This window comes from Ammospiza nelsoni, chromosome 16, assembly GCF_027579445.1.
Source record: "Ammospiza nelsoni isolate bAmmNel1 chromosome 16, bAmmNel1.pri, whole genome shotgun sequence".
NCBI classification, from domain to species: domain Eukaryota; kingdom Metazoa; phylum Chordata; class Aves; order Passeriformes; family Passerellidae; genus Ammospiza; species Ammospiza nelsoni.
Genome location: NC_080648.1, coordinates 13961812 through 14105497, shown reverse-complemented (window position 1 = coordinate 14105497; position 143686 = coordinate 13961812). Strand labels below are relative to the sequence as shown.

Genomic DNA, 143686 nt, shown 5'->3' with positions numbered 1-143686 from the left:
TGGGATGTTTTGCCTACTGAAGCTGCTCTCCCTGCCACCCTTGAAGTGTCCTGCTCAGTTGTGTTGTAGCCTGTCACAGACATCTTTTATGAAAATCTTTTCTTTAAAATTTTTCCTCCTGAGAATCTGGGAAGCCTCAGGAACAAAATGTGAACAATGGTTATCTGCTGCTGTGGAATGCAACAGGTGCATCTGTGATTGGTCTCATGTGGTTGTTTCTAATTAATGGCCAATCACAGTCAGCTAGCTCAGACTCTGGCCGAGACACAAGCTTTTGGTTTTTTTTTTTTTTCTTAGCTAGCTTTCTGATGAAATATTTTTTCTATTCTTTTAGTACAGTTTTAATATAATATATATAATAAAATAATAAATCAAGCCTTCTGAAACATGGAGTCAGATCCTCGTCTCTTCCCTCATCCTCAGAGCCCTGTGAACACTGCCACAGTAGCCCAAACACCAGGAAAACCCCCTGGAAATTGCAGTGTGCATTTTTCTAATGCACACACTTACATTTAAACCTTTTGTAACACATTGCATAACCATTTTTGTACCATCCTGAAGGTCTGCTGGCTGCTGGAGGGCAATCCTGTCCATTCATCCCACTTCCATGGGACAGGACAGGGTTTGGAGGCAGCTCCTGGGCTGCACCTGTCCCAGCAGCAGCTGCTGCTGTTTGGGGGTGGCAGTGCCAGCTCCAGAGCAATCAGGATCCGTCCTTCCCTGGAAGAACCAGTTCCCCAGGCAGCAGCAAGGGGCACTTTCCCTTGGGCAGGGGCCAGGGAGCCTGTCCTGCTCAGCAGGGCTCTGCAGATAGGCAGGCTGCAAGGCGTGCAGCTCACATGAGGAGGGGAGATAGCACAGCCAGGCTCTGGGCCCTCAGAGAGGCCACGGGGATGGAGTGAGCCAGCAGGGCTTTGCCCATGATAAAAGCTTCAGCAGCCCTGTGTGTAATCAGGAGAGGGCAGCCCCAGCCCTTAACTGCATCTCTGCAGGGCCAGGCTGGGTGGGGTGACACAGGATGGCAGTGCTGGAGATAACTCAGTGCCCCAGGAGACAGAGCTGCAGGGCAGAGAGGGGCTGCCCTGGCAGGGGGCATTTCCCACCATGGCAGGTGAAATAAACAGGGTTTTGTTCATAGCAGCAGGGGCTGGGGCAGCTGTGCTGGGCTGCCCTGCAGGGTCAGGCCTCTGGGAACTGGCAGTGCCATTCTCGTGCCCTCTCCTCAGCCTGGGCCTCTGCAGTGCTGCTCCCCCGTCCCTGCTTCCAGGGAGAGGAGATCCAGGGAGATATTTGGGGTTGGATCAGCACCAAAGGTTGCAGATCCTCCACCATCAGCATCCCCAGCTGGTCCCAGACACCTCCTGTCCTGCTCAGAAGCACTCACAGGCTCAGAGACTCTCTTCTTGCTTGCAGCAGGTTTCATGTTCCCCTGTGGCCAGACTTGGGCTTCCTAAAATCATATGGCTCTAAATCAGGACCTGGTTCCAGCTTTGCAGCTCACGCCCTGTCTCTGAGGGCAGCTTGACCCCATTCCTGTGCCCACCCTCCTGGCAGGAGCTGCTCCACCACTCAGAGCTCTGTGCTCTCAAAGCAGACTATTTTTTTTTTTCTCTCCATGTTTTTAATTTATTTCCTTTTTTTTTTTGACCAAGCAGGGTGTTAGAGGAGCATGGCAGTCCGGGGAGGATGCTCCCAGCTCCCTGCCAGGGGTTACATTTTTTTTCCCCACTATTTCTCTGAGGATGGCACAGCCCCAAGCCTCCATCCAGCTGACGGTGCAGCTCTGGGCACTTGCCAACCCTGCCCTGTGACTCAACAAAACCACCTGGGCCTGTAAACAGGCACCCCAGAGCACCCCAAGAAGGAAGGGGGATGTCCTTGGCCCCCTCCCAGCCCTGCCCTGGGGTCAGGTGCCAGGGGAGAGCTGTGGTTGGTGCCTTGGCCAGCCCTGCTGTGCCGTGAGCTCTGGCAGAGCTCCCAGCAGATGGTAGGTGCCATGGAAAACCCACTGAAAACCTGTTTGTGGCTCCCACAGCCTTGTGCTGTGCTTTTTTCCCTGTTGTTTTCCTAGAGAGTGTTTGGAGGTGAGAGGAGCTTCCTCCTCTCCCTCCTCCCTGGGGCTCTCTCTTGGGAGGCATTAGAAAATCCGTGCAGTGGGAATTGTTTATCCTTTCTGGAGGGATGAGACCCCGGCATGGTGCAGGCAGAGAGGTGTTTGAAATGTCGCTGTGCCCAGCAGGGCCCTGCAGAGGTCGAGGTGGGAGCTTTGGGGTGGTTGAGGATGGGGAGCATCACAGATCCAGCTTGGATTTGCCTGCTGGGAGAGGAGCCAGGGCACCACAAGGTTGGGAGAGAAGTTCAGAAAAGAAGGAATTTGGAGGGAAATGGTGATGCTGGCTCGTTCCAGGATGAACCTGGGATCGGGGATGCCCAGGGATGAGGGGAGCACCGAGAGCAGGGATGTCCAGGGATGAGGGTTTTAATGAGGGTTTTTACAGATTTTAATCTTTCTTAATGGACGCTCCTCTGTCGGGTTAACAAAATATTTAATATTCTGCTTATTTGATTTGTTGTATATTGGTGATTTGTTAATAATGTACGGATGTAAGCTTGTGTCGTAGACGGACGACCCTGGTTACTCATTCTAGCATTAATTCTCCTATTTAAATATAGGTTAGCCTGTTAATGGGGAGGGAGCCATAAAGTTCTTATATTTTTGTAGTGTAGAGCTTTAACGCACTCTTAGTTGATGGCTGCTTGAGGGCCCACAATGTAATTGGGAAATCAGTATTTATCCGCTCGTAGAGATTGTATTCATCGGGGATGTCGGGGGATGAGGGGAGCCCCGGGATCGGGGATGCCCAGGGATGAGGGAGCCCCGGGATCGGGGATGCCCAGGGATGAGGGAGCCCCGGGATGGGGGATGTCTCCCCCGGGGATGAGGGAGCCCCGGGATCGGAGATGTCCAGGGATGAGGGAGCCCCGGGATCGGGGATATCTCCCCGGGGAGCCCCGGCATCGGGGATGCCCAGGGATGAGGGAGCCCCGGGATGGGGGATGTCTCCCCGGGGAGCCCCGGCATCGGGGATGCCCAGGGATGAGGGATATCGGGGTGTGAAGGATCCCCGGGATGGGAGCGCAGCCCCGCTCGGCTCTGCTGCCATCTGCCGCCCGCAGCCCGGCGCGGGGGAGCCCCGAGCTCCGCTCTGCTCGTCCCTTCCTCCGAAACCCCTGGCAAACAGCCCTTCCCTCCTTCCAAAGGGAAACATTTGTCCTGCGGGAACAAAGGGTTTGCTTGGAAAGTAGCTGCCCGGGGCAGGAAGGCAGAAAGGCTCCTCCTGCCTGGCCTCGTCCCAGAAATACATCCCAGGAACACGCTGGGTGTTTGTTTCCAGGTGTCCTCAGCAGAGCAGCGGTTGATCCGCCCTGGCTCCGCTGGGGCATCCCCCAGATAAGATCGGAGCTCGCAGAGCCGGTGCCAGGGCGAGCAGGAGCCCGTGTGTGCAGAGACACTCAAATATCCGCCTGTGCAATGAATTTATATAAAATCCCATTCCCCAAGGGTTCCCGAGAGAGGTGATTTTTTGCTTCCGTGTCCTCTGCTCTCGGAGCCAGTGAGAGCCAATTCCTTCCCATAATTTCTCCAAATTTCATCTCCACACATAGCACAGCTGCGCCCTGGAGGGCTGGGTTGCTAGAAAGAGGAGGTGCAAAAGCCCAGGGGTTCCGAGATAGTCCAAGGCAACAGTTCCTAACCCCGCTGCTCCCTTGCAATCCTCGGGGATGGGAGAGCCAATTCCCCCCCAATCCTCTGGGAGGATGCGCTGTCAGGGCTGTGTTACCCCACTGCACCCTTCATCCGGAGCCCTGTCCCTGAGCCCCTTTGGGTCCCGCCGAGTCCCGGGAGCACCGAACCCCTCCTGTCCCCGGGCCAGCAGCCGGACCCGCGGCGGGGTCGGAGCTCTGCAGTCGGTGCGCCGAGTGTCCAGGCGGTGGCACATGAGGACTGCGGCTCCTCCGCTCGGGGATGGCCCATCCCGCCCTCCTGGGTCCCGCCCTGGGGATGCTGCTGCCCCGGCGACGGCCGCGGTGAGCACGGGCATCCTGCATTGATCCTTTCAGTTTTTCCCTCTGTGGGAAGCTGCAGACAGGCTGGGATAACCCTCCTGGCCATCAGTTCCCATCACCAGACCCTGGCACCGCCCAGCGCTGCTGTGCAGAGCTCTCCCCGCGGATCCTGCCTCCCCACCACCCCCCGAGCAGGGATGCAGTTGCTGCCAGCCTACCTGTGCCCGCTGTGCCAGGGAGCTGTCCCCATCCTGCCCAGCACAGCACTCTGCTCCCTGCCATGGCCAGCGAGGACGAGCTGGCAGGATCGCGTTCCAGGTGAGGCAGGGCATTCACCAGGTCGCCAGGAGTACGGCCAGCCCTGAGCAGCTGCCTGAAAACATGCCCAGGTGGCAGTGCCAGGGTGGCAGCACACATCCTCCTGTATGTGCTGGGCTGGGTACTCCCCTCCTGCCTGACCTGAGGGTTCGTGGGGGCTTCCTGACAAACTGAAGGTTTAGGACAGGAACGTGGATCACAACTGTTCAACCTGGAGGATCCATATCTGGCTGCCTCCCACAGGTCATTTCCTTTTCTAATGAAACTGTTACAGCTGCAGAAAGAGGATCTTTCCCCTTAAAAATCTCTTGATCTTTCCTCCTAATATCAAACCACTCTGCTTGCTCAGGGACCACTCACCAGGCAGAAGGATGTTACAGCTGCTCTTGGATATGTTCAGCAAGGCATCACAGCATTAGCTGTGCTCTCTAGCTGAAACATTCCTCCAGCTCCCAGGGCGACAATCTCTCTTCTCTGAAGTCCTGATGGTGATCCATCATCTGGGGAAAGTGTGTGGCACAGAGCCATGTGTGGATGTTGGCACTGCCCAGGTGGAACAATCTCACTGCTGTCAGCCTGCACTGGGTGTGATCCAGCACCTGGCACTGGAGGGGAAGGGCAGGACATGCAGAAAGGAATGGGAACAGCGCAGGTAGGGAGTTTATGATCACCCTGGATTGTGGAGTTTGAGCCACAAGGGACAGCACGGGTAGGAAGTTTATGACATTAGGTTGGATTGTGGAGTTTGAGCCAGCTGCTGCCTCTGGTGGTAAGTGCAAAAAGCTTCCAAAGCATCATCATCGATAAGCATTAGCCCGTGGGATGGGAACTGTATGGGGGGAAGCCCTGTGATGCCAGGGACATGCTCCAGTGCCAGGGAAGCCTGTCCCCTCGCATCCCTGCACAGCAATCCTGTCCCCTCGCATCCCTGCACAGCAAGGAGTGCGTCCTGTCCCTGCCCAGGCAGGATGGGCGCTGGGCAGCCAGATTGGCACAGCTGGTACCCGATTCCCGGCCTGTGCCATGACCATGAGTGAACCATCCCATCTCTCTCTGCACACACAGCGCTGCCAACCAGCCCCACGGGCTCCGGGTGCGGGGGAGCCCAGAGAGCATCCCGGGGGAAGGTGATGGGCACGAGTGGAGCCCCAACAGGCTGAGAGGTGCATGGAGTGTCCGGGAGGATCCGGATCTCAGGTCTCGTCCCACTCCAGGGGTCTCAAGGGCTGCCCCGATTAACGGCGGGGCTGCGCTCGCTTGAGCCGCGCGGCCGCTGCGTTTGATGTATGGAGCAGGAGGCGGCGAGGGATTTTCCTCCCCTTCTGGGGTTAATCCTTCCCTGCCTATCGCAGCCCTTTGATTGCAAAGCCCTGCAGATAAACCCCCTTAGTCACCAGCAGACTGCAGGCACCGGCCGAAGGGATGCGGGAGCTGGGGAGGTGCCGTGTTTGGAAGCTCCTGTGGAGTGCGTGTGCTCCTTTCAGCCTGCGAGAGGGGAGGAAAGCGCTTTCCTTTGGATTAATCTTGATTAATTCTGCTGATTTAACCAGAGATCTAAAGTAACATGAAAAGAGCCACGAAACCCCGAACGAGCAGCGCTCCCCACCCTCTCTGTTTGAAGGAAACATTTCCGAAGTGGGAGCGCTCCAACAAATCGGGAACACACCCGCGAACATGCGGTTTGGGATAGGCAGTGGCCGCAGCACTCTGCCCTAGCCCCAGCCAGCTTTCATCATGCACAGGCAGCCATAAAAGCCAGCCTAGAACAAGCAGGGTTGTTTTTGCAGGAGTGGTCGAGTTTTGGATTTTAATAAGCCTCAGCTTCCACATAATTTTCCTCTTTAAAATGCTAAAAGGCATCAGCCCAAAACAAGGCTTTGAGAAAAGCTTGAAAATTCCTGTAAAATAGCTTGTGAGTGTCTGAATGCCGCCGAGCTTTGCTCTCCTGGGCTTAGAAATGCCACCTCCAGAGAGGGAGGGAGGGCTTGGGGAGATCCCACTGGGCTCTGTCCCACTGCAGAGCAGGAGAAGCTGAGGGGACATTGGTGGCCCAGGCTGTGCTGTGACAGAGGGATGGATGGTCTGGGTCAAAGGAGACACAGCTGCTGGAATGGGGACAGCCAGGCATGCAGGACAAGGATGTCCCTGGTGCATGATACCGTGGTGTCTGTGGTGTGTCCCCTGCCTGAGCTCCAAGCTCAGGGAATTGAAGCCCTTCTGAGCCCCACACCTGCACCTGACTGCCCTGCACAGCCCTGTCCAGCTCGGTTTTAAAACACCCAAACCTGGCCCAGGCTTGGCTGTCCTACGGTGACTGAATCATTTGTCTTAATATCTGACCTCTGAGCTCTCTCATTGCCAATTAATTTGATTGCATTTTGTCCCAACTTCAGCAGACCCTGAGATCAATTGATCACTGTTGTCTCAGGGGTCCTGGGAGATTTTATCACGTCCCTCTCCATTTCCAGCTTTCTAGAGAAAACAAAGCCCGTCTCTTTGGACATGTTGGGCTATCCACTTTGTCATTCCTGCTGCTGCACTGACTCCCCTGAGCATCTGCATCCCTCCCTGAGCTGGAACCCAGAGCTCTTGGGGCTTCACTTTGATCTGTGTTCACAGCAGGGACCCCAATGCCCTGAGCACCACCCCAGGCCACTTGCTTTGCCCACAAACACGAGTGCACACATGAGCTGAAGCCAAATGAGGCTCCTCAGCCCTTCAAACTGAGGGGCTGAGGTTGAAGTTGAGCCAGGATGTTCCCTTGCATTACATCTGGAACTGGAGGGACCAAGATGCCCACATGCTCTAGGCTGAGGGGGCCTCAGACCCTCACCACATCTGCATGAACATCTGCTCACCCAGAACCACGTGCTGCCTGTCCAGCTTTTCAGCCAAGGATTCTCCAGCCCAGAACTGGAGTGAGCCATCCCAGCCTGAAGGATGCTGTGCTTCTTGACTTTACTGTTCCCAGTGAACAACACCCCAGATTCCTCTCATTTGAGGTCAGCAGCTTTCCAGCTGCCTAGATTTTAATGCTGAAAACATAACATTTTTCACCCACCCCCCTGCCAATCATCCTCCCCTTCCCCCTGCTGTAGGATTTTAAGAAAGATCCACCGGACAAACAGCTCTGAGCAATTAGAAAAGTGCTTTCTGCCAGCTGCTAGACTGCTTGTCACCAATCTGATGGGTAGACTAAACAGCAAGGACCTGGGCTGATCCCCCTGTGCTGCTCCAGCCTGGAAATGGGGGCAGCTGGGAGAGAGCAATGGTTTGCATCAAAACTGGCAGCGGCGTCCTAGAGGAGAAGGCCAAGGGAATCCTGGGGCTGCCTAATGGAGCTGGGTGGGAGGAGGTGGAGAGAGGGCTGAAGGGACTCTGGAGGATGGAGCCCAGGCTGTGGAAAGTGGGGAGCCCCTGGATTGGGATAATTTTCCTCCCTTGTGGCAGTCCAGCTTTGCATCACCCCTGTTCTGTGTCCAAGCCCAGCATGCCAAGCCTGGAGCTTCAAAGGTGATTCGTTTTTTCCCCTTTTCAGTTGCCCAAACTCTCCTCTTCCTCTTGCTCCACAGACAGACAACACAGACAATTCCCCTCAGGGGCTGAGGAGCTCGTGTGGAGGAGCTGGCACCATTATCTGGGAGTCATTCCCTTATCAGGCAGCTGATTTTGGCTCCGGGGAGTCAGCACCTCTCAGGTGAGGAAGGCTGAGCCAGCAGCTGCCCGTGCTGGGCAGCCAGGAGGGGTTATCAGCCTGGCCACCCCCTTACCTGGCCAAGCCCCATCAGATAGCAGCTCTCAGACACCCCTGGGGTGATGGGGTGGAAATGGGACATTGCATCTGGGAAATGCCTGCTGCTTCCTTAAAATAGGGAAAGGAAAAAGCATCACTTGGGCTCGGGTCCCTCTTGCCAGCAGTTTGCAGCAATGTGTGATTGTGCCACAGCAAATGCAGTGGTGCTGGAGAGAGCTGTGGCTTTTATTGCTCTTATCTCCCAGCTTCTGGAAGATCCCCGTGCTGTGTGTGGGTCTGGGCAGGGACATGGTGCACACGCCACAGGGAGAGCGGCTCCCCCCTAAATCACAGCTTGCCATGATTTACACACAGGCTCACAGCTTAGGTAACTGCAGTAAACAGAATAAACAGACCTCCCTCTGGATTTATGGACTGGCAAAAGGACCTTTAACCACAAAAGAAATGTGCTTTGCAGCCCTCTTCTATCACCAGATCCCAACCAAAGGCTTAAATGCTTATGTCAAGCCCACAGAACTCAGGATTTGGGCTGGGTTCAAACTATTCCTGCATCTTCCCTGCTGCCCGGATAAGTCATCTCACAGTTCACCTCCCGTTCAGCTCCCAGCTGACACACACACACAAGTGATGCCAGAGGGAGCAGGGACAGGATTGTTCTGTTTGGGGCTTAAAATAAGTCACTCTTAAATGCATAAGCAGCAAAAGGTGTGCAAGTACTCTGCAAAGGGGTTTCTTTCTTCTGGAGCTTCCCATTCCTCCCCAATAGCTACTGGTCAAGTGAGGAGCTTTGGCTGCTATCACTGAGCTAAACCTTCCCAGCACAAGAGCTGCTGTCTAAAGAGAAATTAAGGATGTTTTTTATATTTTCTTGGAGTAAAAGAGGTGTTAGATTTTGATGTGTTCTCAAATATCCCACGAGTTTCCCCTGTAGATGTGGAAACTTGCATAACGATGCTATTACTAACATTTCAGGCCAAAACAAAGAGTGAAAAGTGCCTCAGGAGTCCTTTGCTAGCAACCTTGGGACCATTATTTTTAAAGTGGCTTCCCCATACAAAAAGAGCAGCTGGAGAAGAGGAGCCTGTCCATCCCCAGACAGTGCTGCTCCTGCCTGGGGTGCTGGTCCCACCAGTGGCAGGAGCAGGTTAGGCAGTGCCAGTGGTCAGAGTAAAACCAGAAACTAGGCTGAAAAACTTTGGAAAATTTGGCATTATTTTTGCTTTCCTGTACTCCTCAGCTGAGTCAGCCAATGCATCAGCCACACAGAGCAGCCCACATGGCTATCAAGGAGGTTCTCAGAGCCCAGAGTTACCCCTTCCCTTCATGGCCAGAGAGGGAAAAGCATCCAGGAAAGTACTGCTTTCCCCCCATCCTGCACATCTTTATTTAATTCCACTGAAAGCAAGCACACATTTTTGAAATGGAACAATTTAAATCCATGAATTGTTCTGAATCCAGGAGAACTGCCAAACTTTCTGTTTTAATACATTTTCAAATTGCCTTTTCCTCCTGACTTGGGGAGCCAAGATATGGCTATTTAATTACAAGCACAACCTCCATTTAAGAAACCCTCGTAATGAGGCTGGTGTGGAAAGGCATCCAATTTTTCCATTGTCTGACTGAGGGGCTGCAAGGAGTGGGTTTTATCCCAGGTTTGCATTTGGCAGGGCTCAGGGAGGGATGCTGTGGGGAATGGACTAGAGGCAATCTCTGTGCTCTGGGCTCTTCATTATCCTGCCTGTTAGAGGGAACCAAATCCAGGCTCTTTCCAGGGGAAGAGGATTTGGGCTGGCTGCTCTCGGCAGAGAGCAGGGGCATTGAATCCTCCATGGCACAGGCTGGGAGAAAGGGAACATAAAAGAAATACAAAAGGTAGGGAGGTTTGGGTCAAAGGTAGGCCAAGAAAACTTGTGGTAAGGGAGAGAGGCAAGAACACCATTGCAAACAACCTACAACATGGGCCTTGTGGTATCTGCACAAAAATGTTTCCCTTGGCTTGCTTTGGGTGAGGAACAAGAGCTGGCCCTCGGAAAGAGTAGTTCCAGGTGTGTCTGCAGCAGCTCAGCTCTGAAAACCACTGCAAAAGCTCCCTGGAGGCTGGGAAAACCCAGGTGTGAAGGTATGGTGTTGAATATGAAGCATCATTTCAATGCTGGGATGCCCTAAACCCAGGGTTAAGACCCTCAGTGCTGGAGCCCACCCTCCCAAAGGGATCAGAACTCACCCAGACCTGCTGCCAACCCAGGAAGCCAAATATCAACAAAAGCATCTCCCTGGCACAGCAGTGAGGACCATCTGCTTGCAGGTCTCCCCATGCCAACAGATGTGGCGTCACCCTGGCACCATGGTGGCAGTGCCCCCTTCACCTGCCACAGCCACCCACTGCCCTCATCCCATGGAGGGGACCTGGGAGGGGATGGAGCAGGGTGGGAACATCTCCCCACTGCCCCTGGAGCAGGCTGTGGATCTGGATGGGCCCTGCAGGACCCTGCCCGATGCGGGGGTGCACACACGAGGTACCAGCACCCACTCCCAGGGCTGTGGAGAGCTCAGCATCCCCCGGACCCGCATTCCTGCAGGCTCAGGGAGCGCTGGGCCGGCTCTGGCTCCCAGCCGGCCGTGGTGGAGCCATCCTCATCCCCATCCATCATCCTTATCAGGCGGCGCTGGCAGCCCGGCGGGCCCTGGCAGCGGGGCCGCACGGCCGGAGCCACGGCGCACAGACAGGCGGGAGCATCGCGGCGATAAGCGCTCGCAAACAACAACAACAACTGCCCTGCCCGGCACTTCAAAGCGCACAGATGACATTTCTGCGGTCCCCGACCCTGCGTGGGCGCTGCGAGCTGGGACACGGGCGGGGGGAGCGCGCTTTGCCTGCGCGGAGCTCGGAGATGATCTAAAATGGGATGGGGGCGAGGAGCGGGGCACCCTGCACTGCCATGGGCACAAAAAGGGGAAAGCAGCAGCTCAGCCCCAGACAGGGCGCTGCTCCGTGTCCTCTCTGTGCCTGCAGGCTCCCAAACCTTCCCATAGAAATGTGCTCCAAGGGATTTGCCAGCAATGATGAGACACAATTGCTGTTCACAGGGATAAAGTAGCTTTGGGGACAGGCTTTTGTGATGGCAGGAGGGAGATTTAGGGCTTTTTCCCGAGGAAAGTAAGGGCTCCCAAACCTTCCCATAGAAATGTGCTCCAAGGGATTTGCCAGCAATGATGAGGGACAATTGCTGTTCATAGGCAACATCTCACAGGCACAAAGTAGCTTTGGGGACAGGCTTTTGGGATGTCAGGAGGCAAATTTAGGGCTGTTCCCGGGGAAAGTAAGACACAACCACACTCCACCTGTACTTGAGCGGCTCCATGAGCGTTTCATGACATCCCGCTGGCATTAACCGGGGTTTTATTCCTCCCTGCTCGCACTAACCGGGATTTTATTCCTCCCACGGTCCCGATGAAATCCGTGAGACCTCTTGTGGCCCCAGCCGAAACTCCAGGCCCATCGCATCCATCAGGGACCGCACCGAGCATCCCGCGGTGCTGCCCCAGCCCTCCCACGCTGCCACCGCACCTTGGGCACGTCTGCATACACATATGTTCATACACTTATTAAATTCCAACTGTACATATAGGTATCTCAATTCACACGTGTCATTGTGCTATTAAAACAAAATGACACACAGCTGAGCTAGCTGGTAATTGCCTGTTATCATAGGATTAACTTTCATTGATCTTTGTATCCCAAGTCATGGTGAAAAATAAATCTTTAAGTTTTTTAAAAGTCTCTTAAATTTATATAACCATTATTTATCAAGGATTCTTTTATTTGTCAACAAAATGACAACAAAAGGATCATGGATACAATCAACCACCATGGACCAGGATCATGGATGTCACCAACCGCTATGGATTGGGATCATGGATATGATCAACCACCATGAACTGGGATCATGGATACAACCAACCACCATGAACTGGGATTGTGGATGTCACCAAACACCATAAACTGGGATTGTGGATGTCACCAAACACCATGAACTAGGATCATGGGCATGACCAACCACCATGGACCAGGATCATGGATGTGATCAACCACCATGAACTGGGATCATGGATGTGATCAACCACCATGGACCAGGATCATGGATGTGATCAACCAGCATGGACCAGGATCATGGATACAACCAACTACCATGAACTGGGATCATGGATATAACCAATGAACTGGATATAACTGGATATAACATAGATGTAACATGGATATAACCATCATGAGCCAGGATCATGGGCATGACCAACCACCATGAACCAGGGTAATCAACACAACCAACCACCATGAGCTGGGATCATGAAATATGACCATGAACCACAACCATGACCATTGTTGGACCAACATTGTCCAACACCACCCAGCAAAGCTCAGTCCCTTACCTTTTATAGCAGCTGTAGTGATGTCACAGGTACCTCTCACAGCTGATTGGCTGTCAGGTGTTGGAGGCGTGGTCTCCCTGCTCAACCACCCCTTAAAGGGACAAAGCCCCCAGGCCAGGAGGGATGGTCCAGTCTCTGCTGGGGATGGCCTGGCAGCATCCTGCTCCTTCCGTGCCAGGAGAGCCTGCCTGCACATATACATACTTACATACATTATGATATCTTGTTTTAATTACATTAGAGCAAATGACTGCTTCCCCTATGGTTTATATCAGTGCTTTAGGTTTGTAATTTATCTTGGCACAGTCTAGACTGGAGCCACTTTGAAGCTGTTTCAAACAGGATGAGAACAAACAATTTTTCCAAAGTGGCTGGATTAAGAAAACTGGCAGCCATTCATCTTTGGGGGAAAGCTTGAGCCCTGCCAGCCTCCTGCTCCCTGCCCTGCTGGGACAGAGGGGTCCTAACCCTGCAGAGGGTGGGAAGTGGCAGCTACTGTGTGCAGGGGCGGTGACAAAGGGCACCATCAGGGGCGTCTGTGCAAGGAAAATCTGATTAAGTGCTAATTATTTACACTGAATTTATGCCCAAGTGTTAGAGGGGAGGATGGCCCTGCAGCACGAGATGCAGCATCAGGAGCATCAGCTGCAGGTGGGGGCCAGGGTCCCCCCATCCCAATCCCAGAGCATGGCTCCTTCACACATTCATCAACACCTACACAGAGCTTTCCCTATAAACCTCATTGATGTCTTTACTACAGGAAATCTCTCCTTATTTTCTTCTTATTACAGATAAAAGTAATCCTGAAAATATCTTGCCTAATTTCTGTAGTTTCCCCAAGATATTTTTTTCTTTAGAAAAACAAACCAGCACCTAACTCCTTCCTTAACTGGGAATGGTGGTTTTCTTCTAGATCGTTGTCTTCAGGCACCCCAAAAGCTGAGGGGCTTATTTTATGACAAGCACAGTAAAGGGAATATATCTCCATGAGCCTTGCAGTGGGATTATATGGATGCCCCTCCATGGGCAGGGTGAGGGTCCCAGGGTGCCCTCAGGGTCACCCAGACCTAACAATGTCCTCAAGCCCTGCCAGAGGTGGCTCCTCATCACCTGGGCCCTGCAGATGCCCTGCAGTGCAGCTCTGCACAGCACAGAGCTCACATGGAAACACACGTGTTTTCTATATTTTTTCCACCCAAATGCCGGGGGTTTAACTATTCTAGCAGCACTGTTTGCTCAGCAAAAGCTGCCAGGGTTTATGACAGATCCTTCCTCCTTAAGGCTTTGAAATAAGACTGTAAACATGCTCGCCAGGCTGAAGTGTTACCTGTAAAGGGGGTTCTCCCCTCGTGATGTGCCTATTGGCTCCAATTAGCACTGGCAGGAGTCAACCACAAAAAGAAGGCAGAGCTTATTCTGGGAGTGAACTGATTTATTTACAGCATTTTCAAAGCAAGATGAATGTGGCCATTTTTTTACTTTTTCTTTTTCTGTTCTTTATGAATCAACAGGGAAAAAAAAACAAAAACCTTCAGCTATCCTCTAAATAGCTGGAAGCAGGAGGGTGCTGTCTGCTTTCCTGAAGATGGAAATTCAGCTTTGTTTAATAAGGGTGGGATAAAATCACCTGGCATTGTACCCAGCCCTGCTCAGAGCAGGGAAGCAGCACCTTGGCACCATGGGGTCAGGAGCCAGAGCAAAGGAGCTGGGTGTCCTCAGGATGCCACCAAGGTACTGTGGCAGCTCCCTTGTGTAGGTGCTGCAGGAGCTCAGCCCAGGTAGGTTTTGGATGCATCTCATCCCACCACTGTGTCACAGATGTACTGTGTGGAAAATCTGTGGTAACCCCATGAGGAGACAAACCTTGTGCAGGGAAGCCAGGGAGTGGGATAGATGAGGAAAAAACTGAGGAAAAACTGGGAAAGGCTCAGCCGTCCTCACATCCCCCCCAGTGCTTCAGGTTTGCTTGGCTTCAACACCCCATCAGCACATTTGGGCACCTTCATCCACCTTCATCCTTCAGGCTCCTTTCACCTCCACTACTCTGCAGCCCAAAATTCGCTTTTCTGTCAAAAGCAGCTGCTCTCTGTCACAGTGCTGTGCAGAAGGAGCCAGGCAAGGAGATGTTTGAATGTGTGGGAGCTGCAGCCACCACCTGCTACCAATGGCACCTCTGCTCCCCTGGCAGGAGCTGTGTCACAGCCTGAGCTCAGTGCTCAGCCTGCCTGGGTGAGGGGACAACTGACAATGGCTTTATGGGCTTTGGAGGGGACTTCCTTAGGGGTAACCTCAGGGATCTTGGATGGCAGAAAATGCTGGGAGCTTGATGAGATCCTTAAAGGAGGAGAGCAATGAGGTTAGAAAAGGTGGGTGTGCTATCAAATTCTGCCCTCTGTGCCCAAAGTTCACATTCCTGCAGGTCCTTGCGTCATCATGGTGGGTGGCAGCTCCTTTCCTTGCTGGGGCTCAGGATCCTCCAAGAGGAGCAAGCCCTTGGAACCCTTCCTTGTGCTCACCAGGAAGGGAAAGGATCCTCCAAGAGGAGCAAGCCCTTGGAACCCTTCCTGACCCTCACCAGTAAAGGGAAAAGATCCTCCAAGAGGACCAAGCCCTTGGAACCCTTCCTCACGCTCACCAGTGAAGGGAAAGGGTGGAGCACCACTGGAAAATGAAAGAGGAGAAAATCACCACTGCTTTGGGTCTGCCCAGGGGTAAGCTGTGCCTGTTTCCCTGCAAAGCCTGGCTCTGACACACTGCTGCTCTCAGGACAGAAGGACAGCTGGAGCTCAGCTCTGCTCTTGGGACAAAACAGGCAACACCAAGCCCCAGCACCCCAAAACTGACAGCAGGCAAGGCCCAAGGCTTTGGAGCCGGGCCCTGCTCAGCAGCTGAATCAGCAAATAACCAGCAGACCCAGAGCTGAAGGATTAACATCCTCTCCTCTCCAGCGGCCAGTCCAGCTTAACCCTTTCGCCCGAGTGTCTCCCACGCCCTGAAGCTTTGGGGTCTCCCGGGGGGAGATGCTGCCGTGGGGATGGCACCTCTGGGGGGTGCCCAGAGTGTCCCAGGCAGGCTGTCCCTGCCTGCTTGGTGTCCCTGTGGCAGCACAGCCCAAGGGGAGCTGCTGGGGTCAGGCCAGCCGTCAGTGCCGGCTCGTTTGTTCCCCTCCTGCAGCCGATGACAGCGCCTCCCTCCACTACCAGCTGCAAAAACCTGGCAGCTGATTTAGGAGAGCTCCCGGGGCCCAAAATGTAAACCGTTTTTCACCAGGAATGTATAAGCAAGCCATAAAATAGGGGATTTGAGGCTGGTCACATGGGACAGGCCTCCCATAAAATTGAAGCATTGATCTGTATTTTAGTGAGCAGCTCCGAAGCTGCCCGGATGATTGAAGAGCTGAGCTTTAACAAACTCTGTAATCTCCCACCATACATCTGAAGTGGCATGTTTGAAGTCCGAGGAGGAGTTATTTATATTATTTGTATAATACACGGTGAAAGGACATTAGCCACGGCTCGAGCACCAGAGGTGGGTATTGCTGCTGGGCAGAGGGGAGAGCACCTTGCTGGGCTGCTCCACACGTGTGTGACAGCTGAGGTGGCTGTCCCTGCAGGATCTGGCTGTGCTGCTGCACACCGTTGCCATCCTGTGCCCTCTGCTGGCTTGGGATGCATGGCCCTGCTCTCCTGATGGGCATCACGTCTCTTCTGGCATGTGTCACCCCCTTCTCAATGTCTGTCACTCCCTTCTTGCTGTCCATCACCTCCTTCCCAGCAAGTGTCACCTGTTCTTGGCACGTGTCACACCCTCCTCTGCCTCTGTGTCACCACCACCCTGGCTTGTGTCACCCCCTTCCCAGTGAGTAACATCCCCATCCTGGTATGTGTCACCCCATTTGCAGCGTGTCACACCTTCCTGGCGTGCATCACACCTTTCCCAGCACCTGTCACCCGTTTCCAGCCTGTCACCCCCTTTCCAGGATGGGTCACCCTGTTCCCAGTGCATGTCCCCACTGTGGGCACTGTCCAGGCTCCACTGCTCAGGGAGTCCCCTTTTCTTGGCAAAGCCATGTAAGGAAAAAATCCATTGCCACCCTTTCCTTTTCATAGCCAAAACTGCCCTTGCGCATCAGCAAAAAAAAATTGTTGGAGAAATATATATTCACTATAAAAAGTGTAAATTTGGAGGTAAGCAAAATTATTTGTAAATTCTAAGCAGCTCAGGCAAAGCTGGATGCCTGGAGTATGGGCTGAGAAAGTCCAAGTGACATTTAAAAACATGACTTGGTGTCTAGGAGATGTTTCCTCTGTGCCCAAAGTTCACATTCCGTGACTTGAAGGGACTCAGCAAAAACTTGTTAAATCTGGGAAGTGTCTCCTCCAAAACCAAACCAAACCAAACCAAACCAAACCAGTATAATTTGGATCACATAAGCGCATCACAACCTTTAAATGAGGCTTCTTGGTAGTTTTCCTGCACCAAAATCTCCTTATTTCCCTGCCAGGTATTTTTGGGGAGAGCTGTGCAACCCAGACCAGTCAGTAAGTGTGAGGGAAAGGGATGGTCTCAGTTTTGATGGTTCAGTTCCCAAAATGCTGAGCTCAGTGCAACACTGTCTCTTCCCCACTGTGCTGTAAGGACTCTCTGAGGCTGATGCACAGATACCTAAAAATCCAATTTTTTTCTTTCCTGGATTATCACTAATCACAACAATTAGTGATGTTATCATCCAAGTAACCAACAACCCAAGGAAACCCCACAAGCCCCCATCATGTGAGCCCCAGCTGGGGAGGGGGCACAGCTTGAGCTCAGCCCCAATTTCCCACTGTGGGCTTTGAGGTAGGTGGAGAACTGTGCAATATTCAGCCTCTAGGGAGTATTTTGTGGCAGCCAGAGCTGTGCTCCTGTGCCCTTGGCAGGACTTTGGGAGGCTGTGATTACTAAATCCCTTGCCCACTTAAGGCAGGCTCGGTGCTCCAGCCCAGGCGAGGCATATTTGAAATGCTTCAGGCCAGATTCTGACTCCTGTGCTGCTCAAGCTTCCAAATGGTTGCCCAGGACAAAATCCTCCCTAAAACAGCCCCATCTGTGGCACTGAACCCATAGTGTGGGTGTGCCCACCTTGGGGTGGGCACTGCTGTGCCCATGGGGGCTCTGGGGTGGGAAGGACAATGGGGACAGTGGGGACAGGAGGGACAGGGAGTGCTTGGCTCATGGAGGCAGCCCCGAAAGGAAAAATCCAGGTGAGACAGGCAGGGCTGGCTGCTCCCAGGGCTTTGGCACCCTCACATGGGTGGGATCCAGCACATGGGGGCCACCAGAACCCTCCTGGGGGGAATTTCTTCTCCCCTGAGCAATGCCCCAGCAAAGGGAGACGGTTAGCTCTGTGCCACTTAAAAGGGGGATTAAGCACACAGGGCTGATAAGGGGCTAGGGGGGTTATCCCAAACTCCCTCCCAGTCTCCAGGAAGGGCTGGGGCTGGGCTGTGGGGTGGGCAGGGTGTGCAGCCCCCTGTGCTCTCTCTTTGTGGAGAAAGTGGCAGAGCAAAGCCACAATAAATTCCCAGAGTTTCACCACATTATTAGAAATTATTAGGACAGAATTTTGGCAGGGTCAGAGCACCACTTTTACAGCCATGACTTTAACAAGCATGTGTGTGTTTGCAAGGTGCCCGTGAAGTTCCCTTATCCCAGGTACCTGCTTGGCTTTCATGGACTGGGAAAAACTGGAAAGGACCAAGCCCATTGCTTCATCCATCCCAGTGAGCAAAATTCCTCACAGTCACTTGCTGCTTGGCCAGGGTTAAGCCTCAAACTGCATCTTGCAGGGAAATAAGACAAATCAGCTCTGGGTATGAACCCTTCTGCAGGAAAGTACAGCCCAATCTTCTCCAGTCTATGTGTCCTGCCCTCCCTGCATCCCTGCAGCTTTTACAGCAAAACTGCCAGAGTCCTGAAGTTCTGTTTTCTGCATGAAAAATCAGCTTTTCTTAAAAAAAAAAAAAAAAAGAAAGAAAAAATTGAAAATATTTAAGTGTGATCACTTAAAAAAGGGTGTGTGCGCATGTAAATAATTTTAAGTCGGTCTCAAGAGCTTTGCTTGCCTGACTCATGATCAGGGGTTTTTTTTATATATCACATCAGAAAGTACTGTAAAACATACTTTCAAAGCCTCTGAGGACCTTGGCCTCCTTGGAGTACTCAAAAGCATCAATTACACGAGCATTATGGGCAGGATAGTTTGTACGAACCCTGTTAAAAAGTCAACCTGAGACTTGTGCCTCTAAATCCCCTCACTGCCCCCAGGGCTGGAACTGATTTTTGCCCAGGTTTCGGCACTAGGAAATGTTTCAGTTTAAAAAACGTTGAAAAACATTAAAACCAGGCCGTATGCACTTATTATGGAGAAAATCCCACACAGATGGACTGCATTGAACCACGAGCAATTATTTTCTGCCGTTCTCGTGGTTAATGAGATGATCAGAAGTCCCCAGGCAGCCTTCCTCTGCCTGCAGTGCTGAGCATCAACCTCCTCCTCTGCAGCCCGGGCTGCACAGCTCTGGCACAGCCCCTGCCAGCCTGGGGCTCCCTGCCAGGGGCTGAGAAGGCAGCAAGGCAGATCCTGGGTTTTCAGCAGCTGTAAAACCCAGTTTTTTTGGTCCTGAATGTGTTTGGGTGTGCCTGTGCATCAGGAGGAGCTGGCAGGAGTTGGTGCCCTATGGCAAACCCGCAGTGGAGCGGGAGCTGCGGGGGTTTGGCACAGCATGGGTGGCCAAGATGAGAAAAAAAAAAAAAAAATCACTTTTCCCCCCTGTACTAAAGGTTTGGTGTTTTCTGCCAGTGAGGAGGTGTTTGCCATGGCTGCTGAGCACATCCCACTGCTGCTGGGTGCAGGGAGCCGGTGTGAGCGGGGCAGCGATGGATGGAGAGCCCTGGTGGGGCTGTTTACAAACCCTGGTGCCTCACACAGCCCTGGTGCACACTCACTGCTCTGGCATGAGCCAGCCCAAGGTGCCTGAGCTCTGCACCCTTATCAGCCACAGCCCTAATTGCTGCCCCATCCTCTCATTCCTGGGGCTCGGCCGCTACCTCGGGCTGCAATTCCCTGAGACAGGAGCTGTTATTGTCCAGATGAGGGGTTTGAAGGCTTGCAAACACAAACCTACCCTCAAAGGGAATTTCTTTTGCTGACACTTTCCAAGACAAAGAAACATTTCTGCAGATGGATCTGGCTTTTTTTTTTTTTTTTTTCTCCCCCCACCCTGCTCCTGTGGATATTTGCTGGGCTGGCTGTGTCTGCTTTCAGTAAGGATGGGATACAGGCAGGGGTCAGGATCACCACCCCAGTGTGGGGCAGGAGGGCAAACCTCACTGCCAGAGGGGCTGATGCCTGTTTTAGTGGAGTGCTGAGCTCCATCTTACTGGGATTCTGGCATGGGATCCATTCCATGGCTCTGGGGCTGTGAGCCCTGCCACTGTGGGCATGCTGTGGGCTTGGGGTGGCAAGCACAGGAGCAGGGAGCTGCCAGTCAGGACAGCCAGAACTGCTCCAGGCTGATTTTCACAAGGTGTGGAGCTGAAAGTGCTGCTTCCCCTGGTGCCATCACACAGGCATTGGATGTGGCCCCAGAGAGCCACTTGCCAGCCCTCTCCCAGAGTTCAGTTTATAACTGGGAAATGCTGGAATCCTTTCTTTGCACCATCCACCTGCTCCCAGCAGGATGGGACACTGCCTGCTCTGACTGGGGCTGGCTGAGCAAAACAGTGAAGGGAAATCCTGTGGCCTTTCTGCAATGTGAGTTAATCAAATTGTGCCTCCTTAGCAGCACAGGAGGTGAGAGCCCAGAGCAAAGCTGCTGCTGCCTGTGCTGGGCTAAGAGCAGGGCTCTCATATACCAGAGGAATCAGCGATTTAAAGCAGTAACGTGATCAGATGTAGCCAGTTATTATAAGGGCCTTGGTGACTTTAATGAGGTCCTGCCCAGACTGGATTACCATGGTCACTCATCCATAGTTCATTAGAGCCTGCCAAAGGGGATCCACAAGAAGTCATGAAATACGATCTCCTAATCTCCCCTAAGTAGGAGAAGCCCAGCTATAAAAAAAAATGCCTTTTAAAAATACCCGTGAAGTGAATAAATCTCCCTTGTGCTAAAAGGCAACGACAGCGGGCCCGTGAGAAGGGGATCTGCTCGTGGGATGTGTTTTCCATGCATGCACTCAGAGAGACTTCACTCAAGGGTGGTGTGCCTGGGTGGAGGAGCAGGAGAATTTCTAATGGTTTTCTTGGGATTCCTGTGGAAAACAAATAAATAAATAATGGCTGGGAGGAGGGGTAAGACAGGCAGACCTGCTGTCCCTGTGGGCAGCAGTGGGCAGAGAGCCTGGAGGAGGAAGGTCTGCCCATCTTGAAGGGATGCCCAGTTTCTGGTGTCCCTCTCTGCTCCAAATGGCTCACCCAGTGTGGGGCTGGATGCATCATTTATGGGCAGGGAGTGGCAGCCAGCTGGCCCCTCTCAGGCTCTTCCCAACCAATCCCTTTCCCAGGAAAGGTGGGCTTGGCATCACCCCAGATATCCTGCCCCCCAGGACAGCGTACTGGGGTGATGATGCTTCTCTGAGCATGACACAGCACCTGGCGCCATCAGGTTATGTCTGCAAGTTCCTGAGTGTGAGGACATCGCTCCCCTCAGCTGGATCAGCAGGATCCATGGCTGGATCCTCTGTGTGGAGTGGGGTTGTGGCCCAGGGCAATTTTGGGGTTAGGAGAGCAAGGTGTCCCCTGGGAGCTGGAGGAAGGGGGATGAAGCAGCTGGGACAGAGCTGTTCCAACAGCTGGCAGTGATTTCCACAGATGGTTCTGTTGATATGAGCCACGTCCAGCCCCACTCCATGGGCAGTGGGAAGTGGAACATCCCAATGAATAGAAGAGAAAGCAGAGCTCCAGAAAATATGGGATGAGGTCCACAAACCTGCATTATAGTGCAGGCAGCTCTCTTGACTGGGAAACCCACATTGCTCCATGGGCAAAGGAGCTGGCATGGCAGCAGGGATGCCAGCGTGCAGGGATGCCCACACAGGACTGCCCAAGCAGGACATGCAAAGGGAAACCCTGAGAAGATTCCCTGTCCACTACAAACTACCCCAGCCCTTATCAGGGAGAGCATTCAGTAAGTGATTAAGTGAAGACTTTATTAATTCTGCTGCAGCTGGGACTGCTCAGGGGCTTAACCTGAAGCATGTGCTCCTCTGGCTGAGGGTCTTAATGCACTCAGCGAACATCTGGATGTGGCCCTCCCCTTCCAGACCTTTCTTCTCTCCACGGGCAGTGGGGTTATCTGGAGGGGAAGGAAGCCTGGAAGCTGACTCTGTCCTGCAGGGCTGCTCTCATTCCTCAGCAGGCCCAGGGGAGGATTTGGCAGAGAGGAGCGTCGCCTGAAGGAATGTCCCGTGATGGACGGCGCTTAACGGGACGCCTCCACGTGCACCCCTGGCCATGCTGCAAACCCTGAGTTGCTCCCTGCAGCCTCCCGGCATAGAGAGGTGATGGTGAGGCTGAAGGATGCCCACACTCACCCTCACAGTGCAGTGGATGCTTTCCCTGCAGACACCTCTGCGTACCTCTGGACGCGCAGGCTCTGCAGACTCCAAACGCCGAGAAATGTTTGACAGAGCAGCATACATATTCCAAACATTGTTTGATTCATGTTTTAAAGTCTCACTTGCAAGCATACTTCCCCAGCTCAGACATCAATCACTGCAAATATGTTCTTATAAACAAAGCAACACAGACTGACTGTCTCTTCCACCCTTACCATAGGCAGGTCACCGGGCAGCACCCTGGGGAGAGGAGCTTCCCAGAGCATCGGAGCCCCCCTTGGAGGACACCAGCACAGGTAACTGAGGAAAAACAATGGGAAACCTGCTACCAATGGCATGGGACCATCCAAAGATATGTATCCCAAAGGAAGTCAGTCCAGTCCATCACTGTGCAGGGAATGAAGGCTCCTGCTGCACAGCTGCTGTGCAAGGGTGCCTGTCCTCGAGGTTACAGCGTCCCTTCATCTCCTCATCCACCCCATGCCCCACCCAAACACACAGGGATGAGATTTCCCCAGGCAGGGACAGGGGATGAAGCTCCTGATGATCAGGATGAAGTATTTCCCAGAATGTGGGGTTTCTACATGCAGCTCCACACTTACATCGATAAAGAGAGCAGAAGCATAATTTCATTTTATGTTTTAACTCTGAAAGTCTGATAATCACATTTAATATCTCAAGAGACCCCCCTCCTCGGCATTAGGGACCTGGTGTGGGCATGGGAGTGTCATAGCTGGCTGCTCCCCATGGTCACTGCACTGTCACCACCAGAGTTTCCCTGTCCCACTGCCTGCAGGGACACGGTGAGGTGCTGGGTCATGGTTGTACCTGCTTCCTCCACTACTGGGGACATTCCAGACCCCACAAACCACAGCCCTTGCTACCACACAGCAGGGACCCCAAAGTACATGCAGCTCTGGGGCCACCCCAAGAATCCAGACAAAAGCGGCAAGACATGACAGGGACAGTGGAAAATATGACTGCTCCAAATTCATGGGGTTTGGAGGCTTTTTAAAGCAAACTCCCTTTCTTTAGGACACTCCAGCAAAGCTCAGGATCGTGTTGGTAGGTGACTCTTGCACTTCTCAGCCCTCTGTTTAGGAAAAATAAATAGGAAAGAATCCAGAGGCGGTGCTTTCGTCCCGCTCCGCGAGATGGATCAGCGCTTGCCACTGCAGCAAAACTGTCCCTCCGTGATCTAACCCAGTGCCTTGTCCTGAAATGCTCTGCCACGGCTGAATACATGACTCCTCTGGAGCAGGGTGACACATTCCAGCCCCAGACAGTGACACTGACAGATGCAATCAGCCTGCAAGGTTTAATGGGAACGCGGCGCTGGTGGAGTCGGCAGCGGGAAATTTATGAGGAATTCACGAGAGGAAGAGGAGAATGAGCAGTGTTTGGTGATGCACGAGGGAGGAAAATCCCAGCAGGGCAGCAGCTGAGCCATGGCGTGGTGGCATTTACTGGAGCAACTCAGTGTCAGGGTCCTGGCTATGGAGAGGGAACAGCAGCGTGGTGGGACCAGAAAGGGGTCCCGGCCCTCAGCCATAAAAAGAGAACTGGGAGGAAGCTCTGTGGCCATCTCCTGCATGGGAAATGGTGGCCCTGTGTCCCACCACAACTCCTAAATTGAGTAAATCCCATCCTGCTGCCCAGCATATCCAGAGCTGCTTTTTCAGAACAACAATGCTCTCTCTGCCAGGTTTTGGGCAGGCTTAAACTCTCCTGGGTCAGGAGCTACATCTGGCAGGTCACTGCGGCTCATCCAGCCTAGGGCTGAGCACCAAACTGCTGATGGGAACCTGCTCACTGCCTGAGCTCCCTATTTCAGCCAAAGCACTAAGGCCATAGGGATTTTGGACATGTACATCCCAGGTTTTCTGCCTCCACTCTTGCCCTGCACCCCTGTCAGCCGGACAGAGGGTCAGTATCAGCCTCCATCTCTCCTGACTCAGCCCAGCACCAGCTGAGATGGCCTGAGATAGCAGCAAGTGGCTCAGCCATGGGGCTCCGGGGGCAATTAGAGAGGAGACAGCTCCTGCCTGCACCCAGCTCCTTCCCACACCTCAGGGCAGGGCTGGAAACCTCTGGAACCTGCTGGGATGCTCGGGGGGCTGCATGCTTTGGGACACTTCCCTACAGAGGGGTGAGGAGGGCAGTCCCACCCCAGTTCCTGCAGCCAGCACGGTCTGACAAGGCTGTGAGAGGGGAAGGAGAGGGGAAAAAAATGTCTCATTGCTGGAAGGAGATTTACTGGGCTTGTTATCAGCACAGGAAGAGCCAGAGCTTAGGGGCAAACGGGAGATGCTTTGCCTATTGCGGTATTTTTTCCTACTGTGCTCTGAGCCTGCTCATGCACACTCAGCTCCACTGCTCCCTTTCCAGCCACCTCCCTGTGAGCCCTGTCACCTCCAGCTTCTGCTGGCAAAGGCAGGGGCTGCTCGGAGCCCAGAGCACCCCTGTTCATTTAAAAAGTTCTCTGTGTTTAGGTGCTGGTGTCTCCATAAGCCCAGCAGAGCCCTGGTGTGGCTGAATGCTGAGCCCAGCTCACCTGGTTGGTGACTACTCTCCTCATCCACCACATCTCGGTCTCAGCAGCTGCTTTTAACCTGGAATGGGGTTTGTCACCACAGCCAGGACCAAGAGATTGGTGGTCATGGGGCTTTTGGGGGGCTTCCTGATTCTGCTGCCTGTTTGCATCTCACACCGTTGTCACTCCATCACTCCTGGGCTGGACCTTGGGGCTTATTTCCATGAGATCTCAAGGCTGTGGAAGGTTGGGAATGAGAGCTTTTTTCCTGGTGAGAAGGAGGATTATGCTTTGTCCTTATTTGAAGCCCCTGCAAGCACCTGGGGCAGCACATGTGTGCTGGGGAGCCAGTGCATTTTAGGGGGCACATTCAGATACGTGTGGGAGTGGGATAGAAACAACTTCCTCATCTCACAGACAGCATAATAGCATCCATGGAATTAAAACAAGGTCTGAGCAAGAGAAATGCATCCACAAATGCCTTTATCTGTCAGAATCAGAGCTCAGCAGCAGCAGGGGAAGCAGCGTGCAGCTCACAGGAGACCCAGCCCATCTAGAGTTTCGGCTCTGGTTAATGACACAGCAAATCGAGCCTGTCATCTTTAGACATGATGTTTCTTGTCCTTTTGGCCCTAGAAAACAATCAGCACCCTCTAAAACTGCAGTTTCACAGTGATGCAGCCCCTTCTCCCCCCATCCCCTCCAGAGGAAAGGTGGGGCAGCAGTTCTTGGGGTGGGAGGACACAGCACTGGGGTCTCACACCCTCCGCCCCACAATTTCAGCATCACACCAAGCAAATGAGGCTGGGCCAGCTTCCTTCTGGAGAGCCACAGCGAGGTGGAGTGCCCATCCAGAGGATCCCAGCTGCCCCATAAACTGGCAAGTTCATGCAAATCCATGAGGAACAATTCTCCCTAACTCCATGGGTGTTGTGCTCCTGGCAGGGCTTCACCAGGCTGGGCTTGCTGCACAGGAGGGGCAGCTGTACAGCAAAACTTCACTGCCAAAGACCCTGGCATAGAAATATTTGTGATTTCCTAAATCACAGACTGATGCCACTAGCAGAAAAAGGAGCACTATATATAGATATACACACACGCGCTACATATATGTCTTTGTATTTACAAATACAATCATAATTATATTTGTACTTACATTTATTTTATTTTTATATAGTAAAATATTTATTTATATATGCAATTTTATTCTTATATATATGTATAAATACTCTATCAGGGTTGCTGGTGTGTGTATTGCTGGCTTAGGAATTACTGTGGGGTTTTTTTATGCTCTGGGTATAACATGGAGTCTGTTAAAAAAAAAATTAAGGGTTTTAACACCGTGTTGGAAAATGGTTTTTGTTTGTCCCAGTATTCTCAGCTCCTGCATATGATGGACCCTTCAGAGAGGCCACAGGAGCTCTGGGGCAAGAACACAGTGGGGCTGAACACCGGTACAAAATCCCTCCCTGCCAGAACTCACCCTGATGGAAAATGCACTGTGCTGAAACCAGGGACACTCCAGCAGCTGGGATAACCAGCAGTGAAGTGCTGGTGGTGGCCATCACCCTGCCAGCACCCACCAGCTCTGTCCATGTCCCACAAAACATCCCTGGAGCCGCCGCACCGCCAGCCTGGTGGATTTCACAACATTTCCCCAGGAGTGTTTGGATTTAGGGTGTAAAACAAACCACTTTTGTCCAAACAAGATGCTTCTTGCAGAGGTGGCTATTTTGGGTTGGGTGTTTTTTATTTTAATGGCCTTTCAAAGAGCAGAACTGGTTTGCACGAAGCTGCTCCAAATGTTTCCAAGCAAAGTTTAAGAGAAAACTGGAGTTTCACTTAAGCAGGTTTTAATGGGGAAGGCTTGTTTTTCCTTCATGTTCCCTGCTCTTCTTGGAAAACCAGGAGCCAAGAGAAGAAAGGTCTTCAGCTCACAGCAAACAATTTTGTTTCAGTTTTGAGAAGTAGGGAGGGATCAGCATTTTTATGGGAGCAATTTATTTCCTTCCAATAAGCTCCATTTCAGACAGGTTTTTTTTTTCTCCAGAGCATGTTAGGAGGAGTCACATATTTACTGTGGATATTGATATACAATAAAAGTGTTATTCTTTGGAGGTCTGGAATCACTTTTTACAGCATGTCCCCATCCTGTGACTGCCTGGATGCAAGGAGGCAAAATATCCATGGTGACACCATGGACCACACTGACAAAAGGACACTCGGTATCTCTGGGCCTTTTTGCCCCAAAATCCCCCAACTTCCCCCCATGCCTATGAAGGCAGCAGCACAGCCATGCTGGGTGCTGGATCCCAGTTTGGGATGGGCAATAATGAGCTCTGGGGAGGCTTCTGCCACCTCCCATTTATAAAACAGGGGGGGAAAGGGTGGGAAAAAGCACTAAAATTATTTAAGACCCCCAACTCCCAAATAATTTTCTGTTGCAAAAAAAGTATTAACAGATGCTTGTTAATTCTTAAAACCATCTCAATCCAACCTTGGAAAACCCATCTTATAAAACCCATCTCATAGAATCTTGCAGTAATGGCTGGCCCAGCAGCTGCACAGACATCTCAGGATGCAGTGGGGGGAACCAAGGGAAAATCAGTCCCTCTGCTCCCATGGAAGTGAGCAGTAACTCCTGCACCTGAGCAGAGAGAAAACCTGGAATTCTGAGAGAGCTGAGTATAACCAGGATAATAAGGCACCACTAATAGTCCTCATCCTCATACCCTGACGCAGCTGGGAAGGCATAGCCAGACCTGGCATAAGACACTGTGATGAGAACTGGAATTGCCCTGGAAATCTTAGAGACAAAATGAATCAAAAACCCCATGTGGATCCACACAGAGAGGAAGGAGGGAAGCAGGGATGCCAGGACATGGTCCCACCACAGGGAAACATGGACAGGATGCTGTTCCTGGCTCTGGCTGCTCTGCAGTGCCAGCAGGTCACACTGAACCTGTGACACAGCAGAGCCCTGTTTAAAGCATCCCAGCCTTTTTTGGTGGTCAGGACCACTGTCAGCAGCCTTTTCTCACCACAAAGGCATTTACCTGCAGTGTCACACAGACAGGGTGCAGAACTGGAGCTCAGCCACCAAGCCAGGCCAGTCTGTGTGCCAGGCACAGCAGCAATGGGACAGGAGGGAATTCCTCTTTCAAGGAATGTGGGATGGGGGTGTAACAGGGAGGAGGGAAACCCTTCATGAAAACCACGTGGTGTCGTGGTTCCTGGGGTTGGAAGGTCCCTGAGCTCCAGGAGTTGGAAGGAATGGGAAGAGAATTCCCCACAGTGGCACCACCAGGATTAATGGAGCAGGGGAGAGGGAGCAGGACACATCTCATGCCATGACCCACCTCCCTTTCCTCACCAGCACAGAGGAGATGACCCAAACCTGCACTAAGGCAAGGGCTGGAAGCAGCAAGTCCAGCTCTGCCCACCCAGACCCAGCAGCTTGTCTCCAGCTATGCCCCAAACCAGATGCTTTTGTTGAAGAGCCAGGAGCTGCCTTAATAAGCGCTTATGCAATCCTCAGCAGAGGAAATGTCTTTCCCAATCCCCAGCCATTAGCAGTTGGCTGATGCCCTGGAGCAGGACATTCTAGAGCCCTTGTAAATTTTCTTCAGGAGTGGAAAGTGGTTCGAGAGGGAAAGGCACTGGTTTTTGTCAGGACCTGAATCCTCCAGGAGCGCTTCTCCACTGCTCCCCACGAGTGGAGAGCTGTCACCAGGAGCCGGCAGCCAAACCCTGCCCTGAGCCAGCAGATCAAGGATGGGACAATGACAGTGGCAGCTTGTTCCCCAGGGTCAGCAGCCAGCCTCAAGGTTTTGGGGATCAGTGCTCGTCTCAGCAAGGAATCTGGGTGGGAAAGAAGAGGCTTTAGGGTAGGAGCATCACTCCTGATTCAGTGCAAAACTTCCTTCAAGAGAGGTCAACCAGGGAACAACTGGACCCACTCTCCATGCAAGTGGCTCACCTGGGCTGCCAGTCAGAGCTCATGGACTGGGTTTTTCTGTCATCTACAATTACATGTCTATGACAGGTAATTTAATATAAATAGAAATTCCCCTTATGGCAGGTGGAGCCTCCTTCCACTGGCTTCCATGGCAATCAGATGAGGGAACAGCTCTATTTTAAGTGAGACTCAGGGCACCCATGCCAGCCTAGCGTGATGATTTTGGGGCTGGTTCCAGCAGCGTGGCTGCTGTTACCTTCCCTTTACTTGTTGTTTGCTCCCAAACCTAATTGCCAATTGACATGAGCCTTCTTTGAGGAACTGCTGCTCCATCAGCACAATGAGCCATTGTTGAAATGGCTGCAGCAATTTTGCATGTTAATTTATGGCCGCCACACCCCATTAGCAGCAATAAATGTGGAGCCCGGTTTTGCCGAAATTGTGAGTTACGATTTTTCAAATAAATACATTTTCCTATAAACCAGCTCTCTGTTTAGTTTGAATGTTCCTCACAGACACATCCATCTACATAAAATACACAGGAGAGGAAGCTGAGCTGTGACTTTGCTCTGATGACATAAAAACTTTTGTAAACACAATGTCACTTACAGTACTAGCAAAGAGAGAGCCCAAAAAAAAACAGCGAGTGCCTGGCCCATCCCTTCAGGAGCACATGGAAAATTTAATACTTTTTTCCGTAAAGCTTTGTTTTCCTTTTGATTTATCCAGGCAAGACAGTGGCTGTTTGGCCATAAATAGATGGCATTTCTTGAGGGGCAATGGTTGCTGTCATCCTGTGTGTCGCCATAGGGGCGGCACAGGAGGGGTGTGGGCAAGGAAGGTGCTGTGGGTTGTGCTGGGAACAGGAACATCCAGACACAGCCCCAGGTGTTCACCCCCAGTTCCTCCTGCTCCTTCTGTGGGACTCTGACAGGCTGCACATCACTGGGAGTTGCTCCTGTGGGGCTGATGCAGAATTGAGCAGCCCAGTGATGCAGTCTGGGGGACCCAGGCAGTGTGTGGGCACAGGAGGGCACAGGCACCAGCAGGAACAGGAACAGCCCTGTGTTCATCCCCAATTCCTCCCACTCCATCCCTGGGGCTCTGACAGGCTGCACATCACTGGGAGTTGCTCCTGTGGGGCTGATGCAGAATTGAGCAGCCCAGTGATGCAGTCTGGGGGACCCAGGCAGTGTGTGGGCACAGGAGGGCACAGGCACCAGCAGGAACAGGAACAGCCCTGTGTTCATCCCCAATTCCTCCCACTCCATCCCTGGGGCTCTGACAGGCTGCACATCACTGGGAGTTGCTCCTGTGGGGCTGATGCAGAATTGAGCAGCCCAGTGATGCAGTCTGGGGGACCCAGGCAGTGTGTGGGCACAGGAGGGCACAGGGACCAGCAAGAGTGAGCTCTGCACCCCTCACACCACATCCAAGAAAAGGACCAGCTAGCGTGGCAGAGCTCAGAAAATGCAAAAGGCTTAAGTCCTTTAACTCAGAGGTTCAAATCCTCTCCCTAGCTTAACCCAAACCATCTCCCATGACTAACTACCCTCTCTTAATCAACCTCATCATACCCATCCTGGCACAGCAGAACACATGTGGCAAACCCTGCTGGGGAGGAGAGATGTCCTGGGTGGGCTTTTGCAGCCCAGCCTGGGCTGTGACCCCAGAGCTGAGTTCATTGCTGACCAAACTGACTTGATTCCACTCACTGCTGCAGGTTCTCTTGCTCCTCACACTGCCAGGAGGAAAAGAATCCCCCTCTGCAGCTCTCCTTGGAGCAGACTCTGTTCATGCCTCAGTTTCCCAAGGGTTTTTGCCACCGTCCCCGGAGGCCTCTGAGAGCAGAACTGTTAGGAAGGTGCTGAGTGATTATTATTGCATTATTTCAGGCAAGTGCTATAAATACCCAGGGGCACCTTTAGACACAACCCAGCTGCCCAGGGGAGCTGGCTCAGCCCTGCTCTGCGCCCGCAGTGCCTGAGGAGGGGATCGGAGGCTCTGGAGGAGTGAGGAGGTACCCTGGGCACAACCTGAGGGGGGACACGGTGTGGGGCTGGGGGGTGACAGGGCTGGGACCCTCCTGGCTGCACCCTGGGGCTCGGAGGAGCGTGGGGCAGGGGGCTGTGGGTGCAGCAGGGTGCTGGGATGCTGCAGGGAGACGCTAACAGGGAAGACAAGGGGAATATTTTACGGGGCTGCAATGTAAACAGAGCTGGAGCAGAGCCCCTTTTTATGGAGTCCCTGTCCTGCCAGGGCATCTGCCAAGGGCCTGATTTACGCTCCTATTTAGATAAGGGAGCCAGAGGGGGGGAGCAGAGCTGGCGTCAAAGTCACAGGACAGCGGGGCTGCCGCGGGCTGGGCGCTGATAAGGAGGTGGCTGAGGGGCCAGGGCCAAAACCTCAGCTCCTGTCCCAGAAATGGGGATGGATGCAGGGCTTGGTGGCCCTGCTGGCTTTGGGGGGCTGGGGTTCACAGAGACCTGGGATAACCTCACTCCCAACATACAGCATCGGCCCCCTCACCATCACCTGGCTGTGAGGGAAGGAAATCTTTCTCTGATTTGAAGGAAAACAGGTGGAGAGAAACGTGGTTCCTCCTGCCATGCAAACCATAAATCTCCTAATCCAAACTGCTCAGGGTTTTCTCCCCCATGCGAGTGGGGAGATGTGAAATTAAAGGAACTCACCAAAAGTTTGAGAAGTGCTAAATTTGGACGCCATGACAAAGGCAGTCTGGTTTGATTTAGAAGGTGTCAGCATGAAAAGGGCTCTGGTTTTATTATTTTATTAAAACACGAGAGATTAGAATGATTTTCCAAAGGAAAAGTCAACCCTCTGGTCCCACTATTTGCTCAGCTGAGCATTTCCAAACTCTGCAGGGCCCAGGGACTCCATCAGGGGGTGGATTAAAGAAGATAATGCCCGGGCTTGGGCTGGACTCACCTGGCTTGGCAGCTGGAGGTGGCTCTGGTGCACGGCTCAAGGTGACATCTCCCAGCTGGATGTGGCTCTAAGTGGCCTGTGCAATCAATGCGGGGCTGTGGGGATGAAAGGGGTATTTTTGGGAGGTATTTCTAGAGCTGGGGTTGGGTGGCACAGACTCTCACCTGGCAGTTTGCAGGGCTGGGGAGAAGCTCAGTGAGGAGCTTGTGTGGTTTGTAAGAGGAGCAGGGCTCCACAGGTGATGCTTTGCCAGCATGGAGGGGTGAGGCATGGAGTGGGACCCCTGAGCTTCTCCCAGGTGGGCACTGGGCTCCCACCAGCTCCCACCGGGCTCGGGGACCCCACCCAACAACGGCTGTTCTGAAGGAAAGCGGGGACACGGCGCCCTACCCTACCCAAGGCTGGCTCTAACAGGAGAGTAATCACTAGCAAATGTTCGCAGGGCGCTCGTTTAAAGGGGGTGGGGGAGCGGGGTCTCTGCAGCAGCTGAGAACAAAGCGGGGGGGAACAAAGCTGGGCAGATCCGGCTCCCCCCAGCCGCAGAACCGAGACCCGCTCGCACCCTGCCCGGCCCCCCCAGCCTCCCGCCTCTGCAGCCCGCCTCGTAACAACTAACGATGGAAAATCCGAGGCGTTTAAGTGGCTCCCGAATCCGCCCGGGAACCGTGATTGAGAGAAGTCAAATAAAATTTGTCATCTTTAAAATGCAGGAGGACGTTAATGGTGTGTTAGCCCGGATGATTAATACAAGCGCCTGCAAACAACCCTCCAACGTTTCCACCCTCCGCTGCAAGATGAATCGCTGGAAAGCGCCGCTAATCGCTAACATACCTCGGGCCCAAAGCCCCTTCCTGCCCCGCCGAGCTGTGATCGCCGCTGCCGTGCCCGGCCTGTCCTCTCTGGAGTTTCTGAGCAGAGCAGGGCCAGCCCCAGCGCCGCCCTTGGGATGGGGGTGAGGGCTCTGGGAGACATCGTCCCGGGGATGTGTCACCCATGGGCGCAGAGGCGAGCAGGGTGTGCTGTCCACTCCAGGGCCCCTCCCCGGGCTGGGGTTTGGGGTTGTGGTGATGTACAGGACCCCAACCCCAGCGGGTTCCCCCAGCACTTTCGTGGCCAGGCTGGGACAGGGAAACGCAGGGCAGGTCCCCCTCTCCCCATTGTAAATACATTTGTGTGCATGGACAGTATAATTTTAATATATTTATGTATCTCTGCAGTGTCTGTGAGCAGCACACACACGTGTGTTTATAAGCCATGTGTGTGATAGGTGTGCATGTGCCACACGAGTGTCAGTCATGTACTTACAATGACATTGTGCATGTGGCATATCCGTGCTGCTGGTGTGTGTAACATACATGGGTGTGTAACATGTTTGTGGAGCGTGAGCACAGCACAGAATTGTTTGGTCCATGCAGCATCTTCGTGGTGCTTGTGTGCAACTCGTGCAGTACCCAGGTGTGAGCAGCAGTGCACGGCGTAACCAACACCAGTGCAGCGTGGATTTGTGCAGCGTGCACTGCACAGCGTGGGCGTGTGCTGTACACGCGTGCAGTGCACATCCCTGTGCAGCTGTGCACCTCAGGCGTGGGCCAGGAGCCCCATGTGCAGGGAGGGAGCCCACACCCCATTCCTGCCGCCCAAACCCGCCTCACTCCGATACCTTCGCCCCCTTTTCTCCCCATCCCCCGGCCCCGCTGCTCTCCGCTCGCTCGGCCGGGCCGTCGGGGCTCCGGACAGCCGCGGCTCCCCCGCCCCACTGCCCGTTCTCCTCCCCGGGCCGGGCGCGGGGCTCTGGGGGCTCGGACACCCCCGCCCCGGCAGCGGGGAGGCAGCGGGGCTCGGAGCGCTCCGGGACGGGGCTGGGGTGCCCCTCGGCTCTCCCTCAGCCCCTTGCCCATGCAAGCGAGGAGCGGGCGGGACGCAGGGCAGGCGGCGGAGGTGTGAGCCCCAAGCCCCGCGCACGCCCCCTCCGCCGCCCCGCTCCCCCCGAGGCCTCCGCGCATCCTCCCCTGCCCATTGGCTCCACGGCGGGGGGGCCGCGGCCCTATATAAAGGCAGGGTCGGGAGGCTCCAGAAGGGGTTAAAAAAACCCCAAACAACAAACCCGAAACCCCAAACCCCGACCGCCCCCACCCCAAACCGCACGGCCGCCTCCGCCACCGGAGCCGCGCTCCCCGCAGCCCGCCGGGAGCGCCTCCCGCCCGGCCATGGAGCGCTGCTGAGCGGCCCCCGGGCCAGCGGAGGGGATCATGAACCTGGTGGGGGGCTACCAGCATCACCACCACCACCACCATCACCACCACATGCTGCACGACCCTTTCCTCTTCGGGCCGGCGGCGCGGTGCCACCAGGAGCGCGCCTACTTCCCCGGCTGGGTGCTCAACCCGGCCGAGGCCACCCCCGAGCTCGCCGGGCAGAGCCCCAACTACGGCCCCGCCGAGTACGGCCCGGCCGGCCCGGGGCGCCTGGAGGCTCTCAGCGGCCGCCTGGGACGGCGAAAAGGCGTCGGGGGACCCAAGAAGGAGCGGCGGAGGACGGAGAGCATCAACAGCGCCTTCGCCGAGCTCCGCGAGTGCATCCCCAACGTGCCCGCCGACACCAAGCTCTCCAAGATCAAGACCCTGCGCCTGGCCACCAGCTACATCGCCTACCTGATGGAGGTGCTGGCCAAAGACAGCCAGCCCGGCGACACCGAGGGCTTCAAAGCCGAGCTCAAGAAGGCGGACGGCAGGGAGAACAAGAGGAAAAGGGACACGGTAAGAGGCGGATCGGGACCCCCGTCCCTGCTCCCCGCGGGCCAGGAGCGGGCGGGAAAAACGCCGGGGCTGGGGGGAAAAAACCATCTAAACTCTCCCGGCCTCGCGGAAGAATGTTTTACCAATAATAATAATAATAATAGTAATAACAAATCTGTGAAGGAAAAATAGCACGACGGGCCGGATGGGCTTCCGAGCTCTTTGCACGAGGGCTCAGCCCGCGGCTCCGGGGCTGGAGCCTGCCCCGCTCTGCCCTTCGCCTCTCCCAGGAGCGATTCGGAGCCAGGGCGGCCGCTTCTCCCCGTGCTGCACGGGCGGGTGCGGGGTGGGCACCTCTGAAGCCCCTCTTTGTCCTCGGGCTGCCAAAGCTGCAGCCCCGCGACCCGGGACCCCGCTCCGTTCCTGACCGCTCCTTTCTCCCTCCTCTCCTCTCCTCTCCTCTCCTCTCCTCTCCCCATCTCCTCTCCCGCAGCAGCCCGAGCTCTATTCGCAACCTCTGGGGCACGGCGAGAAGAAGCTGAAGGGCCGGACGGGCTGGCCCCAGCAGGTCTGGGCTCTGGAACTGAACCCCTGAGAGCCGCCCCGCCCGCCCCTCCATGTGCAATGTCGGAGAGCGCCCAGCCCGGCCCGGAGCCCATCCAGGCGCAGGACTCGGGGAGCCGGCCCGGCCGCCCCCGCCCGGCCGGATGCTCCCCGAGCTCTGCGGGCTCGCTCCTGCCCGCCTCGAAGGCAGCGGGGACCAGCCGGGCCCTTTCCCCGTCCCCCTCCCGCATTTCAGTAGTCGTTGCTCCCTCCCGCTGCCAGCAGCGAGCGGCGGCTCCTGCCCCGCCGGGCCGGACTGGACGCTTCGATTCGTTCGCTGCTGTAAATACGAGCCCCCGATCCCCTGTCCCCGTCCGCCGCCTGCCCGACGTGTGGCTGCGGTGAAACTACCTAGAGGTGCATTTGGGAACACTCCTGTGCCGGGTTTTCTACCTCAGATCTGCATGACCACTTCCCGAGGGACCGAGCGCGCCACACCACGTATTTAAAACTGAATAGCTAAAAAAAAAAAAAATTTAATAAAATAAAATTTAAACTTTATGCAAACGGCCTCGGGTCCGAACCCTCTGCTTTCCCTTGCTCCGGCAATCGCGCTGCTCTGGCCGGGTCCCCTGCGCTGCCCACGGGGATGCTGCGGGATTAGAGACATCCCTGAAGTCGGTACTCTGCTGTGGGGCCGATCCATGCCAGGGAATTCCTTCTTGAGGAGCTCGGGATCCTCTGAGACATGTTTATGCCGTCCTTGCTCACCGCAGGAGCTGATGGAGCTCTGCAAACGCACCCGGGACCTCCTCCAGGGCACGGACTCTGCTCCTGCCCTACCACCCCTTCCCTCCCCTCCTCAGGAGCCCAGCCAGAGGGACTGGGCTCCTATTTGGCTTGGGGAAGGATGGCAGGATCAGGCCTTTCCAGCGTCTGAAGGCACCACAGAGCTGTGGAGCCCCGGGTTTTGTTGCTGCCACGCAGAGAGCCGGGGCTCGGCTCCCCCGTCCTGCCGGGGCAGCGCACCCGGCTCTGGCACCGGCAGCGCTTTGTGACAGGGATCCCCTGTTCGGCGCTGCCCCGGCCCCTGGCTCTGGCACCGGCAGCGCTTTGTGACAGGGATCCCCTGTTCGGCGCTGCCCCGGCCACATTTCGAAGGAGCAGCGTCCCCTCCTCGCCATCCGAACGGATGCCACCATCCTCAGACACAGCAACGCTCACGCAGCCCGAATTCTGTCACCACTCAGGCATGAATCCTTAATAATCCTTCATAATTAAAGCCAAATCCTCGCCGCTGTGCGCTCACGGTGCTCTCACCGGAGTTCCAAGAGGTGCGTGCACGGGCTCGGAGCCTGATCCTGATCCTGATCCTGCCTTCCCAGCCTGGCCACGCCGCCATTCTCAGAGACACCGGGATAAACCCTGACACTCGGGAGGCTGCTTGGGGCAAAGAAAAACAGCACGGGGAAATGTGTGCATTATTCTAGGGCTAATCTGAGGGCTCACAGCAGAGACGTTTACATTTTCTGTTAGAAACCAAGTTTTTGATTGCGACTAAAGGTATAGAAATAATGATGCAACGTCTGTAAAATACTGACCCATCGATTAATCGGCACACACCAAGAATATTCCAGTTCACCCATCGGGAAGCGGCTTGGGTTTTACAGCCACTTTGTGTATGTGTACAAATATAGACGGAGGGACACACAAACATTGGAGGGTACAGCCCTCGACGAAGAAGAATCTGGCTGCGTAAATCAGCCTTCCCTCACTCCGGAGCGGCTGCACGGCTGCCTTCCTTGACCCTGATCTATTTTCTGATCCCTTTGAGCGAGGCTGAGATGAAAATTGACTGCCAGAGAAGAGCAGTGCTCGCCCGCAGTGGTACTTTTTTGTTTGAGCTATAAGAGGTTTAGCATGATAGCACTTCCATGAGTGAAGTAGAGTAGGGCACTCCTAAACCCGAATGCATTCAAGGGAAAAAAAAAAAAAAAAAAAGAAAACCTACAGAAAGTCAGCCTCAAAGATCCTATTTTATGTCTAAATTTCAGACTCTCCTAAAGGCTGAGTTTTTATGGGAAAGCTCCCAAGCTGTCACTAACACTACAATCCAGCGCCCCATAAATGTGTCCGCAGTCCTGTTCATATGCGCCAGCCGGGGCTGCCCTTCGGCAGCGATGAGGGAAAGGGTTGAAAGGTGACTCGGGACTTGCTCTGCTGTGAGGCAAAGGTGATTCTGCCCGGGATTCGTGTCCCCGGTACCGGCACACCACGGTACATCACTCTCATCCTGCGCACCTTGCACCTTTCACCCCGCCAGAAACCTCCGCTGGTTTTTACCCCGCGTGTTTCCAATTTCGCTTCTGGGCAGGGGCACGCACAACAGCCAGGGCGATGTTCTGCCTGCATCCGCAGGAGTTTTTCTTTTCTTGCCACAGGTCTCTGGTGGTGGTGCCTGCTGGCTGCAAACTGCTGGGGAAGGGTCCCCAGTGCCAGCCTCCCCTGCCCCTCGGGGTTTTGCGAGTGAAAGCGCTCTCGGTTTCCGCGGCTGCAGAGGATTTCCCTGCCCAGCAAAGGGGTTTTCCTGTGAGGTAGTGGCTCAGCGTTTGGGGGGAAAAAACCTCACCAAACATTTCCTGCAGCCTCGGGCTTCCCCGCTGCCCCGAACGCTTTGGAAGGGCTGCGTTTGCCAGCAGCGAGCTCCGAGCCCAGCTCCGCACCGGAGCGCAGCCACTCCGGGGTCGGGAAAGGGAGTGGAAATTCCAGCTCAGCGCTGTTCCAGCCCAGGATGGGGTCACCCCCAAAGGGAGAGGAGCTGCAGGGGATGGGAGCCCTGCCCAGGGACAGCCTCCCTTCCTCCGGCAGCGAGCCCCGGCTCGGAGCGGCGCCCGGCAGCGCTCCGGTGGCACCAGAACTCGCTGGAAGAGCGGCTTGGCCACCAGCTTTGAGATTTTGGCCATCGAAGGGCCCAGCTCATCGGTCAGGGGAATGGCCCTGCACATACCTTCGGCTCGACCCTGCCGTGAACTTGATGCCGCTGGGAAGCAGCCGCTCGGGGCCCGGGCAGAGGAACACGCACGCAGGGACCGCCTGGCCCCGGGGCAGCGCCCGACGAGCCAGGCTCCTGCCCTGGAATCCAGCGCCAGGGACACGGCAGGGGACACGGCAGGGGACACTGCCAGCCCCGCTTAGCCCTGGCTCCCTGTCCGGCCATGGGAGCAATGATATGGGCAAGGAGGCTGTTGGGTACTTCCCACTCCTCTCTCTGCCCCCCTGGTTTGGCATGCAAAGGAATGGCTCCTTTTCTGACTTGTTTTGTTTTTTTTTGTTTTTTTTTTCTTTCTCCCTCCTTTCCTGCCAAGCCCAGACCCCGCTTCTTGTTGTTGCAGGTATTTATGGGCCTGTTTATCTGATCTCGGGGGAGCCTATTCTTATCTCAGAAGCAGCAAGGGAAGGGTTACACTGGACAGCTCGGTAGACAGGATGGAGCCAAATAAAATACCAATCTGCCAAAAAAAAAAAAAAAAAAAAAAAAAAAGGGGTGGGGGGAAAGAAAGAAACACCAAGACCCAGCCACCCATGAGGACTGTCCAGGCTCATGGATTTGCCAGCTCCCAAAACAGCCGCTGGGTTCAGGCAGACAGCACAACCCTGGGCAAAAAATGCTCAGGGACAGAGCAGAGGAGAGGACAGGGTAATGACACTGAAAGATGGGAAGAAAAATAATTTTTAGAAATTTCAGGTCGGTTGTTACGGCGGTTCAGCCGTGATGCTGCTGTCCCGCGTTTCTCGGGGCGAGCACGGAAATGTCCCAGCCTGGATGAGAGGCAGAGCCGGTCCCCAGCCCGGGCAGGGATTCGCTCGAGGTCGTCCCGAAGGTCACGGCCAGGGCCAGGGCTGCTGCTCCCGTCATGGGGCCCCTCTGGGCTGGCCCAGCCGTGACACAGAGCTGGGGAGGCGGGGGACAGGGCAGCCCCCAGCCCGGACACCAGCGAGCCCAAAGCGCAGCAGGGATGGGATGGGATGGGATGGGATGGGATGGGATGTCCCCTCCTGCCTTGGCAAACAGAGCACCCTCATGCCAGGGGTACCCCCAGCCCTTGCCCCGTCCCCACCCCACGCCCCCCTAATTACCGCTCTTAAGGAAGCGCCTGGGAGTTGTAGCCAGTTAAGGTAGCCCAGCCCCTCTGAGTAAGGGTAATTGGGCCATAATTTGTTTTCGGTGTCAAGATGGCGTCAAAGATAAGACAAAAATCTCCAGGTTTGGGGGGCTAAAGAGACAGGAGAAATCCTGACCCGGGGCCGACCCCGGAGGAATGGCCACAAGCCGCAGTGAGTCACATGGCAGGTGAAAGATTTACTGCCAGGAGAGCTTTTTGATCCTCTCCCAACACTCGCAGCCTCTCTGGCCAGTTGCTGGCTCCTAAGCCAGGCTGGCTCCTGGGAGCCCTGCTCAGGTGGGAAGGTTTTCATCCAGCCAGGCCCCGCCCAGCCTCAAAGTTCATGACATTCAATAGTTCTTCCTCAAATCTCCACGCTCACATGATGCCCAGACCCATCTAAGGAGATGATGCATTTCTAGTCCTTACCTGTAGGAATGATGTCCAAGCACGGGAACACTCTGCAGCCAAAGGTAGATGAACACTGATTTTTTTTTTTTCTTGCTTGCTTTTATTTTATTTTCTAAACCAAATCCAAACTCTCTGGGTTTTCACCCCTGTGGCAGTTCCTGCTTGGCTCTGCTTGCACTGAGCTCTGCCCAGGGTAAATTATTCCATGCAGCTGCCTTTGTTGGGAGAAGACCAAGAGCCCTGCACCTTGGGCCAACCTTTAAGCAGTGGACAAACTCATCATCCATCCCATGTCCCTGCCTCTCCAAACCCAACCTGCAGTTCTCCTTTACTCCATAAAGGCTTTTTCTCCATTGCAGAGGATGGGAGACCTACAGCTTTCTGCAGAATTACCTGTTCCTGTCCTGCCCAGTGTGGAGCAATCCCCACAGCAAACACCTTCCCTGGCAGTGCTGACTCTGCTGCAATTTCCCAGTGATCTGCCACGACATCTCAGGTGAGGGTGGGTGGTGTGGGGTGGCACAGCAGCCCGCCTGTGTCTCATGCAGCAGCTGGATTTAAGGCCCAGGAGGGAAGGAGTGGCAGAGGATCAGAGCTGTACAGCTCAGGGCAGGAACCATGCAGGCACTTTGCTCAGCAGCACTCAGTGCCACAGCCCTGTGATGCTGGATGAGCTCTGTCTCTCCTGGTTACTCCAAAGCTGAAGTGCAATAACAAACTTGGAGGTTTGGAGGAGCCCTGGAGTGATCAGAGGGGCCAAAGAGCCAGATAGAGCTGTGGAACATGAGTGGGGAGCTGTGGAACATCCTGGGAGGAGGATGTGCACTGGTGAGAGGGGAGGGAGAGGCAGTCACCTAAGAGCAGAGGGGTTGCAGAGCTACAGCACAGGCTTGGAGCCTCGCTGAGCCCTTGTGACAGATCCCCAAGGTAGGAAAGGCCCTTCCCGCTCTTTCCTTTCCCCCCTGATTCTTCTTTTGTGTGAGGAATTCAGGTCCTGACCACCCTGAAAAACTTTACAGTAACCAGAGAAGTAAGGGAATTTATGGCATCACCAGCAGCTGAAGGCTGAGGGATTGAGAGGAAAAGCATTTTTTTCCCCCTCAAACTGCAGCTACCTTGACAAAATTGTCATGGCCTGTGACTGACCTGCAGGAGCAGCTGAGGGGAGAGCAGGGGCCAGAGCAGGCTGGTTTACCTGCCATGGCCAGGAGCTCCTTCCAAACTGAGATGTGGGAAGGAGTTCTGAGTTCGAGTTAGGAACTCTGAAACTCCTTCCTCTGCTCACCTGGGTTGCTCCCAGGCCACAGCAGCTGGGCTGGGTGCAGGAGCTGCTGAGATGCCAGACAGCAAAGTGAGGTGCCAAGGAGCTGGATCCAACAGGGTTTGCCCACACAGGTGTCAAGGCCAGGAAGAGACCCAGGGTTTGTGGGGTGCCCATCACTGCTCTCTGGCAGGCCATGGCAGTGTAGGAGAAGCAGCAGAGCCACCTCAGCTACCTGAGAGTTCCCTCTTCCCCACAGCACCAAGGTGCTCCTGCTGAAGGTGCTGTGATGCTTCCTGCAACAGGTAAAGGGAACAGACCTTGCAGAAAGTGCAAAAGGCAATTAAGTAAAAGCACACTGGGGCATTTTCAGGTACTTAGGGAAGAAGCCAGCACTGCCTGCAAGGATAAGAGATGTAAAATTGACTCCAGCTCCTGGCAAAGTGAGACTGAGTGCTGGTGAAGGTGTAGCTATTCCTTATTGAATAGAGGAGAATTTTTTTTTTTTTAAAGCAGAGAAAAAAAAGCAAGCAAGCCCTGAGTCTCTTCCCCCCACACTCCTCCTGCACAGCCACATGTCTAAGACACAAAACCATTAAATGCACATTCACATTTTTCCCTGCTCCTCTGTGCTGCCCTTTCTGCCGGGGAGCAGGGAAGCAATGCCTGGTTTCCATCAAGGCTGCGAGGACGGCTCACGCAGAGGATCGGACGTGTTCAATTTCAACGTCCAACCAGGAAAAAAACCCTGAAAACCCAAACAAAGCGTTTTTATGATCTCCACATCCCAGCACAGCATCATCCCGCTTCCGGTCCCTGACAGGCACAGCCAGCTCCTGCCAAGGAGGCGTTTTGGGGATGGGGACACGGCCCCGGTGCCCCCGGGCTGCCCTGGCTCCGAGGGACAGCGATTCCCGCTCCGCCTTGCTGAGCGAACACTGCCCTCGCACGGCAGCCCGGAGCGCACAGGGTGTGCTGTTCCCGGCCATCGCATCCATCTGCTGGCTCCTTTGTCTGTCTGTGTGAGTATCTTAAAAAGACCGAGCAGATTCCGCCTTGGTTTCGAGGTTGAAATCTTCTGTGGGTTTAATGAGATTAAGTAGCATTATTCATTACTCTATACAAATAACAGATTAACTGGTAGTTTATTTCTGTCACAAATTTCCCTTATGCCCTCTTGTACTAAAGTCAGTGCCTGCACAACAGGTTGCTGCTTACAGCTGTCCTCCTTCAGCCTCTCCCTCTCATTGTGCTGGCAGAAGAGCCCCCAGTCATCAGTTTGGGAATGCAAATACAGTTTTCCCCTTCACTGGGTTATGCTGCCTTTATCCTCCCCTGAAACCCCCTAAAAACCCTTGACAGACACAGGTGATCCACCTCTGGTGCCCACCTGTGCCACCTCTGGTCCTGCCTTCCTCACCTGAGAGCTCCCCGAGGCAGGGACAGCCTCCTGTGGCACAGCAGCGTGTTCTAAAATTATCCTGCTTCATTGAGGCCTCCAGGCACATCCACAAAGGCAGGCACTGGGGACACCAGGATCTGTTTTGGGTGTAAATCTTTTGACATCTGATCATTCTCCTCTGTGAGAACCCAAGTGTGTGAAATGCTACACTACAACCTCTTTCCTGGCTAAAAATCAAGGCTAAAAGCACAACTCAAACAGTGCCAGCAGAGCCTTTAAAAACACCATGACAGAGTTCAGACAAACAAATACTCAAGTCCCAGTTTTTTTCACTTGCTTCTTCAGTGCAGCAAAAAAAGTGAGGCACCTTTGCTTGTAAGGCTGATGGTCAGGAGGAATATCAGAAAAAGAATGAAACAAAGCATTTCAAGGCAAAGGATCTTGAATGCTGGCATGGTCCATGTCATTACTGCTCTGGAGCAGTGCCCACCTTGTCAGCTGGGCATGCAGCTTTGACTCTGGACAACAGGAGCCATAAATCATGCATGAAACAAAGCCAAGGATGTGCCTGAGAAAGGAGCAGACGCACAGGGCTGAACTAGACGTAAAGAAGATTCAATAGGAAACATGAATCAAATGAGAAGCTGCACTTGACAGACGCTTCATGATACAGGAGGGGAGGAATTCCCATCACAGAAACACTCCCCAGAATGCAAGGGCATGTGGCTCTTCAACAGCCTCTTTCTTGCAAGTTGTAGTTTTGTATTTCTTGCAAATTGTATTTTGTTGTATTTTTGTTGCATTCAAAAGACTCCATGAATTGCACTTGTGCAACCTACCTGGGTTTGTCAGGAAATATCCCATCACCTGAGATTTGTACTGCAGGCCTGGCATTCCCATGGGCAGTGCCACTCTCTGCTCCATGTCTGCAGTGTTTTCAGCCCTGAGAGGTGGGTGGGAAAAGGCAGAGAATCTGAGAAGCCTGGCACAAAACATCCACACAAAGCAGAACTCTCTTGGCTCTGGAACCATCAGTGCTGAGGGCAGAAAGGCAAACAAGGGAATGTGGGCCTGGTTGCTAGATAGATCATTTATTAAAGTGAAATTCAGAATTTTATCTTTGTCAGACAGTACAGAGTTAAAGTCTCATACACAGTGGAAGCAGGACATTTCCTACACCTCAGAGAAATGAGTTCTACAGTTTTTGCTATAAGTTACTAAGTTGCTTTAACAATACACAGCTATATTACACAGTTAAAAATACAAGGTGTCCAAAACATTTGGCATAAGATCAGCACAACACATGGAGGCCAGAAACAGAAGAGGGAACACAGTTTTCTCTCCCAGTAAGCCTGCCAAAAGACTCCAGACCATTCTGCAAGTCACCTGCTACCCATGTCCCCTGCAGCAGCTGTGGAGCAGAGGTGAGGGCAGGACAGGAGTAAAGCCAGCCCTGGTGAGGCTCAGGTGAGCCAGAGGTGCTGGTGCACAGGATGGCCTGCAGAGCTGCTTGCAAGGGAAGTTCAGGTTCAAAGCAGGAGCCTCCCCCTCTCCCCACACTCTGTTCAAGCATTTAGTTCATCCCAACCAGCTGTGTTCACAAGCAAGTCAAAAACAGGAGACCAGGGACAGCTGTGAAAAGTGCAAGGAGTATCTTACATCCTAACAGTTCATTTGCACTTCCAAAGTGGAAAATGAGACCTCCCTAACTTGATAAACTAGACATGATTAAAGGGCATCAGTGACACGAGCAGTGAGGCATCAATAACATTCCTTCACCTTTGGGACTCTTCTGTCCTTACTCTGGGCAGCACAAGGACTCCTTTGGGAAGGGAGGCCACCTTGTATTACCCAGGTTTCTAAACTGTAGAGACAAAGTGACTCTAGTGCTCCAGGCAGCCAGGGATCTGCAAACTTAAACAAAGAGTCCCTCAGCAGAGCCCTGCTCTCCCCTCCAACCGCAGTTCCTGCTGAAGATCTCCCATTGGTATTTACATTTGGCTCAACCAAAAGATGTAAAGTGCACAGCTCACCCTCCTCCCCCTCTCATAAAACATCCATTCACAAGAGCTGACACAGAACAAGTCTCCCTCCACGCTGCTGCTGCTGTGGAAGTGTGTTTTGTTCAGTCTCCCTGTGGGCCATGTCCTGCTCCATCCTCCCTGTGCCATCACGACCCACATGAAAACTCCCATTTACTGTAGATTATTTCAGCTCTTGTGTTCAAAGCCTCTCTGAACCCAGCTTGCACTTTTGACTCACTTGAAATGCTAGGCTTGACATGTTCTGGTCAGTTCTTGCACCCTGGGGTATCTAGTGGTTTACAGCCACATTTCTAAGGAAAACTGGGACACCAGAATACTGGAGAGAAGTGGTACAAAGCTCTGCTTTTCTCAGGCTGAGCATCTAAAGTGCCTGGCAAAAGAAACATTACTTTTTACTGCAACTGTTTATCTCAGGTTGATATACAATAATCTTTCAGATTATGAAATTTTAAAAACTGCATTCTAACAGAGCCTCCTTGGATGTGTTTGCACTTTTCAGCCATCAGGCTGCTACTGACTCGAGTCTTTGCATGCTTCTAACTCCCCTGAGCTGAGCTCAAGCCAATAACTACCAGCAATGATTTCTTCTTCTTCCCTTGAAGTGAGCAGAGGGTCAGCATATAGGATGAAATTAAGTCCAGAAGAGATGTTTCTGCATTATTTGGATTGCATACTAATGGCTTTGGATCTATTCAGAACTCTAATTAAGTTAATGGAACTCTGCAATGAGAATTGAGCTAGGCTATGGAATTGCATTAGGCTATATATAATGGCTGGAGACCTTCAGAGACAATTCCTCTGCCCCAGGGTGAATGTCACCTATGCAGGCTTGTAAGAAATAAGCTTCCACTATCATAAACAGAAGATGACATCTGGTCATCCTCCATGCCCCCAAGGCTTGTGCTCCATGGTTCAAAGCTAGACAGAATTTAAGGCCCATCTGTGAAAAGCAAAATGCAAAAAAAAAATCTTATCATACCAGCCAAAGCGATTTGGGTCTTACACCTTTCCAACAAGTCCCATCTAAAAGTGCTGAGAAAATGTCCCACCTCATGGCTTCACAAGTGTGAGGTTCAAACACATTTAATCTGACATTTAAAATAAAAAGTTGGAAAGTCTTTTTTTGTTTGTTTTTACTTGGCATGCAGCATAAGGAGTCGAACACACAGCACGGTATCGTACACGACAATTGCATTGTTGCGTTTTCTGGTTATTAGACACTAAATGCTTTTCAAGAATCACAGGCACCCTGAACATGGATATTGCTACTGAATTGACATGTGGTTTCAGTTCATAGCACGGGAGCCAGCAAGTGGCTGACCCTTCCAACAAGACCATCAGCTTTCTGTTGCTCAAGGTGTTTTGCTCTAGCTAAGTTGAGAACAAGGTAATAAGGCATTTGCAAGGGGTTTATAAGGCCATGGGGTCTGACAGCCAAAGATTCTTCTGTTTCTTTGGTGTCTTGCCTCCAAGCTTTCCACCTTATAAACAACTGCTAATGGCTGGTAAACATCTCTTCATCATCACACTTCATTAAGAATTTTTTTTTTTTTCAAAAAAGTAGAATTGCTTTAGAAGTGAAACCAACAAGGATCACGTTTAACATCAATTGACTATTTCAGGAAAAAAAGAAAAGTTTCCTGGATACCACCTCGGCACAAAAGCATTCCAGTGAATACACCTGAACAGATGGAACCTGCCACCATATTTCCTTGAAAAGAATCATTTTGCTGCTGGCTACTAAAACACCCCAACAGATTTATTTACTCTTAAAAATAAAACAAAATAAAATACAACCACAAAAAAAAAAAAAAAAAAAAGTAAATCCCAAACAAACTACATTTTTACAGTTTTGGTCTAGAATCACAGAATCACAGAATCAATTAGGTTGGAAAAGACCTCTGAGATCATCGAGTCCAACCTATGACCAAACACCACCGTGTCCATTAGACCATGGCACCAAGTGCCAGTCTTTCCTTAAACACCTCCAGGGACAGTGACTCCACCACCCCCCTGGGAAGCCCACTCCCATATTTAATCACCCTTTTTGTGAAGAAATTCCTCCAAATGTCCAACCTCAGCTTTCCTGGTGCAGCTTGAGGCAATTTCCCCTTGTCCTGTCCCTGGCTGCCTGGCAGAAGAGGCCAAGCCCCACCTGGCTCCACCCTCCTGTCAGGGAGTTGCTGAGAATGAGAAGGTGCCCCCTGAACCTCCTCTCCCTCAGCTATTCCTCACAGGACCTGTGCTCCAGATCCTTCACCAGCTTTGTTTCCCTTTTCTGGACCTGCTCCAGCACCTCAATGTCCTTCCTGAATTGAGGGGACCAGAACTGAACACAGCACTCGAGGTGTGGCCTCACCAGTGACCAGTGGAGGGGAAGAATCACTCTGAGGCATAACCCTCTCAATTCAGAAACTCATTTTCCCCTGGTAGGATCCTCTGATTACATGAGCACTCTGAAGGTTCACATGCAGTCAGAGAATGCACCCTTCTAACCATCTGTCCTGAGTGAGAGAAGCCAGATCGTGTTGACTGATCTGGGAACTACTCCACCCTTTCAATAAGGAAAGGACCAGCAGAAATAGCAAATTTTTAAACATTTGTGAAATACTGACACAAGACATTCTCTCCTCATTTCTTGAACCTCTCTCTTGTATGATGTTCTAAAAATCCACACAGAATTGAACGAGGAAATGCTGAAATAATCACACTTCCCAGATGTCACAAATGGGACATGTACCATAACAGAGTATTTCTGCCCATGACACAGGACTTAAGACATGTTGAAGTGGTTGAACATGTTTTTGGAGTATTAGCAAACAATTCAGAGTGATGTGAACAACTTGCTTTAAACTGTGACTTCAATTTTAAAGAGACCCTGGGAGAGCTTTAACAAGAGCTTCACTAAGTGAACCCTTCATGCCTTACAAAACACAATGCAGTGCTAAGCTGGGACCGTGACCAGTGTGTTCAGCTCTTAAACAAAGCTTCATCCAGTTTTGAAATAATAAAACCTGCCATTTACAAAATGCTAGCTGAAGTTTTCTACTGTTCATTTCGTTGCTTAAGGCTTGTTAAGAATATCCTCTCTATGTGGAGTCTTGGCATCTTGTACCAGAATGGAGACACTGGTCAGGACAGCAAAGAAACAGGGCAGTGCTTTAAATCATGAGATCCCCTGAAGAGAATTTGAGGTCACTGGAGAACAGTCAGTCATGACCAACACTTTTAAAAGCTCCTTTTGCCAAAATAATCATTGTATTATCTGTAAGGACACCTCGGCTTTGAATAAAATCAGGGTGATCTCCTCCTACAGTGCCCTGCCACCCTCACTCACACAGCTCTCATGAAAGCACATGTAATGTTCATGAAAGGCAAATGCTTTGATGCTTCTTGCCCATTGCAAAGGGAAATGAAATGTATAATGAAATGTATCATGAAATGCTCCAGTCAGATCACTGCCCTGGTTATGGTGCCTCACCCATAAATCTGCTTTATACTAAACAGAGCCCCTGAATGCACACAGCAGTTTTGTGCCACCTGCTAAAGCTTCAGTATAAAATGCACATCACTTGTGAGCAATACTGACCTGACACAGAAATTAAGAGACTGATGTCTCAAGCCATTGTTTCACCTACTATCACTGAAATATGCATAAATCAATTAAATAAGCACTTCTACCAACATGATCAGATACAGCAAATAGGTTGTGTTTGCCTTAATACCACATTCAGAGAAATGCAGAAAATTTTAAATGCTTACAGAAAATTTAATTAGTGAGTTCTTAAAAGAAATTAGAAAAGAGACTGCAGAGAGTTGGTTGGCATCTGTGTTGGATGGTGTCAGAAGGAAAAAAATGGCAAAAAAACCCCCATCAATTTCAGACTGGTCAAGTAGCATTCACTGGAGTAGATCTGCTGAGCTGGAGCATTTGTAGAAGTTTGGGACTTGAAGCACTGACTCAAGGCAAGACAGAGCATGTGTAGGTGAGCAGCAAGCTTCAGACAAACTTCTGACCCATGCACCTTGACAATGAATTTTATCTCTGCTGCTCTTCCAGTCCTGTACCAAGACAAACTGCATGGTGGTTTGTGATGCAGCCTGAATTCAGTGAAAAAAATTCCATCTGGCATTTGAATTGCACTGAGATGTAGATTTCCAGAAATGGTTTAAAACACCAAGTTGACGAACTCCACAGTTCTACAGATTTATTTGGTTTCCCCATTATCCTCATTTCTTTATTCCAATATGACTTTGAAATGAGGGGAAGAAGTCTTCGGAAACATGATGGGCACATGTTTTCAAATACTCCTCATAAGAATGTCTATATTTTTTTCTGTCATCCAGACACTGCATTTAAAAAAATTTACAATATATTTTAACAGTTTTTATAAACCTAAAATGCACAATACCACATATTCCTTCAAGGTCTCTCTTATTCCAAGCCTTGTCAATCTTCAATCGAGTTGTTTGCTGCCTTCTGATTTCTGGTCCAGCCTGCTCTTGTTGTTCTTCACCATGTAGATGAAATATGCAAGTGTCTCCTTCTCATTCACTGGAATATTCCTGAAATGACGGCTGACAGTCTAGAGGGACAACAGGTAAAGAGACAGAAATGCTGGAATTAAAAACTAGAAATAATCAGGACAGGGTTTCTCTTCACTTTCCAAAAACGATTTTATGGCCACTGAGCGCATTATCCTTTGAGTGAAACATGCACCAATTCCAACTGTCAGTCCTCATTTACCTCCCTCTCTCTTTACAGCTGGAATGTGTGTATGAACACAGCATAGCCTTGCTATGTCAGCAGGATTTGCAGCCAACCTACAAGAGGAATTTGGAAGCCAGAATGTCCTCCTGCCAAAGCAGCACAGCTTCTCCTCAGCAACATTTTGTGCTGAGATTATTTGGCGAGGGAGTTTCCCCTGCACCTCCGTGTTTTGAAGGAGAGTGTCAGAAACACTGCAGCACTTTGCTGTGTGAACCAGGTGGAGCAAAGTTTCATCCAAAAAGATTTCCTCTGCACTCTTAAGTTTTCACTGAAATGAACATTTGCAATGGGAGGGTTAGGGTTTGGCTAGGGCTGCCCCTCTCTGACAGTAGCATAAGCCCTGAAATATCAGCTGATTTTTCCTCAGAAAGTGAATGGAGAAAACATGCTGGAGCTGGACAAGATCTGCTCCTCACATAGAAGAAACTTTTTTTGGTACCCAACACAGCTCTAGAATAGGATTCTGATGCAGGCTGAGCAATAAGTCACTCCAAGGAGATTTATGGAAGCTTGAGTTTCCCTTACAGTGGGATAGCATGAGGAGTGAAAGAGCCTCAGGCAGCAGTGATTCAAGCACGGGAGCTGGATGAGGATCCAGCAGAGAGTCAAAGCTGCTCAGGCTTCACAGGAAATCTGGGAACTGTGTGACAGCTTTAAGTTAGGCTCCCTTTATTTTCTGCCCGCACAGTAATTGATCTTTTCTTTCCTCTTGGGTACATTCATGGTAAATTCCTTAAGCAGGCAGTCCTTCATGGCAGGAGGCAGCTGACAGACATGAATTGGTTAGTTAAAATATGACAAATCAGGACTGCTAATGAGGAACAACACCACCCTACTCTGTTCCATTTACTCCTACATGCCCTATACTGCACATTCTCTATATATTCACTCCCTGGGTGACTTTGAAAGAGAGGAAGACAGTGTCTTGCTGACTTTTTTGGTCTGTCAGGTTTTTGTTCTTTAAAGCAAAAGTAAAAGCAAACCAGACAGTTTTAGGCAGACAGTTGTGAAAGCCACAACTTACAAAATCAACCTCAGTACTAATCTGTAACTACTGCAGTTTTTACAAGTTTAGAGAAGATTTTTTCCACAGCATGGCTTCAGATCAAGTCAGGAAAGAGAGCAGAGGAGAAGCACAGCAAGCACAACTTGCCCAAATACCAGAGAGATACAGAGAGTTCTTTCTGAACAAAAAGCCCATATGGTGAGAAAGCAGCAGAGGCCCTTAAGAAAAAAGCCTTTTATTACACAGAAATGTCAGGACAAGGGAGGGAAATGAAAACTCTGAATGCAAGGACAGTGATGCTGCCTTCAATAATAAGCAATTCCAACAAGTTCAAGTGCCTGTGAGGAAAGAGAAACTAACAGGAGCACTTAGGGAGACGATGAGTGGGTTAAATCTGAGTTTCAGCTGAGCAGCCATCCCCAAATAACACCAACAACTGGATCCTGTTTCTGTTCCCTAAAGGGCACCAACTGGGACTATGAAAAAGGTGGGAAGGGAAGCAGAGACAAGCAAGTTACTAAAACAGGCTTTGAACAGCCAGTTTCTGTGCATTCCAAGCCTGTCTCAGGTGAAAGCAAGCAGGCAGCTTTTTGCTGGCATCACTCCCTGAAACCTTCCAGTGGGCACTTGGTCCATACCAGTCAGTCCCACAGGTGTGAATGCCCACAAAATCTGCTCTTGAACAGAGGAGATAAAAAGTTTCCTTGTAACAGAGACAACATCACTGCTGTCTCACTTACTTCTGCAAGCTGAGCCTTGTTGAGTCCAGGCCTAGTCTGCAGCTTATAATGTCTCTTGTAACGTCGCAGGGTGTTCACTTGGAGCTGGAACAAGTCAACCTGGAAGTGATAAAGAGGGCATGAGCACTACCTTTAGCTTCTGTGAGTAGTTATTTTATCTAAAAACATCTAAAAATAACTACTTCTTCCTCAACAGCACTTCTCCTTGCTTGCATTCAGAACCACACTAGCTTGTCTTACTGACAAACCTAAGTATATTTTGTATTTGTTAATGCTAAAGGACCAAAATTGCCCCAGGGAAATAGAAATTTTTGTTCTGGTTCACATGCTGTCAACAGAATTGCTGGCCAATTTCTGCTCTCAATTACACCTCTGCAACCTCCAAGCAAAGGGGAACCTTTTGTTCCCACAAGGTTTAAAAAGCTCACACATGAAATAACAATTTAGCAGGCACTGAATAAATGGCTGGTGACATAAAACAGAGTACAGAGATGAAATGAAATTCAAATACTTAAATAGGAAGTGCAGAGTTTAGAAGCAAAGGGGGTGGTGGCGAGGTTACAGCAAGGAAGATGAAGATCATGTAGGAAATGCCAAGTTTCAAAGACAAAAGGAATCCCTGCTGAAAACTGAGAGGGAAATGACATTAAAAGTGACATGGTGCAGAGTTCCCAGTTCAGCTGGGTGACGTGCATCCCTCAGGTTTCAGGCACCAAATACTCTGTGTGCTCTACAGCACCAACATTTTTAGATGCCAGCTGGGTCTTCAGCAATCACCCTGGCAACTACTGCAAAGCTTGAACAGCAAAGTTTTGATGGAGAAGCGTGTAGAATGGAAACATGAACAGTGATAAAAAAAGGTCAGGTTATCTTAAAAAAAACCCCATACCAAAAACTTGCTACTCTCTCAACACCTCCACACAGGAGGTGTGTGCACCAGCTTTGCACCAAGACACAGCTTTGCTGGCAAAATGACTCTTGGTGGCTTTTTTTTTTTTTCCTTTTAGAAATAAACAGCTTTTTCCCAAAAGGGTTGGCATTTCCAGCAGAGGGCTCTGCTGACTGTGGCCACGCTCTGCTTCTCTGAACATCACCTCTGCACAACTTTTGCCATGTCAACAGTGGCAGAAACACCACTGAAGCAAGTGCAGCACGCAGCGGCACAGAGAAAGAGAACTCTAGAATAATCCTATCACAGAAAACTTCCCCCAGGCCTATCTCCTGAAAATAAAAATGTGTTACAAACTATTTAAAGGTAGATTTAAATAGTGCTAAAAAATACCATCCATGCAAATATCTGGAGCAGCTCAATATCTCTGGGTATCAAATACCCAATCAAAGAGACTGACCTATTGAATTCTGTAGTGTATTTGCAAAATGATGCATACTAAGTAACAAGGAATTATATTGGGGCATCAGACACCACCAAAAATAACTTTAAATGCCTTAAAAAATAGTATAAAATATGATTTTAACTGTATGTACACGAAGTTACCTTATCACACCTCTTTTTATAGAAAACTTTACATGGGCAAAGAACTCATAGGGGAATGAAGAAAATTAGGACACCACACATTAGAAAAAAACTCCTCCTGGAAAGTGAAAGTAACTCCACAACAGCTTCAGTGGCCTTGTAATTTAAAATATAAATATTTTCTGAAGGATGAGAACATCCAAGCGAAACTTCAAGACGCTAAGAAGGCGTAAAGCAGCTCACAAACCTCTGGAACATCCGTGTCGTGCTCAGGAGAGTCGCCTCCATCATCGCTCGTCTTCCTCTTCCTCTTGTTCCGAACACTCTGAATGAAGTTCTTGTGAAAATCACAAATGTACAGATGTCTCACCTGAGAACCAGAAGTGGTGAAAAAGCAATCAAAAAGGATACTGTGAAACAGCATCCAACAGCAGTCACGTCGACAGCAGTGTCAGGTGCATCCCTCAAGACTGGTATGACCGACTGACATCAAGGAATTTCTAATCTTAAATCCCAGCCCTGATATCACACTCTTTATTCAGAGATAACTCACCTTACAAAGACTAAAGGCAAAGAAAACAAAGAACTCAAGCTCCAGCTGAATTGAACCTCTGGAGATAATAAATTTCTTTTTTATGGTTGCAATCATATGTCAGGAAAAAAAATGGGTGCTTGTCTGGAGGAAGTGCATTTATTTCGGGACTTACTAGCAGGTAACTACCAAAAAATGTATTATTCTATTCCATTCTTGTGAACTTTCTGGCTTGAATAGTACAAAAGATTATTAAGGCAAGTGTTTCAAAACCTTGACAAATAAAACTTGGGCTGATCACCTCAATTAAAACAAACAGATCAAATGCAGAATAGCCTCCTTCCTATTGCTTGTTTAGCAATGGAATCTCCCTTTTAACAACTATAATCCCGCTAGAGTTAGCAAAACAAAGGACTTCAAATGATCAAAATTATTTGGTATCTATAATATGGGCAAAATATCTTCAGATAACACAGGCACCCTACATCAAAAATCACTCCATGCAGCCTGCTTTACACTTTCCCTTTGTTCTGACTGCATTAGTCTCATTTCCCCTTTTTGTTTCTAAAGCCTGGCATCTATCAACAAAGACTCATTTCTAAAATGTAAGAAATTACTACGCCACTAGACAAATCTGCTGAGAACTACAACTGGGAGAAATGCTCTATTTTTTAAGAATATGTTTCAAACTGAGTCACTTTTCCCGTGACACGATGCATTTCGGCTGTGCAGAAGGGACCCAACCAACTGGGGGAGCTGCCAAACAGACTGACTCAAAACTTCACCTTTTTTTTTTTGCTTTTGCTTTGTTTTCAGTGGTTTTGATCTTTACAGATCAGGCGAAAAAAAAGCGTGCAGAGCTGAATTCCGTTAACGAAGTCACTTCTGAGAAATTCCTTCTGTGATCTGCTCTGCTATGCCTATTTCTCTGCTGGGCAAATAACCCGTTTGTATCTCGAGCTGACAGCTGTCAATGTCATTAGGCGGCAAACCGGGCTGGTCTGTGTGCGGATAAACCCTGCTGAATGAAGAAGGCAGCACATCTCACCGCCAGCTCGGTCTTTAACCCGCTTCACCACAACACCAATTCTTCCCAATTAAAGAAGTAACGTCAGTGCCGCCTGACTGAAGCAGCAGCACAGCGCTGTTTTCACCTGACAGCAGCAGCCTCTCCAAGCCGAGCCCGCAATGGGAACAGCACTCGTGCCTCCGAACACTGACAGCTCTCTCCTTGGCTTCCCCGCACACCGCCCGCCTCCCAAACACGGCGTTTAGCGCTTTAGCTACATCGTGCTTCAGCCGGCGGGCAGAGCCACAGGGAAAAGCCGGCTCTGCACCCGGGGAACAGCCGGGTCCACCCAGGCACGTCCTTCCCCTTCCCGAACGCTGTAAGGCTGCGGACGGGCAGACGCGGTCCGGAGGCACCGGGTGTGCCGCACACAGCCCCAGCCCCAGCGCGATCCCCCCCGGCCGCCCGGGAGCTCAACTCGCCGGGCGGATCCGCATCTCCCCGGAGGCACCGCAGTGCGGTGGCGGCTGGGGCCGGCCCGGCCGCCCCTCCGGAGGGCTCGGCAGCGCCCGGCAGCGCCGGCCGAGGCCGCACTCACACTTTTGTCGATGTCCAGCTTCAGCTTCTTCTGCGAGATGCTCTTCTGGATCCTCTTGCTGAAGGACGCGTTGCCGGCGGGGCGCACGCAGCGGTCCCCGTCGTCGATGAGGCAGCAGCTCTGGCCGTAAAAGGGGGCGGCGGGCGGCCCATCCCGGCTGTCCTCCTCGGTGCTGAACCCATTCATCGCCCACCTGCCCGCCCCTCACCCCGCGCGGGGAGCCGACAACCGGGGGACCAACCGGGGGACGAGCCGCCGTCACTGCCTCGCCCTCGGGGGGACCCCGCCGCCTCCGCGGGGGCCCCCCACTACGGCAGGGGAGGGGAGCCCCCCTCCGCCGCCGCCGCTCAGCGCTGCCCGCGGGGTCGGGCCGGGCCGGGCCCCCCAAGCGCCGCCGCCCGCGGGGAGCCGGGACCGCGCAGCGCTCGCACACACAAAACCGCCTTCCCGGCCGCGGAAGTCCCGCCCCCGGCCGGCAGGCGCGGCTCTGATTGGCCCGCGCGGCTGGAGGGGCGGGGCCCCCCGCGCCGCTCCGAGCGCCGGTTGGCTGCAGGAGCTGTCCGTCCGCCGCCGCCGCCCGGCCCTCGCAGCCGGAAGGTCGCCGTGAGGGGCGCGCGGAGGGAGCGGCGGCTCGGCCGGCCCGGCCGCCCGGCGCTGAGGGGACGCGGCCGCTCCCCGCGCTGCTCGGCAGGTGCCGGCCTGGTATCCCCGGAGGAGGCGGGAGGAGTTCGGACCCCGCTGGCCTGGAGCTTCCCCTGCTGCCGAGACGCGCACGGGACACCCGCATGCAGCCGCGGACCGCGGGGTCCTGCAGCCGCCCGCGGCGGCACCGGCACCGCTCCTGGGACAGACCCAGACCCGGACCCGTAACAGGCCTGGAGCTGCGGCTCCGACCCCGCCCTCGTACAGAACTCGGGGCGGCACAGCCACAAATGCCTGTTATAGGGTCATCGCCTAGGCTGGAGTTCCTGGCTGAAATGTAATTTTTTTATGTTATAAGAAGTACAGTATTTATTTTATATTTTTTCTTCTTTTTCTTTTCCTGGTCACAAGGCAGGGATAGTGAAAAGATGGGACCTGGAGGATTGTTTCTCAAAGCAATGTGACTTTAAACTTCGCATTTTTCATCTTAAGGAAAAAAAAAAAAAACAACAAAATGAACCCTTAAAAAACAATAAAAAACCCCACCACAACCCCCAAATCTCCCCAAAAATGAAAAAGGGAAGAAAAGAGGAAAGAACGAAATTCCTGCTGATTTGTAAAGGGAAGCTGTAACTTCTGGAAATGCTGTGACTTCTGTAACACCAGACAGCAAATGCTGTTGTCAGAGCTCCTGAGCAGCTCTAAAAGGAAAAGGATTTCATCTTCCTGAAGAAAGGACTTTCTGCTCAGACAGAAGAAAGGTTCTACAGACTAAAATGACTTCAAAGCCTGAAATCCTGCACATGGAACAATGTGAGCGAGCACTGGGTGAGCTGTGCTGAATCACACGAAATACCTTTGAAAGAAAGAGACTCCTTAAAGCCCTTGGTCATGAGCTCAGGCTGCTCCACACAGCAACGCTGGCAAGCAGTTCTGCATGCTCTGCACAAGACAACTGAGAAAAGCCAAAATCTGTATTTTCCAGGCACTCCTTAGAATACCAAACAAGCCTCAGAATAGATCTGGAGGGCAGAGACTTCGTACTCCTCAAGAGTCCCGCCTCTTGTCTTGGCTTTCACTGCGGGTGCCCTCGGGCAAGCGGTAATTTCTGTTTGTGCATGTGACCAGCAGAGAACCACAGTGCACCCTCCCGGGGACGCGCTCCCTCGGAGCCGGCCGTTCTCACGGGAGGCTGCTGGAAACAAATGGCTTTACCCACAGAGCAAACAAGCAGTTAGCAAAGAGCAAAGAGATCTAAAACAGTAAAACACCACGGCTTATAAAAGCCCCAGACCAAACTGATTGGAATCTGCCTGCCTGAAGTAATATCCTCCTGGCAAAGCCATGCAGATATTCCCTTGTTTGGGGGAAAGGGAAAACACCAAGAGGCTGACAGAGATCTCAGAGCTGCTGATAACAAGCTCTCTGGCTTTATCTTAACATTACCAATAAAAATCAAATGGCTAGCTGAGGAAATCTCGCAGAAGGATTATCTTGACACTCAGGAAGCCAAACCCACAGACTGTAGGGACAGATGATAATAACAGCAAGGAAGGAGATAAAGGGGAACAAGCAGAACTTCTTCCTGTCCCCTTGAGGAGGAGATTGTGCAGGTGCTCCCTGACTGTATTTTGGGAAGAAAAAGGCACAGTAAGTGTCAGAACAGGCTGGTACTGACCATCAGGTTGTGTTTCATGTTGGGCTGCAACCTCTCATGCCTGCAGATAAGGTTTTAAGTCCTTTTGCAATGCTCACTGGAAGGAAAAACCCAGCTTTTGTCATTGTCTGTTTGCTAATTCTATGCTAATTACTTCCTGCTCAGGCTAACACGATGGCACTTTTTTCAGTCTTTCAAAATAAAAAAAAAAAAAAAGCATGGAGGTGTTTTCATAATTGGAGTTTATTTCAGCATATTTATCCTCGTGGGAACCTCCAGATTTCACAGTCTGCTAGTCTGGAACAAGCTTTCTGCAAAATAAACTGCCTCATCGAGACATTCTTTATTAGGTATCTATCACTAACCTGATGCAATAATTCTTTGTGGGAGCTGCAATGAAGTGAGAAACAATGTTTCATAAACCCATCAGTACCCAGGCAGCTTTAGTACCTCTGAAGCAGTAATAGCCTGGCCAGCCCAGTCAGCCTCTAATCAAATTAGAGGAGCCTGTGCAGGCCTGTAAATCTCACCTGGAGCAGCACTACCCTCTGAAGAAAAGTCAGTGGTGTAGCTGTCATCTGGAACTTAGTATTTTAATGGAGCCATTCAGGGGGCTCAGGACAGAAATACTTCTCTCCCAGTGGTCTGTGCTGCTTGAGATGTCCTGGGAAGAAGGTTTCTCTAAACTTTTCATCATCAGAAATCAGACCATTTCCTTCCACAGTACCTTGGGGAGGCCAATGAAAACACTGCTCTGGCACCTTCCCCCAGACTCCCACTCTCCCCAGCACTCTTCTAGGGTTGCACATATTGAACCTGCTAAAATGCTTAAACTGTCACAGCTTTTGGCACATCCTTACCCTGGGCAATGTTCCCGTGGCCAAGAATCACAGCACAGTCTCTCCTGGGGATCATGCCTTGCTGGTCTCCCCAGAAAGGCTCCTTTTCCCACACACACATTTTCACACATTTCAATGCTTGTCTCCCATCCATTTTTCCCCCAGTGGTGCTGAGTAAAAAGGAGCATTGAGAAGGGCACTGAAGAAATGAAGTGGTGACAGTAGGAAGCACTGAGGGTCACAGTGGGAACATGAGCAATGCTGATACACTTCTCTTGTGGAGATCAGAACACAGAATCACAGAATCACAGAAGTTCAAGACTGGAAGAGACCTATAAGATCATCAAGTCCAGTCGATGTTCTAACTGTTCAACTAGATCATGGCAGCAAGTGCCACATCCAGTCTTTTTTTGAATTCTTCAAGGGATGATGACTCCACCACCTCACTGGGTAAATGATTCCAGTATCTGACCACTCTTACTGTGAAATATTTGCTTCTTAATTCTAACTTACATCTCGCTTGACGCAACTTGAGACTGTGTCCTCTTGTTCTATCTGTTATCGCCCGGAGAAAGAGACCGACCCCCAGCTCACCACAAGGCATGAGCTGTTAAAGCCCTCCCCTGCAAATAAGGGGTGGGGATGGATCTCCCAGCAGTCACTCCCAAGGCCAACAGGCAGAGAAAGAAGAGTCACAGCCGTGTTTTTCTGTTCCTCTGTGCCCCACCAAGGCCAGTGCACCCCAGGGAGGTCCTACCTGGGCACAAGTCATCCATTATATCCATGGTTCCTTCAGGATTGCACCACAGGAAACCTGTGCTGGGGAAACACCACACCAGGGCAGCTGAGTTTATTCTCACAAGTAGAAGGGAAATCAATCATGGAGCAAAGCAGGCGGGGACAGTCACATCTGCATACACAGTTTTCAGAAAACACATTAAAAATTTATTTTAAATATATTATAAAAGGAAGTCCATTCAACTTTAAAAACACTAGGCATTCTATCAATGATTCCCAATTTATGAAAGCTACTACATTAAAGTGCTACAAGTCCTTTACCACCCCCAGATATTAGGCTGTTGGTCCTAATACGCACAAAATAAATACACACTGATTCAAGAGGCACCATCCAGTTTTACAGAGAAAATGCATGCAGTACAAGGTACAGACAAACTTAGACCTAATCACCGAGATCCTAGAGAATGCATTTTGAAACCAATTCCCTTCTCCACCCTAGAGGCTAAAGCTATTTGTTGTTGTTATCGTAAGGGCTAAGGTTTCAGGCTGTTAGCTTGATCAGTTTTTATCTTGTTTTGTGGCTGAAGTTCACATTTGTTTGCTCACTATCAGGGATTAAGACTTTTCTCCAAGAATTGAACTAGTATATTTAAAACCACATTGATCCAACTGCTTTATATAAACTCCCAAATCACTCACAACTGCTGGAATCATTGAAGCCTTTTGGGTCATACAGAAGCATCAAGAAAGCTCAAATGCAGTCAATTAAGGAGTGTACTCAGCTAGCAGAGGCAGAGTCAAAAACAGACACAGGTTTTTTATTAGGGTTTCCAGGATCTATCATTGCCTAGTTCCATACATATTCTCCAAGCTAAAGCATGGCACTACAAAGTAGAAATCAGAGCAGGAGGTGAGCTTATTTTGGTTACACTTCAAATTTATAATGTGAATAAATCAATCTGACTGGTTAATGAGGAATATGAAATGAATTGATGAGTCTGTGTTGAATGCTGATGGCAATTTCAGATCTCATTTCCCATTCTCCACCCACCACATATCTCTCCACTTGAACCAGGTGAAGATGTGCAGCTTGTTTTAAAATCTGGACTCAACACTCATTAGGTCAGAAAGTAAAGCACTTAAAGGTGAATCCTACACAAGCTGGGAAATTGCAGCACACAGACTTTCCTTGCTTAAGGTAAGTAACAGGCCATGGCAGCTGGGGAGCACCCAGTGCTCCTGACTCACCAGCCAGCTCCCCTTTGCTCTGTAACCTGTGAAAGCACCCAGAATCCATGAGCCCCAGCAGCTGGAAGGGGCTGTGGGATGAAGGTACACCTGCATCACTTGGGCTGTTTCACACTTGGCTTTACCAGGGCTCTTCTGACTGCAAGCATGACAGGCTGACTGCCAGAGGCTGGCTGTTCTCTCCAATCAATTCCAAGTCCCTGTCTGTATCCTGAAAGACAATTTAGAATAAATTCTCCCTTTTCACCTGGCAGTTCCATGACTGCCCAGCCTGACTGTTAGGAGATGTCTCCCCTGGGTGATGTGAGCCAGCAGAGCTGCTGTCTCAGCCCTGCAGCAGCCCCACAGCATTGTGCTGCTCCTGCACTGCTGCTGGAGCCTATTTGACTCTCAGGGAAAAGGAGTTTGCTGACTGAAACACTCCAGTAGTACAGGAAAGCAAAGCCCTGTACATAGACTGCTGTAAAGCCAGCCACGAAGAAAGTCAGGCTGAGAAATTGCTTTCTTGCTACTTCTGTATTAGAGATTTTAATACACTCTTGAAAAAGTTTCTCAGTGATGGAAGGCATCAGCTTCTTCTGAAAGACACTTCTGCTACAGATTTTATATGCTTTTGGGACTGTTTGTGATTTGCATACTTAGAAAATAAAATGCAGGATCCTACATGCCAGTGAAATCATGAGCCTTCACCATGAGGTGAAACATCCAGCAGCTCACCAAGACATCTCCCAGTACAGCTTCAGCTGTTACAGCACACCCAGAGAAGCTGCCAACCTTTCCAAGTCTCCCTATTAGGAGTGACAAACCTCCCCAGAGTCATTAACCATATTGATTTAACAGAGGGAGCCCAGGAGCTTCTGAATTACTATTGTTCACACAAATTTTGCACTGAAAACCAGACATTTAGAAAAAAAAAATCCCACACACAAACCCTGCAGGAGTCAAGCTTTCTTTTACATCCTTATCCCCCAACCCCTTCCCCTCTCCTCTCTTGTCCAGCAAGGCACTAGGAAATGGTTCAAGTTTAAGCATTTGCTGTACATTTACATTTAAAAAGGCACATCTTTATTTTAATGATGCTGTATTCCCCTTTCAGGAAGGCTCACACTTTCTTCTATTGTGGTTTGAAAAAGATAATTAATTTCCTAGGTATGAGAAAAGACACCTTGCACATATGAGAGCCCCAAACCTATTTACTGTCTGTAGGCCTTAGAGATTAGCACCAGTATAGATCAACAACAGCTTCAAGAGCAAATCAAAGGATTTTTATGCAACATAACACACATCCTGTAGTCTGGGATTCTGATACTTAAAAGCAGCAAAACTTATACAACCACGAAGAGAGGAGTATTTCAATACCTTTGGGGGGAAAATATGAAAACATGTATTTGGCATTAGATAATCACCAGTATTTAATCTCCAGTCTTGACTTGCATGCAGATGTGAAGATTTAATTATGTACTCATGCTTTAGTGATTTTGCTTACAAATAACCAAAAGTAATTAGAATAATTAACGAGATTGCCCTGCAAAGGCTCAGTTAAAGATGCAGATGATAAAATACAGCTTATATTTCTCAATCACTGGATGGTTGGCTAATATTAAGTCTTTGCATTAGTCAACAAAGCCTCTAGGGTACTGCAAAGTGTAACTGATGCAAATAATGAATAGCTCAAAGCCCAGTGAGCTAGTCAGAAGCATACAGAATTTGTGACGCTCTTGCCACACTCAGATCCCAAACCTTCAGAAAAGAGATCAACCACACTGAGATGGACCTGGTACAAACACTGACACCAAATCTCTGGTTTCTGTGTACTGGTGGTGGTTGTCAAATAGAATTGCCTCAACTACTGCCTAATCTGTTGGTGCAAGCTGCTAAGAGCTGACCTTTCTCTCCAAATTAAGATTACCAAGTGGTAAAAGACCTGTTCATTGCTGCAGCTCTCTCTGAAGCAAGAATCCAGTGAGCCAAGCAAGGGCTCCCTTCACAAGGTGAGCCCAAGTACAAAGCAAGCCATGCAGTTTAGAAACAGAAGCTAATCCTCTCATTAGAAAACTAAGACACACAAAGCTGCAACCTGCAAGCAGAACAACCTACAGTCCATTTATAGAATATGCTGATTGTGTCCCAGTTATAAAAAACTAGCACTGCTCATGGACAAACAGCTTCTTGTTCCACAGGCATTAAAACATTCATAAAGACATCTAGTCAGGCCATCTAGTGGCTCCACAGTCAGCACTACTCTGCTAATGAGAGCATTAATAACTGAGGGAAAGCAGCAGTCAGACACAAAGTGCTGGAAGGTGACTCAGGCTCCCACAGAAATGCAAAGGGATGTAATGACAGACACTGTAGTAACTGAGAACATAAGATGTCAACTCTGCTTGAAGCTGGTCTCACTCCCATCCAATACTGCTGCAGAGCTGTCACAAGGGAAGTCTAGGGCTGTTTTTTATTTCTTCACTCCCAAAATCTTAGATACAAAAATCTGCAAAGCCTGTTCCCAGCTGCAATGCAGTGCCCATGTTTCCTGTTCTCCATGGACCAGCTAAGTTGGCAGGAAAGGTCAGACATGGCCTCAGCTGTGTGGATGAGAGGTGGAAATGATTCTGAGCCTCCTACACAATACACCAGACTGGAGAGTTTGGGGACAGACAGCTGTGTCCTTGTTTGCTCCCAGCTGCCAGGCACAGCACCACATGGCCTCCAGCACATCTGAAACATGGGACACAACCCTACAACCGGCAACAAAAGGGCTTTTGCTTCTGGAGCTCTGCAGAGGGAGCTACCCTGCTTGTTTTGGGACACCAGGGAAGCATCTCCTTGCCTTCACATGAGAGACATCCCAGAGCAGAGCTGCCCTGTGCCTCTGAGGAGGGGCAATGTTCTAACCATGCTCATCAAGCATCCCACAGGGGTTCCCTCCTCGTGACCCCAGAACTGGGTGCCTGCTGCCTACTCTTGCAACACCCCTGCATGGGCAGCTAGACAAACCAAGGAGCTGGGCAATTCCTGGCAAAGGAATCCTGGTCACTAATTTACACAGCATCTGCTCACTGCATCATCATTCCCAGCTTTTACCAGAAAATGCCACTGCTCCCTTCAGTAAAGGGAACTAGTAAATGTGTTTTTGCAACAACTTCATTTTAAACCAGATTTTTAAAAAATACTTGCTTCAGATAGACTTCAACCAATGGTCCTCCATTCATTCTTTAGTGTCAGTACGTTCCAGCTCCTGGGATGAGACAATCCTGGTTCATGTCTGGCAGATCCCACAGCCAAACCAGAAGGGGTAACACCTTGCACTGCTCATTCACTGCACAAAGGAGAGGGTACCAGGGAAATGGGTCAATCAGTCCCATGTCTCTGCTAAAGCAAACAGATTTGCAGTCACAGTAAACTGTACAGTGCTGTGGGTGCTGGGAAATGAGAGATTAATAGCACATTTCCACAAGGCTAGAACACCACTGACCACAGGACTCAAGAAACTACAGACTGATGAACAAATGGATAAAGACCAATGGATAATCTCAGCCCTAACTTAATTATCCTGAATTAATCTGCTCACACCAACTGTAAATTAACTTAGCCTTCAAAGCTCTAAAGGAAGAGTGGAAATTGTCTTCACGCAGTAGATTTAACTCAGAAATCCTAGAGATGTCTGTGCTAAAAAGGTTATAAGAGGCAAATTTGGAACCTGATATCGAAAGGCTCTTAGCATAAAGTCTTTACCTGTAAGAACTTATTATTTAAAAACCCTCTGCTAATCTTTCACCTTGAAGATTCAACAGTGAGTGACAAACTGACTGCAAAGTGAATGGAGCAGAAACTCAGATTCCTCATGGCTAATAACAACAGCCATATTCCCAACACTTGGCTGCACTTCCACTAGAGCTCATTCCTTCATCAGAGCTATGATTTGGAAAGTAATAATACTCAACCTGTTTGAAATATATTTGGTTCTGGGCAAAAAAATACACACTTCATTTTACAATAATGGGCTTTTTTTTTTTTTTTTCTTTGATTGGAGGCTTAAATCTTGTCTTCAATATTTTACTTATATGGAGTTTGGAAGATAAAGCACCTATGTGGGAATGCTTCAGTGGGTGGTATAGCAGCTACAAAAAGTCCTGCAGGATCCTGGATAACAAAAATCATTTAACACCAGACCCCAGTGGGAAATAAAACAAAAAAGGTAAAAAATTAAAAGTGTCACTTGAAACACATTCAGACTCCTCTAAAAACAGAGTTTCTGTTGAGTCTCAGCACAGAAGTGGCTCTGGCAAAGCCTTTAAAATTCCACCATCCCCAGAAGAGAAGGATGCAGCATCTTTACAATAAAGACTGGCCTGCTAATTAACCTTCTCCTGAGATTCTCCCTTTTACCTTCATTAAGTGTTTAAAAAAAAGTATTAAAAAATTTTTTTGTAACCCTCCCCAGTAAAAACTATAATTGTAAAATATATATATATATATTTTCTCTCAGTCTTTTAAAGATCAAGGTTTCTGTTAAATTTTTCCAAGATGGTTGAGTTTGTGTGTTCAAATATCCACTGCTGTGTTGGAGATGAAGGGTTGCAGCTGTTCATAAAGATCTTTCGATCACTCTCACTGCAGTCCATACAGCTGCTGCTGACTGGGTGGTAGAGGGTCTTGTCCTGGAGGAGAGAAATTTGATGTCAGCTTGCTTAAGTGGAGAAAAAAAGTTGTTTTAAAACCAAGAGAAGTCTTAAAAACCAATTATGTCACTTGGGTGTATGTGAAGTTGTTCCACACTTAACTGGTTGATAAGGGTCTGGGTTCATTCCCACCCCTTCCAAGAGAATGCAGCCCCATCTCTCACCTGCACTAGGAACCCTCGAGAGCTTCCCAGGGGCTCTCCTGGAATCCTGCTGCATCCCTCTGGGGCACCATGCCAGCAGATTGCAAGGACTAGGACACAGCACTTAGACAAGAATTTACTTACCTGTGGCCTACAATAGCATTGCTTAGTAGGAGAATGAATAAATCCTTATCTACTTTTGGCAGGACATTGCAGTGCTCAAACAAACCAACTCTAAGAACACCTCTTTGCAAACTCAAGGGCATTGCACCACCTCACTGTCAGCTGTGGGGACACTGCACAGAGATTGTCCCCTGCTCAGGAACCCTGGGGTCCTCACCTTTCTAACCACTCAAACAGGGAGTCACCTCTTTTTAACCAATAACAGGCTGTCTGCACATTCTCTTATCACAGCTACACGAAGAGAAGGAATAAAACGTTGTGGTGACATTTTCAGGAAACGTAAGCGCCTCAGGCAATTTGACACCTTAGCTGAGAATACACCCACACACACAGACTCACTTTTCTGTATCTCCAGAGCTGGTTCCCCTTCATTCCATGACAGTCATAGAGGGTCACAGGGCTGCTGTGGGAAATGGCATCAAAACAAAACTTCTTGGTGTGCTGAGGATCCCCTGGACGGATGTCCTCTCTCCAGCTGAAGGTGAAAACCTGTCAGGACAAACAGGACCCTCACAATGGCTGGTACTGGGTATAATACTTTCACTGGCAGAATGCTGCTCCCTGTGCCCACAGGGTGGGGATGGCTTCAAGGGAAAGACAGTATCTCCTAGAGGAAAAACTCCTGCTGCCTCTGGGGACAGGGACTGCTGAGCAGGGGACTCTGTACCAGCATGTGAAACGAGACTGTGCTGCTGCAGCCAGCCATGCTGGTCAGCCTGGGTACCAGAGCAGCCCTGGATGTCTCTGCAATGCAGACATACATCAAGGATTAAGTGAGCAGCTGACAATTACAGCCCTTCCCAGCCAGCAAAAAAAGTCAGAGAGCTCCAGCAGCTCAGAGTTAACGCAGGCAGTGAACACCAGAGGCTGCACAGGCAGCCTGCAGTCACCTTGAGAAATTGTCCCACACCCCTGGGACAGGAGAGCAGGAGCCACAGCTTCCCACCCCACCCACAGGAGTGCAGGAAGGGCAAACACTGGGGCGTGGTTTCCTGATGCTCCCTTCTACTGACCCTGCAGTGAACTCTCAGCACTCCCAGGTGAAATGAAGGAGGGACTCTGGAGAGCAGAGGAGGAGTTTTAACTCCAGTAACTGAGCACATCTATGCCTGGCAATGCAGTCCCTGCTGAAAGGGCAGCCCTGGCCCATGTGCTTCTGCAGGCCAGCATGCCTCCCTTCAGTCCCTAAGGAAAAGGCTGTTCTGGAGGCTCCTTTGGAGGCAGCTGGAGGTGCACTCTCCTCAGAGATCTCTCACGGGACACTCAGAAAGGCAAGTAATGATCAGGGTGCTGCTATTTGAAGCAGTGTGGCCAAAAACTTTTGAACAAAGAAACTACTTTGTTCTTGGCTGTCTTTTAAATCCCTCTTGAGACAGAAATTACCACAATCATTTAGGCTCAATGCTACTCAGAAGTTCAAGCCACATTCTCTTCCTAAACATAAGCCAAAACTAATTTTCAAGATCCTCCTGACACAACAGAGGCTTAGTTTTGGACTGTGCCTGAGTAAATTGGTTTTGTTTCTATTTTTCACGCATCAAATTGATATGCAACAACCCTCTGTCTCCTACTACTGAAGCCATTCCCTGAAGAGTTATGCATGGCTCTGTAATAGAGGCATTGTTTTCTTGATTCTTTCTCAGCTCAGCTGCTACAGTTTAGGCAAAGTAATATTTTCCTCCCTTCTGTTACAATAAAGCTGTCGTTTCTGGCACCTCATATGTTGAGAGGGTGAATCTATAACCTGGCTGGTTTCATCTCCCCAGCAATGGTTGGGTGTTTATAATGCATTTGCCTCCTGTCAGGAGGATGATAGTGAACAGTTATTGAATGCTCCTCAGGTTCATTAATATGCATGATGCTCCTCTATCACTTCTTTCAGCACAACCTTTGAAGTTAATATTCACTTTGTTACATATTACAGCTGCCTTGTTACTGGTTTATTGTTTTGGCACACTGTTTTCTTGTCATTTCTTTTGTTCACTCTGAAAACTTCAAAGCAGAAGTAAAAGCTCTGCACAGCCTGCCAGGCTCCAGACCCCCTGTGCCACAAGCACAAGCCACATCCTGTCCCAAAGCACAAGCAGCATGTGAGCCTTGGGGTGCACCTGACAGCTCTGGATGTCCTTCCTTCCTTCAGCACTGCTCCTTGGATCCTGCCCCTGCCCAGATTCAGGGGCTGATGACTTCTCAGGTTGTTACCTGCACATTGTTCCACGCTGCCTCTCCTCTGTCCTTCACACAGTTTTCCAGCCTCAGTGGGGATCCCAGGGCTCCATGCTTGGTATCCACACACAGTCCAGTTCCCACATTGCGGATCTGAAATAGTGAATTAATCACTGAATCTCTGAAATAGTGAATTAATCACTCAATCTCCTACTCCTAACCAGGAAAGAAAGCTCAAATAATCTCAAATTTCACCAGTATTTGTATGAAGGTAGTTTTTAAGATTCCTGTCTTAACTATCAGTCTGAGCTGGACAGTACCAGCTGGAAGAAAACACAGAACCCAAAATGGGATCCAGCTGTACCCCCAGCACACAGCAAAACCCAGCAGTGACAGGGCTGCAGAGCCCACTGTGGGCTGGGTTGTCTGGTGGTGCCATTTTCCACAGGTCTGTACCTTGTACCTCCTCTCTTAGGTCTGTACCAGTGTGAATATTCTGTAGCAAATGTACAATGAACGCTTCTCTTCTAGATTCTTAAGTAGTTCAGATCTGTGAGTTACTATTGTGCTATAGTAAATTCTACATGAAGCTTTTGTTGAATTATATAACTTAAGCTATAGATTAAGTGCTGTTAAGTTTAAGTGCTGTTAAACCTGTTGGTTGAGTTCAGAGCTAAGTTTAGTAAGAGAGTCCACTCTGAACCTTGTGTCTCCACAGGAGGATCTCCCTTACTCTTTTATCCTTACCCTTTTCCATCCCTAGTCTTCACACAGGCTGATTTCAATTTTAGATTAATTGATTTTAGATTTTAGTTTGCTTTTTCTCTGTGTGCTTTAACCTCCTAGAAAGTAGTAGAGTGAACCTTACCAATAAATTTTGTCATGCTTTCACTTTTATATTACACCTGCTTTTGCCAACATCTTTGTCAGTGATTCTTTGAGTGACCCAAAACACTCAGCCATGAGAGTTGTGTGTAACAATTCACAGCCTCACTGCTGGGGTGGTTCTACTCCCAGATCACAGCTGACTTTCAAAAATACAATTGGTTTTCCTGCCTTTCACATGGGAAAGCTAAGGACAAGAGTAGCTCAACACAGTTGTGAAGCCCTTTGGAAATACAAGATTTCGCTATTGCTCAGCTGCCACTACTCCCTAATCCTCCCTCTGGCATATTCTGCTTTCTACTAAATACACAACATGCAGAACAAGCCAAGTCTCTACTCTCGTTGGAGCTGTGCACTAATAGAAGCAGCTGCCTGCCCAACTGCCTGCTTTGATCAGGCCAGAGCAATGGTAGAGGAGTTTTGGGTTCTGAAACATCACGCAGATCTTTAAACACTCGCTCGCACCTTACTCACAGCAACCGAGGCACATGGGCAGCCTTAAAAAACCAAACTGCAGATGCCAGAGCACAAACTTGCCTCTCCCCAGGCAGCTGCTGGAGGCTCCACTGGTGGGTAGAACTTTGGCAAGTCCCAGGCCACCTCGTTCATGAACCACTTGAAGCTTTTGCAGTTGAGGTTGTTGCGAAGCTCCTTCTGCGCGGCGACGTCGCCCGCCGAGAGGTGCCGGTACTCGGGTCTGCGCTGGTAAATGTACTCTGCATACTCATCCATCCACACCTCAGCCACCCTCTTCAGGTTCTGGGGAGGGAGAGTGAGAGGGGAAACCACCTGAGAGAGCTGCACAAGCCACCATTAGCATTCAGAGCAGCTGGCGTGTTTTTGCTCAGAAAGGATTTTCATTCACATCCACTCTTTCTCTCCAGCTTCAGGAAAAAGATTATTTTTATTACTCTGTAGTTCCAAGGGACTTTTAGAAAGATATTTTCAGTTGAGGTCAAAACAGAATCCTGGCACTTGGCCATTATATCTAGTTCCTTGTGGCTAAGAAAAACAACATTAATCAAAAGTTGTTTTTCTTTCCTTTTTTCTGTAAGGAAAGTAGTCAGAGCATGATGCTGGTAAATACCACAGGACATTCAAAGGTCTCTGACAAAAAGCTGCTTTCTTAAATCCTTCTTATTGCATCTTTTATATCCATCTAGGAATGTGATTTGAAGTACTCCCTTCTGAAAAGCTCTAGTTCACAATACTCTTTCTTAGCACTATTTTTCCATTTTCTTGGGTAAAACTCTTGAGATACCTCAGGAATGCAGAGCTTTCAGGTGATGACCCTTAAGAATAGAAGCAAAGGGTTTTACCTTGTGCCAGCAGCACATTTCATGTATTACATGTATTACTTAATCCCCTGTGCACGTCCAAGACAGCAACAAACACCACCCACTCAAGACAACCTGCTTGTCACAGTGCCCTTGAGAGTGCTGGAGCTTGGGCTGCTCTCTGGCAACATCAGGCACATTCTTGGTGCCCCTTGGTAATGTGCCAAGTGCAGCTGTGACTCCTCACCTGAAGCTGCTCAGTCCAGCAGTGATCATTTACTGCCAAAGAAGTTGGGAAGCTCAGAGGGAGCAGCGTGCTGATCCTGCCCCCAGTGCAACCTGCACACAACAGGAGCAGGTTTTACCTCAAGGTGTCTACTAAGATGCCAAGGAACAGCCTTTCCTGCCTCTCTGCTGTCTCCTTCCAGCACTGTGGGAGTTCACAAGAGCCAAATACTTGAAATCAAAATACTGTGAATCAAAAGAAGCCCAGCTCCCTCCTGAAGAGATGGCACAGACAGGAGAGTGCTCTGTAGCTCTGACAGGTCAATGTTGGGCTGAGGAATAAATACAGATCTATAACTGGGGTGATGCCATTAAAGCATTGTAACACTGTGCAAGCCTTAGGATTTCAGAACAGCAGGGCACCTCTCTGAGGTTTTTAGTTTTGCAGCCTTCCTGCTCCTAGGATGTTTTTCTCCCACCAGAGGGCAATGCAATCCCTCCTCAATTTGAAAATTAGCTAGAGAAACCCAGTGCAGGATAGAAGAAAGCTCTTTCTTCTTTGGGCTACACCAGATTAGGAAATAAGATGGCATGGAACATTCCACTGTGGAAAATTACAGCTTGCCCATTCAGTGGTCTGTGATGCTTGAAGTTGAGAGGTCTTTCAATCACCAAAACCAATCACCACGCTGAAGCCTGCTGCTCTTAGAGAGCACAGCTATAAAATGACTCAAGTTATTATACAAATAAAGCCATATCTTGTTTTTATAGCCCGTGCCTGATCACGAAGTCCCTGCCCAGCAGTAGCTGATGTCTGGAGCATGGCAGCTGCTCACACACACATCTGCAGCTCCCTGGGCTCTCTTCCCTTTGTGCTACACATCCACCACTGCAAAACTGCTCAGCTTACACTGTACAAGTGCAAATTACAGACAAAACCCCTAAATCTGCCTCCCATTGAGGGGTGAGAGCAGATAGCAGCACAGTCACGCTGCAGCCAGACTCCTGCTGTGGGCAATGCCACTGCCACTTACTCTTGCCAGGCTGACTCCTGTGGGAACCTTGTATGGAACATATTTCCTGTAGATATGACCAACTCTAGAGCAAGGGATGTCCTCCATGCGACCTCCACACATCCATACCTGTGGAACAGCAAACACATTCAGTCTTGGCTTTATGGAGGAAAATGAAAAAGAAAAGACTTGCAAGTACTAAAAAAACTTAACCCAGATTTTTACATTAAAGTACACTCTTCCCAAATCCCCTCCCCTCCCTGCCTTAGTCCCAAATCCTATAACAACCTGCTTAGAGCCATTCAGCAAGCTTTGATTTAGCAAAAGTGCTCTCAAGCCTTCTATACAGAAAAGAGCAGGGGAAAAAATCCAAGCAATGAAAAAACAGCACACACCTTGCTTTAAACTGATATATGTTATTACAGCAATAGTAACCACAACAGTTAAACTGGGCTGCCATAAAAACCCCTGGGTGTGGGTTGTGTAACGAGGCTGTAAAAGGGAGGCCATCTCCCCAGTACAGGTGGTCATGTGTTATGCAAAAGGCTCCAGGGAATTCATGAGCCTGTTCAAGTGCCAGAAATCAGAAGAAACTGCTACTTTTTCCTGTGGTTATCACTTCTCTTTTATGGTTTCATTGCTGACATTCATTCATTGCTTTTGCAGCCTTACAATTAAGTGGAAATCTCTGCCTGGTGAACACATAAATAGCTTTAAAAAAGTCCTCAGGAAGTCTCTAGAACACACTGCTAAGTTGGAGATGACTACCTTGATGCTTGGTTAATGTCTAGAGCGGACCCAAAAGCTTCCTTCCCCATCTGGGAAGATTTCACTTTGTGCCAGCACTCTGCAACAACTTTCTTTTATTCTGTATAGTGTGGATGTAGGAATTTTGTCCAAGTGAAACAAAAGGAGATGCTTTCTAAATCAGTCAATCTACCTCATTAGGTTTAAGAAATATTTCTGTGTTTCTCAGAAATATCCAATCAATACTTAAAGAAAAAGTACCCTTTAGATTGCCAAAAAAATGACTTTCTGAATTCCTGAAGGGAGGCACTGCCTTTGCCCTTCTGTTTGTCCCCATATCCCATGGGAGTGCCCCAAAGGCCGTGGATTTTGGTGCAGGGCTCCTGGTTTCCCTGTTCACTGGGGCTAATTTGAGCCACCAGAGTTCACTGTACAATGAGCTTAGTCAACAGCTTCACACAGAGCAGGCAATTCCATTAATATTCTACAGTGACAATATTAAATACTTAGCTCGGAAGAGAAATATTTGGCCAAGGCTGCTGCATAATTATTAGCTCTGACACTAAAGTCCTCTGGAGTTTCAGCTCTGTCTGCTGGCCCTAATAATTACAGTCATTTGCTGACTGCATATAACCTAATGGAGCTTGGTTGCTCTCAGCTAGAGAAATATTTTTCATGGGCAACTTCTAAAGTTCAAGGTACTTAATTACATGTCGTTATGGTGAGAGAGACAAGAAGAAAGTTGACAAACACTCCTACAGAATTTCCTTCCTTTTGTCCCTGCTGTGTCCTGAGAGGCTGGTGCAGAAGAGATGAAAAAGAAACTAGCACTCAGCTTCTGTGAAGTTTCTTATGGAATTAGAAATGCTTTTTATTCTGCAGTGACTGTGCTTTTGGCTGCAAAGGGCCAGTGTGATTTCACTGCTGGGAAATTAACAGGCTGAGAAAACAAGAATTTGGACATGGTTTGTGTTTCTAGGACAGAAATGGTTTGTGCAAGGCTGTAAGAGCTGCAGCAGACCTGGGAACCATAAAAACCCTCAGGAGCAGCAGCAGAAGCCCAGAGCTCAGTTGCACAGACACACAAACTCCTCAATAACCTGCACTGCACCCTGCAGCAAGCAGCCTGAGGGGTTCACAGCAGCTGCATTTTGGTGTAACACAAGCCTGGCTGCAAACACAGCCTGTTCTCCTTGCTGCCTGCCCACAGGATGCCTCACCCGCCCTGTCTCTAAGGAGGGCTTTCAGCCAGGCCACCACCAATCCCGATTTCTGGAACATGATGTCCCTGTGTAAGCTGAGCAGCAGAGCCCTGCAGTCGGTACGGCTGGAGAGGAGAGAGCTGTGCTTGTGCTGCACAGCTGGAGAGGCAGCAGGAGTGGGAAGCTGGACAGAACTGATGGGCCAGCAGCTCCAAGCTGGTACAAGACTCCAGGCATAAATGACAACATCACAAGAACACATGCAATGGGATCAGAAAAGCTACTTAACTGAGTTGCTTAATAAGTAAAACCTAACAACAGTTTGACTTACTCTTTTCTTGCTCATGCTTTTAAAATGCTGCAATGGAGGCAATGGAAGGCTTCCTAATCCCTACCAGCAGAGCTCAGTGACCCTTTCAAGGTATTTTGTCACCTCTGTGCCTTTTTAATGTTGCCTCACACTGCAAGTGACAGAATGGCACCCGCAGTACAAATCTAATTTTAAAGGCATGCTTTCCATTCATTCGTTGCTGCTTTGATTTATTTTATTAGTGAGCTGCTTTGTGTGGTGACAGAACTCATTACAACCTCCATAAAGACAATTACCAGTCCTTATCTATACAACTGGAAGAAAAGGGAGAGGGAAAGAGCGTGATATGCATTGGTAAAACACAGCTAACAAAAACATTAGAAAGCCAGAGCTAAAGGTCAGAGAATCGCATCCAGGGGTCTGTCAAAGAGTAAATGCAAGAGAAGCAAACCCAAAATAGCTGTGTGCTAGCTGAGGGAATGCTTCCACTCACTTACTGCTGTTTGGTTGTTTTTAAACAAGAGTACAGCTCCCAGGCATGACACACCAGAACATACACTGCTAAAAATACTGTGCTGTCAGAGAGCTGAAATGGTGCTGGGCTGTGGGGCAGCACCTCATGCCTTCCCCACAACACTGACTGTCACTTGCTGCCTTCTCTAGGCCTGTTTCTTCTAGGTGTTTTACACACCTTGCCTCACTCCTCAGCTGACATGACAGAAAACCTCAGAGCCTGAACCTGCACCTGATTTCAAACAGCCATTTACGCCGTAAGAACAAGAATTAAAGCTGGTCAGGCAGACAGGGCTTCTTACAATAATCTAATCAGATCTCATCAAGAGACGACAGGAAATTTCTCTTCCTCCTCAGGCACAATTTTGCCAATCTTCATTTTGGGCTTGGAGTCCAGCAGCTGACAGATCTAGAATTAAAGGAAAACCTGGCTACACTGAGGTCAACGGGCACACTGAGCAGATTTAGCTAAGGCCACAATCTCACCCTAATAATAAAAACTACACAAGGGAAATAAAGTAGCACTGGTGATATTGCTTCCATCTTCCCAGCAGCCTGGAGAGCTGTAACTCCATATTCATAAACTGACTCCAGAGCCTTTGATTCAGTCAGTATGCTGTGAAAGCAGCAGATAATATGCCACCTATTCTCTACATGGGAATGTTATGCTGATCCAATTCCCTTTCTGCAATTTCAGAAAACAATGTCAGGTAAGACAGCTGAACCTCTCCTCTCAAACACACAATACAATGCTGCAGTTGGTGTGTGAACACAAATTATCTGGGTATACAAGGTTTATGGTTTCCAAAGACTGCACCATGATGAGCCAATGCTTCCCAAGAGAGGGGAAAAACACAAAGGATAGTTAAGTCTTGAAAATAAAGCTGCTTCTGCAAGAGACAACAGAAATGAAGACCATGGGATGGACCAACAGAGAGCAGCTGGCTGGTTGTGTGAGCACACACTGAAAGGTGGGAAGAAAAGGGCACAGAGGATAAGTCAAGGGGGTTCTCTTTATAACAAAGCAGGTGAGAGGATGAAAGCAAGGGCAATAACTCAGGGAAATTGTAATCCTCTGTACTGGAAGCATCAGCTGCTCCTGCTGCTGGGACTTGGTGCTCTCTGAGAGATTAAGGCAGCCCATGAGGCACTGGGATCTGTGTGTTTGCACAGCACCTTCTCACACACCACACACCAGTACAGCCCCTCCTCACACTCTGCACCATTTGAGAGCAATGACAGCACTTTCTAATAATCACATTTCAGGGAGTGGAGGGGAGCACTTCCCTGCTGCTGCTTGGTGGGAGGCTGCTCAGGAACCTGAACCAAGGAGAGGGTGCACAGAGGCAAAAAATTAAAGGAAATGGTCTGAAACTGAACTGTGCATCACCAGATAGGAAGGGAGAAAGAAGCCACCCTGTACTGCAGCTGAGAGCCTTAGAATTAAGCAGCATGTGCGGGCTAAAAAAAAAAAAAAAACCCACAAAAAAAGCAGCAGAATGCCTGGCCTGTTCCAGGGTGGGCAAACGTGAGCTGCTGCAAAGTGGAGTGAGGATGTGCCTGGAATGAGCAGTGCAGGCTCACAATCAGCACTAACTTCAGCAACACAAGCAGAAATGCTGTCAGAAGGGATCCCTTGGCAGCTGCACCCAAACTACACACCTGCCAGAGCCCAGGGGAAAAATGGGAATCAGAAATGTGCTGCTGGCATGGGGCAGAGGAGAGGCAGGCATTAGACATGTGAACAGAAGCTGTGCAGCACTTGGATTTGTTGGAAAACATGGAACATGTTTTAAGCTGTGGAAATCAGAAGCAATCCACGTTGATGGCTTGGGAAAAGGATCTGGAAAAATGCAATGATCTGCAATGACCTTCAATGACCAGAATAAGTGCAATGGCTCTTTTCCTATTGCTGCAGCAAGAACTGAAGACCCCAAGTACTAACCAGCTCTTTTGTCTCCCTTCTAATTGTTCTTTTCAGGGAAACTGTCAATTTGGCTTGTTTGCACTGAGCCCTTTGCATTTTATGAAGGCTTTACAATCTCCAAATTACAAAGCAAACGTCTCTAAAACTGGAATGATTTATCACCTGGAGAGGGACATTCTGGATTCTCATTCTTTACTCTTCAAGTACAGTGTGCAAATAAAGGACTGAGAACCACATCACTTGGATCTGAGATACAAAGTACATCTATATTTTATTTATGCCTACACAAGTCAGACATATCCCTTTTTACTCTTCTGTTTCCCCATAACCAAAAAAAATCAGAGACGATGTATTTATGGAAGAGAGGCGTGAAGCAGTTTAGTGAAGATTTATGTAAGCCAAACAGAATAGAAGCCACAAAAATACTGGAAAATAGGCAACACCATCTCAAATAAAACTGAGCGTAGATAAGTGCTGTACAAAGTAGCACTTGCAGAAGAGAACAGTTTAAATGCTTCACACATACTGCTCCAAATTAAATGCGCTTATGTCAAAAAAAAATGAAGTGCTTACATAGGCAGCTGTTAAACTGTGTTTAGAAGAGGAAAGCTCCATTATAACTTTGGGTAAAGAATTGAGTTTTGTTTTCACAATCAGGAAGATTAAAAAAAAAGATCAGGAAAGACTGCAAGAGAGGAGAAGTGACTCCAAAAAAGCAGAGAACCCCACCTGAATGAAGCGTGATGAAAAAGGAAGCAGGGGGCAGCAGAAAGGAAAGGTGACAAACTCCCCATAGAGACAGCTGGGAATGCTGGTTTACCCTCTTTCCAAAATAAAAGAACACATTTTAAGGTCAGCACCTGGGAATTCACCTGTAACCACAGTGCAGACTGATGTGCCTGCTGTGTCTGAGCAGGAACCCCCTGACAGACAGACCCTGGGCTGCTCCGGATGCACTCAGGGAAAGAGAAGGAAGCAGTGCCCGTTTTCTGCTTCAATGTGAAATGGATAGGTCAACTCCTTCCTTTCTGAACCAGAAACTTCTGTTTTAAGGGATTGCTAACACCCAGAAAACAACAAACTAGCAGTGAAGGTTAGAAAGTTCACATCAAGTTTTTGTCCCTCCTACATGCAATGTCTTCTAATGATGTTTGATGCACATGTTTCATACAAAGTGCAAGGCTTCTAGAGTTTGATCTACCCTCTAGCTAAATATTTTCTGAGGTGTTAAACACTGATGCTTTCTCTGTTGGCTTGCTTGAAAATTTCTGCTCAGAAGGAAGCAGAGCCAGCCAATAACAGAAATATGTACGATTTCTATAAAGAAAGGCAAGAGGTTCCTAAATAAACTTGTTTATTTCCAGTCTCTCAGCAACAGAGCCATGTATTTTAAAATAAAGGCAAAACCAGCAAAGCACAGTCCATGAATGGCCAAAAAAAAGAATATGCTTAAGGCAAAAATAAATCCAAATCAAAAAAAACCTCCCCCAGAAGTCCTCTACTCCTGGTGAGGCTCAAAAAGACCAGATCCAATGCCATGGGTCGCAGGCCAGCAGTACAGAAGAGTACCTGCACCCACAACACCCAGGGACAGGAACAGATTCTTTATTAAAGGTGGCCTGTAAATCTGGTGTGCTTATAATCTGAATTCCCATGAGATAATAAATTATGTGAAAGCAGGTACCCCACACCTGAAGCCAGAGCTTTAAATTATTTGACAGTGCACCTTTAACTACAAAATCTCAGTCTGTTTCTAAAGGTAAAAACGTCGCTCTAAGCTCACCAGGAAATGTCATAGCTTCATAAATTCTATGAACAAACCTTCTATTTTTGCAATTCCAGCAGAATTATTAAATCTATCAGCCACAGATGAATGTATCAATTTATCTTAATTTCTGAAAATACACTGAGCCTCTTTCAGTGAAAACTTCATTTTTCTGTTGCACAATGAAAGAAAAAAGGGGGTCTTTGCAAAGATTAATTAAAGCAAATTTATCCCTCCATAAATCACCATCTCTGGACTGAAATAAAACACAGCATGTTTCAGAGGGGATAAGCAAACAGATGAATGAAGCAGTCTTATTTCCTGCAGATCAAGCAGTGTGACTGTCTGCTGTGGCACTGGAGACAAAGGGCTTGCCCAGCCACTGTCATCACTCTTGCAAACCAGAATTTTCAGAGAGGAAGAGCCTGAATGCTGCCCCTCCTGCAGAGAATGAGTGCCTTACACAATTTCATTACACACCACACACAAAGGTGGAATGGCTCCAACCACAGTGACACCCCCAGAGAGGGTGCCCAAGCCCTCCCTTCCTGCCACTGTTACAGAGGACAAGGGACAACCAAGGTGACTTGTGGGTTATGGTGGGGAAATGATGGAAGAAAAGGCTGTCTCAAAATCAGGGTCTTTTCTCCCACTGTGTTCTGCCCAGCAGCACATGGGGTGTGTGTATGGCAACGTGGCTTGCTGAGGATTGATATTCTCTGAACTGCACAGAGGCATGGAGATTCTGGCATCTGTTCTGTAAGATTTTGTAGGGCTGTCATATCAGCCATGACTTGTCAGGGGAGACAGAATTTCAGCTGCTGAAGCCAAACTGTGCACCACATCCCTGCTATCCTCCAGCCTCCTGCTAAGGTCAGCTAGCTTAGATCAGTGGCATGCAGACACCTGTAAAATCAAATATTCAACTTCTGAAAGAAACCTCAAACAGAGTTTAATGTGGACATCTCTACTCAGTGTGGTCCAGGCTATGGGAAGGATTCCCCCCACTGAAGAGAAGACTGGGCACCTGCCTTCAGGGGTTTGGGACATTCTGGTGGGTTGCCCAAATTGTATTTCAGAGTTCCACAGTTCAACCTAGCACAGGTACCAACAGTCTTGGTAGGTTACAGTGACTTGTTACTCTTTGTATGGATTTCTGGTCAGCTGGCTAACTCTTAAAGCCCTCCACTGACCAGCTCAATCAGTCAGTGGCACAACTGTCCCCAGGCCAGGCAGATAATGACCCAAAGTCATTGCCAGACACAGCAATGACTGCAGTTGTTGAAGATTTCTTCCTGGGTAAGTAACAGCTTGAGTTCCTCACAGCCAGGGTCAGCTGGATTGACTTCAGACAAAGCTGTTCTCCTCTCTGAGAACTCAAGCTGAGCACTGAAGTCCTCCTGGAACTGGAATCCTCCTTCCCTCAAGGAGAAGAGAATTTCACATCTTGCCAGGTGAGCAATAAGCAGCCCCAGAGGCAGAGAGCTCCACACAGCTGACTTACCCTTGCTGTGAAGAGTGCTTGCACTGGAGCTGTGACCACAGAACAGGCACAGCCCAGCTAATCCTGCTCCAAAACTCACCCTCACAGTCACTGCTCACATCAGTGCTCATTCTTCTGGGCACTATCTCACTATTCCCAGCTCTTTCACCTTTAGTCACACACAAAAGTAAGGACAAGACAGATCATTCACATTCTGCGCCTCAGAACAAATTCTTACTTTTCAAAACAAAAGTAATTTCCAGAGAACATGGCTCACCTTAAAGGATATTTCATACTGCTCTCCTCCCCATATCTCCAGACCTGCATCATACCCTCCCAGCTCCCAGAACCACTTTCTATCGACTGCAAACAGTCCTCCAGCCATTACAGGAGACCTTAAGGAAAAACCAGACTCCATATTACAAACACATTACAAAGACACAGATCTCTAGCTAAACATTTAAAAGAACAAAGCAAGATTTGACAAATATTCTTTCCACCACCCAGTGTTCCCAGTGCCTTTACAGCCCTGTCAGTGCATCAAACAGTTGTTTTGGTGTTATCTACTGATTTCCCACTTGCAAATGAGGAGAAACAGAGCAGGCTCCCTTCAGAACCTGCCAATGCCTCTCCTCCAAGCAGGGAGTTGACCATAAAGTGACAGGACACCACCTCAGCCCAAGGGACCTGAATGCTCCACACAGCTCTGCTTCTATTGTAGGATCGAGTCTTTGAGTTTGACCTCAAAAAGTGTTTTGTTGGTTGGGTTTTTTTTAAACACTGCAGAGTATAAAGGACAGCAGAACTGTCTCAATGTTGGCAAGCAGAGCAACAGCAGAGCACAACTTGATCACAGATTTTTTTCTGCAGTGCACTGTAATAATCAAAATTGCTGTAATTATTCTGCTAAGTTTTCTTCTTCCCCCATCTGGGAATGACACATAACCCACCATTGATTTGTTGTTTTTGGCAGAGCAGTAGGGATACTAAGTTATGTTTGAAAGATCTCAGTAATAAATGACCGCATTAATTGTTACACATTAGAGTTTTCAATGAAATGTTAACTTCTGCAGGAATTAACGTGGCAAAAAACAGCAATGAAAAGGAGAGTGTTCACAGTTACTACACAATGCATTTCTTTTAAACCAGAAAAGCAAACAGCTGCCAAAAAAGCAAGTAGCTTAACACCAGCTCCTGGCTTTTGCTGTGCTGAGGTGTAAACCAAGCCTGCAGCAGGGTGTTATTTCATTAGCTGGCTCCCAGCAGCTTCAGTGACTTACTCAAAGGGATCACTGGGATCAGGTTTCTGTAACTCAGGAGGAATGGGGATCCTCTTGTAATACATCTCCCAGTCAAATGCCCCTCGCATTGCATCTCCAGCCTGGGTCTCGTATCCAAAGTGGTCGTGATCGATGACATCAATCATTGGGCAGACGATGGTCTTGCGGTTTCGGGCAATGCGATCTGAAGATGGGAGAAACATGTCAGAAAAACCTGCACCAGCTGGTTCCTTTCTCCATGAAATTACAAAAAAAAAAAAGAGCATCAAAATATGAAGTTGTCCAAGAATGACAGAGCTTTCTTCCTGTTCCTTCTCTCGTGAGCAGATGCTCCAATTTATATCAATTTATCTGCTACTTCTGCAATCACTGAGAGAAAAACACCAGGCACCCATCAGCCAGAAGCAGACTGGGAAGACACAGCCACACTAGCACAGAGAACTGACTGCCAGGCTAAAACCAGACTTCATGTACTCAGTGTGCAATCCTCATTTCCACAGGTGACCAGGATGTGAACCCCTTCTGTGCAGATCCAGATCCAGGGAATAACCCACTGCACCACCCAGCCCTAATTGCCACACCAGAATCTGGCAGGAAGCATTTCAGACTAATGGCACAAGTACTCTCAGCAGGCTCAAGAAATGCAAGTGTTACCTCCTCCCCTCCAGCCTTTTCTTCCAACCAAATAATACAACACAGGATAAATTCCTGCATAAACATCTGGAATTCCTTAAATACTTTGTTACTGAGATGGTCTCTTGTTGGAAGTTAGCTCTTAGAGCAGAGGGGGTAAAATGATGTTTCAGCTTCCAAAACACATCTCACAGAAATCCTTTCTGTGCTTTAAAAACCAAAGCATCCTCTCTGTGTTCTCATTTAAATGGCACTGGAGCTAATTCTGTCCTCCCTCCCCGGGGTTCATAAAGCTGCAAATGTTTCAAACTATTGCCAAATATAAACTGTAGTGAAAGCAACAGGACAACCATCCATCAATCCTGCAGGAAAATCCGACTCTTTCTTAGACCTCTGCTTGACTATTGTTGCCACAGCCTATTTGAGAAAGTCACACCTCAGAGAGCTCTGACAGGTCACTGGCAGCAGGGCTGTGAAGGAGTTTGGTACTGGCTGGAGGCAGGCAGGTACCAGAAACAGAAGGCACTGTCCCTTCAATTAGTCATCCTTGAAAGGAACTGACACCTCCTCAAAGATGGAGGGCTGCCTTGGAAAGGGGTGCCCATGTTCCACAAATACACACCAGCAGCTCTCATTCACAAGAAGTATTTTTCACAGCCTTGCAGACTATGAAGTTAAATATAGTTATACAGGAGATAAAACCCTTAAAAGCTACTCAAAAACTGTATGTTAAAAAAAAATGTATGTATCTTTTCTGTATCACAAAGCCATTCCTCTCTGCAAGCTGATGCGATAGTTTACTCTTCTAGCAAGATGCAAATTATTTCATTTAATGAGAAGAATATGATTTCTGCTCTTTAATTAACAAAACCATATGACAAGGTTACTGCACAGTGCAGGACTCCAGAACAGAAAAAAGCCTCATACTAAACACTACAAATTGCCAACAATTCACTTGAGCCCTGTGGTCGGTTTGCTCTCTCTTTTACCCATTTACAGCGGGAGGGGAAAGCAGCAGGTGGGAATAATTTCAGCACCCCTGACTCACCTAGCAGAGGGGGCAGCCAGTTGACATTGGCCTCGCAGTGGGAGTCCAGGAAGGTGATGACGTCCCCGATGGCCACCGAGGCGCCCAGCATGCGGGTGCGGATCAGCCCCTCTCTCCTCTTGGTGCGCAGGATGCGCACGCGCGGGAACTGCGCCATGTAATCCTCCAGCCGCTTCTTCAGGTGCTCTGGGGGCAAAGCAGACATTGGCACGCTGCAAACAACAATTCCTTAAAATCCTGCTCTGGCTTCACCACAGGGAGATGGCTTTTGGAAGTGTGGACTCAACAGGTAACTGTGGTGGTGTTCGCAGGGGGTCTCAGGATGAGGGAAGAGATGAGAATGTTGACTCCATGTTTTCAAAAAGCTGATTTATTATTTTATGATACATATTATATTAAAACTATGTAGCCATGATGTTTTCTGAAAAATCCTTTCCTTAGGATTTTTCCTCCTGAGAAGCTGAGAGGCCTCAGGAACAAAATGTAAACAATGGTTATCTGCTGCTGTGGAATGCAACAGGTGCATTTGTGATTGGCCTCATGTGGTTGTTGCTAATTAATGGCCAATCACAAGCCGTTGTTATTCATTCTTTCTTTTGCTATTCTTAGCTAGCCTTCTGATGAAATCCTTTCTTCTATTCTTTTAGTGTAGTTTTAATATAATATATATCATAAAATAATAAATCAATCCTTCTGAAACATGGGGTCAGATCCCTGTCTCTTTCCTCATCCTCAGACCCCTGTGAACACTGTCACAAAACTATACTAAAAGAATAGAAGCAAGGATTTCATCAGAAGGCTAGCAAGGAATAGAAAGGAATGACAACAAAATCTTGTGACTGACCATAGAGTCCGAGCTAGCTGACTGTGATTGGCCATTAATTAGAAACAACCACATGAGACCAATCAAAGATGCAGCAGTTGCATTCCACAGCAGCAGATAATAATATTTTACATTTCGTTTCTGAGGCCTCTCAGAAGAGAGAAATTTTTCTCTTAGGAGAAAAATCCTAGCAAAAGGATTTTTCATAAAATATGTCTGCGAGAGGTAACAAATGCAGTAACAGGAAAAAGGAAATAAAACCTACTGCTTTTAAAGGTCAAAAAATAACTGCCTAAGCAAGACTTGTGCCTAAGCATCTTTTGAAGATGTTCCAAAATTATAGAAGCAATTAAACAGAGGGAGGAAAAAAAAAGGAACAAAAAGTATAGGATGAGAAAGAAAGAGGCAGAGGAAGAGAAAGAGGAATAAAAAGACAGCTGAGCCAGGATTCTTGGACACTTGTGGAAAACCACTGTAATTTAGAAAAGACACAGGGGAATTGGTTTTCAGAAGTAAACCACACTCAGAGCATTTAAGTTCTGTGTGGTTTCTTCAAAACGCACAACATAACAATCTACTCATGCATAAATAAAAAACAGAGAAAGCCTAGTCAGACACTCCTCGTGCAAGGCAGGCACAGCCACATTGTGTATGGGGATGGATTCCTCAAATGCTTATCAGAAATTTGCATTAAAATATGGAAATATTCACACAACTGAACACGGACTGGAGCCACATCTGAATTAACACAGTGGCAGTCACCGCGATTAACAAGAATTCAAACAGGAGAGCTGCAGAGAGAGATCACTGAGTGATCAAAACAATGGACAGCTTGTTCCAAAGTGGAGATAAAAAGTTTGGTCTGCATAACGAGCGAGGGGAACACAGCTGTCTTTACATCAAAGAGTGAAGCAGCAAAGAAAAACCTAAAAATAGGCTGAGCTGATGCTGGCCTCATCACTAATGGGTTGATCTTTCAGGCATCTGAAGTTTTGACAGCAAAGCCCATTCAGAGGGTGCCAGAGATTGTTCATTAATGCCCCACACCACCCACTGCAGTCAGTAACTGATGCAGGAAAGAAGCCTCACTAGACAAAACTTCTTATCTTACATCTAAGCAAGCAACCCTTAAAATCTCACACAACAAAACCTGACTAGAGGCAATCACTGAAATACAAATAACCCTGTGAGGGCATTTGCCCTCTGTAGGAACACATCCTCTCCACTCTACAGCACATCTTCCTCAGCTTCCAAAGGAGGCATCAAAGGCAGGGGCTGGAAAGGGCAGCAGCAGGAAAGTGTCCCTGATCAGGGCACCAGGGAGGCAGGCATTGCAACAGCTCACTGAAAAGAGCAAAGGAGCACAAATTTAACCTAGTTCTGAGCTCTCCCCCTGGTGCTGACCTGGCAGCTGTGAGAATGGTCAGGAGCCCTGTGCTAACACACACTCTGTGCCTGCTCTTTGAAGCAGCCATCATGTGCCTTCCTTCAAACGCCACCCAAATACATCCCTTGCTTTTGAGGTATTCCCAGCAAGCTCTCTGTCCTGTTCAAAGCTTTGTTTAACGTTCCCCAGGATTTTATTTCACAGATCCACTTTAGTGTTTTGCCTGACAAGTGTAATTGTCTCACAATATCTACATAGGTTTCCCTCTCAATAGAGCCCTTAGGACTTCTTGATGTCGAGTGTGCTTTTCCCTCATCCTTTTCAGGTCTCTTCTGAATAGATCCTCTCAAGCAACCAGAAATTTTGTCCACTCAATTACAGATTTTTCAAATAAGGGCCTTCCACAGAGACTAGACATATTATTAGTGCAGCTGCCTTCCTCCTGAGGCAGTGGGTAGACTTAAAACGAGAAGAGAAAAAAATAAAAAAGAAAGAAAAGTTACCAGTGTTTAACATCAGAGCTCATCCCTTGCCATTGTTAGTTTGTCACAAAAGATTGTTTCATCACAGAGAACAAACAATCCTCACTTCAAGCATAAATCAGCTAAGCCCAAACCAGGATGCAGACTTTACTTAATGTACCCAAGACAAGATAAACACCAGAGTGGCTGCTGGTGCTCGTTATAATAAAGGAGGGAACTGTCACACAGACACTCTCAGGCTGATTTCCCTAACAACAGCCAGAGATTGATAATAGCAGAAGACACTTGGAAGATCAGACTGCACAATACTTACATTATTCAAGCCAAATCTACGAAGCACTGGAAAGTCTCAAAAAATCCACAGCTCCAAACCAATGGAAAATATAAAGAGCCTTTCTTCAGCTCTTTATTTTGATTAAAATGAGAAAAATGAGACTATGAGAGATCCCAGAGGTTTGTCTACCACATGTGTGTTCATCACTTCCATTTCAGCATCACCTGCCTTTCTGAACTGTTCTGGTTTGTGGTGCAATCTCATCTGAGGTGACACCGGGGGCAGCTGCAGTGACTCCTCCAGGGACACAGGCACAGCATGCTCAGCCTGCTACCAAACATGAGAATGTCCTGGGATCTGGTCTGACACAGCCAGAAGGTGAACACACAGTCACTGGACCTGGCCACATCAGCTGTGAGGATGATGATGGCTGCTCTGCTACACTGACTGAGGGCAGGGTGATTTTAGACAGGTATCTATTGATGAACAAGCAGCTCAAAATGGAGATTTCCCCATTTTTATAGTGTAACTGGGAAAGGAAGGCATAGGAACTATGGAGTTTTCTCAAGCAAGCACTCTGCAAAGACACAGCAGAAAGTCTAATCCACTGACTTCTCACTGCATTCCCAAAAGCTGGGTTTGCTTCTTCAGCACGTCACTGCATTTCCACAGCAAGAAAATACCAAAGCATTCCATGCTTGCAGAGAGGAGCCTGCTGTTTGCTGCACTGCTGAAGCGCCTCACACATCAGGAATCACGTCCCTGATGGTTGGGAGAACAAGGAAAAGCTGCAGGTGCTCCAGCAGCACCTGTGAGCTCACCCTGCTGCAGGGACACCTGCTCAGGGCTGTCCTGCAGGGTGATGCTCAGGTAAGCTGCTCCTCCCAGCTGCTGCAGAAAAATCCATCTTTGGTCACTGCGTTTTGTAAGATTAAGACTTCTCTATCATGCACTGCAAGCAGGCAGAGTTTATTGCATCTGCTTTGCCTGACTGAAGAGTCACAGACATCTGAGCAACCTCACAATACACAAAACTCAGTAAAATGTGGTTTTCAAAGGGATTTTTTTATTTCCTTACCCTTGTGCCATTTCTGCCACATGGCCCAAGTTCTATGCACCCAGACAGAAAATAGTTATTTCATTCTATTTCAAATATTGTCCCAATTAAGCAAAATTTGCTTTTAAAAGAAAATTAAAAAAAAACCAAACAAGTGCTGTTAACTGCTACAAAATTTAATGAAGCTCTAAAAAAAAAATATAATGGAATCTTGTCACACTGAGTAATTTTTATTACAAGGGCAATTTTCTTTAATGAAAGTTGTTAGGTGAACTAGACAGATTCCAATGGCTGTGCCTATGCTGGGCAAAGTAACACAGCCCTAAAATATAAATGAGAGTAAGATTATCTGCAGATTAAAAACTATTCTGGTAGTTTGTTAGCACACTTTGCAATAAAGTTGATGCACAGTGTATCCCAGTCAAGAACTGCTGCTTTCTTTACTTTGAGCTGTAAATAAAGCTGTGTGAAGACAGCAGAGAAGCTTTAACACTAGCCTGCTTTACAGAAGCATCCCTCAACTTTCCAAAATAAGGCATTTTTTTCCCATAGGTCAAATTTCTGTGGTGGTCTCACTGTACTTCTTCCTCCTGGCCTCATCCAAGCAGAGCTGCCCTCAGATCCCTCTAGTCATGGCAAGAACCTTCCAAGATTGGAATTCCTCCTATCCGGTTGACTTTTCATTCCAACATTGTACTCTGCCACATGAAGAGGCACCTAAGAAATTAAAAAAACAAGCATATGCAGAAACTGGGGGAAGACAGAAGAGTCCAAGGAGTTTTTTTTTTTTTTTCTTTTTTTTTTTTTAATAGCTTATAGTCCCTGTAACAGCTCTGCAGTATTTGGCAGGGAAGGGAGTGCCAATATTTGCCACAGAAAAAAAAAAAATACCAGCCATGACCGAAACTATTAAAGTGATTTATGTCCTGTGAAAGAACTATGAGTGAAACACTTCTGTCCTGCCAGTGCAACATTTCTTGGTTCACATGATACCATCATTTGGTTTCTGAATTTTACACTGTGGAGCACATCTGCAGCTCCAGTGCCTTTTCCAGACGTGTATAATGAACCCAAACCAGAAGGAACAGCACTGCAGAAAAAGGAACATTCCCAGACACCTTCCCACATCACTCAGATGCCACGGATAGCACCGAAGGTCCCTCTGCCCTACAGGACCTGCTGAGGTGCTTTGCTTTAGTTTACACTCAGGATCTTGAAGCTGTGGAGATGGGAGAGCCACTGCCCTCTGAAAACCCAGGGAACCTCCCCCTCCCACTGCAGGGCACAGGAGGACAGGGCTGGAGGATCTGCAGAATTCCATTTTAGGCAGAAAAGGACCATTTCCCTTCTCTGCAGGTTATTCTGGCTGCTTTCCGACAGCAAAGCCTCAAGTGCCAGCATGCATCTGGCATTTGTTTACAGGTTACCCCAGCCTGCCATCCCCACCCTCCCACACACAGACATGCTTGTTGAAGATTACAAATGAATCCATTCATTTTTACTTGGCTACTTGGCCCCAACGTGCTGTTTAACAATTTAAGAACGAATTATACTTCTTCCTGAATCCATCATAATGTGCAAGCCAGGCCTCCCTGAAATAGAAGATTCTAAATCATTGGAATTAACTTCTCTCCCTGTTTTGGTGCAGATGAGTAATCCTTTGAAACAGCAAAATGTGCTGTTATCCAAACAGGCAGCACTTCCACTAGTTTTAATTTTCTTTCAATGTTTTCACGCTCTGATCACTGAAGTTGGTTGGGAGGATAATAAATTGATTTAACAAATTGTACTATGAGCACCAGTCTCAGTAATAGAAAACTGATTAGGCTGATCACAGCTTTCCAAGCTGAATCTCCTTACAAAGGGGAAAAAGCTTGAGAAGGGAGAGAATTAATATTTGTGGCTTCACTGATTACAGTTCTGGGGTGGACTCCAAAATGGGTGGGGGTCCAGTTTCCATCAGGGCCCATTCTGCATCAGTGCTGGGTCCCAGCACAACTTTAAAAACAAAATCTGAGGGGGGAAAGGGGTTTCTGTGCAGGGGACAATAGCTGAATGATAATATAGCATGACAATATAGCATGGTTTGGACTTAACAAAGATTAAAAGGGTTTGCTGAAAACCTTACTGGTTTTGTTCTCTTTCTAAATGGTTTCAAACCAAGCTTCTGTTTCAGGTTCAATAAAGTGCACAGAAGTGGAAGAATGGTGCCCAAGAAATAAGCCAGGTTGAGAGTTAGTGGGGAAAAGACCAGTGGTGTGAGCCTGGGCTGTGATAAACTCAGGTTCACAAATTTCTGCTGTCCTGCCATGCCATCAATTCACCCTTCAGTTTGCAAAGGGAACTTTCTCCACACTGCAGCAAACACCCCAACCCTGCTCAGGAATCCTTCAGGAGATACCAGCACTGAATGCAGACAGAAAGGTGTAATTTTAAAATGGGAAAATTCACACTTACTGGCATCAGTATATAAACACACTGAGACCCCAAGGAAAGTTCAGTAGGCTGCGATTCCAAGCAGGGAATTACACAGGGAGCAATCATCTCAGTGACACCACAACCTCTCAATCTCTCAGGAAAGTTTAATTTGTAAAAGAGTCTGTTCCAACTGCTGCTTTCGGAGGGAATCCAGAGAAATCCATTTACTTATCTTTCCTTCATGCTGTAAAGGTTTAAAGCTCCTGTTCCTTGGGAGCAGTGCACCCAACCTGTGGTGTGTGCATCACCTCTTAATTCCTGCACACTGACCTGGCTAACCCACAGGATCAGTTTTTCCCCCTTTGCCAGAACCCATCTCTCCCAGGGGAAACACTCAAGTCATTCTCATTAGTTTACTCTTCTCCCTTTCCATTTCATTAAATATGCATCAAGATTAAGGCACCCACTTAGGTTTTTTCCTCTTCTGTTGACTACATTTCATCTAAAGAGGGTATTTTGTGACTCTCAGTGATTTCCTGTTGATTGCTTTTAACCTCAGAGCTGCTGTGCTGGCACGCACTCACTGGAGAGATGCAGGTTTTGGCCTACACAGCCTCTGTAGCTGCAAAACAGGGAAGAATTCCTTGCAGTACACTTAATATTCAGCTCAAGTTTGGTGTAGCCATGGTGACTGGCAAGGAAGGGCATTACTGTCCCAAATTCCTGCCTTCAACCCAAGCAATCTCTGCACTCATCTTAAGGCCACACCAGTAGCTTTGTCTGCCCAGTTGTTTAACCAAAGGAATTCCTGCACTCTCAAAATCTTTAATTGCTTTGAACCTACACCATCAACTCCTTTTTGGGCACTGGAGAGACAAGGAGGGGTGCAAAAGCATCTCAGAATTTTGTTCCAAAGCCTCCTCTGTGCCCAGGGAGTGTTCCAGGACACAGCCACTGCTGGCAGTGATGTTCTGCATGGTGAATCATGACAGGAGCCTAAAGCCCAAGACCAACAGCAAGGCAAAACTTGCCAGCATCTGAAGAGATGCAGGCAGATGAAGTGTTAAGACAGTTCTTACTGAAACATTTTGGAACATATCAGAGTTGCAAGATTAAAGCCTTAAAAGTCACTGAGTTTTGCAGGGAAAAAAAAAAAAGAAAAAAAGATGCCAAAACAAACCAGTCCTCAGAGGGTTGGCTTTGTACATGAATAGTGCTGAGAGAGGCAAAGAACTTCTTGGCCTCAAAGTATTTGCTCTGTGCAAATCATCAGAAAAGGAAATATTCCAGAAAGAGCACAAGGATTGACAGAGAAATCTGCTCCAGACTTTTGTCTTGTTAGAGAACAGTCCATTAGAGATGTAACCCACTTGAAAGTGGCTTTGATTTGGTAAGAATGCACCCTTTGGGTCCCACAGGCTCTGATCTCCAGTGTCTAAGTGAGGAAGAACAACTATGAAGCCTAAAATTAATACCAGAGAACTACAGGGTTTTTGCTCTGGGGTTGCAGCCAACTTTGAATATTAGAAAACTCACTGATAATCCTTCAGTCCTACAATGATGCTTGAACATTAATAAACATGAATGACAAAGCAGAAGGAGGTCTGTCCTGTAGTCTGTGTGTCAGAGAACAGAAAACAATGTATTTGGCAAATGAAAAAAATAGCAATACAGCTGCAGAGAGAACACACAGAAGTGACTTGCAGTAACAAACTCTGCCATGCCAGAAGTATAATTTACAAACTCACATTTTACTCTTCTTCTAGGCCTCTTCACCATCAGTTCCCAACACTCTGGTTTACTTTACTCACAAGAAATGCAGCTATCACAGTAAGTCAGTGACATCTGCTAGAAAGGCCAATAAATCTATTAAATCCTGAAGCACAAATCCAGGCCCATTCCAGCTGCACTGATACCAAAACTAAGCCATCTTGTGGGCAACACCATTCTCAAGTAACACATTAATTTTATCTGGATGACAGAGGACAGGGCAGGGCTGATAGCTGAAGGTCCCTGCTTTTAAATCTGGAGCTTTGGCTTCCCCTGCCCAGCAGAGTTAAATTATTGTGTTCCATCAGTGCACCCCTGATGTGGGGAACAGGCAGCACTGCTCCTCAGGAACTGATGCTACACTGACAGAACTGTGTGCCACTTCTTTACTAAGAGCATATAACTGCAATTAAAACTAGAGAAGGAATGTGGTTTGGTTTATCCACCTTTATTTTTCAGTTGAAGCAGCATTTAGCTTCCAATTTTGAAGAAGCTAAATGCTTTTTGAAGAGTGAAGAAGTTTCCACCTTTATCAAAGTCCCAGTGTGAAACAGCTGCTTTGTCAATACCACTCCAAATGCAGGTTTAAATAGCAGAAGCTATGATTACCAGTAATAGATATCATATATGGGCAGAGGGTGTTTGAATCACATTTCTAATTAACTTCTATAGAGAAGCAGCTGTAAAGCATTAAAATGCTGATTTGCACTGCAGCTGGCAGATATCTAGATTTTGGACTCCTAGCAGATGAGGACATGTACTTCAAGGTGAGGAGAATGAAATTAAAGCTGTTTTCCTGCAAAGCTCCTCTAACAGAAGCTACATGTGTAGGCTTTCTTAGTAGCAAGCAATGCACTGAGATTTACTTAATGAGCCGTAATGGAAACTCTGCTCCTCAATTATTTATTTTTTTTTTAACTTTAGACTGCCAGACATCCTTCACTACACAATAATTAGCTGAGAAAGAGGTCACAGTACACTCGACCTTTTAAAGCCACCTCATTTCCTTTCCAGAAGAATCTTTCAGCCACAGCAACTGATCTTACAGAAACAAATACAAGATGATGAAAAGTAAACTGGTTAATTTAGGCTGTCACAAACAAAGCTGCAGTAAACAACCACAACAGGCCCTCACACTTTTTAAAACACCAGAGAATAAACTTTTAATGGTCCCCAGGCATTGCCTAATGAACAGTGCAGGTTTTAGACATCCCTTTATAAAGGGAATACACGACTACAGACATTAAACACACATTAAAAATGGATACTCAAAGGAGGGAAAACATAAAATTGAATTTCATCCATATCTCACTCTGATCCAAAGCAGACTTTGTCACTGTTATCTGAAGTATCCCACACTCACAAGACACTGCCAGAAATGGAGAATAACAAATTACTCTCTTCTCATAAACAAAAATGGGACATTTGCACCAGCTTTTATTTTATTGCTCCCTTGGTGCTCACTATGGAAAGGAATGCTGGTGAGTTCACAAATTCACTCCTACACTCACATCCCTGCTCTGCTCTGCTCCCTGGCAGTCATGCTGCAGCTTGGGGCAGAAATGGCACATCTCTCCACCCAAGAAGAACCAATCTTCTCCCACTCACCCAAAGGGAGATCTGTCTGTCTGTTACTTCAAAGACATTTTTCATGAGTCTAAACAGATCTGCAATGAATTCTAACAAGGAAAAAAAAAATCTTCTTTATTCTGCAACTTAATTTACAAAAATAATCTTTCTATCAGTTCTTTGGGACAATATTTACAACAACTTTTATGAGACCTTGAAAGCAACACTTAAAAGGTTGTGGAAAAGCACACTTGGCCCAAAAGAGCTTGGGTTTTTCTTCTTTTCTCCATACTTTCTGGTAAGAAGCTTTAAGATGAAAATATTGATAATTCAGCAAGAAAGGCTGTCATCACTTTGTCCTAAGCACAGTCACTCCATACTGAGATGTACTAACCAGATGCACTTCAGTGCATTTAAGAGAAAAAAAAAAATACTTTTACAGTGCATGTGCCTGAAGATGAAAAGATAATCTCTTTAGCTGCATAAATCTCTTACTGTTCCATTTAAAGATCAAAAAGAATTCAAGTATTAAACCTTTTTCTATTTCAGATACTCAGAACATGATTTCTTTCAATTAAGGCCTGGCAGATGTGGTTAATGGAACAGAGCTGTATTTGTTATATACCTGCTGCTGCACCAAATGACACATTAATCACCCCTGGCCTTCTCCCTCACTGCACTCCTCAGTGACTTCTGCCCTCCAGACCAAATTATGCTGCTCATGGTTCAGCCAAGTTCCCTCACTCCCATTTGGTTTTCCATTCAGATTATCCCACACCTCCAGAATTACCTGTACTGCAATATAAAGAGAGGTTTAAAATGTCACAGGGATTTATCTGTCAAGGGAAAAGGAAGGATTTGGTTGTGTCTCCCCTCTGATAGGGAATGAATTGAAATAAAAATTTAAATGGTTGAGTGTATCAATAGAATAGACTCCTAAAAAAAGTTTTCACAAATTAAGATGAGGTGCAAGGTAACAGAGTAGTGTTGGAAGATGAACTGTAGTCCAAAATCTCCGTAATGACCACCCAGGGGAAAATGAGTTCCCATACACATTCCTCAGAACAAAATTGTCTCCTTGAAATCCACTGCAGCCAAGAATGCATTTACAGAGCCACTCCCTAAACCAGGCTGCGTTTGATGTAAAGACCAGAGGGTTCACTTTGCAAATGTCATTGTCACCTTGGGTCAGACACACTCAAACACTTGGGTTTGTCATTGTCACCTTGGGTCAGACACACTCAAACACTTGGGCCCAAAGCTTTGTTGCCTCCCATTGCCAGGTGCAGATTCTGCCTGGCTGCTCTGAGAGGGATGCTCAGATTTCACATCTTGCCACGGACAGACATGCAACACCCTGGGCACAGGGCCCAGCTGGGTTACCACTTCCAGAACAATCCTGATGTTTGGAGACTGCAGTATTTTCAGTGCTGCCACATCCAGCTTGATTGTTGTACCAACAGAGTGCTTTGCATGTAACTCATGCTTTGGAGATGACTGATGCTGCAGTTCTCCTCTTCAACAAGGGACAACATTTGTTCTAAAACACTGTCATTTCTACCAAAGTAATCTTAAAAACAAGTAAGAACAGGCTGTCACTCAATATGCAAATAAATGAATGCTGAAACGTGAGTTTTATGGGGAATTCAAGCACTTTGCCACAATCACTGATTTCTGTCAAGCTCAGCCATAAAATAAGATAAACCCTGTGTGGTGTGTAGCCTTTTCTCTGAGCACACAGCCAGCCCCAAGTACACCACAAGATGTTTCTTTTAATGACATTCAGCAATTAAGTCACAGCCTCCTGCACACAGTAAGCTTCAAATGTCTTGAATAATTTTTAAATTTCCATTGCTGCAAAGGGTGAAAAGGCAAAAATCCTACCATGCCTGACATTAAGGGAAAGGCTGAAAAATCCATGATATCAGTTTGCTCCAGAAGCACATAAATGCAAACAATTAGTTTGTTTTAGAGGTATTATTTTGCAGGTGTTTCCTAGATAAGTTATGGGAGCTCTGCAGAAAAGGACCTGTGAGTCCTTGGGCACAAACTGAAGCACAGGAAGTGCTGGTTAAGCATAAGGTATTTTTTAATTACTTTTTTTTTTTTTTTAAACTAGGTCACTGACAGAGTGACTGAACAGCAGAACAGGTTCCCCAGGGACATCAGGGATTCTCAATCCTTGGGGATTTTCAAAATTTGAGTGAATAATAAGATCTGCAGAAACCTGCTGTAGCTGAGCAGAGGGGCTGGGTTAGATGATCTCCAGATTTCCTTTCCAAACTCAGCTATTTGTGATTCTGCACCTGTTCCAGTCCCACCTGCACCTGTAAGAGACCTCACCTCCAAAACAGAGGAGTTTGCCTTCTGCCTTTCAGCAGGAGTATTTGATGTTCCACTGCTGTGCTGGGCTACCAAATAGGTGAAAAGCAAAGAACATTGTGATAAGCATCCTACAAAGGGATGTGCCATCCCTGCTCCCCCAGCTCAGGGCTGATCATTTATTGCTGACACAGAGAACAGCTTTACATCTGTTCATGCAGACACAGACACAGCTTTTACAGCAGAGGTGTCCACAAGGAATGAGGTGGAGACCAACAGTTCATTTAGTACAGGACAGACACTAGAGCTGAACAGCTCCATTTCTCAGCACAGCAATTCAGCTGCAGGCCCAGGGGCTGAAGCAGACCCTGAAGAACCATGAACTGCCTGCCTGTGACTTGTTCCCAGCTATCAATAACAAAATGCCACCAGAGCTGATAGAAAAACCTGCAGTGTTACAAACTGACCTGCAATTCCACTTCAGCTCTCCTCCTCCCATTTCTGTGATAAAATACAACCAAATTCCCACTCAGCAGCATGGTAATTAGATATTCAAAAAGCAAACAAATTTCACATGACAGTCCCCAGGAGAAAACTGATATACATGGAAAAAACATTTTAGTTTACTTAGGGCCATTCTGGTAACAACAGGCTTGGGGGGATGTAATTAGTATCCTGCAAGCCAGCATATGAAAAGGTTTAATTTAACCTACCAGACTGAAAGAATAGCTATAGAAATTAAAAGTGAAGCCACAAATCCACACAGGACTGCCACAGCTAGGAGTTTTTATAATCAGAAATTGTAGAGTGGTTATTCACATGTGTTGCATTCAGAATTCTGCTTATCCAGAAGGGGAGGCATTATTTTGGACCACCCTGGAGAAGCTGGGGTTCATCAAACCCTGGAGGTCAGCCTGTGGCTCTGGCAGTTCTCTGTTCCATGCAGGAAGAAGCAGCCAGTGCTGGGCAGGTTAATTCTTACTCTCCAACAACAGTTTGCTGAATTGGTGCCTCCCTCTTCAATATATTGAACTATTATACCATATATTCAACTTATTATACTATTATATATTCAACTATTTTCTTCTGCACAGAAAATACCGACAAGTGTTCTGAACTGGGGAGAAAGTTCTTACATCACTCTCAATCAAGTTTGTGGGGAAAAGAAAAGCATTATAGCAGTCTTAATGCAGTGCTACACTGACAGCAGAGATTACCAGTAGAGAAGGTAAAAACCAGCCTTGCAATATTCCCTCTGCTGTGACCAATGGCACATGATGGAAAGCAGCTCCTTTTAAATCAACCCAACCTACCAAAAACCCCAGAGAGGAAGATTTGAGTGTCAGAAGGAGCTGCTGGAGGTGACAAAAACTGCAGCTCAAGGCAAAGGGATGGAGCCACCACACCCATGGACAGGCAGCCTTTCCCACAGCACTCTGCCTGACACAGAATCCTGCACAAAATTTGGGTGAGGTAAGGCTCTAGGCTTTTTTTAGATTTGGACCATTTGCATTATACTGCAGGCATACAAAAAACCCCACACCATTCCAGACAGCAAGTTGTTCCAGCACATTTTGACTTTCCAAGTAGAAAGCAAAGGAAACATTTAAAAAACATGTCTTGTAAAGCTTTTGCTGCTCCCTGTTAAGATTTGCTGTCATCAGGACAGCATTTTTTGGATGAAAAATGTTTATTGCTAAAGGTCACAGAGTTGTCTCTTTCGAACAAATTAAGAAATAAATGGCTGCTGACACTTCCAGAAGATGATTCATCTGTCCAGGAGCTCCAATAATGCACAGCCACAGCTGCCCCTCAGGTGTGCTGCAGGCCACAGCAGCCACCAACTAACCCAGAAATCTGTCTTCACTCTCCTGCCACTCTGTTAGCCAACTTCTCAGCCCTCTGCATAGACACACCAAAAATTCCTTACACTCAAGCTTAAAACCAGATGAAAAACACATGAAAATAACATCTGTCAGGAAAAACACTGCTTTCAGTAGCCAGGTTTCCACACTTACTTTTTCCATTATTACCAAAGTCCCCTTTCCTTCATGTGCAGCAAAGAATCTCCATGTATGAGACACGGGGATGAAAGAGGCTGATGGATCAGCACCAACATTCCCAGAAAGCAGTGAAACAGCAGAATAAGAGAGAAATATTCCAGCACCTCAAGGGCAGCAAAGCCCAGCACATTTAACCCCAGCACAGGTCAGCACACAAGAAATGCTGGCAGGAGGGAGACAGAGAGAATCTCCTTGCCAGGGAAGGTCAAGCTATTGAAGAATATTCTTTAAAGAGTTATTAAAGTTCTGGAGGTCTGTTTAGACAACCCTCGAGTGAAAGGCCAGCATGAGGTACAGCAGAGATATCCAATGTTTTATCCTGTCAGAGTAACATCTCCACAAAAAATTTAATAATAGATTTTTATTGAGTGATTATCCTTTCCATCCTTGGCTCTTCACTGGAGTTTATGGTGACTATTTACTGATCTCTTCAGGGAAGGAGATGACATTTACTGTTCCTCCTATGCCCCTCTGATCTCAGCCATGGCCTCTGCTGTCACTGCATCCAACAGCGATTCTGTAACTTTAAAAGATGCTGCTACAAATTTAGGGGGCTGTTATTTCAAACAGAAGCACAGAATTCTTGAGGACAATACAGAATGCTTTGCAGACAATGCAGAGGACCAATCATTTAAGATTTGCAAAGAAAAATCAAGAAATTTCTTCTCATTCTTTTTACTGCTCTCCAGTTCTGTGGCACAGCTGTGATGATCATCAGCTTGGACATGGAGCTCTTATTATCTTCCCAATTTAATAATAAGAAACAGATAACCACAGCAGTTGCCTAACAGTCCAAATATAAAAATGTGCTCTTTTCAAACATATAAGATACAAGTAAAAGTTTTCCTGGAACTTCTGCTCCTTCATGCATTTCAGTTTGATGCATTAAATGATCAATTCTCAGTTACTGGGCTGAAGTGTTTGTTGTTTAGGGTTTTGTTTTGGTTTTGTTTTTTTCTTTTTTTTTAACAATGGATAAATTACAACCAGAAGTTTGTAGGCATCATCCTTTCAAGTCAAGATCATGTAATTAGGATTTAAGAGCCCCCTAAGACTAAGGATCTATTTAAGCCCATTGAGGGATGTGCAAGCCAACCTCAGTGTGAGTAAGGAAGAAAAGTGCAGATACAGAACTGACAGCACTGAAGGAAAGATGTTTCATCCTAACCAGCAATTGTCCCAGTGTGCAGAAATCAACGCTGCTAGCAGGAAAATACTGGTTTAAAAAAAAAAAAAACAAACAAGAAAAATCCACCCCAAAGAGAAACCCCACACCAGTTTTTATTAACATACTCTCTTTGCACGAGTGTTATTCTCTTCCCTTGACAATTTAGCCTACTGTCCAGCATCTGGAGTCTTTTATATCCATTTATAAATAGATGCTGCACACAAATGAATCCCAGCTACTCCTTGCAACCTTTGCATGAAAGATGGATGACCAAGGGAGGAGAGTTTTTGTCTTATCAGAGGCAGGTGGGATAGAGAAGAGTGAGATGGACAAACAGCACAGGTACAGATTGAGGCTCTCTTTCACGTGGTTAGGGCACATCTATAGAACAAGGAAAACAGACCCACAGGAAACTAAATTTCATTCCTTCCACTTCTCTGAAAAGAAATCCATTTGTACAATTCACTTGTGGTTACAGCATGAGCTTGTCTAATTTGCTTCTAGACTGAGTAGCAATAAAAAGACCTTGTAAGGAAGGTGGGTTTTCCTTCTCCCCACCTTAGCCTGAAAATTCTCCAAAGAAATACTTGTATCATGTAACATTGATTTGTTCAATGCAGCATGCCTTGCTTGCAAACTAATGAGAGAAGAACTTCAGGCCAAGCACTACAGCTGTTTGGAAGCCAAAATAGGGCAGAACACCAAATATCCACAAGCTTGTTTCCAAACTCATTTAGGAGCTTCCTAGATGTCAGGTTTCTGGAGATGTATCCTGTACAGAAAGCTCTTTTGCCTCACTTGAGTAACATCAGTGGCTTGAACTCTGCAGCTCATAAAGCTAAATAGTAACTTTAAAGGAGAAAACTGAGTTACTAGATCTGACCATAACCCCTCAAGGTCACTGTGCCCTCTTCAACACCAGTCAGAGGACTTCCCATGGGATTTCTGCACCTATGCAACATCTACAGGACAGGGGCATTGATTCCTCCTTCCCTTGCCTTTTCCATCACAGCAGGAGTACAAAACACAAGGAAAAGTGCAGCTTAATTTGCATCAGCCACCATTTAAATGGCAATCCTGTGTGGATTTGTGGCTCAGAGAAAAAGATCTCAGCAACTACATGCACACATTGGTGCTGCAATGCCAAGTGGCTGTTCCATTTGTGGTGATGTGTGTGCCAGTGACTCCACACCTCTGCAGACTGCAACCCAACCCAAAGTAACTACTCCAGGCAATGCAGTACAGAATATTGAGGGAAGTTCCGAGCAAGGGAGAGAAAAGGTTTGGATGCTGCACATTTACTTTTCAGGAGCACAAAATTCATGAGAAAGGCAAGCCAAGTCATAGGCAGTCCCAGATGGAAACCTTTTATCAAGGATTCTTTTACATGTTCTGCATCAAGAAAGGAAAAATAAAGTAGAATGTAAGGAGTGAGCTATTCCCACCTTCCCACCTCTTGGCTTTTTTTTTTTTGTTATTTCAAGAGTCAACATTTAACATTTTACATTAAGGGCTACACAGGCCCTTAGCTGAATATTAAAACCAGCTTCTCTGCCTTTTGATACTGCCCAGAACACAGGACAGCCCATGCCAGCAGCAGCTACACCAGCACACCCTGAATTTGTACCATGAATTTTCTGCTTTCAAATGCACCGGAGCAAGATTGCCCTGAGCTCTGCTGCTGGCAAGTAAAACCCCTCAGGTCAAGACACACGTATTTACAAGTGCACTGGCCCCTTAGGCAGGGATGGGGATGTCACATGAAGCCACCCTACCTCTGTCACTGAAGTCATCCACCAGCACGATCTCTGCCACCAGCTCGGGCGGGGAGCGGTTCAGGACGCTGTGCACCGTCCGCAGCAGCGAGGACCAGCCCTCGTTGTGGAAGGGGATTATCACACTGGTGTTGGGCAGCTTCTCCAGGTACAGCTTGTTCTTGCAGCTGGACACAGAGAGAACAAGTCAAAAGGTGCTGCCAGAACGCACCAGGCACACCAAAAAACACCCGAAACACACCAGCGCTTCCGTATTAATTACCAGCAAGCAGCTTAGTAAATTCAGTAAACTTCTTTAGTCCTCGAAATGATGCAGAGTGCATTAGTTTTCTTGATTTTGAAAAAGGGGTAACAAACTGTTGTGGAATGGGATTATCACACTGGTGTTGGGCAGCTTCTCCAGGTACAGCTTGTTCTTGCAGCTGGACACACACAGGGCAAGTCAAAAGGTGCTGCCAGAACACACCAGACACACCAAAACACACCAGCACGTCCATATTAATTACCAGTAAGCAACTTAGTAAAGTAAATTTAGTAAACTTCTTTATTCCTCAAAATGACGCAGAGCGCATTAATTTTCTTGATTTTGAAACAGGGCTAACAAACTCTTGCCTTGTACGGTTGGTTTCAAGGTAGCTTCATTAATAAAATTCTGCAGTATGAAGTGCAGTGTTTACTTTCCTGCAGGTGTGGCCATAAGTGGACTTTACACCTGGTTAAACAGGTAACCTCTAAGGCCACACAGTGACCCAAGGTAGTTCAAAACCACTCAGTAGCTTTTCATTAGGGGCCAAAAATTGTATTCCATCCCTGGAGCCCCCCGTGTCCAGAACAAACCAGCGTGTGCTGTGTGAATGGAGGTGTGTGGGGGTACCATGGACAAGCTGCCCTGTGCCCAGGAGCAGGGCAGGGAGGTGCCACTGTGCTCCCTGTCCCTTGCACAGCCCCCAGGCTGTCACTCTGCCCTGGGGGCTGTCACTGTGCACAATCCCATGCACACAGGCAGCAATTCCCTGCCCTGGCCCCCAGAAGGACAGACAGAAATGAGAGCAGCTCTGGCAGCTTTATCCTGGTACCTTTCCCAGGGCACAGAGAAGGATGTACCTATGTTATACAAGCTCAACACATCTATGCCTACAGGAAGTTACCCTGGTGCCTGTGTGAGAGGACAGTGACTTATTCTGGGTGTAATGAATTGTCCTGGGGTGCTGCCAAGAGCCTGCAGGCTGTGGCTGCAATGCACAGATGCAAGATGCAAACTGAAGCTGCAGGGATTGCTTTCATCCAGCCCTTGGCATCGCCACCCTAACCTTCTTCCAACAGCTACTAGCTACAGTTCTGCTCCAATATGAACCAAGAGCCCTTGAATTGTTTCTAACTCTTCTTACACTGGAATCCTCATTTTCTGGCTAACTTAAACAAGTGGAAAACTTTAGCTATTAAGTTTAACCATTAAGCATGGAGAGAAATTGCTTCCCTCCAGCTACTGTATCTACAATTGCTTTACAAGACCTGCAAAATTAGTATTTAATATTAAAAACCCTAGAGGAGCCTAAAGGAACTGTTATCAGGGGAAGACATGACTGTTGAAACAAACAATTGTATGTGTGCACCAGGCAGATCCAGTACATGCTGTGCCCAGGCTCCCTGAGTCCCACAATTAACAGAAAGCAGACACACTGGTTGGTATATCTAAATCCACACAAACCATCTCACACATCAGCTGCTTCTGTGCCCTTCCCCAGCCAGGACAGCCACTGGGGAGAAGCCCAGGTGTGGCCCCAAAGCTCAGGGCAAGGCAGATGATGCATTTTCCCCCAGCACACCTTCTCCTCACACTCCTCACTGCATGTAAGGGGCTCTAAACCACAGCTCCCTTCTTTCTGCAATACTCTTTATGGACTTATAACTCTATGGCTGGGTCTCAGCCTAACTTTGTTACAAACTGCCCTCCTCAACCTCTCCAGTAACACAAACCACACCATTTCATGTATGTATTTTTAATGGGTACAGAGAATGCACAGCAGATCCTTCCAGTTGTGAATTCTTCTCTGCACATCCCCATTATAGGAAACCCTGCTGCCTGCCCAGCTAATCCCAGCACCCTCTGGGCACTGTGCTGTTTATCCACTCCTTGAGACCCCCACAATTACAGTTTGCTGTGCTGGGGGAAAGGATTTGTCAGGCAACAAGCAAACCACTGCAGCAGCACATTAATCACAGACTAAGTTGTCCCAGACGCTTCACTTGTTAATTTTATCTGAGGCTGGAGTTAGACGTTTCAAAAAATTGTAATTTTCAAAAAATTGTAAATTAAAAAAAAAATAAAATTAAACATTCTACAAAAGTTTAAATAGCAGAATCAGCAACATTGAGTTGGCAATTTCAGGAAACACTGGAGCATGTGAGGTTACACATTAAACCCTCAGATAACAAAATACTGGCATTATCTGATGTTTAAGTTCCCACAGCCCAAGGCAGACCCTGTAAATGGAAGCCAGGTAGAATTCAGATTAGTAAACTCAAAATGTGTTTCCTAGAACTTGTAAATGGGCCTATCCACAAACATCTTCAGTTACCTGATTTATCTCTATGTTTAAACATTTCAGCTGCATGCCTAAAATATTTATGGAGCTATACTCACTACCTTTTTTATGTGTTTATATTGAGAAAGGGTGTCAAGCCAGTGTATTTGATTAGTTTGGTGTGACAGCTGAAGAGGTAATATTTCAATTGTGCAGTTAACAAATTATAAAACCTGACTTCTGGAACTTGTATCTCGTGAATAACGTAGATGTTGAATTCAGATTTATTAAACTGTGATAAACACAGCTTTACACAAAAGAATCTTATATTCAAATGTCTAACAATGCTTTCAGATTAAGAACCTCAGAAACAGTATTTAAAAACCTCTCAGCTTTGTATAAACAAGGGCTAAGTCATAACTGATGCTCTTGTGCAAGAGAAAAACTTCTGGCTTGACCAAAATCCAGTTCAACACCATCCTACAGCATAATGTCCAAAATCAGATGAACTCTAAAGTCAGTATTCAATTGGAACTCGTTTCTACTTCTAAACCCTGATGAGGCTGCTTTTATGAGGAAGATGTCCACAAAAATAATCCATAAACCTGGTAAAACTCTTCATACATAGTTGAGTGAAGCTATTCACATCTTTTTCTGCTCCTGAGCATTCCGCAGTCATTTCCAGCTAGTGGCCAACATAAGTGGAACCTCAGGATTACATTAAAGATTTCTTATGAGCAGGGTTGCAAGTTTGTGGTAATTTTAAGTCTTTTGAAATCAAAAAACAATTTTTTCCCCCAGATTTGATCTCTTCTATTTCCCACTGAAATTACTGTACACCGTCCTATATTAAGGAAATACCAGGACCCAGCTGTGCAAAGATTGGATTTTATGAACAAAGGTACAAGAGTCCATAATAAAAAAGAACACATTCCTGTAGAGGTGGTAATTTAGGGCTTGCAAAGCTTCACTCCTAGAAATGCAAACTGTATACTCACTTTGGATGCCTGATGTCTGGAAGGGAACGATTCAGAGAAATTTTATCACTCACAAAGATATTAAAGCCATTTTCCCTGTATGCCTGGTCCACTCGCTCTGCATCAGTCATTGGGTAAGGCTTTCCCTGTTCTCCATTTCCTGTGGATAGACAGAAAGTAAATACAGATCACTGCTGCTAATTAGTGCTTAATGGGCCAGAAACCAATCCATACAGCAGAAAAAAATAGCATCTTAGAGTCCTTTGAACATTACTTTATGAGTTTTGTGCTCTGTGTCATTTAGCACCAGGTCAACCACGTCAATTTAACAGTTTTATCTGATAAGCAGTTTTGCTACAAACCACTCAGCTGTGCAAATCCAAGGTAAAAATCTTCCTCCTAACACCAGAAACAGATGAAGGGGTTTTGGCAATGCTGTGGAAGATCTCCAGAATGCCTTTTGTTTCACAGTGGGAAGAATCCATGTGGTTTGAAAATCTCAGCACTGTTGGAATGCTCAGCACAGATGGATTTGTGCTCTTGCACTGAGGGGCAGAGCCCTTGCAAACACATCACTGTAAAGCTGTGACATTCAAAATGAGCCTTATTTGCAATGCAAGACAAACCTCAGAATTATGGAATGGACCTGCACGAATGTTATAGTCCAGAATTTTTTTCTTATTCTTTCTTTCTGGATTTCCCATTTTTGGGAGAGGTGCATGCACACTTTTTTGAGGGAGGGGGTGTAAGTTCTTAAAAATCAATTTTTCACTTGTCATAAAACCACCAAGATTTAAGTGATACATTTGCACCTCAAAACAGTTATTGTGGAGTCAAGGAAAAACGAATTTAACTGGGATTAACACAGTTAAAATATTAACAGGTTAATTGGCTTTAATTATGAACTTTAATTTAATGCTGCATCATGTCAAGAACATTACCTTGACCCTAAAGTTGAACATGTTATTCTACACTCAGCCTACCAAATAAAATCAAAGTTACAATCTGTATTAAAAGGTTTTAATAGCAATCTTACCTACACGCTCTGAGTCCCTCCTTATGGCTTCTTTGTTGTGCCAGTCCTTTTTCCTTTGTCCATCAGCAAAGTAAGGGTCTTTCTTTTGCCTCACGTGTGGTGCCTTTTAAACAAAAAATTGGATATATAATAAATACACAACAAATGAAATCTTTCCTCAGCAGCCTCCCCTTCCTGTAAGAGGAAATTAAATATCTCCCTTAAGGTAAGATCATCACAAGCTAGTGACTTTTAGCCTGAAAGGGGTGAGGGAGGAAGTGAGTTTTGCTTGTCTCAGAACTTTATCTGTGTCTGTTAAGTGATATTTTTCCAGGCACCATCACATATGCAGAACATTATTTCTTAATCAGAGAATCTATTAAAAACTCCCATTTTCATTTTGAAAACCTCCAATACATCTTACAGTCTTTTTGTTAATTAAATAGGATGTACTGGGAGACCTACTGCAGGATCATTATTAATGAGACACTACCACACCTGAATAAGATCAAAATAAGATTTAAAAGGTCATTTATTAAGACTCTTGCTGGTGAACCCAATTAGAGATTCTATTTCATTGTGTTGTTCCTGAAATTCAAGCCAGGGGTGCTTTGAAAACAAGTCAGCAAATGAAGATCCCCAGAAATCCAATGTCTCCAGCTCCCCTCTGACTGCTCAGGATGGAGACTGACATTTGCTGAAGGGAAGAGGAGTCATGAGAGGCACTGCAAAAGCCTGATATTGTTTCACATCATGCAGGGGAAGGCCAGTGCAGCCCCAGAGCAGCTGAGCTGGTGAAAAACCACACACTCCTGCCATGGAAGGGCTCACCTGGACTCACCACACAGAAATACCAAACTAATTTGCTTAACCTGCCTTGTGGTTTTCCAGCTGTCCTATTTAACACCACTGTTCTCCTGCAAATTCCTGTCTGGTGATAACGCCACCCCTTCTCATCACTCCCACCAAATAACCCACACCAGAGCACGCTGCCATGCTGTGAAATTTTTGCCTCTGTTTTACAAGAACAATTATTTGCCAGGCCAGCTCACTGACCAGTCTCCTCCTCTGCCAGGAAAAGCCCTGGAAAGCTCTCCCAGCCCAGAGCACCTCCTTGCCAGGAGAGTTTTGCCAACTTTCTCAGCACTAGCCTTCTGCACAAGGATCATAATGGGCACAGGAACAACTGGCAGGTCTGAAATTTTTATATTTTAGGTCTCTTTGTCTCTTGTTTGTAGTGTTCTGGACTGAAAGCACACCAGGAGAATCACTGACAATGCCACTGTCCCATTTGCTGGCATTAAAAGTGTGAAAATCCCTTAAAAGCAGCTGCTGTGGAAACCTCACCCACCCCTGCAGAGGAGAGCATGGCCAGAGTGTCCAGGGACTGGATCCAGAAGGAAGAACACACAGTGCAACCCTGAACCTCACAATACCCACTGTGATTGTGCGAGCCCAGCACCCCAAAACCCATAAAAAGTGAGCAGGGAATGGAGGCAAGCTGGAGAAAAAGAGAAAAACCCAGACCCACCAGCAAACAGCAAAATCCAACCTAACAGAGCATTGCTAAGGGGGCTCAAATCTCATCTCTTTCTGAGACTTGGGCAACTTAAAATTAGAATTGCAGAGGCACCTCTGAAAACATCCCCTGTGCATTGCTGCAGGCACCCATGGGGACTGCTCTCTGTGCTGGTTTTGGCTGGGGTAGAGTTAATTTTCTCCACAGGAGCTGCTGTGGGGCTGTGACTTGGCTTTGTGCTGGGAAGTGTTGATAAAACAGGGATGGTTTTATGGCTGCTGGGCAGGGCTTAGCCAGAGTCAAGGAAGGTGGCAGAGCATGGGAGGCTGGGAGGGGACACAGGCAGGACAGCTGTTCCCAGGGACATCCCAACCATGTGGTGTCACAAGGAGTGCATAAAGCTGGGGGAAGAGGAGGAAGCATGGTTTTTTGCAGTGATGACATTTATCTTCCCTGCTTTGTCGGGGGAGACTGAACACTTGCCTGTGCTAAGGAATGGATTCCCTGGTTTGTTTTGCTTAGTGGGGTTTTTGCTTTACTTTTTCAACTCTTTCTCTCAACCCATGAGTTTTCTCAATTGTAACTCTGCCAGCTCTCACCCCACGGCGGGGGTGAGCTGCCAGCTGGGACACAAGCAAGACACATTCCTTCTGAAACACACTGAAATGCACAGGGGATGAATCTGGAGATGTCCTCCACAACAGCTCCCAGGAGAGAAGTTGGAAATACACCCCAAAAGATTCACACCAACATCTCCAGACCCCTCTGAGGGAGGCCACAGCACTGGGCTGGGTCAGGAGGAGCATCTCTCACCCTCACACAGCTGTCCCAGCACAGCAGCAGCCTAAAAGCCATTAAAAAGCACTCACAGCCATCCCTGCTCAGTGTGTGCAGCCCCAGGCTCTGAGCTGGCTGCTCCTTGTGTTTGTGTGCTCAGTGCAGGATAATGTGTACAGGGAAGTAAATTTTCTGCACAGCTTCGAGCCATTATTCAGAGGGGTCAGCAATGTGCATGTAAACATCCTCAGAGCAAGCAACAACCTAATGCAAGCAATTTAAACCCTGAGATAGAAGGAAAGCAGGCAGCAGCACACCATCCTCCAGGGCTGTGAAAATAAAGGAAAACAAAAACAGGAAAAAACAAAATCACAGAGACCGCCACTGCATTACCCACTGCACCAACCAGACACATAGACAGTAGAAAGTCAAGCACATAGATGTATTTCTCTCAGTCCTAGATAAATTTACACACAAAAGCATCTGTGAGCTGGGTTAAGCTAACCCTGTCAGGGCCACACATGTCAGTAATTTGTAAACTTTAAATTAAGCAAGAGGGAAAACGATGAAGCACATGCATCAGTTACCCAGAGCTCTCTGAACTGCAGTGTGGGACTTCAGAGGTGCCCAGAGTGAGAGTTATTGATGCTGAAGTGCTGGGAACAGGCTCTGTACTGCTCTCAGTCTGGAGACTTACAAGGATCAACACTTCTTGATGCTGGCACTGACAGAATGAAATGAGGACTGTGCAGGGTGAGTCATTCCCAGCTCCTCTGCCTGCACTGCTCATGGTGCTCCTGCCCTGTACAGCTCACACCAAACTGTCCTATTCACACAGGGCAGCACAACCTGAACCTCTGCTGGGTGTACACAAACCTCCAAGTGGCTTTTAGAATCCTGAAGGGTAGAGACAGTTCCAGGTCATGGCAGTCATGCTGCATTCTGCAGCTTTTTTTGGTCTTTGGCAGAGAAGTTACCTTAGTTCATCCAACACTGGAGTCCTCCATTACATTTAATTCAGCCTGGGTAAATGTTAAGAGGTTGGAATATTTCTTACTGTATCCCTTGCAAGCAAACACACAATGCTTACACTGGTTCTGCAGGTCGCTGTTAAAACACCGTAACTGAAGAGTCTGCTGTGAGTCACTGACAAGTTCTGTCAACAGTGTCTAAACATTAATGTTGAAGTGACTTTCAGTGCTAGAAAAGGAACATCAGTGTCTTTGCCTCGGTGACCTTGCCAGCCCTCCCCATCCACACAGCCCTGGAGGGAAGGTGCAGCTGCAGCAGCCAGATCAGTGTTGTATTTCTGGTTAAAAACCACTTTCAACACCAATTTAATTTCAGCAGACCACCAAAAACAGTCAGTGTGAACTATAAAGCATTTGCCTTCCCCCTGCCTGCCTGCAGTTATCTGATGCCATCACTCTGAGCAGAGCTGTGTGAGGCTGCAGGCACGGTGCCACCACGGGCAGAGGAAGGATGGGCACATATGGCCTCAAAGTCCCTCTCCCTGGGAAAATGGGCAGGTTGCTGACATTGATGGGAATTCTGGAAGCTCTTCTTCTTTCTTGCTTTCTTCCCCCAGCCCCCTATTTGTAAAAGATGTCTGAAGCTCTAGAAATCCAGACACAGCATACAGAGACCAGAATGTTGCTTTTTTTAGAGTTTTCCTTCAGGGATGCTGCATGGGATTTGACTCAATTATGCAAATTACATAACTTGATGATACTCCTTCAACAAATGCTCTAGACTGTGATATCAGAGCAATCTGCAAAACACAGCAAGTTTCCTAGGATTGACTTTTTCTTTAACTCTTAAACAAGCATCTCATTTATGGGGAGTTATGTCATACATGCAATGCTGTATTTCATCTCAATTTACACTCTCATCCTAATTTCTCATTAACTCTAACTGCATAGCAGGAGGTGGAACATTTTTGTCCAAACCCTCCACCACATCCCCCCTTATGTGCATTTTATCTATGGAATGCAGTGACCATTGTTTGAACATTGGAGCTGCCAATTCTGCATGGTTAAGGTAAATTTCTATCCCTATAAAAGAGGTCAGCAATTTTCACTTCTGCTCTGTGTTAGCTTCCCATTTTGCAAAAATATTGCTGTTTTTTAAATGGTCAATTGTAAACAACACGTAAAAATCAGATTTTAAAGCGTGAAGGTTTCATTATGATCATCTACTCAGGCTATATAAGTGCACCATTGAATTCCATCCAGTAACTCCTCCAACAAGCCCATAAGTTCTATTTCAGCTCAAGCACATTTTCTTTCCCTTAAGAACTGAAAGTTGTTTACCACTAAGGAGTGATTACTTCTCCAGCAATATCTTAAACCATTCTCCTGCCTGTTTCCAGCCTTCATTTTTTAAAAACTGAAAATGAACTAAACTAGAAAGGCATATTAAGCAATACACTGAAAATGGATTTAGACAGATTGCTGTAAATAAGCCCCTTCTGTTGTCTACCACACTGTTACTGAACACGCCGCCAAAGCAATTGATCGGCGTTCAAACGCCAAATGCACAAAACCAGAATTTTAATTTTTTGTTTAATCACTATTTAGTGTGTCTGGCTGCAGCCAAAATAAAAGAAAAAAGGAAGTGCGGATCAAGACATAAGCCAAGAGTTTTCTACACATGAGGAAAAAAGATTTGCTGAAGCATTTATGTTAACCATAATGCTGTACAGATCTCAAACTCTCTCCAAACATTTGTTTTGCTGATTTATTATTTTATTTCAAATCAAGGAACAATAATCAGACCCATGATTTTTGGAGATTGTGTCCAACAGGGCATCTTCTTCACTCCAGATCTCTTCACTTATCCCAGCACCTCAGCAAGTCTGTCTTGCACTTATATCCTGAAACAAGATATTGAAGATGCCAAAATAATTCAAGGAAAATAACAGGGAGAGAGAAAGCAGCAAATAAGAACCATTCCTCTATTTATTAAAGGAACTTGCAACCTGAGGTGAACTCAGTGGAACACTCAAGAGCACACACATGGGAACAACCCAGTTGTCACATTCTGTGACATGGCAAAGCAGAAAGAGAAAACATCCATGGGCAGATTCCTTCCAGTCTTCCAAAACCTACAGGACCTGAAGTGTTTCAGGAAGCAAAACATGAGGGAAGCCAGATCTAGGAGAAAACAGGAGGAATCCTCCCTCTCACTGCAGCAAACTCAGGTTTTAATGATTGTGGAGCCATCCATGCCAAATATAAGTAACCTTTTCATAAATAAATAGATTGCAAGTGTCACTGCACCATGAAGAAATTAAATTCTCTTTTTGGTTTGTCAGAGCTCTATCAGCAAGTGTTGAACAACAAACTGGTACAGCACTCACGCAGCACAAACAGACTCCATCCTTTTCACTGGCAGGAAAACAGCTGAGACTTTCAGATGAGCTAATGAAAAATAAAAATATCACCAACATCAGCTGGAGGCTGCTCCTGGGTCAGGAAGCTGAGCATAACCTCAGTCAATCAAAGCTCCTCATTTACTGGAACAGGAGGCAGCACACTACTGGAAAAAAAGGCTGCTAAAAGCCTGTTGTGTGATCTACCCAAGTGTTTTCAGAAGGTTAATTTTTGAAGCTATTTCAGTCCATAAAAAATTTAAAAGGTACATTAACATAATTCATACCTCCAACATTTCAGGAACTATTATAAGGACACGCAGGACTAAATGGTATCCCATCATGCAGAATTTTTAAATGCTTTCAAAGACTAAAAAGCCAAGTTCATCTTCACAGCTTGTTGGGACTCACATCCAAGCAACAGGCTTGAACCAGACGTGAATTTTTCCTGCAGAATGCTATACCTTGGCCATAATTTTCTTTACTAGCTGTGACACCAGTTAAAAATTGAAATTCAGATTTCTGCTTTGTTTTTGAGGAGGCCGGGCTTTGGAGCATGGAAATATCCTGATTCCTTCAGCAGCAGAGCCCCAGATAACTGTGGGCACTCCTGGATCAGTCCTTACCCTGTGTCAGAGAATGAAACCACAGCTGGACCAGAACCAGCTGAGGGGATCAGGGCAGACAGGCACAAAGCAGAGCCTTTGGTGCAGAACACCCAGGGACATTTGGGAGCTGGAGTTATTAAAGAATATGTTCCTTGCAGAACACTCAGTGGATGGGACAGCCTGCTGCTTTCAGCTGACTCTGCTTTTTAATGCAGTAAGGGTTTTGGATCAAGTGCTAGAACAGTACTTGTTTGAAATGAAACTTCCCCCCTCCCTTTAAATTCCTTTGGTTAACAAGTTTTATTCAACATCAACTGCTGAAAATCCCTTAGCACAAAAAAAAATTTCATCTTGTAAAACGTCCTGGATCATCAGTGGATTAAAGGCTGCAGACATCAGCTGAGGACAGTGACATGACATCCAGCTTAGTCATCTGTCTCTGCCAAACCCCTCACACTTTGTTCTTTGCTTACCTTTAGATATTATAGTTTGGTGATGTCTGCTGTTCTGAAATTACTGTTTGACTAATTCAGCCCAGGTCTGCAGAGGCACAGCCCCTTCCAAGATCAGCACAGAGCACCAAGCAGCATTCTCCTCCCTGAATTTAAGCACATCTTGTGATAGCACAGCAGTTTCACTCTCAGACTTTCCTTTCAGCTGTTAAAACCCCAGCTGGCCTAGTTTTAGAATTCATTTGCCCACAAGAGCTTTCTCATCTTTTCTGCTCACTAAAACGTTTACAGCCCTCTCCATCTCCAGAACTGCTCCACCTCCCACACTGAGCTTCAGGAATCTGCTGAACACCCTGGAAAAAGCTCCTGCAGGCATTTAGCTGGGGTAAACCACCCTGTTTTCCCCTCAAGCAATAGGAATAATTCTTTGACCTTGCTCTAAGACACAGCAACACCCTATAAAATTCCCAAAGAGTATTTCATACCCTTGGTAGCCTCTGGTTGATGGAGACAGCCCCCTCCTCACCTTGCCTGAGGTACAACAGCAGGAGAGGCTTGGACAATAAACACACAAAATGAAGATGCAGACAAAGTAATCTCTCAACTGCCATTCCAAATGAGATTAGACTTCCCACCCCTCCCACCTTCCCTTTCTGCTGGAAACATAAAACTGGATGAGCTCTCCCAAGGAACCAGGGCACATTTAGTGTTTTATCACACGTCCAAGGGCTGCTTTAGGACTGAACTCCTGGCAGAAGCTAAGGGCATGAAATCCAGAGAGATGCACTTTGTTTTGCACAGAATCCAGTGCTAGCTGAAGCTGTCTAAAATACAGCCTTGCATATAGAAGGAGGGAGCAAGCTGGTTTTGACCATTTGAAGCAGAACCTGGCACACGTCTGCAGATACCCACACTCCATTTAACTCAGCTGAACAGCCCACAAGGTGCAGTGGCTTCCTACAAAGGCAAAATTTTGAGCACTGTTTCTGAAATCTGACTTTCCAGGAAGACTTACAGATTTTGCTGCATATGCAAAAAAAATAGTGAATAATCTGTATTAAGATTTAATAAAGATGCAGGACACAAAACCTATTAATTCCATCATTTTGGTGAATTCCCTGTACTCTATAAACTCCAGATCAGATTACAGGAATGTTAAGCCAATAAAGGACTGCTGAGATGAACACAACTTCCAAATATTTTATACACAAGCATAGAAGCACACTGTATAATATTAGCAGAAATCTCACTAAAAATACATCGAAATAGCATCCTGAATATTCTCAACACATAAATACTACACAGAGGTGAAATTCCTAGCACTCAACCAATACAAGATGACAACTCAGGTGGTGCTGCATGTAGGTGGACCTGCCAAAGCTGTGACTGCAAATTTGACCTGTTCAGCTTACAGGGAAAAATGTACAACATTTATTACTATTTGACTGATAAAACATGGTAATTTGTGCCTTTCATTCAGTGGAATCCACTGGATTGGGTCCTGGTATAAACTGGCATAATGGGTATGAAAAAAGAAATCAAATTATAAAAAAAGATAAGGCTGCCAATGCTTCAATAATCACTAAAGCAAGGACAGGAAAAAATCTAGCTGCTAGACAAGAAAAAGAAGAATTCTAAGTACTTTCCACAGAGACAGACATTTCAAGAGAAAAACACTTAATTTTGGGGACTTAGCAATGTGCAAAGTATCCTACCAGGACACTCTGCACTTTGTGATAAAGGCACAAGTGAGACTGCACTAGAACATGTTTTCTGAGGTAAGATGAGCGAGGCAGTCTGAAAGCTTGCCAACAGTTATAGTTCATAATAGTAAACAGAAAAGCTCAGGATTTTGCCCAAAAAAGCAGGCAGAGCACCATAAGGCATCCATAAGCCTGAGAGAGCTGCTGCAGTCTGCAACAGCTGACAGTGTAGATCAGATATTTACCTTTCCTCATGGAAACTGGGCTGCTGCCAAACTTACACAAACAAAATTCAAGGGCATGTTATGGAAGGTTTGATGCCTAGTGAGGGGCAAAGATTGGTCAGCAAACACAGTACACTGGCTTCAGAAAGGTTAATACTGCTCTTCAGAAATCTCCAAAATCTCCAAAATGGTAAAAAAAGACCCAATGTTCAAGTGCTATGGAAAAATATATTCAATACATGCAAAACCTACGTGACAGATATGACTCAAAAACTGGAATAAGAACTGTAGCTGCCACTTTGTTGTGTGCCAGGTACTGAGAATGTGTTTTATGTCAGCACAGTGCTTCCAACAGCAAGCTGCATGTCATGCTTAGAAACTGTTTCTCCTCTGAATTTTGAAAGCTACTAGGAAAAAAAAAAATCTGTATTTTAGGGTTTTTTCCTTGAGCCTTGACCCATCATTAGGAGTTACATAAAATTAATGAAGTATCTCTAGACAGATATTTGAGAGGAGGCAGAATCTGACTGTCATCTGTGGAAGAGTCAGACCCAAAACCAGAGGATGGCAGAACGTCTATGAACAGCATCCACCAGCACAGGAATGCTCCCCAGAGCTGCTCTGCCAGCTCACCTTGCTCAGCTTAACCCTAAACTGCCCCTGGAAATGCAGACAGGTGCACAATAAATACTCAGCCAAAAGGATTTTAGGGAGAACTTGAGCCATAAAGAGACCTACAGATATTTTCAGAGTGGACTTTTCCCCCATTTATCTCCTGTTACCAGGAACAATTAATCTGCCTACATAACACTTACAAACACCTTGAACCACGCAGATCCTCTACAATAAAGCAAAAAGAACCACAATCATTTTTCTGTTTGATTTTCCACACTCTTCAGGCAATACGTTCAGTGCTGACAGTGCTCACTTGCCTTGCAGACACTGGGAAATCAACAACCACTCTGACAGCTTTAGTTTAGGGGCAAAAAATCATTGTTTCCAATAAACTTTTACTATTACTTCAGGTGGTGCTCCAAAACAGGTTCGCTCCCTGATCCCCACCAACAGCATCACCCTCAGCACAGCTTTTTCTGAGCAGCAATGCAGAAAAACCACAATTTTCTGGCTTTCATCAACAGAATACTCCTATTTCCCTTTTAGCTGTTTAAAGATTTTGAATGAATTCCTTACCACCTTCCTGGCAAACTTGATGCTTCCTGACAGTGTTATGTTAAATGTTAAACTGAAAACATCAGCACTGAAAAGGAACATTGAACAGGGCTCTTCTTCCCAAGGAGTTATTTATTTAACTGTTGCTCACCCAGCAAATGCAAATTCCCAAATTCTTAAAGATCAGAGTGCACAAAAATCCCAAACTCAGTCATCAACCTCTTCTAGGAGACCAGGTCACCACTGATGGGTGGCAAAAATGACTGAAAGGACACACACATCACAGAATTATGGATAAAAAACCCACCAGGAAGCACTCAGGGAAGGTTATCCCATGGACCAGTGCTTAAAAATAAATTGCATTTAGAGCAATGTTCAGAGGGCTGTGAGCAGTTAAAAGCTGAGTGCCAAGCACAGCACCCAGCCAGGGAGAATGTCTGGCACCCCTTCCCCACTCCTCCCTCCCCATGGAAAGCTGGCACAGCTCCCTGCAGCACTCCTGGGCACCCTGTGTGCATCATCTCCTCACATTTCCCAAGGCTCATACTCCTCTCCCAAGCAACCTGCTCACGAGGCTTCACTCCAGCCCTTTTCTCAAGCACTGCAAGGAACCGGGAATATCACACTGGAATTGGGAATATCACACATCTTTATGCCACCCCAAGGCTGAACTGTCCATGCCTGCAGCCTGGGGATGAGGTGAGGCTGAAACAAGGACAGGGAAGGATCAAGTTCCTTCTAGAGATGCCCTCAGTAGTGACCACTGAGCCTGTAATAGGGGAAAAAGTGGCTGGAAAAACCAATTAATTGGGTGTGGGAAGAAGCTGGTTGGCAGCGTTAGGCTGCCTGTGGAAGGCAGATTGTATTTGCAATAACTGAAAGATGCTGAACGCTCCTGGGGAATTGAGGAAGAACAGGGATGGGGATGCAGACACCAAAACATTGTATATGTCTAAAAGGTGACAAATCACTTCTGGATGTCATCTTAAAAGTGACAAACTGCTGCTAACTACAGCAGTGTCAGGATTAAAAGGGAAGAAACAAGCAGACCAGGCAGGCAGGAGAGAAAACAGAGGTGCCACTCAGTGATGTAAAACTGAGCAGGCTGAGTCTTGTTATTGTTAATATCCAGATTGGAATTCACTCAAATCTAATAAAAACTTACAAATTCTGATGCAAACATTCAGGTCGTGTGTCAAAATAATCTTTGCCAGAATCTTTCTAGACCCTGTGAAATTATCTATCGATTTCAATCGTGGAATGGAAAACAGGCTTGTTAAATCTGCTGATGTCGCTAACTGGAGAATGGAATTAAAATTCAAAAGCAGTCCTGGCCACAGAAAAAAGCATCAAAAATTTAGGATACAATCCAAAGGGTAAAGAAGACATTAGCTGCACAAATGTGAGACTTCAATGATTTTTTATGCAGCTGTTCAGCAGCTGTTCTATCATCATGACTGTATGGAACCCTGTCCTGCTGTTTGAAAAAAGCTAATTTCATCCTGAGATATTTACAAAAACATCACACGCAGGAAAATGCAAAATAGTGGATGAATAATGGATGCTGATGAGGGCAGAGATGACTGGGCAGAAAAGGAAAGGCATGCATTACAAACAGCCCTCACACTTTTCCATACTGCTGCAAAGAAGAAAAGGCCAAACCATGAAATTAGAAGTACCACACATGGAATTATGGAAGCGAAATTAATATATTCCATCCTGGTCCAAGAGGTAATTAGACTTTGAGGAGTTTCATTTCACCACAAGCATCTTAAGGGAGGTCTCTCCCTTGAGAATGCACTGAATTCCTGATATTTTACATGTCCACTTCCTGGATAGAGTTATAGCAGCCAAACATCCTCATGAGCATCCTTTAGGCATCACATTAAAATATTCACAATATTTTATATTTTCCTAGATCTATCCTAGCTCCTATAGCACAGCAGAACTAAATTCCAAAGAAGCTGAATTATTTAGAGCATTTACTGTCCTTCAGGGTCATTACAAGAGCATAGAAGTTAGCCCTATGATAAAATATAAATTCTCTTCTCTACGGCATAGTCTGACCTCGCTATAATGAAGCTCCATGGGACTGAGAAAAATTGCTGTACAGCAGGACATTCACTGAAATACAGTTTTTGTAGCTTCTCATACCAGGATAAAGAAGCACCCGATTTGACTAGAATTTATTATATCTGGTATTGAAAGAATACTGCTTAGACATCGACAAAAAGGGGAAAAAAATCAATGAAGAAATAAAACGCATGGTTATACATGAGATGCAGCAGAGAATGACAGCTACAAACCCCTCAGATTTGCTTAGGTGTTTGTTCTACCAAGTCTCATTAAACAGGAGAAAAGAATTAAGTTCCCACTGCTGGGATTGTTTCAGAGAGGACAGGCTATTAGCAGGTCGTGTTACAGAGTGCCTGACTAATTCATTGTGTGTTCATCTCTCTGGAGTCCTCTGAAAATTGATGGTGTAACACCTCATGGCAAAAACAGCACTGGCAAAACAGTGCTGGCTGCTCAGCTCACACAGGGAGCTCCACTTCAGCTCTTTGGAGGAATTCTGAAGGTGAATCTCTGTTCAGCCCTGTACAGAGCAGCATAAACTATTTTAAAGCCTCCTTTTAATGGGGACAGGGAGTGAGACACAACTTGTATCCTGGATTTTGTGTGTTCCCTGGACTAAAGGACAGTTGTTCTGGGAGTATTCAGGCAATGCTCAGACGTTCCTTTTAAGAGCCACATTCATTGGCTTTCAGCACAGACAAGGATAACTGTGCTGAAAGGGGTTATGGTTAATGCTGTGAAGGAAGGAAGAAGGGCCACTGCCCTCTGGAGAATGATGTCCTATAGAAGAGCAATGGGAAGATCATGGGTGTAACACACAGCATTTTAAAGAGGTTTTCAGAACAGCCTTTGTGACACTGGCAATTTTTATCCTCCCTGAAGCAGTGCAGATGTCTGGAAAATGGAGCACTCCAAGCCTCAAGCATTTCCAGCTGTGGTGGGCAGAGGGGAGAGGCTCCCCCTGCTCTGACTTTTGTCTGCACTCACAGCTCACATCAGCCAGACTTCCTCAGTCCTGTAACGTGGTGAACTGCAATCAAACAGAACTGCTTTAACAAAAAAACTTCATCTCCTTCAAGCCCTGTGGTTTTTAAATGCTCTGCCAGACTTGCACATCTGTTGAGTGAGGAAGTGACCTTGGAGGAGAGTAAGGAGGCTGAAGAAGCTGCTGGGAACAAAGAGATGCAATTACTGATGATGAACTGGTCTTATTACCATAGAAGACTGAAGTTCAAGTCTTGATCTGTGTCATAAGTGAAGAATCAATCTGGTTAATTTTGCCAATAGCCATTTTTCGGAAACCATTTTTCATTACTGCCCAAGGAAGAGCTCTGACCTGAGGAGTGAGAGCATTAACCAGAGCATTTTGGGGCAGCCAACACTGCCTGGGAGCTGCTGCCCTTCAGACCCATCTCCTGACCACAGAAAGCTTTCACAGAGATCCCTTTTGCTTATGACAACAGCCTGTTTCACACACACTTCATGCAGAGAATCTTAAAAACCTTGCCAATGCTGGAATACTATTAAATATTAATTTAAGACTGACATAATGGGCATGGGCTTCCTTCCTCTCTTCCTGCTAGTCAAAAAATAGTTTTCCATTCAAGAATGCTTTGCAAGAAACTATACTACAGATATACATGTAGCAGCACAGCCTATCACAAGTTTTTATCAAAAGTGACAAGCTCATGGCGTGGACATTTCGATGTCTTAAAACCTTTCAGCACAAAAGAACAGCTAAAAAGTCCTGGATGACTTTGCTCAGGAGATGGACACTGTGTGTGCTCCAGCTGACCTTACTAATGATCATCCAAGCTTCAAATCTGCTACTAAAGTCTCCGTTGTAAGCAATTATTTGCTTCTGTGCAAAAATGTTCATTTCATGCTCTGTAAACACATCTCCTTGTGAAAGACCAGCCTGCCCATAAAGATTGCTTCTGACAGCCTGCTGACCATCTCCTGCAGCATCTTTTGGAGGCAGAAACATCTGTTCCCCCCTCCCAGAGAAGAGAACACGTTAACAGGTGAGCCATGGACAATGACCTTGACAAAAAGCAGCTGGAGAGTGTTGGCACTTGAGTAAGACAGAGTAACTTGACACTGTAAAATTAAAGACAGAAGCAACTGCTTTCAAGTAGCTGTAATAATTTGTCATAGCATTTAATCAACTAACCTCTTGTGGAAAACATCTCCTCTGCAGTGCTGCTCTCAGGGTAAGGATTCATGGATGACACAGGCTGTGGTAAGAAAGATGGCTTTTTAAATAAAGGTGGAACTGCAGCAGGATGGGTGCTTGTCAAGCTTCAGGGGGAAAAAGGCACCACACTGGTTACCAAAACCAGCAGTAATCAGCAGGCAGATTATTCAGCCCAAACCACAGGCAGCCACACCTAATCCTGAGAGCAGTCTCTCCCCATGAGATCATGAAACATGATGCTACATGGCAAGTGTGTTTTGCCCAAGAACATTAGTCTGAATCCCAAATCCATTCCATACAGTGCCGGTTTTGGGTGTCAGCACATGCAAAACCACTGGGAGACAAGCTACATATTTTAAGGTAACATGAAAAAACAAAAAAAAAAAAAAAAAAAAAAGGAAAAGCAACTGAGCAACTGCCTTCCCAAAACACAAGCTAAATGTTAAATGTTAGATGTGGAAGTTGCCACCTTTCCTAGAAAGGCAAGAGAATCATAAATATGCCAGACATTTAATGCATGGAAACAAGTCAGCTTTGAATAATTTTATGCTATTAAGAGATGCACATTGAATATGGACCCAGATCACTTCATAATTCATATCTAACACATACTAAAAGTCAGCCTTGGCATTTCGCAGCAAGATGCCAAGCAGAGTGGTCTTTCAGAGGCATCTAAATTCACTTCACCATGCAGACAGAGCAGGAAACACTTTCACCCTTCCTCAGTATCCACCTCAGACAGAAGTGCCACTTCTCTCTCAGTACTTCTTCACAGATGACTTCAACCAGACCTACTTTCCAATGCCTCATGTCACAGAACACTCCAGAGGCCACACATAAAGTGAACTAGTCTTTTTTATTTCTAAGAACAGCTTCTGAAACTTGAAGTAAGCAAAGAGACTTCGAGATTTAAGCGTCCACATGATGCTCCCAGATTAGGAAATATTTATATATTTCCATAAATTTACCATTGTGCAAAGAGGCAAGACAAGTTCACCATCCCATAAAGCCTAAGCCAGAGCAGTTGACTATTATGAATTATAAAAGCAAAAAGCTCAGATAAATGTCTGTGTTTCAGTAATCCCATTTAGGACAGCTGCTCAGAAGAGCCTACATAGGACTGGATTTTCACAAATTACATTACTGGAGGGAGGACCATAACACTTACTGTAATGATGAGATGTCAATCTTGCCAAAAAGCAAAAAGAAAGATTCTTAGTACATGCAATTCAGTGGAATTAGTGTCCAATTTGCATAACAAAACAAAAATCAAGGCTGCTCTGTACTTTCAAGTAAAGCTAATCTTAGATTGATAAATCCTGACACTTTTGTCCATGGTCTGAAGTAAATCCTTGCAAATTCCTTGGAGGGGTGAGACCAACAATTTTTTTACTCTACACAGCTGAGCAAAACCAGTTTGCTGAATTACAGTGCTGTTCTACACTCATCATCTTGGGAAGCAGAGCTCAGTTTAAGGCTTTTTTCTTGTCTCAAACCCACCTTCTCTCATCGATCTGCTTGCAGTAAGTCCCCATCCAGGGCTGTACCAGGGCAGTGGAGGGAAAAGTAAACTGGAAGATGGGGGCAAGATCATCAAATTGCCTCTATTACTGAGACAACCCCCATCACAGTCCTCATTAGCAGACCTGGTTACTCCATCCTTACTTTTCAGGCAGCAGAGCACATTCAGGCAATCAATTTACTATTCTTCCTGCCATTTCTACCACTCCAAAAATCAAACTCCCTCATAGAGGAACATGTATCAACCTCCACCTCTCCCTAACTTTTAGGCTCATCAAACCAAAGAGGTTAAAAACCTTTTGAAGCAGAAAGTTGTTTCTGTCAAAAGAGAAGGGAAACCTCAGTGCCAGCCTTAAAGGAATCAACAAATAATTATTAGTAGGTGAGAAATTCCACACATTTTTGTCTGCTTAGTACACCTATTTTAACATCTCCAAACAGTTGAATCTAATTATTTGCTCAAATTAAGTCACCTTCCCTAGATGAAACTTTAAACAGGCAGTTGCTTTAGTTTCTAGAACTGCATCCAACCTGTGTTAACATTTTTAATCTCAGTGACAGTCAAAGAAGAGCCCGATTAAACAACTCCACAGTAACACTGTTCTATTTAATCTTCTTTGCAAGCTTCAGAAAGACCTTTGCATTAAAAAAAAAACAAAAAAAAAACAAAAAACAAACCCAAAAAACCCAAAACTAACCCAATGCTCATGTAGTTATAAAAGCTTTCATCACTTAATCCTCTATCCTCTGTAAGAACTCTCCTGGAACCCTTTCTGCAGCAGCTCTCACTGCAGTAAGCTGAATATTTCCTCCAAGAGGGGGAAAGTGTGAAGAAACTGCACTGCATGATGAGTGACATGGGAAAATCAAATACTTTAACCTCCAAAATTCCTTTAAATGCATTTTTTAAAAAGCAGCAGTTGTTTCGAACAAGCCAAGATATTCCACTTAGACCACAGAGATGAGAAACCACCCCAAATTCCTTCAAGTTAAATGGAAGCCAACCTTCTGCTAGATTCCATCAAAGGTAGGATCATTTTCTTTTCCTTAAGAAGATGCAAGCCAAAGTTCATAGCTTCTATGGATTTCAGAGTATTCAGATCAATCTTCTAAGAGCTCTACAAAAATACTGTGTGCTTTTGACTGATGTTTCAGAAAATGAACTGTGGCTTGTCTTTTATCTGGAATGTGAGGGATTCAGGCTCCACACACAGTAGAGAAAAAGGACCTCTGAGCATAATTATGTTGAGACAGCTGCAGCTGAGGGGCACATTCTATCTTTGAGATTTTTTTTTTTCTGATGGAGTTATGGCATGACACCAGAGCAAGCTCAAGAGATGGTGGAAATATCCTGGGTGACCAAAAGAAGAAACTTCTTTGTGGCTTAGGTGAGCAACCACTAAGAAAAGATTCATATTACAAACATCAACTTTCAATGTATAAACTTTCTTAGTAATGATTTGTAAGCCAAGGAAAAATGTCCAAAATGTCCAACTCAACACATGCAACCAGTAGCTCTGGACTCTGAACTCAGCACAAGTTCTCCTCCCTGCCAAGGATTTTATGCTTACATTCTGTGACTTTCCAGAGCCAGCACACAACTGGCAAGCATCAAACCAAACCTCTGCCTGAATGTTTCATTTGTTATAGCATGTCGATACAAAGAGCCATTTCATGCTGCTGTACAAACAGAATCAGACATGAAAACTTCTCCTCTTTGCCAGGCACCAGAGAGAGCCTTTGTTCAGCTGCACAAGAATTCAGAGTAACCAGTTCATACTTAAAAACCAGCGTGCAGCAGCCAACGTTCACCATCCCACAGCATGCAGAGATTTGCTGGGGGGATTATATCTAAGCAGTTTTAAACACTAATGTGAAATAGCAAAATCCAAATCATTAGACCTGCATTTGCTGGGCTCTGCTCCCACCCAGGGCACGGTGCCATGTCCCTCCCAGCAGAGCAGGCAGGTCCCATTGATGCTTCCAGCCCTAATCTGCTCTTGGAATGGCTCCCCAGTGCCAGGCAGGCTCCAGGGATTCCAGGGAGCACAAGCTGCCTTATATTTAAACCAGACCAAAGCTGGAGCAAAGGGGCAACACAGACAGGCGAGGAGATTCCCTTTGGTCACCTTGTGTGGTACAAACTAGATGCATCATTACCCTTTCATACATATAATCAGTACATACCACGTTCTGAAATATCTTTTTACCAAAACAGCTCTCACACACGCAAAAAAAGGTAAAAGTTACTGATAACACTTCAGCAATTCCCATTTTCCTTTAAAACACCATAAAGATTTTTTGCATGACTCTCAATAAAATTTCAAGGACCACCATTACTTGGTGAGCTGCTAACACATGAACAAACCCTGTCAGATGCAGTGCCTGTTTGGCACATCCCTGCCTGAAGAGGTATTTCTGCTACCCAGTTTTCAGCCTTTAGTCACTCAGCCTGTCCCCTCAGGACACCTCCTTCCTCTTCTATTGACCTGAGAGCTGCATATGGAATCACATGGTAATGAGGTGTCTCCAGCAAAGCACAGATATTTTCCCACTCTCTCTGAGGGTATGGAAAAATGAATGTGAATGGTTTATGCAGTGATGAATCAAGCTGTCTTAATTTTGCAAGTCAAGGGCATCAGATGCAATTCCCATGTCAATATTCATATGGTCCCTCTCTCCCCACAAAGCCACACACCTGATACAGAAGCAACGTTTTGTATGCCATATATATGGGAAAATGTCCTTCTGGGTGATTCAAAGCTATGCAGAAAAGACAAGCACACAAAAATCTTCAGTTAAAACTATTTACTTCTATCATGAACAGAGCAAGTGAAATATCACAAGTTTTTGTAGCAGAGGGCCATGCCCTGCTCACTGATGCACGAAACACAACGTTTCCATATGGTTTAATAAATACTTCAATTTTTTTTGCCTTAGTGCTGAATAGCTGTACACCTGTTACAAATTCCAGGTCAGCATTAGTTATATGCCAAGGTACCTTTTCAGGTGTCCACCTTCCAGTATTAGCAGTAGAGGGCCAGTAAATAACACCATACAAAACCATCTGTGGCAATATGTGTTCCACTCTCCATGTGTGCCTTGACTAACATCTGTGCCTGTCTCACAAAATAATGTTCTCAGCTAGCAAATCCCCCTGAGAGAGGCAGAAAGTAAATTTTCTTGATTCAGACACTGAACATTTAATTCCTAAAACTTTATTTTCAACATTTCCTTGGAATTCAGTGTGTGTAATATTTAGAGCTGCTGGCTTCCAGGAGACATTTGTCAGAGCCCATTTAGAAGCGATAACTTCTAAAACATCTGCAGCTGGTTATAATGCATCAGGAAAATAAAGTTGTCTGGCCTTAGCACCGTGCCCATGTTTAAAGGAAAAAAAAAAAATCAAAACCATATGTCTGCTCTTAGTTTAGTCTCAAGTGATTCATATTTCATAAGGTAAGCTGCCATTAATTTTTAAACTCCTATGAATTGAATTCTACTAATTGGACTTCTTGGGTTTTTATAAAAATGCTTTAAAAAACAACCCCTTAAAATTCCCCAAATCCAGCTGGTTTTGATTGTACCAGTCAAATATCCATAATCTTTCTGGCAAGAGGAGCAAGCTCCAGAAGTTATCATAAAAGTGCCATGGCTGAAATACCTCCCTTGGCCGCTCCCCCAGAAATAAGTTTCCTGCAATTGTTTTATTCAGCTTATCACCATTATGGGTGCACAAAATGACATCCCTTCCCAAGTAATTTACATTGTGGGTTTTAAATTTAACCTTCATCTCAAATAAATAGTGGCTTACTGCTTCCAAAGAAGTACATGAGGGCAGGGGTTTGAAATCAGTCAGGAACCCAGTGCTGACCCAGGTTTCCATTCCCTCTGAATGAAAGCCATTCAAACAAGGTGATGGGATTTTCCTGCTGCAAAGGTCCTTGAGCTGCTGCTCCTATGGCCCTAAACAGGCACTCCTGAACGTAAAGGCTAAAGCCAGCTTAAATAACTTGTGCTACAGGCAGTCAAAAATGTTCAATTTAAATGGCAAATGTTCAGCACAATTTTGTGGCCTCTGAGCCCAGCTCAGCATCACTAAGGACACTCCACCAACCAGATCTAGACCAAGAGCACTGGGAGAGTGATGGAAATCCTCTAAACAAACACAGCTTGCGCTCCAGGTTGCAGTGAAGTGGTTAAAAACCATGTAAACCTTCCCCAAAAACTCCATCTCCCCAATAACTGTTGTTTTGTGGGTCAGAAAGCAGCAACTGTTCACACAGCCATGATGCTGCCTTGTCTTTTAAATGCAAGCAGCTCTAAACTTCATTTTTACCTCTGGTGCCCTGGAGAAAGCACCTCTCACAAACTAGGCACATCTGTAAAACACTCTGAAAACCAGAGCAGGAACAGGGGAGCAAGGCTTGTGCTAAAAACTTGACCTCTCTGGGCAAGATATTTTACAAAGGAATTATCTAGCACAGTGATAGAAGAGGCTGAGCACAATGTATTTTGAGTTCATACCTCCTGTGAAACTTAAGGGAGATAAACAGCCCTGTCAAACTTTGTTATCTTAGGAAAAGAAACATTTTCTCAGCGCCATGGATTAATGCACTCACTGCCTTCACTGCTTAGACTCTGATCTCAGTGCAAAGTTTGTAAGAGCTGCCTCCCATCCTTCTTTGAAAACACAAAAGACATTTAAAGATTTGTCTTCTGCTCCCATGTGCTCCACAGATGCAGTTTCCCAGTAATGCTTTTGCTGACTGACCTCTCAGCAGGCTTTCCCATTCCTTAACAGTAATTGCACAGCAAACATGGACACAGTCATCCATTCCCTCTGCTGAACTTTTAATAAGGAGAGATAATTGCACAGCTTTTGATCCAGCAGAAGATTGCAGAGCAAACAGAAAACAATTCACATTTCACTCACTGTAAAAGATTTTTGTATGATGTACATGACAAGAGTGCTCTCTATAACCACACGTTTGTTTTCAGGCCAATTTCTAACCTGAAATGCCCTTCCAAATTCCACTCACAAACTGGAACATCAACTTTATCAGCTCTTTCACAGCTGCTCCTGGGTCCTGGCAAAAGCAACATAAACTGACAAGGTTCTCATTCAATTTTTTTTTAAACCTTTTGTAACTTCATAGAGCTGAGCAGCAAAATGCCAAAGCAAACTGCAAGCTCAGGAAGACACCAGTGCCCTGACTTTACCCTGGAACCAGCAGCCAAGGTTTCCTAACACTGAGTCAAGGGGACACTGATTATCATCTTCCTGCAGAAGTTAACCACACCAGCCAGGAAAAGGTGACAACTCCACTGAAGCTCCTCCAAAATACCTGCAAAATAATCTATGCAGAACTTGGATTTGCAAAGGAAGCAGAAGCAGAGCTCTCTTACAAACATGTATTTTAAGCTAAGGACTTCACTTTACGGCTACAGAAATCCACTTCCCTCCAATACACAGCCTTTTCAGGTTGATACACAGAATATTTCTGGTTGCAGTGTGCCTTTAAAACACTAACAGCCTGATTCAAACCCAGACAACAGCACTCAATCCATGTCAGTACACACACCCACAGTCAGGGCAGGGTTTGAGGCTGTCACTGCTATTTTGGTGGCAGAGAACCCTCTCTTCTCACAGAGCTTGGCAGGGACAGACCCAAGACAGCACAGCTTCTCTCTTTGGCATTTGTCCCCTTCAGATCACCTCAGCAGCACACTGAGTTCTTGCAGAACCACAGCTGAGGGAGCAAACTCGCCACACAGTGCAATTGTTCTGTATGATACAAAATCTATCACCTATGATCACCCAGTCTTTTAGAGGCAGACACAGGTTCTGCAAAACAAAACAAAAGCATTTTAGATGGATGTTAGCCCATTGTCCTGTGCAGCACTACCTGTTCTGACATACCCAGGGATTTTAGAAGTGCCCTCCCTGGCACATGAAACTTTTGCTTCCATTACTGCTGAAGAACTACAGCTACACCATTGCAAAATCCTAAAGAATGACTCAATAGCAATGTCAGTTCACAAAACGGCAAGCCACTGCAAAAACCCCAAACCATTTGTTTATTTGAACTTATCTGTAACCCACAAACAGCACAGTATTACTTCGTAACTCATAACAGGCAGTAGATCAACTTTGAAAGGAATGTACAGCCAGCTTTGAAAAGACTTCTACAAAATGCCTGGAACATTTTAATAACTTAATTCTGACTTAGAGAAATCTTTAATTACCAGAGTGTTTAGAAAGCATTTTCAGAACAATCTGGAATCCTGTGGAATGTGTTAAGGCCTCCAAGGGAGCATGTTCTGCCTGAGCTGAGATCAGTCATGACTTAGAAAGGGAAAGCAGCAGTCAGAAGCAGCCAGCATCATCCAAACCTGAACACACAACTCATCTGCTGTGCTGGTATTTGCCTCCAGGATCACCCCTGCCACTCTTTTATCACTTCATTTCAGGAATCTGCCCTGCTTTTTCCACAAAGATGGCGTTAGCCAAATCACAGCCACACAGGACTTGACTTACAAGAATTAACTGCTGCTTACTTTTGCACCAGCAAGCCACTGCCAATCCATGCCCTAGCAAAAAAGCAAGTGAATTAGGTCAGGGGAGCTTAAGTGTTGCATAGCACCTTATATCCAGAGCTCAGACAGCCCTTCCTCACCCAGGAGCAGACAACAGTAAGTCAAGTCCAGATGGCCAAAGGGTCTTTGTCTGGACACCAATGAACTTTCATTTACTCTTTAAAGAAGGCTTATGTCTTGAAATGCCTTATCAAGTACTTATTTAGAGGAGATTATACCCTGCTGGGTGCTGTTTTGTAACTTCTTTCAACTGTAACCTTTCCAAAGTACAGCCAGTCCCCTTCCAGCAATAGAAATGATGATAGAAATAGATGGAGCAGCAGAAGCTACGGCAGAGACAACTTTCTCTTTCTGAAAGCTGCCCATCCAACCCATGCCACTGTTTCTGGATGGTGCCTTACACTGGCAGATACCAAAACACCTCAGTGTTTACAGTTTATTATACATAAACAAAAATGTTTACATGACAGACATTTCCTCTCAAGCTGCAGACCAGGAGAGAAACCAGAGCAATTCTGACACATGAAAGCAAGAGAGAGGACACACAATGATCACCTCAGATGATCACTGGTGCTAAGGCCAGACAACTTTATTCTCCTGATGCATTTTAACCTCAGAGTGCTGCTTTAGTGCAGCCACCTTGTGCATCAGCTGCACACTGAGCTGCTGAGAACACAATTCCCACCCTGGAGCTGGGTGGGAGCCTTGGGAGCAAATATTCAAATATTCAACCCCACAGACTTGAAACATCCCCCTTGGTGACTCCACAGTGAAGAAACTGAGGCCACTCAGGCAATTCCACTAGCACAGATCAGAGTTTTGTCAAGCACTGTGTCAGATCCACAGGATGCCAGCTCCTAGCACATCAGCTTTCCTGGAGTCAGTGCCAAGTGTTTGCCCATCACAGCCCACTCTGGCTGCTGGGTTTGGGATTAGGATGCTGCCTGAGGAGCAGATGAAGAAATGGATGTTTCTAAATCCCCCTGGAAAGCTGTTCTGCAGTATGTTTGCTGCAGAGCCTGTTTGATGCTTCCACTGCTCTGGCTGCAGATCACAGAAATCTCTGACACACTTGCCATGGGTCACCCAAGCCATCCTGCAGACCAGCAAGGAGGAAATTTTCATAACAAACTGAAGTCAAGATTACTTTGAACCACAAAGGACACTTAAAACTCAAGGAGCTTCAAGAAACTAGGTGATATCTGCCACTGCTGTCTCTCCCTCCCTGCTCTTTCAAATATTTCTTCATCTAAAGATCTTTTGGAGGAGGTTCACTGTTACACAAAGAGTTCAGCCTCATTAGGTACTGAGCAGAATTGCTAAAGTCAACATGAAATGCACAAACCCAGACATGCAATTAAAACCTTGGATTACATTTCATTAAATTTTAAGAGCACACTATAACCCATCAGATTTCAGGGTCTTGTGTGCCAACCATTCTCCTCTTCTGAGAATGTTTTAGAGGCTTTAGAAGCTTTTCACCCTGTGATTTCAAACAAGATCCAGGTGCATGATCTGATCCCATTATTTAAATCCTGCCCCTTGCTGCCTGCACAGAGCCCAGGCAGGTTGCACACACACTGAATGGTGATGGTTTACAGGCTGCTCCTGTTTAGGGAGGCAGGACAGAATCCCAGTTGCATAATGCAGCAGCACTGAGCACAAACCCAAACTCGTTCATGTTAAGCTGATGAAGTTCCCAAGCAGGATGGAAGGAAATTTCCTTTGGAATTCTCTTCCACCTCCTGAGCAGAGATCAGTGCAGGTGATGAACAAGTCCACAGTAACACCACAACACTTCACCAAGAGCCACAGCTTCCACCACCCTCCAGCAGAACAGAAAAACCCTAGACTGTGTCTGCAGACACAATGTGACTCCATTTCAGATGGATCCAATTTCCACGAGCTTGAAAACATTTTGCTGAAGACCCCAAGTCATTGTGAAGCTGTGACTCCCAAATGAGGTAAACTGCTGCTCCGCCTAAATGTTGACATCTTTAACAATTGTAAGGAAGCAAAAAATGAATTGTAATCAAGGTTTCAAAGTCAGTTCCTTTCACAGCTCTGACAAACTAAGAGGAAACTGGATCCAAGAATCTCATGCCTGAGCCAGCAGATTCAAGTAGGAAACAATGACAGAACTTAGAGACACCACATATCAGACTGAACACATCAAGATCTTTAAACACTGGATTCCGTCACCAGTGAAAATCCAGATGTCTCTTTCAGAATCCATGCAGTACTGGTGACACAGTACAAAAATCTAATTATTGCACTGCTGAGAAGCTCCTCTTTTTTGGTACAAATACCACCAAACAATCAAATTTTTAAGATATTTTCTACAGAGCAAATTTAGGGAAGGAAAATAAATATATACTTTCAGTTTGGGTTACATTATGGGAAACAGTCTGCCTTTGGGTGCCTTATTTTCTCCTTGCAGACTTCTGACTAGGCCTCCTGTGTGCTACAGAAATACAAATCAAATCTCATGAAGCCTTCACTTTTCCCTAAAGGGCCCAAATAATTTAATTCTGCTTTTCCAGTTATCTCAAGAGTTATTCAAAAGCAAGAACTTTACATGTTTTTTAGAAAAACCAGACCTAAAATATCTTTAAAACACTTAAATATGAGGGAAAACTTTGCAAAAAAAAGGTCTAAATCAGGTAAATCACAAGCGTAGTGAGCTGAAGACAGTTATTTTATAACTTGCATTTATGAATGTTGCTTGGCTTCTTGCATTATTTCTTTAAATATCAATAGCCAAATACCTAGTTTGCAGCAGCAGTCTAATTTTGATACCAGTTAGGTAATTCTATGTGGCAATCTAATCTATTATTTTTCCAGTTTTCAAGGATTCTCTAACCTCTTCTGACTTCCCCTAATACAAATTGTATTGAGCTGCTCTGACAAAAACATTTCAGAGGGAAAAACAAGCAGTTTTCATAAACAAATACTGGCAAAGTTCAAGTACAGGCATCAATTGTGATAAAGGGAACAGAGCATTTTCATTTTCTTCCCATTTATGTCGAATAGCAAAAATTTTGGAGCACTCCAATGTCGAGTGACAAGATATGAAAAGCAGGGTGAGGCAGCAGAACATTTTTACAGCACTTGACTGATGACTAACCTATGATGTCAAGGGCTAAATATACAAGAAACTTGAAAATCACAAGGCTGTGCATCTTGCAGCTCAACTTCCAGCTTTGTTTCCCACAGTGGGGTCTGTGGGGACTTCCAGGATCCCATCAAAACAACTGGGTATGACAGGTGTGACCGTGTTCACAGGGGTCTGAGGATGAGGGAAGAGAGGAGGATCTGACTCCATGTTTCAGAAGGCTTGATTTATTATTTTATGATATATATTATATTAAAACTGTACTAAAAGAAAAGAAGAAAGGATTTCATCACAAGGCTAGCTAAGAATAGAAAAAGAAAGAATGATAACAAAGGCTTGTGGCTCGGACTCTCTGTCCGAGCCAGCTGACTGTGATTGGCCATTAATTAGAAACAACCACATGAGAGCAAACACAGATGCACCTGTTGCATTCCACAGCAGCAGATAATCAATGTTTACATTTTGTTCCTGAGGCCTCTCAGCTTTTCAGGGGAAAAAAATCCTAAGGAAAGGATTTTTCATAAAAGATGTCTGTGACAGACAGTCTTTTCACCTGGTGTACATTTATGTACAGTGGTGCCTCTATACTGCACACAAATCACTTGTAGCTGTTTGCACGTTTTGGTGCCTGCAAAGAACACAGATATTTGTTATTCTTGATGGTCAAAGCAGGGAGGCAAAGTCAACTGAGGGCTGTAGCTGCTGCACTGCAGCTCTGGAGTGAAAGCAGTCAGTGATGCTGGAGAAGGACTGCAGGGCTCCATCCTCCTCCTCTTCCTCCAGCCCAGGAGTTGAACACAAATACCCAGAGACCCAGAACTTGGGGCTGAGAGCTGTGTTTTGACCTCAGCACCCTTCACAAGGTGGCTCTGGCGGCAGCAGGACCTGCAAATCCCATCCCAAACCCAAACATGAGCACACACCTCATGGGCTTGACTGGAGCCAGGGTGTCAGGTCTGGAGAGACTCGGCTGGTTTCTGGGCATCATTCTCTGCCTCAGCCCTCAAATCCACAAAAAGGGGTGGGTGCCAAAGTCTCTCACTTCCTGAGGTTTCCAGTTCACCCTGAGCATACAAATACCTGCATTATGTAACACCTGCAGAATGCAAACAGGGATCGATTCAAAGGGAAAACAGTTTTCTACATGAAGAAGAAATTAAGGGGAACACACAGAGAAAGACAGCAGTCATCCTCTGAGTCAAACCTCAGTGATTTGGAAGACAGCATGTCAGCCACATACAGACATCCCTAAAAATAACTATTTTCCATTCCTACCCTAAACCTGACCCATAAACCACTACATTTCTCACGTTCTGTCCATTCAGCTTTTTCTTCACACAGCCATATTTCTTCCACTTCATCCTGCAGCACTGGTCCCACTAATCACTGACATATGCTCCAGCACAGAGTATTTCCTCTGGCATGCTCTAAAAAGAAGCACTGTCACCAGAGCAATATAAGTGCTGGCAAATATGGTCTGTCAGGTTTTGTTTTCAAGGACTATAAAAATAGACTTCACTGCATTAGGCTTGGAAACTCATACCCTCTAGAAATAATTTCTAAAACAAGTTTTCACATGACTTGTTATTGTTTTCGAGTATCCAGAGAGAAAATCTGTTCTTTTCTATTTAATTTCACATTTTCAGGTTAAGCCAATATTTGAGTTCTACTACACAACTGACAATTCCCAGCTAATTTATCAGCAATGCCAGTGCTCTCTGCTCATGTATTCATGACAACTCATAACTTCTCAGATGCATTTCTACCAGCAGCAGCCACTTATTATAAAAATATCAGCACTTGAAAAGCCACAAACCATCAGTTGTTTCCACAGCATAGGCCTTTCACCCAGGGTGATTGGTGTAAGTTTATGCTGATAACAGCTTTGGCCAAGATGCACAGAAAAGGATGTTGGCACAAATTGCAATTCAAGACACTTTCTTTTTAGTTTGTAATTGCTTTGCCAAAGACTCTTTCTGTAATCAGCAGGCCCAAGTTCCTACTTGCAGAAAATATGGCAGTACGATGAATGAGGACTTGTTATGTTTTATACAGATTTTACGCAGATTCTCTGCAGCAGTCAAAATCAAGGATAACAAGTAGGACCTTCACACATTGCAGATAAGACTTTCCCCATCTCCCATAGCGGAGCACACAGTTCACATCTGAAGATCAGACACAATCTGGGGCACAATGGGTCAAGAATCACATTTCCAAAAATCAGCTGCAACAGCAACAATGATAACCTGGATAGTTCTCTGGTCTCCATACACAAAACCAGATACAATTCTGCCAGTTTCTACGTCAATATCCCAGGTCTTCCAATACTTTGCAGATATTTTTAGTTTACTTCCATGCCCTCAGTACCAACCAAGCAAAATAATCTTGAGAAATTTCACTCCAAACACTTTAACAGTACCAATATAACTTCTTCACTGCTGCAAATAAGACCTGTGAGCAGATGCTGGTTTTCTGAAGGGAGATTTTTTTTTTCCTAGGCTAAATTAGTACCTTGAATCAGTTTCCAAAACAGCAACACACATAAAAAAATAGGCAGCATGTAGCAGCAAGATATCCATAGGAGTTTTAAATATTTCTGACACAGCCTGAGAATCAAAGGGAAGTGACAGCCCAGAGTGTATTTGGTGGATCAGCAAAACCGACATGCAGGAGTGGAAAAAAGGAGTTATTCCTTCTTACTTGGCTATCACACATAAAACACTGGCAACAGGCCACCAGGGAGATAAATGAGAAAACAGAAGATAATCACAGGGTTCACTTCTTTTTGAGATCCTGAACAAGCCTGTTACACAGTGGCTAACATGGATGGACAGGATAAATTTAAGTGACCTTCTGTAATGTTACAGAAAATTACTTCCTTGCCCAATGGAAGCCTTTTACAACATCATTATGTCTTATTTATCTAGTTTTTGGGGTTCAGATTTTCTTCAGTGATGGAATATATTTTGCTTGTATTTATCTGCGCTGAAATTACAGTCTCTAAAGAGAGCCACTTCCAAGAAGCAGAGTGAAGATTAAAGTCAGTCTGAGCAGAAGTGAAGGAGCTGCTTACTCTTTTAAAAATATTATAAAAACCTCCAAAAAACAAACAAAAAGAAATCTTACGGGATGCCAGTCCTGGTTGTGGTTATTTTTATCCCATACCCTAGATCAAAGTCACTAAGACTCTTATTTTTCAAAGCAACATCATACTCTAAGACATCTTTGAAAACTTTGGTCTAAGTGTTAAGAACACTCCAACTTTGTTTCACCTGTTTTATTTATTAAGAAACAGCTCATGCTTACTAATCCCTGTGAACATTTCTTCCTTGGACTCCATCTGAAGGATGGGAAACATTAGGGAAGCTCAAGAAAGAAAAAAAATAGTTCTTTGCCATCATAGAGAAAAATTCTTTCCTTGCTAGTGTGATCAATTTGGTAAAAGCAACCTCCCAAATGAATCTGAACACAAAGACAACTTACAGAAAAACAAGCCTATGTGATCTCCCACTGAGAAAAAAACAAGACTGGCTACTAGGGGGATTTAAATATTAGGTCTTCTGAATAATCATAAGCAGACAGAGAATGAAATGACTTTGCTTTGCAAAGTCACCTCAGCTTGCACACATAGCTGCAAGCAGAGGATTTCAGGCTTTAGGGATCAAGCAGAGCAGAACTTTTCATAGCAACTTAAGCTTGTAAAAAAGCCCCAGTTGTTCAGGAGGGCTGAGGCAAGGCAGCTCCGTGTGGAGGAGGAACAGCTGACAGTGTTTACAGATAAGATCTGGTGAAGTCCCAAAACATCACAAGACCTTGACTAACAAACACAAAATGCCAATCTAACCAGAGTTTTTGAAAGGGAGAGTATTCAAACAAGAAATTCCATGCATCCAGAAAATGAACTCTTGCAGGAGACAGACTGATTAACTGTTATTCTGTGAATCTTTTATTTTTATGACCAAATAGTCTGCAGCAGGAAGACAGGCTTCATTTACAGGCATCCAAGTTTAAGACACGAGTTCTTTTTGTTTGAAATTTAACCCCTTTGCTGGTCATTATTTTAGTAAACAGCTGCATTTTTTGTATATTAAAAAAAAAAAATCTGATATGCCTTTTGGAAGTTCCACTTCAGCAGTTGCCTTGTGATCTGCAACCACAAAGAACAGGACAAGTTCTCCCTTTGAAAGCTACATCAGGGAAAGGTGTCAGGTCACTGTTAGATCAGCTACACATGGCACACACATGAGAAATACACATTAGTGGTGAGGGGAGATGCTTTGATCAGGAATTAGTTTCCTCTGGGCAGAAGCAATTTGCAGCCTAACGGGGAGGATGTCAGCATTCACTGTTTTTTCAAAGACAGGGTTTAGAAGTTGCTTTCTGCTACTTGTGCTAATTGCAAAGGAAAAAGGTATTAAAGCTGAGAAATCAATAAGAAGTTGAGACTGGAAGACATAGTCATTTTATTTGGTGATATTAAGAGTGAGCTTCTCCACCAAGCTGGGCAGCACAACACAGTCAAGCCTTCCTGAACTCCATCCTCCCTCCCTTCCTTTGCTTTCTGTTTCTGGCCAAAGGAAGAATCAAAATATCCACATGAGTTACATGAGTTTGCTTAAAACAGGGTTTCCATTTTAAACCCTGGAGTTCTCTGAATGTACTCATGAGGGAATGATTTGCAGTAGAGCTGGCAGCCTGTGTTTCCAGAAAATGACACAGGGACTAAATAAAACCTTTTTATCGTGAGCTACAGAAGACGTGCCATTAATGGACATCAGCTTTAGGAAGATAACTCAGCAAAGTGGGAAGGCATGAAAGTATCAGAGGAAACTCTGTGAGTGGGACAGGAGAGATTTTGTTTGTAATAAAATCAGCAACTTTTCTTCTGAAGCAAGTTCCTCCCTTGGATATTGGTCACAGCAGAGCACCGCTGATGCTCCACTGTAATTGTGGTTTAAAAGCCTTAATTATGGATATATGCTCCAGGGAGCTCTCTTATAACCTAGAGCTAAGATTAGAGAAAATGGAGGAACTGCAAAAGGGAAGAGAGGTAATTATTTAGAAAGAAAAGCAAACTTAAGCACCAAAAACTGGTAGACCTCCCTTCTTTGAAGCCGCAAGTTAAAGCTTTATCAAGTTTATACAAGGAACAATAAGGAGACATGTCAAACAACTAATTTCTTGTATTTTAGGGGGTGCAGAGCTGCCAGCAGATCTCAGACACAGCAGAAGTTAACTCTTCTACCCAGGCATTTGAAAAGGAGGACTGCCTGGCAACTCTTTGTGCTGGTATTGATTTACTGATCTGCAGCTTTCTCCAATCGTTTGCCAGGCCCTGTAAATCTAACAAAAGAGGCAGAGTCTGACAAGTCAGCCATAATTTGATATCCACTACTACTTATATTCTTAACAAAGCTGTGTAGATAAACACTCCATTCCTTGTTGCCTATCCATCACCCATGCAGGATAACACAAATGCAGGAAATAGCACCACAGGTGTTGGTTACACTGATATAAAAGATACCATTGCCACTGAGGGGCCAGGCTTCATGTGAAATAAAGCAGGACCAGCAGCACTTACTGGCTCCCTGAGCTGTAAGAAGCCATGACCTGAAGGGAAAACCACAAGCACACTCTTTAAGAGATAACAGAGAATAATGAAGTTTTTTCACCACCACCAAGACAAAAGGCAGTCCAAAAGTAGAACATGAATTTTTAAAATTAGAAAGTGAGGGCTATTATCCCTGGATTTGGAAATTAAGCATCACACTGTTACACTCTTGGAAGTGACTCAGGCACCAGAATTTGTTCAGGAGTCTGTGAAACATGATAAACAGATTCACACTATCCCTGAACTGCTAAAAATCCCCACCGACAGCTTTGGTTCTGCAAACAATCTGGGGCCTGAAGGCAAGATAGAATGTCATTTATACAGCTCCCTAGAAGCACAGGAATCCCAGGCCAAGCTGTATCCAGAAGAAATATCCAAGTGGCCAAACTGCACTAGCACTGACCAAAATCCTTCTGTCCAGGGACAGGAGATCAGGCTAAGACAAAGTGCAAATGCCAGGCAGAAAGGCTTTTCCTGATTTGATTTCAGAATAGGAACAGAGAGCAAATTAAATTAACAGAAAGTAACTATTCCCAATCTAGCTCAGTCTGACTGAAGCAACATTGAAATAATATTTAAATGAATGACTGTTAAAATAATCATTAAATGTCTGCTTGCCATCACAGCAGACAATTTTTAATCCATTCAGCCTTGCCAGTTTTCTATACACAAGGAAGCAAATACAGAGTGACAGGAAGGGAAACTGCAGCCCTTTTACTTTTTCTAGTGACACCTGTACCTGTATTCAAACAGGGAGTGGAAGGTGGCACTATATAACAAAGTCTGGTTGATAACATTTTTCTGCCTAATTTCACCAACCCTCCTCACTGGTAATAAGTAAATTCCTGTTAGTTTTTCTAGTCCTCTTAAGTCAAATACCTGGTAGTTATCTGCCAGGAAATTTACAACTGTGGTTGCTCTTAAATCAGTTGTCTCTTGCAATTTGATTAATATTCTTTCAGCAAAAGCACACAGCTCTGGAGATCACCACATGATTATGGTTTTCAACAGTGACTTACAGCACAGTCCAGATGCCAGGAACCAAAAAGTTTTGCAGTAGAAATTTTCCTACCACAAAGAAAGGTCACCATTGCAGCAATTAAGTGCATACGAAGCATGTTTGAACAGTGAAACAGAACCACTTTTCCAATAACAGAAGGACCTGCTCAATGATGAACAAAGTACAATAAACCATTTATTTTCACACAGCATAGGAGACCTACAACACAGCCCATTTGTTCATCCAGCTCTGTGTTGCCATTACAACAAAGATCACCACAATGAGACCTTGAGTGAAGGCCACTGAAAGCTCCACTTTCTTTATAAACATATTTTCAGATTTTACTTTGCACTTTACAGCTGTGAGATGGTTTAGACACTCCACTTCAGCTCCCTTTGCCAACCACAAGTGCAGGACATGCTTACCTAGCTCAGGAAACCCTGCTCATTTCACAAGTGCACTCACTGAAGTGATAAACTCCAGAGCAGCCCACACTCAATCAGTCACTCTTAAATTAAAACAGACTTGTTCAGCTGTAGCACTTGCACTCCAGTCCTTAGATGCCAATTGTTTTATGCTTACTTACAAAACAAGCTTTTCAAAGTTTCCCTTTACATCAGCTGTCAAGTGCCTGGCACACACAGCAGTGCCCAAGAGCTCTGTGGGGCAGCAGCAGGGTCTGGGACAGGACCAGAGGAACCTGTGAAGCTCAGCAAGCTGGCTGCCCAATTCCCTTCTGGCTGGCAGAGAGCACAACAGGGTTCCTCTAATTTTTCCCAAGTCCTTCTCCTCCCTTCTGTTATTGGAAAAGTGGTTCTGTTTTGCTGTTCAAACATGCTTCATATGCGCTTAATTCCTGCAATGGTGACGTTTCTTTGTGGTAGGAAGATTTCTACTGCAAAACTTTTTGGCTCCTGGCATCTGGAATGTGCTTTAGGTCTTCCTTATTAGTTTTTTCCAACAACACCACAATGCTGACAAACCTTGACAAGCTCCCAGCTGCCCCCAGGTCAGAACAGCAAAGCCCATCCTCTTCCTCAGATGAGGAGGACACAAGCAGCATCATTCCCCACTCACCCATCACCAGGGCTGCATTTTCAGCCATGCTAGCTGGAAACTTTAGGCTCACTGGCACTAAAGCCAAAGTTTATCACCCCAAACTTTCCAACAGCAGCACCCTGCCCAGGCATTTTTCAACCCCGAGTTTGCAGTTGGTTTCTGATTGCCGAGGAAGCAGCAGGAGGGTGTACCCCACATCACTCCAGCCAGCCGGCAGCAGAGGGCACCACACAATCACCGATGTGATTTATACACTTCCATCATGCTCCCGAGTTAATTTATTGAGCACAAATTACTGCTACAACAAGCTACAGGGCGACTCCATAAAGCATTCATCATATCAGATAAAAACGCACTGCCACCAAAGGCAGCTCATTTGCTACAGTGCTTTCAGCCAGCAATTCAAAGAAAAACCTTCCAGCTTAGCATCTCTGCGAGCTCAAAAGCCACATTCCCAGAACTGCAGGTTTCCCACAGCAAGGATCTCCAGCCTGACCACAGAGGAGCAGAGCAGCAGCTCTGCAGGGCACTGAAAGCCACATAAACACTTGCATTAGCCCAAGCACAAGCCACCAGCCCACAGCCTAACTCACCCAGGGTTTACACACTGCAAAGCTACATCCACATCAATTAAACATTTGGGCTGAGGATGCTCAGCAGCCTCTGAGGCAGACAGCAGAGATCCAAGAGACAAAAGGAATAGCTGCATTCCTTCTGCTTCTTCCTACCCCCACACCCACAGATCGTATGCTTTTACTTATTGAATAGTTGTTAAAAAAAGAAAAAGATGAATCTACAGAAAAGTCAATCTGCATTCCGTGAGCACGCTGAGACTCACATAGTGATGAGCAAACAGCACAGTCACGAAGTCAAAGCAGCTTCTAGGCTGTCAGCAGAAACCGTTCAGTGCCACCGGCCCCATTTAATGCCAGACCTGTTACACACCCCAGGAAAAAAGGGAAGAAAAGAACTTCCCAGATCATCTCCTCTGCTGAGCACTGCACAGAGTGACAGAGGCCACTTCTAGCACACAGCAGTTAAGCAAGGACTAACTCAGAGCTCCAGCTTTTCCACGCAGATCTGCAGCACGACCTTGAGGCCAGGACCTTGCTGACTTCTCTCCATCTCTCCTCTGTGCAGGGAGAAACACCCACAGAGCTGCAAAAGAACAAACCCAAAGGCAGAGGAAAGAGCAGATACCTCACCCTCCTTATTAAAGCAAGACACTATTTTCAGCCACCATAATGTTTCCCCTGAACATGTAAATACAGAAGCAATTAGCTACCTAGGCACTTCCGCAGAAACTGTTTAGAATAATCTTCCCTGGAATATATTTACATCGTTTCTGATTGCTTAATTTTCTGACACATTTGTTTCGGGCACTAGAAAGATTAAATAAAGCCAAATCACCTATAGTGATGCATATATTGCCATGTTATTGAAGGTAACATGCAGCACAGGCAGACAACAGAAACTCCTGCCTGGTTTCAAACTTCAAAATTTTAGCAATACAACAAGGTTCTAGGAATTGTTTTATAGCTTTAATTCAGCTGTTTCTTAAAACATTTCCCCCTCTTCTGCTTTTACTCTGAGGAATAGAACTACTGACTGAAACAGCAGACACCATTTAAAGAGAAAGAATGAGCCTGGACAGAGATTTCATTGAAAAGCTCAATTCTGAAGTACATAGGAAATGTCCTCAATTCAAAGATTAGCCTGCACAAAAAGGCAAATTAAAGCCAGAAACAGAAGAAAATCTTTTCTGACTGCTCTGAATATATTTTTTCATTATATTCTCTCCTATCATCTGGAGTTTTTGTATTAAGAAGTCAGCTCTTTCAAAAGGCTTCAGGAACAAGAAGAATATTCAGACAAACAGCATATTCATTTACAAGCTGGAAGTTGATTATTAAGTACAAAACCCATGAATGCTTGTTGGGACCAAGGAAGGGAGGCTGGAACAATTAATTGTGAGGATACCCAAAAAACTCTCTGCAGTCAGCTGGCAGATACCTCTATGACAACAGTAAAACAAACCCACACAACTAAACAGAAAAACAAAATCACATTTGAGTTGTTTTTATCCTGCTTCATCTGAAATTATTTTTACCAAGACAGCCTGTTGTCCTTAAGGCTATGTTTTCCCTAGCTCAATGTAACTGGAGCTATCATTGCAGGGCCAAATCATTCAAAAAATAAGCTCACAACACAAATATATCTTCACTCACAGACCCCCTGCAGCCCATAACTCCACGTTAATTAGACTGGAAGATGAAGCCTTCAGCCTGAAACCCAGCAGCTCTGATTTACACAAGTGCAGAGAGGTTTTACTGCGAATTTTCCTGCGAGCTGCACAGGCGTTTCCTGCCCAGCTCCACACACCATCAAAACAAAAGCAGATCTCAGGTCACTGACAGCTGCCATACTTTACAGAGACATAAAGAAAAATGGAGCAGGCATTGTGTACAACACAGGCAGCTCAGGATAGCCGAGCACTGAGATCACTGCAAGGACACAGAAATCAGCAGAGATGCTGCCTGGCTTACATCCACCCAAAGCCTACAGTGCAAGGACAATTTTGGAAGACCAAAAACATAAAAGCCAACTTGCCACTTTGAAACCTCCTAAGAATAATTACCAACTTTCTCCTCGTTACTCTGGAGGACACACGATTTTACAAAGGTCTTCATTCTGCCCTAACACATGAAGCTATGGAGCAGGGCTTGGTTTTTACCCGTCATGCAAAATCGACTCCCTGCATCCCACAGAAATACAAGCATAAGGCAGCAACATCAGGAACTCCAGGCATGTAATGATCAGTGTGTGGTCAAGTCAAAAGGATTTCTGCACAGATTTGAGGATCTGCTGCAAATTAATGTTTTGTGACAGGCAACAGCTGATCCCTTTCCCCAGCAGCATGGGACATGAACATGGTTTTCTCCAGACTTACACTAAAAAGCTTGAATTTGAAAAAGCGTTTCTTGGGGGAAAGAAGAGCTCAGTCCCAGTTTGAGTACAGCTCTTTGAGAGCCTTCTCTCCCTCAGAGCAGAAATTGTCACAGCAGGTTTCTCCACCTTTACGGTGCAGTTACAGCAGGAAGTCTCCAAGGAGGAAAAGATTTAGACGAATAAGAGTTTTAAGTGGTTTTGAACAAGCAGAGCCTTTCAGAGTGGCAGCTGAACTGATAGTTACACAATGACATTTCAAGCTTTCAAGTCCCAATCATTCTTAATGGCACAAAGCTAAACCCAGAAGGGGACAAAGCTATTACACAGCCAAAAGTAAATGCAGCTAAACTGTGCTTCCAAAACGTCTAATTTGGGTGATCCAGCCTTCCTGACTCACACGCCGCACAGACAGGTTTGGCTGTGAAATTTACTATACACTAGTGGGGCAGGAAAGGAAAGCAGCCATGTGTTGCAACAACCTCAGGCCACATATCCGGCGGGCATCCTCTGCCTCTCAGGAAGAGTTTTCCGCTTTTCCCAAAGGAGCATCGCTGCTCGGGCACAATCCGCCAGCTTCACCCGGTCCTCCCTGCGAGGCCTCGCCCTGAGCTCTGCGGGAGGCAGAGTAACAGGTGATGTTTGCTTCCCACACCCTTCCAGGGCAGGTAAGGAGAAATGGCACGGAGGCACACACCCTTGGGAAGCGGAATCGGCGTTCTTTTCTGTGCACGGCTGGGACCAGCCCTGCCTCGCTCCCTGGCGCAAGAAGCAAAGACCTTGCTTTATTATTCCCTTACCACGCTCAGCCGAAAAAAGGCGAGGAGACCCTCCCGTGAATTGCCAAGAAAGTACTCGCGCTGCTCCTCCTCCGCAGGCACAGGATACACAAACCAGCTCCTTCCCGGGGTCCACTGAGCCCACCCGGCTTCCCTGCCCTGCTCCATCCTCTTATGGGGGCGCCTGCCGCTTCTCGCTGCCTCCCGTGATGGGAAGGGTCGCGCCCAGCCCCGCACACGCCCCGTGCCACAGCGGATCCCATGAGAGCCGCCCGACCCTCGCCCGGCGGATCCCACCGGAGACCCCCGGCACACCCGGGGCCGCTCAGCCCCCCTAGCCCCGCCACTCACCGGCGCCTCCCCGGCCGCTGCCCCCGCGGCGGCCGCCCCGTCCCCGCCGGCCGCGCCGCCGCCCTCCAGCTGCCGCTCGCGGTACAGGGACCAGAGCCCCACGTTGGGCAAGAAGACGAGGGCGGCCAGCGCCAGCCCCACCGCCTGCAGCAGCCGCTTCTGCTTCCGCCGCATCGGAGCGGCTGCCGGGAGCGGGCCGAGCGGCGGGAAGGGGCCGAGGAGCCGCGGGCTGAGCAGGGAGCGCGGTCCGGCCGCCCCCGCCGCGCTCCCGGAGCGCAACTTTCGCCCGCGCTCGGCGGCGGCGCCGGGCGGCAACTCCGGTACTTCCGCTCCGCTCGCGCGGGGGGCGGGGCCGCCGAGACCCCGCCCACCGCCCGGGGAGGCCCCGCCCCGCTCCCCGCTCATTACCCTGCGCTAATGACCCTCCGCTAATGAGCCCCGGTAATGACTCCCTGCTAATGACTCCCCGCTAATGACTCTCTAAGAACGGCGCTCCCAGGGTGCAGCGGCACGGCGGGGTGTCTGGCGGAGCGGCATTCGAAGCGGCCGTCGGTGGTGGGGAGGGGGTCACAGTGGTTAATTGGCTTAAAACGCCTTAATGAGGGAGGGACCCCTTACATGGGAGTGGGGCTGGGAGAAGCGGGGCAGGCTGAAGGATTAGGGCTGCAAATGCTCCCCAAAGGGTCCGGGTGGCCCCCATGGGCACACAATAACCGGGGGACACCAAGGCAGTCTCCAGCAGGGATGGAGATGCCATCGAAGCATCCCTCCAAATCCATCCCCATCCCTAGTTCGCTTTCAAAAACACTGCTGTTTAGCCGGATAGCAATTAAGTGGCTTCAACTATAATGAAAACGACACAATTTAGAGGCACGGGTTAGTGTTTGAAGGGTTGTTTTAGGGAAAAAAGCAATGGCGGCCCAGCTTTCCCAAGAATTGGGAGCGGATCCGTGTCCTCAGTGAGGAGCAGCAGCCCCGGCGCTCGCTCGGGAAGATGCTCTGCCAGCAGAACAGCCGTGAGGCTCGGCTGTGTCAACAGCAAAGCTCTGACAATTCACTGCCCTTCTGGGCACGGGGAAAATAAACATTAGTTCTCTTCCAATGCAAACCCCCGCGGGGAAATGCCGAATTTCCTGGAGCGACAACAAAAAGAAACCATCACGCACCCCAGCATTTGCAGCTCTTGCCACCCTCGCCCCACATCAGCAAGTGGCTCTAAACTTAAATAAACTTCCATAACCCACTAGATGGCATCTTCTAGCAGATTTCAGCGCCTGCTGCGAGAGTCAAATTATCAAGGAAAGCTTTTAATTTAGAAAGCAGGTTAGGGTTCCTAAGTCTAACTACGCGTTAAGGCAGCTTGCGCTTTCATTTTAATTATCGACGAGAATTTGTCGCCAGCTGATTTCCTTAGCAGAAGTGTTAACGCTTCCATTGTTTCTCCGTGGGTGGAGCAGATAGCGACCCGTGAAATCCCTTCACTCCTGCTTTAGAGCAAAGCGTATTCCCTTTATCATCGCTGAATCACCTCCGGCAGTGCAGAGACTCGGGCTGCTCCTGAATAATGCATAGCCGCTAAAATTGTACAACAATAAAGCTACATATACATTACCTGGTGCTGCGAGAATCCGGGCTGGAAAGCTACAATACCTCTGATTTAATGCTGCAGTGCCAGTGTACTGCCATATGGACCCTTATAATAACATCCACATCCCCTTACCTCTGCGAGAGCTCTTTGAAAAGTGGCTGTGAAATAGCAGGAGGTTTCCTAGGGATGCTAACAGGCTGCCCTTGGCAGAACATCCTCATTTTTATAAAGAAATGACAGCCACAAAGTTTGAGAGTTAATTAAAACAAAGCCACTCGCTGGCTCGACATATGTTTAAATTTAGGATTGTGAGCCTGCTCGCTAAATTAAATGTTTGCTTCATAAATTGGCTTCAGCAGAGTTGCACAAGTTTTAGCAGGGAGCAGATTATGGCTGGTGCCGCAGGTAGATTAGTACTTTGTACATGTGAGAGCATCCTGAATGATCAAACCCTCTGAAGAGCCTCTTAGGAATTGCAGTCTGGCTGCTCCTCAGTGATGACTCTGCAAATGGATGTTCCAGGTCTTACTTTTTGCTTTAAGAGGGAGTGAGTCCTGTTGGGTTTACCAATTAAAATAATTTATACTCTGTGCAGCTGCCTTGGTCCCAAATAAATAGATGTTTCTTCTAGTAAAGGTAGAGCATGTCTCCCTCTGCACTTCTCCTGAAGTGTTTTGGTGGAGACAGAGCTCTGATTTTGGCCTGTTGGATGCAATGCCTTGGGGATTGACAGAGTACATGCAAAATAAACATGGATTTCCATTTCTGAGAAAGGAGAAAGCCTGTGGCTGTTAAGCCTCTAACTGGAAAAGGAAATGGTGTACCTTCCCCAGGCATCTTTTCAAAACAAATATAGGATAAATTAATAGCAGCTCAATCCCTGTCTGGAAGCTCTCTTTGCTAGCAAGCTGGGTTGCCTGGTTTGCAGCTCGTGTGCTGAGCAGCTGCAGGGCAGAGTGCAGCAAAAGTGGGAAACAGCAGCATGGAAATGAAAAGCCTTGATGAAGGACGAGGAGCAGGGTTGACCGGAGGGACTTGGTCAGCAGATACTGGGAAAGGGCAGGAGAGCACTGAGAAATGCTAATGGGAGTGGATGTGACAGGAGTTGCTGGGATAGAGCCCACAGATGGCACGACAGCACGGAGATGAGATGGCACAGGCTGAGGGAATCAGTGCTCTCCTGCCTTCTGGTCTCTGCCTGCAGCTCCTCAGGGCAGGGACTGACTCCTGTCAAGGGCTGCATTTCGACCTTGGCGCTTCTGTAGGGTGGCTAAAGGAAAGCAGGGAGTCCTTTGGACCCCTGCAAGTGAGGTGAATGGTTATGGGATCCCCCCTCTCCTGCCAAGTGGTCATAAGTGAGACAAGAGCTGGCTTTCCATGCTCCCACTGCTGTGCCAGCCTCACAGCATGGGTTAGGGGAGAAAACGCTGCCAGAGGGATGGCATATCTGCAATGGGATAAATGGGGAAGAATATCACCCAAGAGCCTGCTAGGTTTTTCCCTTGGGTTCCCAGTGCTGCAGGTACACATTGCAGGGAGCTCCATCCAGGTCTCTGTGTCCACCCTGTGTCCTGTGTCAGATGGCTGCACCCACAGGGAAAGTCAGCTCCTTTTTTGAGATGTGTTTGTATGCTGGTGATGCTTTCTCTTCTCTGAAAATCTCATTTTTAGCCAGGAGGAGAAAAGGAAAAACAATCTCTAAAAAATGAATGAAGCTCAGCCATGGCTGTGTCACAACAGGACTTTTGTTTTCGTGGCATTTCTTTATCCTTCGGTGTTTATTAGTTGGAAGTTCAGCTCATATTTCATGTGAGCAGAATTGATTTGTTGGGGTTTTTTCCCCCCTTTTTTCTTTCCTGATAAAAGCCAATGCAGAGGAACCTGCTCACCTGTGGGCAGGAGCACAGCCCTGCTCTGCTCAGTATGGGGGTGCCTGTCAGCAGAGCCCCCCACAGCCACCCTGCTGCACTCCCCCAAACCCTGGAGCTGCCTCCAGCCAGCACTCAAGATGCTGAAAAACAATGTAAATGCTTGAATAGCTCACAGAAGTGAGATGATTACAGGCTTTTAAAAAGAAATTGCAAACCTTGTCACTGCGGGAGAGCATCCAACCCCCATCCCTCCCAAGAAATGAAGAGACAGCACCAACATCCATGAATCCTTGTGCCCTGGTTGGGAGTTACCTGTGGCGTGACTGACCTGGGGTTTTATCCACATAGAACAGACTTTTAGCAGAAAAATAAATAAAATAAAAATGGTGATCCACCTGAGCAAGCAAAATCCCCACGGTCAACAGGGAAATCTGCCTGAATTTACTTTGGACAAGCAGAGCCCAGCAGTGCAGGGCAGGGGAGGGTGGCTGAAGCTGGATGCTGGTGGAAGATGCTCAGGGTCCTTCTTGGAAAGCGGTGCCATCACCAGTGGTCATTGCTCCAGCCTGGTGCAAAATGGAAGAAGTGACTGGCTCTGTCTGCAGCCTGGAGATGTGCAA

The 143686-nt window shown here is 46.9% G+C and overlaps 3 protein-coding genes across 3 annotated transcripts; 1 reads left to right on the top strand and 2 right to left on the bottom strand.

The window, feature by feature from the left end:
* The first annotated feature begins 33710 nt into the window (after positions 1–33710).
* HAND1 (heart and neural crest derivatives expressed 1) lies at positions 33711–35216 on the top strand. Its single transcript, XM_059483810.1, has 2 exons — positions 33711–34364; positions 34837–35216. Exons 1-2 carry the CDS (start codon positions 33858–33860, stop codon positions 34936–34938), a joined length of 609 nt encoding a protein of 202 aa, XP_059339793.1. The 5' UTR covers positions 33711–33857; the 3' UTR covers positions 34939–35216.
* Positions 35217–43198: 7982 nt separating this feature from the next.
* Positions 43199–54736, bottom strand: SAP30L (SAP30 like). Its single transcript, XM_059483466.1, has 4 exons — positions 54299–54736; positions 52407–52529; positions 50686–50784; positions 43199–48754 (listed from the first exon to the last, which is right to left on the bottom strand). Exons 1-4 carry the CDS (start codon positions 54482–54484, stop codon positions 48626–48628), a joined length of 537 nt encoding a protein of 178 aa, XP_059339449.1. The 5' UTR covers positions 54485–54736; the 3' UTR covers positions 43199–48625.
* A 3622-nt stretch (positions 54737–58358) lies between these two features.
* GALNT10 (polypeptide N-acetylgalactosaminyltransferase 10) lies at positions 58359–139861 on the bottom strand. Its single transcript, XM_059483412.1, has 12 exons — positions 139608–139861; positions 102548–102650; positions 101533–101671; positions 98010–98176; positions 80902–81087; positions 79221–79404; positions 78218–78335; positions 70015–70122; positions 68016–68237; positions 66630–66746; positions 64767–64916; positions 58359–64080 (listed from the first exon to the last, which is right to left on the bottom strand). The coding sequence occupies exons 1-12, from the start codon at positions 139779–139781 to the stop codon at positions 63913–63915; spliced, it is 1836 nt and encodes a 611-aa protein (XP_059339395.1). The 5' UTR covers positions 139782–139861; the 3' UTR covers positions 58359–63912.
* Positions 139862–143686: the final 3825 nt, after the last annotated feature.

Bases quoted from the DNA above. Each gene is read 5' to 3' on its own strand.
- HAND1 (XM_059483810.1), top strand. From the start codon at position 33,858: ATGAACCTGGTGGGGGGCTACCAGCATCACCACCACCACCACCATCAC. The intron at 34,365-34,836 runs GTAAGAGGCGGA...CCTCTCCCGCAG, and splicing joins ACAAGAGGAAAAGGGACACG to CAGCCCGAGCTCTATTCGCA.
- SAP30L (XM_059483466.1), bottom strand. From the start codon at position 54,484: ATGAATGGGTTCAGCACCGAGGAGGACAGCCGGGATGGGCCGCCCGCC. The intron at 50,785-52,406 runs GTTTGTGAGCTG...TATCACTTCCAG, and splicing joins ACGACACGGATGTTCCAGAG to GTTGACTTGTTCCAGCTCCA. The intron at 48,755-50,685 runs GTAAGTGAGACA...TTGTCCCTCTAG, and splicing joins ACAAGGCTCAGCTTGCAGAA to ACTGTCAGCCGTCATTTCAG.
- GALNT10 (XM_059483412.1), bottom strand. From the start codon at position 139,781: ATGCGGCGGAAGCAGAAGCGGCTGCTGCAGGCGGTGGGGCTGGCGCTG. The intron at 101,672-102,547 runs GTAAGATTGCTA...GTCTATCCACAG, and splicing joins GAGGGACTCAGAGCGTGTAG to GAAATGGAGAACAGGGAAAG. The intron at 78,336-79,220 runs GTAAGTCACTGA...TTTTTCCTTAAG, and splicing joins GATCCCAGTGATCCCTTTGA to GTCTCCTGTAATGGCTGGAG.